The 135,482-nt window shown below is 36.2% G+C and overlaps 8 protein-coding genes, 2 long non-coding RNA genes and 2 pseudogenes across 22 annotated transcripts; 2 read left to right on the forward strand and 10 right to left on the reverse strand.

Annotated features, from left to right (window-relative positions):
* Positions 1-1,885: 1,885 nt before the first annotated feature.
* On the reverse strand, positions 1,886-4,884 carry LOC119979877 (annotated as a pseudogene).
* A 13,083-nt stretch (positions 4,885-17,967) lies between these two features.
* On the reverse strand, positions 17,968-22,283 carry LOC120016220 (annotated as a pseudogene).
* A 9,432-nt stretch (positions 22,284-31,715) lies between these two features.
* LOC120016332 (extensin-2-like) lies at positions 31,716-33,234 on the reverse strand. 2 transcript variants are annotated; one of them, XM_038869058.1, is made up of 2 exons: positions 32,739-33,234; positions 31,716-32,642 (listed from the first exon to the last, which is right to left on the reverse strand). In XM_038869058.1, exons 1-2 carry the CDS (start codon positions 33,212-33,214, stop codon positions 31,847-31,849), a joined length of 1,272 nt encoding a protein of 423 aa, XP_038724986.1. In that variant the 5' UTR covers positions 33,215-33,234; the 3' UTR covers positions 31,716-31,846. The 2 variants fall into 2 exon arrangements, with proteins under 2 accessions (XP_038724986.1, XP_038724984.1); XM_038869056.1 differs by having other exon boundaries at positions 31,716-33,234.
* Positions 33,235-37,318: 4,084 nt separating this feature from the next.
* LOC120016256 lies at positions 37,319-55,055 on the reverse strand. Its single transcript, XM_038868938.1, has 18 exons — positions 54,904-55,055; positions 51,269-54,722; positions 50,891-51,077; positions 49,911-50,065; positions 49,701-49,780; positions 48,917-49,048; positions 48,708-48,824; positions 46,640-46,732; positions 45,913-45,990; positions 45,287-45,343; positions 43,093-43,834; positions 42,958-43,013; positions 42,463-42,542; positions 41,135-41,217; positions 40,929-41,008; positions 40,457-40,536; positions 39,263-39,308; positions 37,319-38,995 (listed from the first exon to the last, which is right to left on the reverse strand). The coding sequence occupies exons 2-18, from the start codon at positions 54,513-54,515 to the stop codon at positions 37,793-37,795; spliced, it is 6,516 nt and encodes a 2,171-aa protein (XP_038724866.1). The 5' UTR covers positions 54,516-54,722; positions 54,904-55,055; the 3' UTR covers positions 37,319-37,792.
* Positions 55,056-65,986: 10,931 nt separating this feature from the next.
* On the reverse strand, positions 65,987-68,825 carry LOC119980063 (agamous-like MADS-box protein MADS9). Of its 2 annotated transcripts, none has more exons than XM_038822720.1 (7): positions 68,449-68,825; positions 68,135-68,201; positions 67,468-67,529; positions 67,184-67,283; positions 67,023-67,052; positions 66,811-66,855; positions 65,987-66,266 (listed from the first exon to the last, which is right to left on the reverse strand). In XM_038822720.1, the coding sequence occupies exons 1-7, from the start codon at positions 68,634-68,636 to the stop codon at positions 66,198-66,200; spliced, it is 561 nt and encodes a 186-aa protein (XP_038678648.1). In that variant the 5' UTR covers positions 68,637-68,825; the 3' UTR covers positions 65,987-66,197. The 2 variants fall into 2 exon arrangements, with proteins under 2 accessions (XP_038678648.1, XP_038678647.1); XM_038822719.1 differs by having other exon boundaries at positions 65,987-66,272.
* Positions 68,826-75,795: 6,970 nt separating this feature from the next.
* On the forward strand, positions 75,796-83,465 carry LOC120016628 (NAD kinase 2, chloroplastic). 2 transcript variants are annotated; one of them, XM_038869487.1, is made up of 8 exons: positions 75,796-76,159; positions 76,520-78,472; positions 79,646-79,767; positions 79,876-80,017; positions 80,114-80,338; positions 80,583-80,657; positions 82,386-82,487; positions 82,999-83,465. In XM_038869487.1, exons 1-8 carry the CDS (start codon positions 75,950-75,952, stop codon positions 83,200-83,202), a joined length of 3,033 nt encoding a protein of 1,010 aa, XP_038725415.1. In that variant the 5' UTR covers positions 75,796-75,949; the 3' UTR covers positions 83,203-83,465. The 2 variants fall into 2 exon arrangements, with proteins under 2 accessions (XP_038725415.1, XP_038725414.1); XM_038869486.1 differs by having other exon boundaries at positions 75,797-76,159; positions 76,511-78,472.
* Positions 83,466-83,742: 277 nt separating this feature from the next.
* On the reverse strand, positions 83,743-85,606 carry LOC120016629 (1-aminocyclopropane-1-carboxylate oxidase 5-like). Its single transcript, XM_038869488.1, has 3 exons — positions 85,472-85,606; positions 85,116-85,342; positions 83,743-84,689 (listed from the first exon to the last, which is right to left on the reverse strand). The coding sequence occupies exons 1-3, from the start codon at positions 85,577-85,579 to the stop codon at positions 84,092-84,094; spliced, it is 933 nt and encodes a 310-aa protein (XP_038725416.1). The 5' UTR covers positions 85,580-85,606; the 3' UTR covers positions 83,743-84,091.
* On the forward strand, positions 84,094-85,772 carry LOC120016631. The gene is made up of 2 exons (XR_005472012.1): positions 84,094-84,205; positions 84,986-85,772. It is a non-coding gene; the product is annotated as an uncharacterized LOC120016631 (long non-coding RNA).
* Positions 85,773-94,261: 8,489 nt separating this feature from the next.
* LOC120016276 lies at positions 94,262-94,862 on the reverse strand. The gene is made up of 3 exons (XR_005471938.1): positions 94,787-94,862; positions 94,621-94,685; positions 94,262-94,376 (listed from the first exon to the last, which is right to left on the reverse strand). It is a non-coding gene; the product is annotated as an uncharacterized LOC120016276 (long non-coding RNA).
* Positions 94,863-105,479: 10,617 nt separating this feature from the next.
* On the reverse strand, positions 105,480-108,757 carry LOC119980088 (amino acid permease 3-like). Its single transcript, XM_038822745.1, has 6 exons — positions 108,649-108,757; positions 107,434-107,539; positions 107,093-107,326; positions 106,916-107,009; positions 106,465-106,819; positions 105,480-106,373 (listed from the first exon to the last, which is right to left on the reverse strand). Exons 1-6 carry the CDS (start codon positions 108,652-108,654, stop codon positions 105,720-105,722), a joined length of 1,449 nt encoding a protein of 482 aa, XP_038678673.1. The 5' UTR covers positions 108,655-108,757; the 3' UTR covers positions 105,480-105,719.
* A 10,186-nt stretch (positions 108,758-118,943) lies between these two features.
* Positions 118,944-124,660, reverse strand: LOC120016180 (probable thylakoidal processing peptidase 2, chloroplastic). 10 transcript variants are annotated; one of them, XM_038868827.1, is made up of 6 exons: positions 124,369-124,660; positions 122,803-122,937; positions 122,515-122,607; positions 119,867-119,938; positions 119,437-119,504; positions 118,944-119,250 (listed from the first exon to the last, which is right to left on the reverse strand). In XM_038868827.1, the coding sequence occupies exons 3-6, from the start codon at positions 122,539-122,541 to the stop codon at positions 119,190-119,192; spliced, it is 228 nt and encodes a 75-aa protein (XP_038724755.1). In that variant the 5' UTR covers positions 122,542-122,607; positions 122,803-122,937; positions 124,369-124,660; the 3' UTR covers positions 118,944-119,189. The 10 variants fall into 10 exon arrangements, 1 of the variants encoding a protein (XP_038724755.1); XR_005471907.1 differs by adding an exon at positions 122,042-122,108 and having other exon boundaries at positions 118,944-119,938; positions 122,515-122,608; XR_005471905.1 differs by having other exon boundaries at positions 118,944-119,504; positions 119,867-122,108; positions 122,515-122,608.
* A 4,325-nt stretch (positions 124,661-128,985) lies between these two features.
* On the reverse strand, positions 128,986-130,914 carry LOC120017010 (zinc finger BED domain-containing protein RICESLEEPER 2-like). Its single transcript, XM_038870047.1, has 3 exons — positions 130,865-130,914; positions 129,219-130,147; positions 128,986-129,113 (listed from the first exon to the last, which is right to left on the reverse strand). The coding sequence occupies exons 2-3, from the start codon at positions 129,970-129,972 to the stop codon at positions 129,061-129,063; spliced, it is 807 nt and encodes a 268-aa protein (XP_038725975.1). The 5' UTR covers positions 129,973-130,147; positions 130,865-130,914; the 3' UTR covers positions 128,986-129,060.
* Between the last annotated feature and the right edge of the window lie 4,568 nt (positions 130,915-135,482).

Consider the following 135,482-nt stretch of genomic DNA (forward strand, 5'->3'; position numbering starts at 1 on the left):
CTTCTTTCTATATATGTGCAACGTACTGTATATATATATATGTATTATATTGATTATATATCTTTTTATATATATTTGTAAACATATACATATATATATATAACACGTTCAAACCTTTTAAGTTTATATATATATCTATATCTATATATATAACGTGTGTATATATATAATAAAATAGAATTCCAAAACTGTTTGAGTCCTACTCAAATACTTCTCTTGGTTTCTAGAAATTTATCAATACCAAAGTCAAAATATCCTAGTCCAACTAGGACCAAAAATTGCTCACATTAAATATGAAATTCATCTCATGAATTTTACGTTCCGTATTGCTTATCATTCTTAGTGTGCGACCCTGTAGGTTCCCGTAATGTTGGTAGTAATTATAAAATCCTATTTTAGAATTACAAGCAGTGAGTGATGTTTAGCAACATATCACTGCTACCCAAATTACGAGAAAGTCAATGTTTTGACTCAACCTTTACCGCGACTAATGTTACCGTGTTGTAAAATCCTTTTATCCTCGATATCTTGATTGAACACGAGACATGGATATGTCACCCTCGTATAGCTCAATCAATGTTTCCTGATTCCCGAATAAGCTAATCAAAACAAATGACATTGATATCATTATATCAACTCATTTGAGCATGGCCATGCATTTATCAGCTCTATTCAATCAAGAGGCCTTAGATATCAATCTCGTGTTATGAGAAGGACAAATTCCATCTTGATCACTCACATCCCTCTACATAATTTATTATACACCTGATCACCACCTTTATAGCCACCTTGTTAAGGGCAACGTTTGATAGTGTCAAAATGAATAATTTCTTATGTCGGGAACAATGGTGATCTCAGGTCGAAGGACTACAAAACACCATCATCACAATGAAATTATTTATGACATCCATAACACGATCCATGTAATGATTTCATGGTGGGTCGATCCAGTACATAAATTCTCCAATTTATGTACCTACATGTTGACTTAATATCATATATTAATCAAGCACATATTAGCCTCTACACATTATTGTCGTCCCTGTTAACAATAATATTTGGCTAAAGACATTTAAGAATATACATTATATTCTAGGGACATTATTACAATAATTCATACTACACAGATATAAATAATTGCAATAACTAAAAATAACTTTATTAATAAAATATCCATGATAATATAATGTGCTAAAGAATCATCATATGATTGACTTTAGTGCACACTCTCCAACATATTTAACGGTCGTTCCTCATATCCATGATTGAGGACAAGTCAATAGGAACCAGTAGTGTGTACTTTTGAGCTGGCAACCAATAGGAACAAATCATTCCTCATATCTCTGTGTTTGTCACTTTGCTGTGCTTATTTTTATAATCCTGGTTTCTGTGAGGTGCTTTCGCCTCTCTGGGGAAGACGAAGAAGAAGCTGGGAAGGAACAAAAATGGAAAAATTAGAGGATTAGTTTTTTTTTTTTTTTGTTTAGACTCATGTGCCACATGGATTAGTTGTCCTACGTGGATGTTTACATATAATTCTATTATGTACAATTTGAGTCATCTTATATGTCACATATGATTTTTTCGCCGCCAGATTTATTCAAGGGACAACCTAAGTATTTTCCATAGTTGAGACACAAAATTAAGAAAAAAAAGTTTAAGAATAAAAATAGAACTACGTTACGAAAAATTACATTTCGCAGTCTTTCAAGTAATAAACTAGAGGAAGAGATCAAGGGAATTTAAGGGGGGAAAAAAAAACACCACCCCCCTTACAGCACGCTTACAACATAAGGCGATTCCACCTTGGGCAGTGTACAACGGGACTCCTTGCAACCACACAAATAAAAAATACACAAAGGATTCCATACCATATAGGCAAGGTTCAAGGAAGGGAATCAACAATGGCGACGCTGCGCAGCACAATCGTCTCAACGGTAACATCTGGTCCGAACCCGAACAATGCACCCAAGTTCATCCCTTCTCCAGTGGTGGTCTTCCCTTCTTTCATTGATTTTTTCCTAATTTCATCAAGGATAAACAAGACACCAGCACTCCACATATTTCCATACTCCTGTAACACATGCCAACTCGCCTCCATTTTTTCTTTCCTCAATCCAAGCTTTTCTTCTAAACTCTAAGAATTGCTGGGCCACCAGGATGCACTGCATAGAACAATGAATTCCAATCGTTGATACCGAATTGAGTGAAGTTTTCAACAGTGCATTCCAAGATCTTACTAGCAATGGTTTCTGTCAACCCTTTAGACAAGTAATATTCCAACCCCATTTCCCTCATTTTTACTACTAGACCATTCTCGGACCCCGGTATAATCGTCTGTGACGCTGACACAAGTTCAAACAATGGACGCTCTTGACCAAGATCAGGATCAGCACCTACAATAACCGCAGCTGCTCCGTCAGAAAACAAAGCAGAACCCACAAGTACATCTAGATGTGCCTCAGATGGTGCGCGGAAAGATACAGCCGTGTTAATTTCGGAGCACACAATGAGAATGCGTGCCCCATCATTGTTTTCTGCAATATCCTTGGCCAAGCGAAGTGCGGCAGCACCAGCAAAACAGCCTGATTGATACAACATGATCCGTTGAACGGACGGGTTAAGCCCAAGGAGTTTGGTCAGGTGAAAGTCTGCACCGGGCATGTTTACGCTGAAGAAGTGCAGAAAATAAGGTGTGTGATATTGGAGATAGGCTTCCCCCATTCTCCGATAGCCTTCATTGCAGCTTCTTTTCCTAATTTTGGTACTTGTGGAACAAGAATTTCTTGACGAGCATCTAGGGATGGCGCGTTGTACGTAGCTATTCCTGGATTCGCTTTGATAATGTCTTCATTGAGCTGCATGTAACGTTTTTTTATTGTTGATTTTTCACCTACAAGCAATCAGGCCAATCATCGTCGTCAATCAGATTAAGAAATCATCATGCAAGAAATCAAAGAGATAAATTTAACATGCATATGTATATGTATTCGCACGCACAAATGCGTTTGAACTTGTCTTTCAACTCTGTCATGTGTTGGCTTTGAGTGACTCGAAAGTAAAAGTCGGGATAATCTGACTGGTAGAAACAGTTTGGCGGATTTGCTGTGCCGATAGCTAAAATTGAAGCCATGCCCTGAGGTCGCCCTGATGCCATTGCCAAACAGCTGCTAATCCCTTAAGTTATTAGCTCTTTTGACTTCACTATTTTATAGCTGGGAAGAGGTACCAGAATTATGCACACAAAATTTTACGCCTTCCGACCAAAATCAGCTCTTTGTTAGATTTTTATATATTTTCTTGCCAAATTGTAGTATTACTTAACTTTGTAAGCATTGAACTTGTCTTTCAACTCTGTCGTGTGGATATGATGAACCCATACCTATCCCATACCGTGGAGGTGGGTGTTGATATTTGAATGGGCAATCTGAATTCTGCATTGACTAGACACTTAATGACTGAACCTATATCGTGGCGCTGAAGTAGAGGTGGGTGTTGGCCATTTAATGGGCAATGTTATGTTTGAGAGTATGTTGTGTTTTGACTTATTGGGATGACTTTGAGATTGTACTGTGATAAAAGTGTTTGGTGTGTCACTAAACATTCTGTGGTAGGATAACTTTTTTTTTTTTTTGAAAAGATCGTAGACATGATTGTATTAAGTTGTCCAATAAATTAAGTAATTGAGACATGTAGGCATGCGCTCGAGTCACTATAAAGATGGAGTACGACCAAGAAGACTGAAAAAAAGAAAAAAATTAAAAAAAAAACACAAACACAATGATGACAATCGCTAGACACTCCTAGATGACACCGTATTACACCAGACATCGTCGAACGAATTTGACTCCACCGGTCTATGTCAAGCAACAAAGACTACAAAGATTGCAACTAGATCTACAACAAGGATCTTGGCTTCCCCTTCAATAAGAGAGACTGATCTACCTCACACTACAAGAAATAGGGTCTATAGCGGGGGTTTAAACCGCCGCTATAGGTAGAAAAAACCGCCGCTACATAATGTTACCGATGGTTTTGTAAGTGTCGCTATAGACGGTGTCACTGTACCTATTGCGACACTTTTCTAAACCGTCGAAAAAATCGTCGCTATTAGACCATACGACGGTTAAAACCGCTGCTATTTTGTTATTATTTGTCAGCCACTTTTATTAACTGTGGCGACGGTTTATCGTCCAAAAACCGCCGCAATTTTTGCAGCAATTATAAACCGCCGCTATCATGGTGACAATTATGAAATAGGTTGCTAAGCTTAGCTACGGTTGGTGTATTAAACCGCCGCTAGTTAGGTACTTTCAAAAATATTTTTATATTTTAATAATTCATCATTTGTTAATTAGTCCACACAAATTACCCTGTTTTGTTTAACTCCACGAAATGAAAGAGTACCAAAAGTTAAAATGATACATCAAAAAACCATTAAACAAGGTATCCAAATTAAAATAAGGTATCCCACATTCTTCATTAATACAACAAAAACATGTATGTGAATTAGAATTAAACAATTTAGAAACAAACTAAAATGTGCTACGTACGATAACATCTTGGATACAAACTAACATTAAACATTGTTGAGAAATTATATGTCTTCAAAAGCAAAAGGTGAATCAAGATTCTCAAACATCCCAAACTAACAAGTTTTGAGGATCATAATGCTCATTCGTAGGACCTACCGAGTGGATCGATCTTGAGGATCATAACTCGAAGATGAGAATCGCCTATGTCCACTGGATGTGTCTGGTGCCTATAAATTAAATAAATAAATTGATATACATCCTCATTATTTTTAATTAAATTGACATAAACTAGGTTTGTTTGATCATAATGTACCTGTGTATGATGATTTGGAGTCTCTAGAGCATCCATCCTTAGAGATAGTTGTCCAATTTGTGCCATCATGGTCATCATCATGGATTTCAACTCCTGCATCTCTCCACTATTTGAAAAAGTGAATGACATCCCATTAAATCGACGTCGCGAACTAGTTCCGAACACTTAGGTTGGAGGAGGTCCTGTACCAATACCACGTACACGTCCAGCATTATCTTTTCCAAAAACCGCCACATATGCATCATTCTCTGAAGCAATACTTGTGGTGTGGGATGGTTCTGAAGATGTAGCCTCAATTTATGCAGGAAGTTTCTCCTACAAAATTTATTTGGATTGAACAACCAATATGCAAAGATCATGTATATATAAACTCGACAAATATAGAAACTAAATACCGCTAAAGTTGCGGTCTCATCATTCGCATAACCCCCCGCCTTCTTCTTATGCGTCTCAAGAAATAATTCAGCTCTAGTTGGGTTAACACCGGTTTTCTCTCTCTGCCAACCATAATACAAGTAAAAAAATATCAACCATTTCCCGTCGATATGCAACTATTTTTATTAGAAAAATTATATAGTAATATATGGTTAGGAAATAACCTATCAAGCAGCACCAAATGGAATAGACAAGTTTTTGAAGTACTCAGATTACTGGCTTCTTGAAAGGGGCCTGTATACATTAAAAAAAATAGAGAACAAACATTATAAATTTCTATGTTCACCTCACCAAACTCCTGCCCAGATTTTGGCAGGCAAATGCACATCATATTGAAATTGGATATCTTAATTATATTTTGAGCAAAAATTGGAAAATAAACAACTATTTGTATGAGATACTTAGACAATAAGGCAGAGATGAGGAAAACAATTACAACGACAAACACACATGGTTGAAGAGATTAAAAAAGGGGTCACAGCTAAAAATGAATATAAAGGGATATATAACTATTGAAAGTGAAAATAAAGCCACATATCAACTACACGCCCGTCTCACACAATCAATATTAAAAGAAAATTCAACGTAACAGTGGGTTTACACTTTCTAGAGCATTACATAAATTAAGAAAATTCAATGTAATAGTGGATCTTCCTTCGCTTGAAACCATACGTATCTAAACGAATCTATCACAACCTAAGAATCAAATTGCTAAACAAAGGCAAATATGATGACTCGAAATTTCCGGAAACTAATTCCGAAGGCAAATCTTAAAATAAAATTCCTAAATGAGGCAAATTCCCTTCCACACTCTTAATCTAATTGCCAAAAAATACAGGAAAACAAAAAATATAGATGAAATCCCAGATTTATCAAACGAAAAAGATATATAAAATTACCTGAGTACACATAGATTTGCGAATATAACAGCTCTGGCATGAAACGAAATACGGCAGCTCTGGCTGAAACGAGTGGGCAAGAGAGAGAGGAGTAGTGCTGCGGGAGAGTCGGAGAGAAGTGCGAAGTCGAGGTTGAGAGAGAAGGATTGCGTGGGTAATCTGGAATTTTGTCGCTCAGGGTAAGAGAAGGGAGAAAAGTGAAACGCGTCGTATAATACTATATAATTAACCCTAATGGAACGGCGTTTCTTAAATTTGTTGGACAAAACTGCCCCTAATTGAGCGGAGGTTACTAGAACCGTCGGATTAGATTGCCGCTAAATAAAACTTAGCGACACATATATAAAACCGCCGCTATAAATCCGTCGCTATAGACCTTATTTCTTGGTAGTGTCAAATCTGAAATCTCATCACTATAAAACTGAATATATATCGTTGGAGCACACCAGAAACGACAATGATCGAAGAGCTGGGACGGATGGAGGAGATCTATAACTGGAGGAGATAAATCCTACAAAATCCTTATTCAACACAAAAACATAAAAAAAAAAAAATTAAACAGATCTAGATTGAGAAATGACAAATCAAACCCATGGGAGGAGGAGTAAGAGGTAGAGAAGAGGAGAAGAGGTGTGGAGGAGGAGAAGACACAGAGTTGAGAGGTTTTTTTAAGAGAGGGAGAGAGACAAAGAGTGTGATAGGATGACTTGATCCACAATTTAGCATTTGAATGAATAAAAGTGAATGTGAATTATTTAAGTAAATTTTGTGTATAATTTTGATTGTAATGTATCCTAAAACATTATTTCGAATAGTGATAAATTAATTTTTTAAATATTTTACAACTTAATTAGGGACTTAAAATAATAAATATTTATACTCATCCATACCCATAAATCATAGGAAAATATTTTTAAAAACTAGGGTTTTCTCTCTCTAACAACTCTCTCAACTTCGAAAGCTATTTTTTCATCGATGAGCCTCCTGCCTTTCCTCCTCCTCCCCTAGCATAGATTTATCCTTCACTTGTATGAATTTGTTGTTTTCTTTCTATTTTTGTGCTGAATAAGTAATGTGGGACTCCAACACTCCCCCTCACACATGGGTTGGGCTTTGTTTACCCTAGACAACATGGGAAGGTGATAAGTGCGGGCCTCCTCGATCAGACCACTTTTGTGGCTGGGCTTGGCTCCGATACCATGTTAACATTTTGGGCCTTCATTGTCCACCCCCTACAAGGCCTAATAGAGGGTGTGAATGTACCCTCATTTATACAAGTCACCAAGACCATTCCCAATCGATGTGGGACTCCAACACTCCCCCTTACACATGGGTTGGGCTTTGTTTACCCTAGACAACATGGGAAGGTGATAAGTGCTGGCCTCCTCCATCGGACTACTTTTGTGGCTGGGCCTTGCTTCAATACCTTGTTAACATTTTGGGCCCACATTGTCCACCCCTAAAAGGCCTAATAGAGGGTGTGAGTGTACACTCATTTATACAAGTCACCACAACCATTCCCAGCCGATGTGGGACCACAAAGCAGCTCCCATGTGCATCCGCCACCACCTCAACTTGGTGAGTGATGTGAAATATTCGCAAGCGCACAAATCGTATCAGTAATAAAGAGTGAACAAAGTATTGTTCCCACGAGGATGTATTGACAATTTCAATTCAGTATCAATCCAAGTAATTATCACACTAAAATGGAAAGGCGAATTATTTGGATGTGTTTTATCTAATGCTAAAACAAGTAATTACGAAATTACTAACTAATTGGCAATTTAATTAAACAACTAAGCAAACAAACAAAGAAGTGGGTTTTCAAGAGAGTCGAACACTAGAGTTCCTAATTTCACCGCTTTTTATCCAATTGAACTCCACTAATCCATTAATTCCCAATTCTCAATTTAGTTGTTGACAATCAATTTCCTAACCTATTCAATATTCTATTCCTAGATACACCAAAAGTATTTTCAATATAAATCCCTGTTATTCCTAACACTCGGATTAATATATCAAAAACCCGTTAAGAGTAGTGAAAATCATTTAACGATTGCATAAGTCATAAACCTATATTCCTATGGTTTATGCAACCTATGTTCTCTATGGATTCTTGCAACCCTAGGCATATCCTTCCGGTCTCAACCTAGGCATAAAATCATCCAAATGGTGATCAAGCATTTGAAAGCAATAAGCACACCCAAAGAGAATCAACAATAAAGAGAGAGATTCAAGAACAATAGACCAATTTCATTCATTCTTCAGAAAGGGGTTCCATTAGGGCCCCTAGTTAGAGGATTAGTTCCTCATAACCAAGAAATACAAATCAAAATCCAAAATAGCAGTCATTAAATACAAGAACAAGAAAGAAATAAAGAGAAACCCCTGGATCCCCTTGCTCAAGCTTCAATGACTGCTATAAAGAGATGTCCAAAACCCTTGATTCCTCTTCAAAAGTTGTGTCCCCCCCCCCCCCAAAAACCCTCCAATAGCATTAGCTGGCTCGCTTTGAGAAGAAGATGCATTAGTAATTAAGCATTCTCCGGTTTGATGGCTTTCACCACAATAATCACAAGACACTATAGGCATTCCTTGAACCACATGTACCCCTTGAGGAGAATTCATCGTTAATGCATCAATCTTTTTAGCCATAGCGGCTAATACGGTCATCATGTCGGTATCACTTGGATTGCCTTGACTTTGGGGTAGCCTCTCCGTTGGCCAAGAAGTATTTGTCTTGGCAACCTTGTCAAGCAAAGTTCGGGCTTCCTCTTGAGATTTAGTCATAAAAGAACCACCCACGGCTGCATCTAACATTTGCCTCGTCGACATACTCAATCCGGAATAAAAGGCTTGATAAACAATCCACTCCGCAAGTCCACGATTAGGACAAATCCTCAAGATAGCTTTGAACTTTTCCCAAGCATCGTGGAATGATTCAAGATCAAATTGGGAAAAAGTCATAATATCATTCCGGATTTGAACCGCTTTCGTCGGAGGAAAAAAATTTAGATAGAAATTGCTCCAAAAGCTCCTCACATGTAGTAATAGAGTTTGGAGGGAGTGACATCAACCATGCTTTAGCTTTATCCCTCAAAGAAATGGAAACAACCCAATAGAATTGCATCACGCGAAGCACCATGAATATCAAATGTAGCGCAAATATGCAAGAATGAAGCAATGTGCACATTTGGCTCTTCGTGAGGAAAACCATGGAATACAACGGAGTTAGAGATCATGGTAATAGTAGCCGACTTGATCTCAAAATGAGTGGAGTTGATAGGCGGATATCAGATACTAGAAGGAGTGGTATCCCAAGTCGATCGAGCGCATTCCTCTAAAGAACGAGGGTCAATTTGCCTTGGTGGCCCATCTACCTCATTAACTCCATTTCCACCATTTGCATTATTAGCACCTCCACCATTAGCATTTTTCTCATTCAAACCGTTGCCCCCAATGGGCCCCACACCATTCCTTCCATCCAAATTGTCTCCCATGCCTTCAACCGGGTTATGATTTTACTCTTGTCTAAGCATACGAAAAGTCCTCTCAATCTCCGGATCTAAACCAATCAAATTTGCACTAAGAGTACGCCTTCCTAAGCTCATACAAGGGAAAGAATTTCTGTAGAAAGATTAAAACCAAATTAGTACAAAAATAATCTAAATTGACACAAAAATAAAATTGCCTCAATCCCCGGCAATGGCGCTAAAAACTTGATGTGAAATATTCACAAGCGCACAAATCGCATCAGTAATAAAGAGTGAACAAAGTATGGTTCCCACGAGGATGTATTGGCAATTTCAATTCAGTATCAATCCAAGTAATTATCACATTAAAATGGAAAGGCGAATTGTTTGGATGTGTTTTATCTAATGCTAAAACAAGTTATTAAGAAATTACTAACTAATTGGCAATTTAATTAAAGAACCGAGCAAACAAACAAAGAAGTGGGTTTTCAAGAGAGTCGAACACTAGGGTTCCTAATTTCACCACGTCTTATCCAATTGAACTCCACTAATCCATTAATTCTCAATTCTCAATTTAGTTGTTGACAACCGATTTCTCAACCTATTCAATGTTCTATTCCTAGATACACTGAAAGTATTTTCAATATAATTCCCTTTTATTCCTAACACTCGGATTAATATATCAAAAACCCGTTAAGAGCAATAGAAATCATTTAACGATTGCATAAGTCATGAACCTATATTCCTATGGTTCATGCAACCTATGTTCTCTATGGATTCTTGCAACCCTAGGCATATCCATCCGGGCTCAACCTAGGCATAAAATCATCCAAATGATGATCACGCATTTGAAAGCAATAAGCACACCCAAAGAGAATCAACAATAAAGAGATAGATTCAAGAACAATAGACCAATTTCATTCAATCTTGAAAGAGGGGTTCCATTAGGGCCCCTAGTTAGAGGATTAGTTCCTCATAACCAAGAAATACAAATCAAAATCCAAAATAGTAGTCAGTAAATACAAGAACAAGAAAGAAATAAGGAGAAACCCTTGGATGCCCTTGCTCAAGCTCCAATGGCTGCTGTAAAGAGATGTCCAAAACCTTGATTCATCTTCTAAAGTTGTGTCCCCCCAAAAACCCTAAAAAACCTACCCTTTTATACTCCCAAAAACCCCAGAGTCATTTTTCTAACAAGTCTGTGACGTTTTGAATTGGGTCCACATGATTTTGAGGAAATTTCGGGCATTTAGAAATCTTCAAAATCGTGAACTGGGACTGGCCGATCGATCGGACATGAACACCAATCGATCGGATTTGCTCACTGTCTTTCCAGCTTAATTGTGGTCCAATCGATCAAACATGGACACCGATCGATCGGTTTTGTTCACTAGTTCCAGAAGTCTCCTTTTTCGACTTGATTTAGCTCCATATCTTGAATACGTGCTCCGACACCTGAAATGTGCAAATAACAACTCTTTAGGTAGAATTAGTCTCAAAACGACTCTAAACAATACAAGATTTCATGTAAAAAGATGTACAATTATATGTATATAATTGGCACATCAGTGAGTTATGAGCCCATCAGCATGCTTTGCCAAACAACAAAAAGTGCCAAACGCGGCAGTAGACCGCGACTAGGTTTGGTTGGAGGCTGGGTTTTATGTTTGTTTGGGCCTTGTTGTGGTACGCTCTCTCTCATATGTCTCTCACTTCCAGGAACGCTCCGTCTCAATGATTGTTACTTTGTTTGTTGGTTGTTACTTTGTTTGATTTCATTTGGTTTTGACCATATAAGTGCGTTCGTAGGTGTTGAAATATTTTCAAAATAATAAAGAAATTTTTACATTGGTAGTTTCATTCCAATAGACACAACTCTTCTCTTACAACTTCTCTTGAACACAAGCCTTCACAAGAGGTGTGTTTCTTTTGATAAGAGATGTATTTCTTTTTAGACACAACCCTTCACCAAAAACATGTGTTTCTTTTTGGACACAACCTTTCAACAAAAGGTGTGTTATTATCTATAAATACATCATTCCAAGACATTCAATTACAATTGAAAAATCATCTCAAAAACTTGGATTCTATCCTTGCAAAATAGAATTCCAAGCACTTGTTAAAGTTCTGTTTTCCTTGGTCATTCTTGGGTGTTCTTCCTTTATGCAAAGGTCGAACATCAAAACGTTAAATACGTGTTGTTTCATTGTATTTTGGAAGTGTATTTGCTGCTATCCTGTGCACACCAAAGTGATGAAGGCAAATAACACTTTAAGGAAAGCATTAATCCGTGCCTTGAAGTAAAATCTAAATTGCTGAAAATTCTCTAACATTCTACATTGTCAAAAATTCTCCAACAATCTTAAAGTGTTATCTCTATGGCTGGTTCATTGAGAGAATTTACTTCAGATTTTGTCAAATTAGAGAGGTTTGATGGCTCTAATTTTCGTCGTTGGCAAAAGAAGATGCATTTCCTTTTGGCAAGTCTCAAAGTTGTGTACGTACTCACCACCACAAAGCCAACACAAGGAGATGAAGAAACCATAGAGAAAACTCGTACAAGACTCAAATGGGAGCAAGATGACTACATATGCAAGGGCCACATTTGCAATTCAATGTCCAATGCTCTCTTCAACATCTATCAAAGCAAGGATACCGCCAAGGAATTATGGGACGCATTGGAAACTAAGTATCTTAACGAAGATGCTACAAGTAAGAAATTTCTTGTTGGTAAATTCATGAATTACAAAATGGTAGATGGTAGATATATTATGGAACAATTTCATGAGATTATGCGTATTCTTAACCAATTCACTCAACACAACATGAATATGGATGAGTCTATTTCAGTTTCTTCCATCATAGAAAAACGCCCTCCATCATGGAAAGATGTCAAGAAATCCTTAAAACACAAAAAGGATGACATGAATTTGGATCAACTTGGGCAACATCTCCAAGTTGAAGAGGCTTTTAGAAGCAACCAAAGTGGAATTGAAGAACATTCTTCAAAGGTTCATATGATGAAAGAAGGTTAAAACTCAAAACAAGACACATCACTCAAGGATGGAAACAAGAAAAGGAAGAATAAAGCCAAGTTCAAGAACAACAAGAAGCTCAAGGGTACATGTTTTCATTGTGGGAAAACTGGTCATTTCAAGAAGGATTGCTATAGCTTCAAAAAGAAGCAAGAAGAAAAGAAGTTAAAAGATAACAACTTTGTGGCTATGATTTCTGAAATCAATTCTATTGAGGATTACACAAATTGGTGGATTGATTCTGGGGCAACTAGGCATGTTTGCAAAAACAAGTCTATGTTCTCTAAATATGTGCCGGTAAAGGATAACAATGTGATTTACATGGGCAACTCCACTACCGCTGAAATCAAAGGCAATAGTGAAGTTATTCTAGAATTTACAAGTGCCAAGACTTTAACCCTCACCAATGTGTACCATGTTCATTCCATTAGGAAGAATCTTGTTTCTGGTAGTTTACTTAGCAAGCATGGTTTCAAGCTTGTATTTGAGTCCGATAAGTTTGTATTGTCAAAAGGTGGTGTCTTTGTGGGAAAGGGTTATTTGTATGAGGGGATGTTTAATCTTAATATTAATAAGAATATTGCTTCTCTTTATATGGTTGAATCTTTATGGCATAATCGTTTAGGACATAAATGTTACTAAACTAAATAGTATGGCTAACATGGAATTAATTCCTACATACACTAATGATATGAATGAAAAGTGTCCTATTTGCATGAAAACAAAAATAACAAGAAAGCCTTTTTCTAAAGTAAATAGAATATCTACTTTACTTGAATTAGTGCATAGTGATGTATGTGATTTACATGGCAATCCTACAAGAGGTGGTAAAAAATATTTTGTCACATTTATTGATGATTTTTCAAGATATTGCTGTGTTTATTTAATGCATATAAAAGATGAAGTACTTGAAAAATTTAAGATTTTTAAGGCAGAAATTGAGAATCAACTTGGCACTAAAATAAAATGTCTAAGGTCGGATAGAGGAGGTGAATATCAATTCCCTTCTTATTGTGAATCATTGGATTGATTCAGATTCATGGGACTTCCACAGCTTATACACCACAACAAAATGGTGTAGCTGAAAGGAAAAATAAGACCTTGATTGAAATGGTTAATGTCATGTTATATAATTCCAAACTTAGTAATGGCTATTGGGGGGAAACTTTATTAACAGCTTGTCATATTTTAAATAGGGTCCCATTAAAAAGGACTACTATAACCCTATATGAGCTATGGAAGAAAACAAAGCCAAATTTAAAATATCTAAAGGTGTGGGGGTGTAGAGCCATTGTTAGGCTACTTCAACCTAAGATAAATAAGTTGGGAGAAAAAGGAATTGAATGTATATTCCTTGGATATGCCGAACATAATAAGATATATAGATTTTTGGTAATTGAACCAAATGATTCCATTAATGTGAATAACGTAATTGAATCTAGAGATGCATTCTTTTACGAGGAAAGATTCACAACGCTACAAAAACGTAGTGCAACTAGTGAATTGGATGAAATAATATCAGCACCGCTTAATTTAAGTGATGAATCACTTAATAATGAAAGTGGTGGAAGCTCTCAACCTATACAACCTATTTTAGATAGGAAAAGCAAAAGAGCTAAAGTAGCTAAGTCTTTTGGACCAAATTTTATTGTCTATTTAGTAGAAGGTTCTAGAGATACACTCTCTAGACAAATAGCGGTTTCTCAAAATATAGAACTGGATCCTTTCACCTATGAGGAAGCTATGAAATCTCAAGACGTTGCTCTTTGGAAATAAGCAATTAATGAAGAAATTTTTGGTACCGATCTTGAAAGTATCGAAAATGTCAAGAAATTTTTATCATCAAAGTTTGATATGAAAGACATGGGTGATGTAGATGTGATTTTGGGTATTAAAATCTTGATAAATCAAGATGGACTAATTTTAACCCAATCACATTATATTGAGAAAATTCCTAAAAAATTCAATCATTTTGATTGTAACCCCGTGAACACACCTTATGATCCAAACTTGAAGTTGTATACTAATACTGGAAGAGCAATCAATCAACTAGAATATGCTAGAGTGATTAAATGCTTAATGTATGCCATGACATCAACGAGGCCTGATATTGCTTTTGCTGTGGGCAAGCTTAGTAGGTAGACATCTAATCCTAGCAATATCCATTGGCAAGCTGTGTATAGAGTTCTAAAATATTTAAAGAACACTATGAATTATGGAATCCATTACTGTGGTTATCCAACAGTTTTGGAAGGATACACGGATGTTAGTTGGATCACCGAGCTTGATGATCATACATCTACTAGTGGATGGATTTTCACTCTTGGTGGAGGAGCTATAGCATGGGGCTCAAAGAAGCAAACATGTATAACAGATTCGACGATGGCATCAGAATTTGTAACTTTAGCTTCTTGCGGTAAAAAAGCTAAATGGTTAAGGAATTTATTATTGGAAATTCCTATTTGGCCCAAACCAATGGCGTCTATATCTTTACATTGTGATAGTGAGGCAATACTATCAAGGGCCTATAGTAAAGTTTATAATAGTAAGTCTAGACATATTGGTTTGACACATAGTATGGTGAGACAGATGGTACCATAACAATAAATTTTGTAAGGCCAAGTTAAAATTTGGCTAATCCATTAACCAAGGGTCTTGCAAGAGATATGGTGTGGAAAACATCAAAAGGGATGAGATTAACGTCCATTACTAAACAATCACTAATGATGGAAACTCAACTCGACACTTGAAAATTTCATGTTCTTGAGTTCAATGAGCAAAGTACATCATATTAGGTGATGGAAAGTACTTGAAGTGTCTATACATCCCAAGGAAAAAGTGCTTTGGACCTATAAGGTAATGAAGGAGGTTGAGCAATAAAGTTCTTAATAAGCTTATAACAAAGTTTGTGAGGTATTATACTTATAGGAGTACCTTTGATAAACTTACCTACGTGAGTGTCGAAAGTGGTGTCGCTTTCTAAGCGACTTGGACTTGTCTCTAAAACGCTCACTAAAACAGGATATCGACGCAAGGCCAATCCACGCGTCGGCAAATAAGAATGACCTTTATATCGAAAGTTTGTGTGTGTTGTGTGTCCGGTTATTCGAAAAGGATCACTAGTTCAAAGTTCGTCTACTATGTCATCCTGAATAACCTTGATATACATACACTACATGAAGGTTCAAGTCCTAAAGACACCTTTGTTTATGCACAAATTTTCAAATGAACACAACAAGTGTATTTTTCATCTGTATTTTGAAAATGGTGGAGGAATGTTGAAATATTTTCAAAATAATAAAGAAATTTTTACATTGGTAGTTTCATACCAATAGACACAACTCTTCTCTTACAACTTCTCTTGAATACAACCCTTCACAAGAGGTGTGTTTCTTTTGACAAGAGATGTCTTTATTTTTAGACACAACCCTTCACCAAAAAGATTTGTTTCTTTTTGCACACAACCTTTAATCAAAAGGTGTGTTATTCTCTATAAATACATCATTCCTAGACATTCAATTACAATTGAAAAATCACCTCAAAAACTCTCAAAAACTTGGATTCTATCATTGCAAAATAGAATTCCAAGCACTTGTTAAAGTTCTGTTTTCCTTGGTCATTCTTGGGTGTTCTTCCTTTGTCCAGAGGCCGAACATCAAAACGTTAAATACGTGGTGCTTCATTGTATCTTGGAAGTGTATTTGCTGCTATCCTGTGCACACCAAAGTGGTGGAGGCAAATAACATTTTAAGGAAAGCGTTAATCCGTGCCTTGAAGCAAAATCTAAATTGCTGAAAATTATCCAACATTCTACATTGTCAAAAATTCTCCAACAGTAGGGTCTTTGAATGATTTTTGGCTTGCGTGCAGTACAATCCCTTTGAACTGCTCCTGGTAAGCGAGTGGAATTATGCAAGTAAATGTTATCGTATTTTTTTTAATATTTCACGACATAGTTTTTGGGTCCTTATATATATCAAGGTATTAATTATATCAAGTTAGTTTGATACGTATAAGTAGGCTGATTCATACTATTCTGTTGTTTGTCCGTTTGTTAATCAACAACTGTGTGTGTTTTTCAATTGAAATATTTTCTAAATTTGTATGATGCAAGAACATTTTGATTTTTTAAACGATGGAGAACACATTTTTTGGTCGCAAACAAACTAAAGCCAACAGAAGTTTAGGGGGAAAAAGGTAGAAAATGAAAAGAGTACCAAAACCAAAATAACAGGAAAAAAAACCCAGTAGTGATTGAGAGTTGAAGACTGTTTCAGAGTTGCTCTGTTGTGATTTCATCTATGTTTTGCAAGAGAAGTAACGGGTGGAAGGATGAGCTTGCCAAACAAATGCAACTATGCACACGTTTTTCAAGGTCTAAAACAACCAGGTGAAATGATATTTTCTTACAAAAGCATGTATGATGAAGAGGAAGAAACAGGGTGGAAGATGTATTTTAATATTTTAATTTAAGAGTTAATATGTCATTGTATACAAGGATATTTATGTAAAATATAAAAAATTAAAAAGTGGTGTAAGATAGTGTTTTTATAGTGTGTAGATAAAATTTAACATATAATATATATATATATATATATATATATATATATATATATATATATATAGGCCCTAGGACTTACGAGCAGGGCTTCATCAAGTCCGAGCTCGGCCTGTTTAATCAAACAAGCCTCCTAATAGGCCCTAGCTCTGCTCTTTCAAGCCGAGCTAGGGCCTAACCTATGCCACTGTGGATGGCCCGACCCACTTCATCCCTACATGCAATGAGACAGTCCTTTCAACTTTCAAGTACAGAAAGAACAATGCTTCTGTGAAAGAAGTCGACCCACTTGGTTAATACAATTATATGCCAAGATGAGGAAAACAAGCAAAACGATATCCTTGAGAGGGAACAAGGAATCTCAACATATTGACTTGTGGTAAAAGCAATAATAGAAAACTCAACTCTCCTTTGTGGCTTCGGCTTTGTTCTCTTCGCACGAATTTTGGCCTGGTCTTAGCTGTTAACAACAAAGAGCAGGTTGGATTGACGGTTGAATTTAGAGCTTGCCCAACTATTCGATGGGCATTTTGAGCTGAGAATTCTCGGTTGTCAAAAAAAAAAAAAAACAACTCCATTTGCAACAATAATTGATACTACCTTGTGAATTTTGTCTGTAAATATACCAACCTTAATCAAAAAACTTAACTTGGGATCTTTAGACAAAAAGTGTAGAACTCCTAATCATACTCACAACTCTCAAGCATCCAAGAAGAATATCTTAGGAGAGGAGACTCAGATTTATGCAGAGAGCGACGGTTACCTGCGCTCACTTTTATGGGAAGATTTTCCAGAATCACAATACAATCGAATATTCCGGGATTACAATTGCACTCCCCATCGATTTGGATCAGAATACAGACCATGGAAAAACAAACCAGCCCAAACAAATAGGGACTACACTCAAGGGAAGGAGGAGGGCGCACCCAACAAACAACCTCTCATCCAATACCCATCTATAAGAAACCAACTAAATAGGGAAAACCCGATTACGACAAAGGGAGAAACTTAGTTTGTCCAAAGGATGTACAAAAGAATCACACCCAAAGTGATGCAGATAACATGGACTCGCACTTCACTGGTAATGTTATCAGTCGAAGCTTGATGAGCGGATCCATCTGCCTTGCAAGTAGTCCTCCAGTGAGATACTATGTTCAAGGCTGCTCATGGAGAGTGATTCATCCTCCATGTCGAGCAATGCAACATTAAGATGAGACTGGAGGTTAGAGAGTGGACAAGCCTCGCCATCGATCATGTCAGATTCTTCTGTAGCGCTCACTTGTATTCTAGCCCACTTGGTTACCTCGTCATCGCCTTGGAGAAGCTTTGATACCTTTGTTCAACAAGAATATTGGCAATTTCACGATCTACCAGTTACAGGTGAAATATTGAAATAATATATGTATTTAAACTTCATGTATCCATATGGTGCCAAACATGACATGCTGCATTATCCCGATCAGACTCAAACAATCTCTGTTTCATTATGATGTTGTAATAGGAAAACCCCAAAGAAAATGTGGTACTGCATGCATCGGGGTAGTAAAACCATAGCATTAAACAATTATCTTTTGCATGTATGACTGTTCCAATTAGTTTTCAATATGAGATTAGAGGTTATGCCAAAAAACCATTTCTAGTCCCCAACTCTCCAGTCCAGTCAACCTTTTTTTATTTTCTTCTCTCTTTAGATAAGTTACAATCAGCCTTAGATGGCTGAAATAGTAAAGAAGAGGGGCAAGGTCATAGAGAAAGATGACTTACAAGGCTCATTTGAGGCCTAGATTTAGGAGAATGCCTGATACAAAGAGTGGCAGCTAAAATCATCCTCTCCATCTGGTCATTATCATAGTTATTGCCCAAGCTTGCGTCCAACAGTTGGGAAACCTTTCCACCATTTAGAATTGGCTTTGCCTGGACAAGGTATCTGTTAGAGACGAGAGAGTTTCAACATGCAATAAATACATTTGTACACAGCACGTACCCACATGACTAGGCTCTCTTGGACTTTTGGATGATCATTGCTTATAGGCTTTCTTCCGGAAAGAAGCTCAAGAAGCACAACACCAAATGCGTAAACATCGATTTTGTCATTTACTTTTCCATACATGAAATATTCAGGAGCCAAGTAGCTACAGTAAAAAGGTATTTACCACTAGTTAATTGATGAGAGTAATCCTTGGCAACCCTTTTTACAAAGATCAACAATGTTTTCTGGTGATCCGAGAAAGCCATTTAAAAAATATGGATTGCATTTCCATTTGAGATATGAACAAAAGAACACAAAAAAAGAGACGTACGTCAAAACTTCAGCTGTAAAAATTTCATACCCAAATGTTCCTGCAACATCACTGCAGGTTATATGTGATGATGAGGTAGATGCCCATTTAGCAAGTCCAAAATCAGATAGCTAAGGAAAATACAATTGCATCAGCCTTACCAGTTACAAGACTAAGATTCCATAACTGAATATTGAGGGTGAAGAATGCATCACCTGTGGCTCAAAATCATCGGATAGTAATATATTGGATGATTTAACATCCCTGTGAATTACAGGTTGTGCACTGCTACTGTGCAGATAATCCAGTGATCCAGCTATTCCCAAAGCCACTTTATACCTCTCATGCCAACCAAATGCAAGTGAGTCCTTCTTATTACCTGATATAATAGTCGCACAAAGAATGTAAATGAATTCAGGGCCATGTAAAATAAACTTAGAACCAAACCGAAAATGCTCAGTATTTTCTCTACCATGAAGATTTTCTTCAAGGCTTCCTCTAGATAAAAAATCATACACCAGGAGAAGATTGTCATTCTCGAAACAGAACCCTAGAAGGGAAATGATATTCTTGTGATGTAAGGTAGTAATAATCTCAATTTCCAAAACAAACTCCTTCAACACATCTTCAGATTGTTTTAAGATTTTCACAGCAAGTTCATTCCCATCAGGAAGGCACCCTCTATAAACCTGACTGCTGCCTCCTTTTCCAATCAAATTTTCTGCAATTACAGAGAAATGACCAAAAAATGAAAAAAAGCAATCCGGTCACAACATCTACATAAACAGACCTAGAATTGTTTACAAGACTTGTGGAAGAAATTCAAACCTGGCAAAAAATTAGACGTGGCTGAGAGGAGTTCTTGGTACTTGAACAATCTGCAACTTGCTGAGTACTTCTCATGAAGACCCTCCAATTCATTTGGAAGGCTTTTAGTGGATTGGTCAGGAGAAAGTGGAGCTGGCATTTTCTCACTACCCACAGGGACAATGGCACCACTCTCTCCATCCAAATTGGAAGATAGACTTGTGGCTTGATGACCACAAGTTAGCTTGCGGTCCAGATTGGTTGGAGCCGAAATCTGGCGACTGGGCAACCTCAATGCCCATTGAACCACTGAGATCTGCGTCACTAAAGATCTATCTGAAGGTTTTTGGTCTGATAAAACTGCACGGCGAAGTAGGGGCCAACCAGGTCTCACTTCAGGCAATGGCCTGAGTAACATAGATATGGTACAGGAACTTGCTTCCGGCTTCTTTGCTGGCAAACTAGCCAAAGACTTGTCTCCACCACCATCATCAGCAGAAGGCTCTTCTACAGATTGGTTACGACAACCATCTGGCAATGCAGGAATCGACCCAAAAATGGAGCAATTATGATCCTTAACACTACCATACAAACTGGCTTTTATAAGAGCCTCCTCCAAATTCTGAACATTGTTTAACTTTTGTGCTGTGATGGCGCCAGCATCATTTAGGACTTTGGAATATTTATTTGATGATATAGACCTGTGAATTGCATCAAACAAACTATTCTGTCGGTGATCTTCTTTTCCTGCACAGAGAACAAATCCCACAAATGTACAGTTTTAAGTCTATAACCATGAATTAAAAGAAAATACTGAAATTTCCAAAATTAAGAAAATTCAAAACTATTTATACCTGGAGAGCCCTCTCTTTGGAACACAACCTTCCCATTATTAACAGCAAGAACCCAACAGGCCTTTGACAGTTTTTTGGCACAATACTTGGCTACAGATGCGGAAGACCAGATTGTACGGTAAGTCCTGCTAGTTCCCACTATAACCTTTGTAGCAGAGTAAGATTTTGCCTCGCGAACTAAAATTTTTCTAATTGAAGAACCTCTACATATCTTAAGCTTCAGATCCACCTGTAATGTTCATTGGAAAAAAAAAACACACAACAATTCAATTGTCTATCCACTTAGTAACTAACTTTATATGTGTGGTTCTTATGCAGCTAAAAGTCTCAAAAATCCATCCTTAACTATGCTAGTCAGTATTTTGAAACAAATTAACACCAAATACAAGATTTTCGTTCTTAAATTTCGTTAATTTCCCCAGCAAACAATCAGAGTGTAATTAAACAACTGAAAAGCAATCAAAAGTTAAAAAGACTAAAAGGGTGTAACATATAAAAGGAATGCAAGAAACAAAACCTGTTTCAGGTTGCAGAAGCCATCATAGACCGCAAGAACAGAGTCAAATGCCTTGACAAGAGAGAGCAGCGAAGACTTGCCATCTCGATCCACAATATCTACACAGACCCAATTACACAAAACCATCAAAACCACCCAAGAATTCGAAATGAAAAAGGTACATAAGATTCCACAAACCCTGAACCAACAATCAAGACACTAAAAAATTCAACTAACCATTGCTGCCAAGCACATGAAGAGCAATCACCGTATCACCAGGCTGAGCTAATTTGACCAAAGCCCAAGTCAACAACTCTCTACTTCGAGAGTCCATCTTCACACCCATCACAACCGTCCGTCCACCGGAGTTCCCAATCTCTTCTTCTCCGGCGAGCCCCTGCTGCACCATTTTAATTTTAGCGCGCTGTCACTTTCAGGCGAGACAAGTATTGTCGTTTTGTTGCTTGAAGAAGAAGATCATCTCGGGGTTCATCTACCGAAGTTTCTGGGCGAGAATAAGAGAGGGAGTAGAGGGCGGAGTCCCTTTTGGCTTAACTGTCAGTTTGCTTTTCAAGCTTTACAAACCAGACCTGAAAGAAAGAGAGAGAGAATTGTTAATGTAGAGCCGAGAGCAGCGTAGTCATGAATTGATTTTGATTTGATTAATTTTTGACGTTGATGGTGATGGTACTGGACCCCACAAGCAAAACAAAAGAGATGGTACGTACGCTCAGATATTAATGGGATAATCATCCGCATGGTTTGTTTAATTTGGCGCGCCAACAAACAGATTTTCCTTTTTTATTTTTTATTTTTTATCTTTTAGCCGCTTCACAACTGCCCAAGTGAAGTCTGTTTTTTTTGTTTTTTTTTTTCTAGTTTCTCAGCCCTACTCTCTTGCTTTTATGTCTCATAACTATAATTATAGGAGTAATTATTATGACTTAAGATAGACAAATAATTAATTTAAAAGTAACTAACTATTTATTATTTAATAGTTTATAATTATTTTTTTTGGGATTTTTTATGCTATTAATAGGCAGCCTGTTGAACATTTTATGTTAATTAGAGCAACTGCAACAGTATCATTTCAGTTATCACATCTGTTGAATTGTACGTATAAGATTTCATGTATATCATGTGGGACATATAGAGTTCACAAATTTATTTGAATTCTGTACTAATTACTGAGATGTTTACCATTTTTGAAACAAAAGTTGGCGCATAATTTATTAGTGAAACGCTCGTTCACGTAGGTCAGTGTGTGCGTAAGCTTGCAATTATCTGTTGTTCTTGGTCGGTGATGTGTTACGAGAGATGATAATATATAGAGTATCATAATACTACGTGGCAAAGAGACTCACTCGTGAATCTGTTCCGCTCCGAGTTTTAAACTCACTGAAACGGACCACGCTCTTCGCACCTGCCTAGCGTGAAAACCTACAATCCACCAATCAGAAGCAACACACGTGGCGTATCAAGTTTTTGTGAGGCCCACGTCAACGGCCGCCGCTCACCTGCTCCCACTTGTTGACGGATACGTGCACCCTCTACTTCAATGGGGCCAGTTGGGGATTGATCGGGATGGTAGAAGGCTTGTAAACTTTGCATGTGACGTGCCTTTTAGTTTGACCGAAGGTGGGTCCCAGATGAGGTTTATGTCACGTGGGGTCCACCACCACGTCCCTCAGCCTCATGTCACATGGCGAAGACAGAAACTGGTGGTGTTTATTTTTGATGCCTTGGTTGATTAATACACATCGTTAAGAGTATTTGTAATGGTGTAAGTGCTTTTGGACCAACAAAAATTATTTTTGGGTCCCATTTTTGTTACACAAAAAATAAGTCAAACACGTCTCTCAATACACTCTCAATACAGTCACGGAACATTGTCGACGGAACATTGTCCGGACGATGTTAAATTGATGGTTCTGATTTGTTTAGGCTCACCACTCCAAAAAAGGATGTGCAACACTACTAGACGTCTTACTCCACAAGCTCCAGAGATAAATTAAATATTTTAGGATTGGATTTGGCTTGTTCTCCACTCGAGACAGAGACTAATACTCCAATCCAAACCCTAAATTCTGGGGGCGTATCATAGAAGTTGCTTCCTGCAATACCAAACTCATATGCATATATCAACTTCTGCTTGAAGTTGCTTCTGCTTGATTTAGCGACGGAATCAAGGCCGCTAAGTCAGTCTCTTACTTAAATGGCATCAAGTTAAAAGAGTTTGTGGAAGACCAAAACGACATGTTAACCAATACAAAAAATGAAACATAACTTGTCTGTTGGTTTGCTTACTTTGGTTCCACGACAAAGCTGTTGAATCGTTGATTGATTTAATTGAGTTTTTGATTGATTAGTTTGTATTTAGATTTCGATAATTATGGGATTAATTGTATTTCTTGTAATTATCACTTTCCTAGAATAGGAGATGCGTAAAATGTACAAATACCTCCGACTACGATAATTGTGTATTAAGAAATATAATGAACCCTAAATTGACTAAAGCCACGGAATCTAACTACATTATTGTTCATATAATTTAGTTTGCTGATTATCAATCATTATTAGAGAGAAAGTATAGTACTATATATTTGTTGACCATGAAAAATTCTAATTCCTTAAAATCATACATACATGCTGGTGCCCCCCACTAGTATAGCCAATAAAATCAGTGAGAAACATTAAGTTGTTGGTAGGACCTAGTATTTGTGCCTTGTAACTTGGAACTCATCAAAAGTTGTTTTCCACGTAAATGACACTTTTGCACATTGAAATATAGTGTTTGTTTCAATTTGCACACCGAAAGTTAAAACGTTTCAATTTAGTAGCTCAAATATGAAAATGTGTCAAATAAATCATTCGATCAGATTTTTCAGGTTTTGGGCAGTCAACTTACCTATGTGGCAAATTGACCAAACTAGGTGAAAATAATTTTGTTTTATCAAAAACAGAAACCAATCAGAACCACACACGTGTAATAAGTTAAAAATTAATTTATATATCATCCACCTCAATATAAATTAATTAATCAATCAATTTTATAAACAAAAGAACTAAAAATTTTCTTTTCCCCTTTCCTAAACCGAACTCTAAAGGCTAGGTTTATTCTTGAGAGAGATTGTGTGCTCCACCACAGAACTCCACCACCACTGCACGGTGGATCCCAACAACGACCATCACTCCCGACAACAGCAACCACCTCATCCAATCGAAGCAGCTTCTTATTCGACCACGGCACGTCGACACCTCCATCGGTACAGAAATCGTGCTTCGCTATCCCCAAGGGATTTGATTTGGGTTTCTTGAGAGATTCTGTATGATTGCTGGCATACATCTGTTTTTGATTAATAGTGGCAAAACTGCCAAATCTCTCATGATCAATCCTCTGATGCGCCGGTTTCATTGGGTTTGATTTTCCTTTATTTAGATTCTTGGGTTTGATTCAAAAGAAGGCAGATGTGAATTCTCGGAATTCATTCTTATATGGGTTTCATCCTTTGTTTGAATTCTTGGATTCTTGAGTTTGATTATTGACTGCTCGATTTTTACGGATTGCTCGATTTTTAAACTGGGTTTGATTCAAGAAGTTCACAGATTTCTTTATATGTGTTTGATTTTTCATAGGAAAAGGAAATTGGGGAATAGTTTAAAGAGAAAAAGAGATAAAACTACTACATGTCTGCGTGTGTGTGTTTTTTTTAAGAAAAATTCATTATTTCCACGTGGAAAATCATTATCCCACATGGAATGTCACATAGACAAGTTGACTGTCTAAGAGTTGAAAAATCTGACCGAGTGACCTATTTGACACATTTTCATCTTTGGGTTACCAAATTGAAACGTTTTGACATTCGGTGTGCAAATTGAAACACGCATCATCTTTCAGTGTGCAAAAGTGTAATTTACCCGTTGTTTTCCAATAATTCTCAATTATTCATTCATATAAAATCTCCTCTGAGATTTTGGCAGCAATTGCTAGAGAGTTCGAGGTACTTGCAGTGACAACTGCAAAGAATCCCTACAATTTCATGTATACAGGATCGTCAAATGATGTACTTAGCATGGGGTTCACTATGTTTCCTTTATTTCAAAAAATAGATCAAACGACTACGTTGAAAATTTCCTACAGTTTTCACTACAGAGGATCCCCGAGGCCAATAATCATGATAGTCTCATATACTCTTTGGTACAAAAGAATATTTTTTAAAAAAAGTAATACTTGAGAATATTTGATGGAACAAAATTAAGAGGGAACAAAACTGTCATTGAAAATTAATTAAGAGTGAAAATATAATATTAATTTGATTTGATTCATAAGAGCTAGTAGCATAAAAGAAACCTACATTCAAGAAAAATTAGGGAACCGATCGACGACAGATATTCAAAGAGTAGACGGTTAAGAAAATTAAAGGCTATACACACAAGAATTTAGTGTGTAGTCCATACAATATTATAGACACGTGATTTTCTATCTTCTTATTTTGTTATCGGTTTGTTCCACGTCACTACCTAACTACATCAGTGTCCAATACTTTATTAGGAAGATCACACACGCCACACCATCCCCCCCCCCCCCCCCCCCCCCCCCCACACAACGCCAGTTCATGGTTTCGTGTGGATTTAATTCTTCGGATGGCTACCAAAACAGGCGACAACTAATTGGGTATTTCGGTCTTTAGTGAGGTGGGCCGATTCTAATTGAATTTGGGCCTATACCATTACCAGGTTACCAGCTTGTAATGTAATCATTGAAGGCTAAACTGGACATGGTACTTCTTCTTGTTAAAAGCTAAGGCCTTAAGAATAAGGTCCAAAAAGAACAAACGAGCTGGATCGATATTTGTAATTTGGGACTTTTGGAGGCCGATACACTAGATTATACTTAATTGTAAAAAAGTGCAATCACTAAAACATCTTTTTAAAAAAGTACACTGGGATAATCTTTTACCAAAATAACCTCAAATTTGATTTTCTCTCTCCACGAATTGTGATACAATAGTGATACTTTTAAATAGAAGATCCAATTTAATGTTCAATTTATATCTTTTACTCATAAAATGATGATATAAATGTTAGAATGTAAATTTGATTGCATTACATGTCTTTCTAGTTTAATTATGTCATTTTAGTGGATTTTTGGTGTTGGTGATACTATAGTGATACATCTCTGCAGCTGTAAATGTTTTTCCAAAACGAGCAAGAGATGTACAAACTAAGAAAAGAAAACCAAGAAAGGAAAAGTAATTAGGAAGAAGAAGTATGCATACAGGTTCAATTATATCATTTTAATGAATTTTTGGTGTTCGTGATACTATAGTGATACATCTCTGCACTTGTAAATGTTTTTCCAAAACGAACAAGAGAGGTAACCAAGAAAAGAAAATCAAGAAAGGAAAAGTAATTAGAAAGATGAAGTATGCATACTGGTTTAATTGTATCATTTTAGTGGTTTTTTGGTGCTGATGATACTATAGTGATACTATATTGATACTATAGTGATACATCTCTGCAAAAAACGAATCAGAGTCCAGATCTGCAAAAAAATGAAGCACAACTCATATTGAACAACGAAGCATAGTCCAGATCTGTCAAAAACGAAGCAGAGCAACTCGACGCAGTCCAGATTGAGCAACGACGAAGAAGGCGATGAAGAGAGGAGAAACTCGGCCAAAAACGGAGAAGAATGCAACGAAGAACAAATTCAAATTGAGAACCAGAAGAAGAAGAAGAAGAAGAAGAAGAAGAAGGAGGAGGAGAGAAAGAAGGAGATAACTTTTAGTAGAGAAGAATGAGAGAAAGAGATGACACACTAGAGTTAGATAGTTGGAGGGAGAAGAAGAAGAAGAAGAAGAAGAAGAAGAAGGGTATTGTAGGAATAAATTAAAAAATATCTTAAGTCAGTTGACCACATTACCCTTAAATTGTACTTTTTTACAATTTTAAAAATGTTCATGACCTTTTTACAATTAAGTTGTCCAAAGTGCTCTTACTCCCAATTGTCCCTTGTAATTTCTAGTTCATCGGACCAGTGCCGGTTATTGTACTGAGTTGAGTTAAAATAGTATTCCCATGCATGTATGCATTTAATTCAAGTGAATGGCATGATATTCCCTCAAATACGTTGACTTCGATGGCCTCCAGCTGCTTGACATATTGGACCTCCAACAACCAATAGTTTGTTGAGAACATTCTCCCAGGATCCTTCTTTGTAGTAATATCAACGAACCAACGAGAATTTGAAATCGAGAATAAGGACACAATTATTTACGTGGAAATTTTAAATTGGAGAAAAAACACGGTTGTTGGTAGAGACAATCAGAGAAACTTTCATTATGATAAATTTGTGTACATCTCTATCCAAGAAACCTAAGAACACCCAAGAATTCAAGAGATTATCATAAACCCCACTCAACTCATACTCTCTACTCTATATCTTGGAATCAGCAGCAGCACTCATGACTCTGCGCCATACCCGGCACAGCGCAACCTAGTACTGCAACTCTACACGGTATTGCAAAACCAGTAGCACGTGCACAGCCCCATGGCAGTGCAGTCTCCCGCTGCCTGCACTGCCCATGGCTCTACACTCCTCTACTCAGCACTCTCCCCGGATTTGTCTGTGTTCTATCTATGTTTTCTTGTTATTTCTTACCTGAATGAAGCCAACTACTTATAGGATATTCTGCAGCCTTCTTGATTGAGAACCATAAATGGTTTCACATTCTTGTCCACGCCGCGCCACAACAGTGCTTGCAAATCTCGACAAAAGATTCAACCAACCCAATTAATTGCCACTCTTGACGACAAAAGCCAATAGCCACCATTCCATCACATGCAATTAATTAAGCATCATTTGGCCCACATTTCTTTTCACAATTAATTTTTGATCAATATCTAACATAGTTTAACTAGTTTTGGTGGGGGAGTAACTCTAATCAGAATGTTCAATGTTGGTTTTCCTGGGCGAAATTCTGTATTTCAAAGTTGACCGGAGGAATGGGTTTTCGAAATTTTGAAGTTTTAACGAAGCCTTGCTCGCTAAATAAGGATGGAGAATTATTACTAATCCTGACTCCTTATCCAGTAAGGTATTGCGTGGAAAATACTTTTGAAATGGAAATTTTTTTAATGGTGGAAAAGGGTAGACATGCCTCCTACGTACTTGTGGTATGGTATTTTGGATGCTCAGCCTTTCTTGCAAGATGGTATACGTTGACGTATAGGTAATGAGTATACTGTTCAAATATGGCAGAATGTTTGGCTTCCACAACCTCTTTTCTATGGATCTCAGGCGGAGGCTCTACGATTTTAGAGAGATTCTTATGTTAGTTCTTTGATCGATTGGGATAATGGATGGTGGAATATTAGTCTCCTTGAGCAATTATTTGAGCATGATGATGTACAGATGATATTAAAACAATCCTTTAGTTCAAGATTCATCCACGATTTGATTTGCTGCACAGGTACTGCAAATTGTCATTATTATGTGAAAAGTGGATATCATAGGGCTAGGGAAATTAGAAGCAGAAACTTGGCAACATCATCTAATTGTAACAACAATCTACAGTGTGGCATTCGATTTGGTCCTTGTTTGCTCCCCCATCCACGAGGGCGTTCATATGGCGTGCATTCCATGGAATTCTGCCAAGTATGTCCACTCTTGTCCATAGGCATATTGCTGATCACTCTAGTTGTCCTTTATTTGATTGCCCAGATGAAACAATTTTGCATGCATGGTGGGAGCAAACGATTACAGAAGACTGGATTGGTCACATACTTCTTTTCTCAGTTCTTCGGTTCCATCATCGAGCAGTTGAAACAAAGGGAGTTAGCAATCATGGTGATTATTGTAGTGGCCAAAAATCGTCTTGGCCCTCTCGTCAGTCGACACTTGATCCAGTCAGCTAGGTTGGATGTCAGTCAACATGAGATCGTCGGTCAATGCCAAATTCAGTCTGTCAATGTAACCAGGACGAACCCAGGTTGGACAAGCTTACTAGCGTCCAACGCCCTCGAACGGCCCAACTTCGGGTGCCCAAGCTCGAGATTGTCGACCACAATTGATAATCATTGATCATGTTTGTCTTAGTCAATCAACACCCAACCTGATCAACGGCCGAGTCAATCAACGCCAGAGTCGATCAACGCCCAAGTCGATCAACGCTACGAACAATTTACGAGCGTTGGTCATGCCCACCTCAAGAATCAACCATCCAACTCAACTCCATTGCATATCGTGTTCATGCATACATACAATTCATATCATATCTATCGTATGACCAAACCATTCCGAGGCAACGGTTATCTCAGACTATTGTCGAACTAAGCCTCAATAAGACAAATATGACCTTTGACGCAAGCACACCGAGTCAGTCGACATGCAACATTGAGCCACCCGTTCTTTGTACGATCCTATCCTTGACCAACCAAAACAAGCCACGCATTCCGACACTCGACACCACCTTCCCATATCTACCTGCAAATTGTACCTTGTACACCAGTTTTGATCGGCAAGTAACCCCACTATAAAAGGCCCCCCTCCTCAAGAGCGGGAACGTGATCTTGGAAACTTAGACCCATAGCTCTCTCACTTTCTTCACCTTCAGCTTATTCACAGCTCTCTTGCATCCTGCATCCACCATTTCCATAACAGCATTCGCACTTTACGATTCTTATATCTTTGCTTTGACCAACCTGGTTCCGATTGACTGACTTGAGCGTTGGAGGTTCTTTGACAAGTACCCCACCGGTGCCTAAGTTCTTTGATCTCAACCTTACTTTGTTTCTCAGGATCCCGCTGTAGAATGCCTCCATATAAATTACGTTGATTATTCAACGATTGTAGATTCGGGTATCTACAATTACCATGCGCTTGATTTGTCATAGAAGGAATAAGTTTGTTCATGAAGGGTCTTTTTGTGCATCCAACTCAGATTGCCCTTCAAACTATACTTATGGCGGATGATTATGCTTATGCTCAGGTGGATCAAGGGATGAATTTGACAGTCATGATAAATGAAGGAACTAACTTGTTGCGGTGGACAAGGCCCCCCCAAGAGATTTTATCAAGGCTAACTGGGATGTTGCGTTAGATTCAAGAGGAAATTGTACTGGTGTAGGTGTGATATATAGGGGACTTTAATGGCGATGTTATGGCTTGTAGTACCAATATGAGACAGGTTACGCTGGAACCTACTACAGCGGAGGCGATGGGGGCTCTTCATACAGTCCAAATGGCTACTAAACTGGGATTTTACCAGTTGGCTTTGGAAGGGGAGTCACATATTGTGGTGGAAGCAATTAAGGGAGGGGAAATGAATTGGACAGCATGGATAGCGGTCGTCTTGGAAATAAGGCGATTGCTAGCAAACTTTGCTAAGTGTATAGTTTGTCATATTAAAAGAGAGGGTAATTTGGCTGCTCATACTCTGGTGAAATTTGCCCTTCAGGAGAATGAGATGTGGGTCTGGATTGAAGAGACCCCATTGTGTGTTTCGACGATTGTGAATGCCGAAAAAATGTCCTCTGCAAGTGAGGAAATTTAGCTGGGCTGGTTTTGGTTTTTGTTCATGCTTTTTGCTACTGTTGTTTATCAATCATAAGCCCACTCCTACGCTCAATTTATCCTCCCCATTTGAAAAGATTTTTGGCTCCCCCAACCACTCCAAGCTTAGGATATTTGGGTGCTATAGTATCCTTAGTTACAACCATACTTCTCACACAAACTTAACACAGAATACACAGCTGAACAATTTGTTCTCCATCCCAAACTTGGATAGATTTAAAGTGTAAACAGCCAAACTAAACTCTCTCTGATTCAAGAATTTGAAGAAATTGAAACACTAACGAGAGAGTTTGGTTTATTGCCTAAACATGCAAGAAATTAATGCGGAAAGCAAATAATGCACATAATACAACATTGAACGAAAACGTACTTGCCAATATTACTGAAAGTATTTGGGTTACACGGAATAGAAGACAGGTACAAATTATTCACCAAGGATCTAGATGGACCCAACTCTTAATTAATCACAAAAGACAAATGTTTATGAATGAAGAAAAAAAATGCAGAAACAAATTAGATTACAAAGGACATGAGTTCCTCTTATTCTTGTAGCAATTCAAATGAAGACATTGTGTGATCCTGAGCTTAGTAGTGGCTAGGAGGCGGTGGTGATGAGTAATAATATGGAGGAGGAGGGGATTTCACTGGAGGAGGTGGTGATTTATAGTAATATGGAGGAGGAGGAGACTTTACTGGAGGTGGTGGTGACTTGTAGTAATACGGAGGAGGAGGAGACTTCACTGGAGGTGGTGGAGATTTGTAATAATAGGGAGGAGGAGGTGGGGACTTCACTGGAGGAGGTGGGGATTTGTAGTAATAAGGAGGAGGTGGGGAATTCACTGGGGGTGGTGGTGATTTGTAGTAATACGGAGGAGGTGGTGACTTCACTGGGGGTGGTGGTGATTTGTAGTAATACGGAGGAGGTGGTGACTTCACTGGGGGAGGTGGAGATTTGTAGTAATACGGAGGAGGTGGGGACTTCACTGGAGGAGGTGGTGATTTGTAGTAATACGGAGGAGGAGGGGACTTCACTGGAGGAGGTGGTGATTTGTAGTAATACGGAGGAGGTGGGGACTTCACTGGAGGTGGTGGAGATTTGTAGTAATAGGGAGGAGGTGGAGACTTCACTGGAGGTGGTGGTGATTTGTAATAGTAAGGTGGTGGGGGTGATGGAGACGGTGGTGGTGGGGACTTGTAGTAATATGGAGGGGGAGGTGACTTCTTAGGAGGAGGAGGGGATGTGTAGTGGTATGGAGGAGGTGATGACTTCTTTGGAGGAGGAGGGGATGTATAGTGGTATGGAGGAGGTGATGGAGATGGTGGTGGTGGTGACTTATAATAGTATGGAGGAGGTGGCGACTTCTTTGGAGGAGGAGGAGATGTGTAGTGGTATGGAGGAGGGGGTGAAGGTGATGGTGGTGGTGGGGACTTGTAGTAATATGGAGGAGGAGGTGACTTCTTTGGAGGAGGAGGGGATGTGTAGTGGTATGGAGGAGGCGGTGACTTCTTTGGAGGAGGAGGGGATGTATAGTGGTATGGAGGAGGCGGTGATGGAGATGGTGGTGGTGGTGACTTATAGTAGTATGGAGGAGGTGGCGACTTCTTTGGAGGAGGAGGAGATGTGTAGTGGTATGGAGGAGGGGGTGAACGTGATGGTGGTGGTGGGGACTTATAGTAATATGGAGGAGGTGGTGACTTCTTTGGAGGAGGAGGAGATGTGTAATGGTACGGAGGGGGTGGTGAAGAAGAGGGTGGTGGTGGGGACTTGTAATAGTAAGGAGGAGGTGGAGATTTCACTGGTGGTGGAGGTGACTTGTAGTAGTAAGTCGGTGGTGGTGGAGAAGCATAAATATAAGGCTTGTATTCATCAGCAACAACAGCAGTGGCTAAAAGGCAAAATGCCGCCGCACATAGCATTTGAGGCCAATACCCCGGGTGTGTCCGGGTTCCCATATTTGCTATTAGTGCTTGTGTCTTGTGTTTGAAAAAGCTTGAATGAGATCCCTTTATATAGGAACTCTACAACTACAATCATTGGTGACAGAGATGTAGTCTATGAAATTGAACATAACAGCCTGGAAATACAACCCATTATCATCAGACATTGACTTAAGTTTTTAAACTAGCTATCGGTGGTGGGAGGGAAGCCACTAATAAGGATTTCAGATTTTGTTGTCGATTGGCCATCAAAGTCAAGAGTGCATAGGGCAGCTGGTGGGATGCTCTATTCATTGGATATTTTATACATATTCTAAATCGTGTATTACGCAAATGGGTCTGAATTATTCTCTATCATCCTGGTGGTACTGGTACTGGTACTGGTACAGGTGAGACTTGAGAGGAAGAAAATAAAGAGAGTCAATTGTGTTTTGTTAGCCTGGCTTTTTCATGCAAGTTTGTGGCAATCTTGCCCTTTTCAAAATGTCTTTAGGTTTAGAGAGTTTGAAGGTTCTGTTAGGTGGCAAATCACGTTTAACAAATTCAATGATGCTTCAAATGAATGTAGTTGTCTTTTATGGACTAAGAGCACCTGCATCGGTTTCTTTTAACAGATTTCATAAAATTAGTAAAATACATACAAAATGTCGCTTTCTCCTATTTTACAGATTCTCTATTCAACCAACACTGCATTACCTATCATAATCTCTAATGCATTAAAATAATATTTCTTTCTCTTTTCTTTATTTATTCCATTAATATAAATTACTTCTATTTAAAATAATAAATTAATTCAATTTAAAACAATAGATTAATTATATTTAATATTAATCAATTAATGTTATTTAAAACAATAAAGTAACGTTATTAAAAATTAGAGATTTTTTTTGGCTTGATTTCATTATCTGAGGAAGAAAGAAATGTTGTCGGTGAGAGATAGGAGAGAAAAATGTGAGGAGAGATAAAGAGAGGAGTGAGGAGAGAGAGTGAGGATTGAGGGGAGAGAAAAAATGAGGAGAGAGGGGGGAGAGTAAACTAATAAAAATTATTATTTTATGTTTCAGGAAGTAAATAGTGGTTCTCTAGATGTAGGAATCACTGATCCTGTTCTGTAAAATAGGGAACCTCTAAGTAATCTGATGCAGAACTCTATTTTGACAAATTCTCTATAATTGTTCCCTATTTTACAGACAAATCCATGTTTAGATAATCTGATGTGGATGCTCTAATACACTATTAGTTAAATAAACAAATTTGCTAACAAGGTGACCGTGTTTAAATAAGTAGAAAGATACTTGATCATGATATTCTACACATTATCGTGGAAAGTTAAGATGGATCTTATCCTAAGTTTCCGATGTCTTTTCATGTTTAGGCCGACCTTTTGCCTGAGAACTCGGACTGGGCCTCGACCCTCAGGTCATTGGGTGACCCCTACTCATACTTGAATCAAGCTTAGCATTGATTATTTCTTTAAATCAAGAGTAGAGCTTCACGACATCTCGCATGATGATCTCATATTGAATCAAATTTATTTTTTCATTTCCGTCTTAGTTACGCAACCAAACAAGTTATCAAATTTATGTTTTCATTTTCTGTTTTTTATTATTGTTTTCATAAGAAACTGAATCTCCTTACAAAATAAATAAATGAACAAACAGATGATTACCTTACCAAGAAAAAACTGATCATAGAATCACATAAAATATCCTTCTTAGCACAAACACACAAATTTTAACAGATAGACCTCAAAGAACAAGAAAGACTCCAGCATACTTATGAGATTATAATTGCAATGCTCTTACACATCATCCTCATACATCTCATGCTCATTTGATTGCTACTATTTCAGTGGATACTGAACCACAAAATTATGCTGAAGCCATTAAAAACAAACAATGGTATGATGCCATGCATTTGGAAATTCAAGCATTAAAAGCCAATAATACCTGGGATTTAGTTCCATTACATACAGGAAGAAAAGCTATAGGCTCCAAATGGATTTACAAGGTTAAATATAAGAGTGATGGTACTTGGAAAGATACAAAGCTAGATTGGTTGCTCAAGACTTCAACCAAAGTGAGGGTTTTGATTACAAGGAGACATTTGCTCCTGTAGTTAAAATTACTACAGTTAGGATCCTTTTAGTTCTAGCTAGCATGTACCAGTGGTTTACTCAACATTTAGATGTCCATAATCCTTTCTTAAATGAGGATTTAGAAGAGGAAGTATATATGAAAATTCCTCAAGGTTATGAACACCATAAGTCAAAATTAGTATGCAGACTCAACAAATCAATATATGGCCTTAAACACAATGGAATAGTCAATCTAGAAAAGCACTTTTAGACTTTGGTTTCCATCAAAGTAAAGCAAATTATTCTTTGTTCTATCATCATAAGGGCACAAGTGTAGTCCTGTTATTGTTATATGTAGATGACATGACAGTATGGCACTTGGAGGAAATGACTGTCACTTACTTGAGAAACCAAACACTTTCTTGGGTCCTCTAAAATACTTTCTTGGGTTAGAAATTCAAAATAGTGATTCTGAATTAATTTTAAGCCAAAGAAAATACACATCAGATCTAAGTAAAGTATAATACTATGTGGAAGCCATAAAATCCATATCTGTCTGTGTTTTATATATGTTGAAATTGGATTCTCATACCTACAAATCAAAATGGGTTCATGATTCGATGATTCTAGAGTGTTGCGTTCATGAGAATTGTTGTTGTATCAAATTAAAAGCCAGATGTAGGTGAGGTAAGTGCAAACTGGTTTTGACAAGAATGACTTGTTGCCTTGTTCAGGGAACTTTGCAGTTTCAGCAAAAAATGCTTTTGTAGTATTTATTCTATGTGCTTGAGATGTGAATTTAATAAAAGAACTTGTTTCTTCACAATCATATCATTATCCACTAACGTTTTACCTTTCATCAAGTAGAGAGAGAGAGTCTGGATTCGATCTGGTACAGGACTCCCATTCATATTTTTGCAAGCCTGTGCTGCAACCGTAAATTTGCCGGGAACTACAAAAAAACAGAGAGAGTAGTTACCATCAACTTTGGAGTCAACTGCTGAGTATGACCTTCAATAAGCTAGCTTTGAAGCTCAAACTCTTTTTGTGCAGGTGCCTATGTTGTATATATATATTAGCTTTTCTGGAATACAAGGAAGGGGATGGGGAAGGCTCGAACTCGAGACCTCTATGAGATACCACACACATGGGTGCCATCAGAACTATTCGTGGTTCTCGCCTATGTTGTATATTAGTAGAACAAGTACCCGTAAAGAACATTTATACCTGAATGGCTCAGCATGACTATAGATTACTAGAAGAAATACCACAATCAAACACTAAATCTGTTGCTACATTGGAGCTCAAAACTGCCTTATTAAAGGTAAATATTCAGCCGTACTTGCAACAAATTATAGACGGATGTGAAACAAGAAAATGAGAACTAGTCATCCTATTCAGTAACAAAGGGTAAAAGTTTAAAACCAGCATAACAGTTTATAGATCACACCTCACAGAATCAATCAATATAAACTAAAAAATATGCCCAATTCAGCTGCAAAGTAGTGATACAAATGACAATAAAAAATGCCAATCAGAGGTACATAACCATATAAAAGAAAAACTTACGTCAGTTGAAAAACATCTCTCTTCCAATTCCTTGCACAAGCCTCCAATCAACAAAGTACAGCACAAAGATAGTTTTTCATCATTCCTGTTCCCCTTACCTGTACCTGAATTTATAGAGACATCTTTTGATGTCTTGAATAGCACGAGATGATCAAGTTCGCTACATTTTCATCCCTATTCTCCCCCAGAAACCCCCCAAAAAATATGAGATTTTTCCGAAAAAGGAGGAGTCTTCTATTGACCACACATTTTTTATCATGCTCAAAAGAAAACCCTCCTGCATGCCCTGTGCCCTAACACTTTCAGTTAGCTTTAAACTAAAGTTCCACCTGCAACAAAAATGTCATACAAAGTCATGGAACATCATCACAAACAAAAATTTCAGGAGAAAGTCTTATATAATTCACAAGAAAATCCAGAAAACAGGTAAAGGCACAAGCACAAATAAGTAACCAACTCGACCAAAGGGACAGTTTTGGATTCTGAATGTCCGTTGCTCCGTCACTATAGTAAATCCAACTGTCAGCACAGAAGCAATAAAATTCTTTCAGAAATCCAGGTGACAAATCATATTCTGTAACTCATAATTTAAGTCAGCATCCATTTGTACATCATCAAATACTTTCCCCGCCACTCGAAACAAAATTCTAACATAGAGACCAAGAAATTGGTCAACCTCTACTATTCTTGATCCCAAGTTAATGAAGTTTCTAGATTTCTCCATGAGAAAATGGTACACAGAGAAGAATGCCTACCACTTTAAACTTAAAAGTATGAATGGACAAAACCAAGAGAGAATAAATTGCAAGCTGGATCATGTTTTTCCACTCAGCTATAACAATCACATGGACTCTGCAATTCAATGAATTTTCTATGGCAAATAAAAAACTGGAGTATAAATATCTAAATGAGAAAAAATTTTGGTGCCTCAAAACATTCCCTGCGAATCAATGCTGATTTTGGTGATGCAGATGTGGGTGCAGATGCGGATTATAATAGCAACCAGCTTTCTCCACTCCATGGTTTACATCCTGTGTACAATATGGACTTCTGGACTCATTTGTCACGTTTCCTACGTCTACGCTGCATATTCCACCTCTTAAATTGTTACCCGCATATCCCCACTGACCTCTTCGAAGCCACGGGGGCACTTTATTCCAATTTTGCTGCCTGTAATACTTCTTTTCCAAATCATATGAGGATCCCCTAGCTCGTTTACACGTTTCCTGGACGTTTGCAACTTGCAAGTTCGCCTCTGATTGGCGAGGAAAAATTGTAGTATGATTCTTTTCATGTGGATAACAACTAGTATCAAGGCTGTCCTTATGTCCTTGTGCTTGTTCATTAGTTGCCGTAGACTTAACCACACAATGTGGAGTACTTTTTGTATCACGAGGATATGGAGGTAAAGGAGGAAAAGGACGGAAAGGCATTCCAGGAGCAATAACCCAACTTTCCAGTCTCTCATTGTCTGGCGAGCCAATCTGCTGCACAATAGGCAATGGAATTCCATATGCCACGGGCAAGCGGGAAATAAATTTACCTTGCGAATGACCAACAACCACCTCTACGGGGCAGTTCAAGCGGACAACACTTTGTGGAGTTATTGAAGTAGACGATGAAACCAGGGTGGGATTAAGGGGAAATGAAAAACCAGGAGGGACATCCACGGGGGAGTTTATCCTTCCATTGGCAGAACAGATAACTTCATTTTGCAGACACTGACGCTGAATATATTCAAGGCAGCTGTTATCTTCTCTGCTTACCTGCTCTAAATGATCCACTTCTCCTACGTTTGGTGAGATGCTAGATCTCACATTAGTCTTTGGCATTGATGGCTGATCCCATCTACTTTTACGCTTCTGAGTCTTTGCACCATTGGTCTTGCAACCACCAGCAGAAGATTCAAAAGAACCCTTTTGAACAGTGCCATCCACTGAAGTTGTGACAGGCACTGATTGCATGACGCAGTCAATTGCTTTTATAGATCTAACAGCATCATCACGCCAGTGATTATGTGATACTGAAACGCTCCCACAGCTCGAACCTCTATGAAATTCCATCCCTCCATCATCCCTATCCAAGCTGTTAGCTTTTCTGACAAATTTTGGGATCCATCTATCACGAAAGTGACGTGCAATTTGATGAACCTGAATGTTAACAATAAAGTAATGAAATACAGATATTTACCCATATTGTGGCGTTCAGCCAGAGACATTCATTGACATAATTGTGGACATAAAAAAAATATTTGTTTAGCAAAAGAAGAATTTATTAAGAGGCACAAAGAGAGTGTTTCATATATATGGAATAGTTGAGGGAGACAATGAGTTCCTAAACGATTCGCCATCAATACAACTAAAATTATATGATGTGAAAATGCAGTCCAGATATGAAAGGAAAATTTTGAAATATACCTGTTTGTCATCATGTTCTGTCAATGACAGCATAGACTCCCTAAAGCTGCAATTAAATTGCTTCTCAGTCAGACACAATGAAATGTAAAATCAAGATAGGAAAGCCATGAAAGAACATCACCAACTTCAAATAGAAAACAAGAATAATATGCATGATTGAATGACAATACCCAAATTTGACTGACCGGAGTGGTGAGACAAGAACCATAAACTTGAATGTGTTCATAATCATGTTACTTTAGCTAGTCTCAACAGGCATGCCTATTCAGACATGCCCCATCCCAAATCCAAACGGACCACCAAATATCAAGATAAGAAATGGAGGACACAATCAAAAAGGTTGACAGAAAGTTTATCTTCCTTTATAAGTCAATATATGAAGGACATTTCATGATAATGAGTTTATCGATGCCATCTATACACGTACAGAATCAGGTTGATCATCATCTCCAAATGGGATATTGTCTGTAGAAGCCCTCTTTAGTAGGATTTCTTGGGCAAGGGCCATTCAATAGCAAATGAATTAAATGTTTGGAACTTCAAAGTATGAAAAGAAAAGACAATGAATGTTGATTTTATCTGTTTAATAATTTGATGGATCCTTTGGATTGAGAGATACAAAAGAGCGTTGAGCCATTATGGGTTGTTAGGGATAGATTGGTTTGTGCTCTTTTGCTTTTGGGCTTTGGCATAGTGCTTAGTTTCTAGTATATATTGTCATGTATTATCTAGTAAAAGGGGTGGCAAACCCTTGGTACCTTCCCCCAACACTACTTCCTTTATCTTTCATAAGAGGACGAAAAAATTATCATTTCAAAAAAATTAAAATGCTACTAAAAATGTCAACAACACGACAATAACAGAGTATTAAAGGGAACAAAAAATATTAATACTGGTCTATTATCTTTTTGGACTTCAAAACTTTTTTTGGGCTAAGATAAGAAAGTACATGTACAATCTTCATCTCTTTGGACCGGTTTAGGCTACTACTTTTAATTTCATTTAAATTTTTTTCATGATCATCATAATCATCATCATCACCATTATTATTATCATTATTATTATGCCTAAAAAGAGTCGAGCAACAAAGAAAATTATCTAAGGTAGAACAGCACCCAAAAGATCAAATTTATCTAATCTGGAAGAGGATATAATATAGGAAACAAGCTCACTAAAAAAGAAATAAATATAAACCTCTCCATTCCAGGACAAGGAGGGCCTCCGTTTATATGATCAAAAGCAAGTATCTCCCTTGTTGCCAAATACTCCAAAACCTGCACAATTTTGTATTATTTAATAAATTCATTTTTCATCCCTCACCAGATTAAATACATTTACATCGTACCAGGTTGAGCTACACAATGTGACAATTTATGCTTAAATAAAATCACTGAAAACAGTTCAAGCTACCAATGGCATGCTTATGAACCATGTGCCAGCTCCCTGTCCACATGGCCACACATGATTCACCTAATATTTCCTTTTGAGTAATACAGAAGACTTGGGATTTCTACTATTGAAAACCTAACCAAATATCACTAAACTACAGAGGATATATTTGGCAATTAATACTTGATAAGATACTCCAAGTTTTAAAAAAAATGAAAGGCACAAATCAATCCAAATAAGTCTCAATCTGAATTGTATTATGTCAGTTGGTAGGTACCTTCAAAAGTTTCCGGAGAATTGGGATCTTCTTGAAGTCCCTTCGATACTGCTTCATTATGTTGTGGAGCATCCGCAAACCTGAAAAGCAAGGCAATGCTCATTCTATAATGTTGAAAGACAAGCAACAGTAGCATATCTATTATTTGTCTTCAAATGGGGTAAATAAAAAGTGAATGTTGTTAAGCAAAGATGAGGAAACGCTACCATTCTTGTTAATTATATCAACCAGGACAACTCGTGATTTTGTCTTTAGAAGTGCATCAAGGATCATGGAAAGATCTCGATTGCTGCATATCAAATAATGAGACAAAAGTAATATTAGTTAGAGAAACAACTCAGAGTAAAATATTTCCATTTCATAGAGCTACATACCTTATGCTATTGTAAACCCTTAACTTCCAACTTGTCTGAGGCAATTAAGTTCTTTAAAGTCTAACTCCTAATTCAAAACTTCAATGTTCATACAAAGGCTTCTGCACCTCTGCCTTTTCTCTTCATCTCAAATACTATCATATACCTTTTTGTCATCATGTTCTGTCAACAACAGATCCCATAATGATACCCGCCCACTCCTAAAACCGTTCTTTAGGGTCTTCCTGACATTTGTATTCAAGGGTATGGTTATGCGAGGTTCCCCCTCCCTCAAACAGTTAATAACTTGACCCCACATAAAAAGGGAAAAAAACTGATTTTTAACCCCTCGATTCAAACATGCCAATAATATATGTGCTACTTTAAAACTTTGGAGCTCCCATCCTCGTAACAATCTCCTTGAGGCCATTTTTTTTTCCTCCTTGGAATTTTCGCAGCACCTTCTAGGTACTCGTTCAATAAAATTATTTTCCATTCTATAAAAAGGACTCTGATAAATTATGTCATTGCCGCATATCTGTATAAAGACAACAATCTTGAAATCTCATCTCAGATGGTTCCTTAACCATGCGAAACTTCTAAAGTTATCTTCCCTAAAGCAGAAGCCAGACTTGGTTTTCCTGATAATTTGTTTTGAGTCTTGAAAAAATGATAGCATTCCATGAAGGATTTAAGAGTGGGCCAATTTAGGTCAAAGTAAAAACAGGGAAGCTATAAACCTCCCTGTTATAATATACATAAATGATGTGAAATATCCCAATCCAACAAGTTAACTTATTGGGTTGAACGGAAAATTAACTAATCTTAACATGGTATCGGAGCGGGAGGTCTTGGGTTCAAACTTTAACTTCAGCAATTTAATCCTCATTTGTTGTTGCCCAAGTGTAGGCCTTTGTGTGTTTGTTGTTAGTCCTAGTATTGGGCCTCGTTTATTGTGCACGTGTTCGGCCGTCGGATTGTCCAACCCACACGTGAGGGGAGTGTTAGAATATATATAAATGATGTGAAATGTCTCAACCCAACAAATTAACTTATTGGGTTGAATGGCAAACTAACTAATCTTAGTAATCCCCAAATATGAAGTTAGCAGCAATCTATGAATAACCACGTGAGAAATTTTAAAAAAAATGAGATGAGAGGCAGAAAAACATCATCAATACCTCTGAATAGCTTCCCCATTGCCACTACCACCAGAAGCTGCTGTGAGGAGCAAGAGCTTCAAGTAGCCTTTAGGTGCCTCCTGATTTTTATTTTTTTTCATGAACAGACATGACATAATCGAATAAGTACACTATAAAAAGACATATGAAAAAAGGAAGTATTGACAGTATTACAAGTTGAAAGAAGAACAATTGGCTCCAAGGAAGGAAATGACCAAAAGCTTCAGTAGTTAATATGAAACATTTAGAAATCAGAGCAGTTATATAAAAATAAAAATTAAAAAACGTTGCAATGAAGAAAGACAGTGAGATTTCATCATAAACTTCAAGAATGTAAAGGCACAAAATCCTCTGTTGTACACAAAAGCGACGATGAAATCGCAACAAGCAATCACAGGTATGCGAGTTTCAATGCTATTAAACCAGTACTAAATTGCCACAATCAGAACATCGCCAAATTCAAAAGTAAGGTTTCATGGTTTCAAAACCACTTACCTTCCGCTTGCTTATCCCACCATTGACATCCAACAACTCATTAAGCTTCTCCTCAACTGCAGGCATAGAAGGACATTAATCATCAAATATTTGCATGAAACGCAAAATTTATCGAGGACAAGACTGATTCCCAACCTGCTTCAAAATGGCCATCAGAAGAACCTTCCACCAACTTTTTGGTTCTGACAGACAGCACATGAGGTTTGTTGGCAATCATCTGAACCTTGTTCTCATTTGCTAGATTACCATTAACTTTTCCTTTTTTAAGAGAACCACATGAATGTGAATTTTTTATTAAGAACCGCGATTTTGAGAAAACCCGCTTTCCTTTAACAGTTTCAGATTTTGACTTCCTACTTGCATCAACATCAACAGAAAATGATTTCTCCAGCACTTGCACAGAACACAAGGTGTTCTCTGGTGGGGTAGGTTCCCTGACATGAGATGTAGATTTAGTAGCTGAGATTGTCTGTGAGGAGACTTCTACTGGATGACTAGAACATGGAGATTTTCTTTTAGAGGCCTCCGGTTCCAGGGAACTATGAGGTTGAGAAGTGACAGAAGCAGAAAGATTGATTGCATCTCCAATTTCTGTTGTCATCTCCGAACTTACAATAGGTACCTCAACAGATTTCATGTCTTCATTGCCAAAGGAATTGGTTCTGAGATTCGTATCTTTCAAGTGTACTCCAGTTTTCACATCTTCAAGCATCATAGGTTCTGGGAATTCTTCATCTGAATCGCCTTGAACAATTACTTCAGCATTATGTGGATCACCACCTATATAACCCCGGCACTGAGGTGAGCCACAATAACATTTTTTCACAGCAGCCCCAAACACCCTTACGTAATTGTAGTCAAATGTCAACTCTTCTCCCTAACATTGATTAAAAACAACCTCAAGCTCTCGGTGTAAGATAATTAAGCATCCACATAGCACAGTGAAAGGGATATATGGGATTAGCTGCAATAAGAAACATCTTTCAAGGCAAGTGAGCATGCAGTGAGACAATATGTTAATTGAATGTAATTTCGCACAAATGTCAAGTTATCAATTTATAACATAAATTAATCATTTTGTTTGCTTGTCCACTCCTTGATGCAGCTAGAGAGGTCTCGAAAGAGGAATTTCAAAGATCTACGCAATGTAGATCCATGGCATCTTATAGGGTCTTTTCTAGCTAGTATTTAGTTTAATTTTATGTTTTCATAAGTTAGTTCATGTTTTCACAGTAAGGGTATTGTTGGAATTTCGAATTCTACACTAATAACTATTTCTATTAGTCTTTCATTAGGTTATTTTCTTAAGTCAAGCCATAATTACAATAGGAATCTTATTAGTTTACTTTTAAGGTATTCTAATATTGTTAGAAGGAAGTTTTACTAGAATTAGGATTACTAAGAGTCTATATATGTGGATGTAATCTCCCAAGGATGATGAATGAATAAATATACAGTTTTGATAGAATTTGGTAGCATGTGATATGCTTTCGATTCTAGCATTTGATGTGCTTTTCGATTTTATGATGCAATCTTCCTTTAGTGTGATGTCGGAACCCTACGAGTGATGCTTAGGTTCTTTATCTTTTCTTTACTTCATTTTCTCTAATCTCCCTGCGATTTCAGATTTGTTTATACTGTTTTAAAGACCTAATTACATGTTGTTTCAAGCCTTTCAGTAACTAAATCCCATCATCGTCGTCCTCATCTTTTTGATCTTTTTGTCAATCACAATTTCGCCCCAATAGGCCAACCCCTAGGGTTATTGTGTTTCAATATTTTTATGGACGCTACAACACTTTCCCCTCATGTGTGGGTGTGGCACACAATCCCTTGACAAGGGGACAACTAACTTGGGGATAATCAATTAGAAAGACCACACATGGGAAATGGATACCCACAAGGGCTATTACATTAATAGCCCACGCACACTGGACATCCATAGAAATATGGGTGTATCAAAACGCAGGGTAATTAATTGATTGGATTTGAGGGATGAGGATACCAGGATTCACACTCTCAACCCAGTGCTCCAACAACATATTAACCACCATCTCACCTGTAGATTAACCTGTTGTGTTACAAAATCCAACGTTTTAAACATTGGTGGGCATGGGGTGGGAGTTCAGTTGCTATTGAACTCCTATACTAATTGCGAACAGCTAATATAGAAAAAGATTCAGAACCTCAAATTTTACTTGTTTTGAAAGAATCTTCACTGAAGCTAGTAATTAAGTAGCAAGTTTGTAGCAATCAAACCAACTAACATCACAAATATTAAGACTGAAATGGATGGCCAAAAATCCAGTGTTGACAGTTATAAACGTACCTTCTTAATATCCCTTAATGCAAAAAGTCCAATACAAATTTCTCCATTCACCATCCACTGTTTGAAAAGAGTAAGTATATTATAAGTGGAGCTTAACAGATAAACATAAAATAAAACACTGGAAACTGAAGCTCAAATAATAGCACATATGATGAAGGCCAAATGTAAATGTCATTGCATCAACAAAATAGGACATCCATATTCCTGTGCGTGCAAATGTGGTCAAAATTAAAGTAAAATATAAACTTAAAAACATTTCACAACTTGCACAAGCATAGCTTGCGAATAACAAACATACAGCACATTGCATGGTTAATATGGATTCATTATGACAAAAGGAATAGAATTGTATAAATACATTATAACTACAAGCTACAAGGGATCCTGAATGATATAGTTACTAATTGAAATTTAACACTCAGAAGCAAACTTTATCAATTACTCCTGAGAGATACCTTTTTGGTATACTTTTAAACATGAACAGAAGAAAATGGCCATGTAGAAAAAATTAAAATATCTGCACCCAAGGTTTGTTCAACACACAACTATGCCAAATTACATAACAAGTAACAGCACACAATTCACTGTACAAGTTACATGATATAAAGATCACATGTGAAATTTACCTTTTCCGTTCGGCAATTAGGATCACAACTATGGTTTATGAAACGTCCCAAATTTCCTTTTGCACATGCATCTATTACCTGAAATAATGAAAAATTCCAACAAACAAACAAAATGAAGCAACAATGAGAAGAACAACTAAATGCTAACTCTCATAAATTGAAACCAAGCATTTTGTTTAATTAAATTATTTAACAAAAGCAAGACAAATAAAATGAGAGTATTAAGAATCATGTTCCTCTGCAGAGAAACTGACTCATATTTGCATCATCATTAAAGTTGAACGAACACTTACACAAACCTAGTTCAAGCAGTTTAATAACACATCCAAAAGATATGAAATAATGGATCATGTAAAAATAATATGTGGTATAAGAACACATTAACTCTATTTTACATTATCACGTATAGTTAGTTGAAAATTAAATTTTGTTATCTTGAATTGGTATGGTACAATGAAATTAGAGGACAATGATATGATAACAGGTGATCTAATAACCACATGCGTCATCTAGAAAAAAAAATAACTAATGCAAAACATGCTATCATGAAACAAATGAGATTCCACAGCTTAGGGTGCAGAAACTATATAATCACAACTTTACACATTATGGCATTGCGATAGTTAGTGCCCAATTGACAGGCAACTTAACCCTCATAAACCTGTTCATTAAAAGACAACTGATTCAATACATAAGGAAAGAGGATAGAATATGGATTGATCCACACCTCACTGCCATTCAACGTCATGAAGTAGAAATGCTTATGCCCCTTAGCAGCATACTCCCTTTGCCGTGCTTCATAAGCATGCATATCAAGCACCTGATTGAACCATACCAAAAATCATGGCAATAAAATATTAACACTAAGATGTGCCTGTCTAAGTGCATAAATAATCCTACGTTATTTACAACCCTTCGAAACTTTTCATGCAAAGCAAATCATTTCATGGCCCACTCTAAGGCCATCTCCACCTCATGCTCATCATGCTCAAAACAAAAATATTATCACAAACTATGATTTTTCATCCATAAATTCTTGTCAGAATATATATATATAATATGAAATGTCTTAACCCAAAAGGTTAACTTATTGTGTTGAATGGCAGAGTAACTAATCTTAACATTAACTTATTAGGTTGAATGGCAAGGTAAATAATCTTAACATGGCATTAGAGTTGGAGGTCTTGGGAACCTTAACTTCTGCAATTTAAACCTCCATTTATTGTTGCCCCAAGTGTGGGCCTTCATGTGTTTGTTGCCCCAAGTGAGGGCCTTTGGGAGAGTAGCCCTAGTGTTGGGCCTCGTTTGTTGTGCACATGCTGAGCCGTCGGATTGTCCAGCCCACACGTGAGGGGAGTGTTAAAATATATATAAATGATGTTAAATGCAACCCAAACAAAACTTATTGGGTTGAATGGCAAAATAACTAATTTTAACAATGCTCAAAATTGAAGTTCGTATACCATTCTACATACAAACTGATGAAATGGATCACAATAACAACTGACATCTGGATTATTTTTGACATGCATATGAACAGAACAACATACAAACAAGGTTAAAGCTCGCAATAGTCATTACCTACGCTAGATTTAATATGATCTGGAACACGTTACGATAAACAAATATGCACTCCACGTAAACATGAAAACAAAAAATGGAAGGTTAAGTTGGAAGGTGCACTTCATTAGAGAATCATTAGACTGCGAGTTCATGAGTTTCTTTGAAACTACATACAAAACCACATCAAATACACGAAGGGAAGATCAAATTGTTTCAAAAGGTTCAAATGAAGAGCCTTCATGGAAAATTATTAAAAAAATCCTTCAGAAATTATGAAAAAGGCATAAGGCTGGTTTCTTGATGCTTTTTCAAATACAAAGGTACCAACAAAAAGTCGCATTCTTTATGTGAGGTAACTTGGGAGAATGGAGAGGTCAAATTATTGCCGATATACACCTTTGTTACACAACGAAACAAAAGAAGATGTTTTAAGTGCTTAACCCCCCACTTTTGTATTGCACATGGATGAGGAAGTTTTCGTATACAGTGTTAAAAATCATGGGTGACAAACACTCCACCCAGAAAGCATTACGACCACAGAAAATTTTCAGAATCGTTCTAAATTGCTTATTCCCTCGGAAGGAACATGAAACTTGCACATGAATTCTAAGTGTAGATGGATGAAAACTATTAGCATATGGCTTAGGGGAGAAATCAATGTAAGCAAGCAAGGAATAGATAATTACCATATTATACACAATTACTTATAAATAATAAATTTGTTTTACTTTTGAACGCATTTGGCAGGCAACCCCTTGGTTCCCTTTCAATAAAATTGTTTTCTACCATTCATCATCATTCGAGCCTTTATCCCAAAAGTTTGGGATTGCCACTAAAAAAAACCTCCAGAATAATCTTGTCAGCAAAATCACTTAGCACTCTAAAATAGGACACTACACCAAAGAAATGAAATTTTCAAAAACTTTGGAAAACAAAGGTTTCGAAATTCCACCAAGAAACTTCATTTGGTCTGGTTAGCTAAAATAATAACGGTAACCTCCCACAACCATTGCTTCAAACTTGGTTAAAATCCCTAAGACTCCATCCTTTATTTTTAAATAAACAAAAAGTTTCAGAAAATCCAATATCCTACTTCGTTTGCTACAACACTAATGGTAAGCTAGCACAACCATTGTTTGAAACTTGGTTAAATCCCAAGACTTCCTTTGTTTTTTACTTAACAAAATTTAGCTCTGTAATTAGAAATTCAACGAATTAAGTTCCCAGGTTACCTCTCCAACATATTCTATAAGAAACTGCCCTTTGGATATATCCTGTTGCAATTGCAGCCCAAAACCCTTCTTCCCGCATCGAACCCACTTCATCCCGGCATATTCCTGCTTTTGGAACTGTAAACAGACATTCGGACTGAGACGACATCACATTTGAAAAAAAAAAAAATTATTATATGAAGATTTACCCAAAAGAAAAGAAAAAATACCTGTTGATTTGAGCAAATGTCCCCACAAGGACAGGTGCCTTGAACACATTCAATGTTAAGCATCCTGTTCAAGCATTGATCTCCACAACCCAACCAGCCATCTTGAGGAGGTCTACAGTGGCAAACCATGATCTGTTAACAATAAAAGACACATAAAATCAGAAATAGCAAGACAGACAGAGAGAGAGAGAGATTGTAAAACCACGACTAGAATACCAATAGCGTTAAAGAATGAAGAAACACAAACGAAACTCTATGCATTAAAGTGAACATTGTGAATTCCAAAACCATCATCACAAAAATAAAAGAAGAAAAAAAAAACACAAGCATTTACAAGCCACATACTCTGGCCTCCTACAACTATACCCAAAACCAAATAAATACTCATACTACAATAAACTAAGACATTCAACAAAAGAAAATTTGTCTGGAAACCAAGCTAGCGAATGCAGACTATGGTGTATCAGCATGATATGATGATTTTGACACATCTTGGCCAAAAAATTTCAGAGCCAGAAAGCTGTGGCAAATGATTTCATTTGCATACATTCACATTCTGATTTCTTAATAAAGATACAAACTTACAAAGTGCTTGAAAGATCTGATTTAAGAGCCTATGTCCATTCAATATAAACAACAACAAGTATAGCAATGCACCTTGACATCTTTTTTTTTCTTCAATAATGTAATACCCTTTACATACGAGAATAGTTCACCATCAGTATCATAGAAATTAAAATGTCTTTGGAACCTACATTATAAATAACATTAAGTTTGTACAAACCTCATCAATATTTTGATTTTTACGGCTGCGGTGCAGGAACTCATTAGCATCAATACGTTTGAAAGATGATTCTTGTGAAACTGTAATGCATTTGGAGAAGGGAGAAAAGATAAGTCTAGGGTTCTGGGGGGGAAAAATAGCTGAAACCCAGTCATTTCTTTAACTTCAGTATAACCTTCCAGGTGAGCTAGCTCTAATGAATGTATGTACCTGTTATATGTTTGTATTCTGACCCCTTCTGATTCAAAAGGCTGTCATCTTCATCAGCATCTGATATGCCCAACTCAGCATTAATATCTGCATTTGACTTCTCTTGAGGGATGGAGCAATCAGCAAATGCTTCATCCATGTTGTCCTTGCACGACCTTCATGATGAATCATGGAAAACAATATCCAATTCAAGTATTATAATTTAGATCAGTGTCTCCAAAAGGGATTGAAAGAAAGACAACCAGAATATTAGCCGAAGGCCCAAAAGTATCATCATAAGCCTAAACCAAAGCGTAATAAACAAAGGATTAAATGGACAATAAGTTCCACATTGAACAATGCAGCAGAAAAATGGTGGTGTCAAATCAGATTACACTCAAAATAAAAAGATACAATTATTATCAATTGCTCAATATCAACACGAACATAAAAACTTTGGGAGACTAATAAAATAACCTCAGACGATAGGGCACCTTCAAATTTTTCATTAAAAGAACATCTAACAGGACCCAGAGCTAAGCAAAGTTTCAATTTATTCCCTTAAAACTGTTCGGTGGAAATAAACCATCCCAACACTTCCACTTTCTTTTGCACAGGACAAACACCAAAGCAAAGTCATGAAGGACATCAGTCATTTAGGGTCCAGGATTCCAGTTGGATTAGGGAATCTTGGAAATTAAAAAGATTTTTTAAAAAAAAAAAAAACTGAAGTCACTGTGCCTAATTTGAAAACTGAAGATTCAACAACAAAGAATCTTCCACTGACAGTTTCATAGAAAATTGGTTTGATTGTCTTAAGTTTTGGTGTTTGTCCTTCTCTGAGAATATTTTCCACCATTTGAATCTTGCTCCCCTGTAATTTCTGTTGGGTTGCACCCCCTTGGTGCTTGAATAAATTTCTTTTCCAATAAAAAAAAAAAAATTTGAGTGCTGTGAACAAGACCATAATAGTAACTTTCAAGAAAGAAACGATATCGTACCATGGACTACTTTCATCAATGGAATTTACAAGGCCATCTGAAATGCGCCTCCATTTATGACAATCATCACAGCGTACCCAAGCACTTTCCGCAGGTAAACTCTGCTCAATTACAACACCTGATGCCATGTCCAAATTACTTATGGATACAACATTGTTGCTGCCAATTGCATCTACTATATGATTTCCTACAGCAAAAATCATGTGAAAAAATAAGAAACAAGGCTAAAATGTTTCCATCCCAAAATTCTAAATTCACATGATCAGGGAACCAAATTATCACAGAAACAAGAGAGTATTATATTATTAGGAAAGATTGCATGGTCCTGCATGGGAAATACAATAGACAAAGCCCATAGTGCTATTTTGAAAGACCTACCTGATTCAGGGTAACCTTCTACTATGCTGGTAGCGTGATCACATGCCTTCTTCTCTTTTACGTTGCCCTTATTAACCAACTTCTGTTTGCTTCCCTTCTTACAAGAAGCACTTGCTTTCCTGCTTTTCGCCAGATTATATATCTTGGATCTTTCCTTGCTCAATCCTTCAGGTTCTGAACTTTTAGCAGGTTGAACTCTTTCAGAATTAGCTGAATAAAGCACATTTTGAGAATTTTCTGATTCTGAAAGACTGAGGTGTCCATCTAGATTGCTGCACTTTTCATCTTCCACATCAATTTTGACTTCCAATTTCTCTCCAGGGACTTCGAGTTCAGTCTCTATTGGTATGGATAACAGCTCCAAACCTCTACTGCTTGATGAAATACTTGAAGCAGTCCCTGTGGTGGATGAAGTAAGACTTTCACTACAGGACAAGTGATCTCCCAATTTCTGCTTGCCTCCCCCTTTTTTTAATGGTTTAGCTGTCTTTATGATATCTGCACCAACATAAGGAAGGTTCCCTTTATTCTTTCCTTTCTTATTGCGGGCAACAGCTCCACAGTAAGAAGAACCATTCAACTCTTCTTCTTGTTTTGTGACGACTTCAGCATCAAGAACTATATTGGTAACATCTGAATCGGGCGAAGTTCCAGGATTGGCATAGGTACACTCAATTGTTCCTCCCAATGCTTCAACCACCATATGGGAGGCAAACCCAAGATTTGCACCATCTCTATCTAAATTGTCAGGGACCAAAGTACACTCGCTATTTGCTCCATGGGAATCCACATCTAATTCTGTTTTTGCATTTTCCAGATACTTGTCAACAGAGAATAGCTGCTTTTCAGCCACCTCTTCTCCCCATTCATCGTCAGTACCATTGGCTGATTTTGAAGGTTCAATGCCGTCTCCCGGACAAAAGTCACTTCCAGAATTATAAATGTTAGCCACAGCAGAAGCTGAGGTATGCTGTACCTCGGGAATCACACTTTTCAGATTACTTTGACAATTCTCACTTCCCACCTTGACCTTCAAATGTAAAACACTGGTTGGAGTACTAGACTTTCTGCCCGATCTTCTAGAGCTTCCACCTTCCCCACTCTTGTACTTCTTCCCACTTCCTCGCCTGCCTACAGATTTTATTGACTCTTGATTCAGAACATAATCAAGCCCAAGCCCATTGCTTTGCTTAAAAAGTTGTGTAATGTTCCCCATTGATCCCCAGAGAGCACAACGAGCCAATCTGGAAAAATGGCTTCTCTTTCTTTTGGGAGATTTCAGAATATATTCAAGAATTTCATGTTGATGGGGCACTTTGGCTGCATCTCTATGTTTCCTTGCAGATTTTTTCCCGTTAGACTTCCGGCTTGATTTCCTTGTTCGGTTTTCCCTTGGAGAAGACAAATACACATTTTTAGAAAATTTGATTTCAGAAACCTGATCGACTTTGACAGTATTTATTTCTTTGTTATCTTCCGGTCCAGAACTGTCAACAGCAGAAACAGAATCAATGGGGCCAAACACACTCCTCCTTAAACAATCCTTCACATCCAAACTCATAAGAGAACTTTGCTCAAAAACACCAGGGCAGCCAGTTAACTGCAGAGAAGTTGGTCTCTCCAATAAACTGTTGGCAGCCATTCCGAAGAAACCTTTCCCTGAACTTAACGCATTTTGTTCAATAGATGATAACTGGGAGAAAAGTTCAACCTTTATATCAGCTTTAGAATCATTTTTCTCTTCCAAAAGCTCCAAATTGCTTTCTGTAGAGGGACCAGCAACATGCTCAGCATCGCTTTGGTCATACTGTGGACTCAAAACGTGAACACATGTTTCAGCAGAGTTTTTTATTTCCACACCTTTTGTAGACCTCTCAGTATACGGGTCACTATCACCTGTCTCATTTTTCCGATTACCATGCCAACCACAACTTTCTAAATCACCTGCTAACGACCTTTCAGGCTTTTCATCAACCTCAGGATGAGATATCTGGTTGCAACTATGAGCTTCGATCTGATATGATGTATCAGTGTTACGGTCGAGAGCATGGAAAATCCAAGTGTCCAGCACATTTTCTTCATCACAATTCTTCGACAAAATAGTAACAGGCATTAATTCTGATAGTATTTCGCAGTTGTGTGAAGGCAATATTTGGTCATTGAAAATCGTCACTTCCTTAACCTCCATAGCCCCCTCCGCAAAGGGACAATCGATACTCTTATCATCCTTTTGCTCACCCTGTTGAATGTTTTTTGTTGCCAAACAAGTTGCTGAGACTTCAGCACCCTCTGAAGGCAATATCGGCTTGCAAGAAAGAGAATCTGGATCAACAAGAACACGACTTCTCTCCTCACTTACCCTTACAAACCCTTCCACATATGAAGAACCGATGCATTGATTACGCTTGTGCTCATCAAATTGAATATGTCGGTTTGGAGAATAAGGGCCAAATATTGATTCTGAGGAAATTTCACAACCCTCTGGAGGAACTGATTCGTTACAACTAAGGGTCTCGGTTCCTACTAAAGCATCATGTTCTTCTTCTATCACCCTCAGAATCCTTTTAGTAAAAGGGCAACTGACAAACTTATCATCCTCCTGACAATCCTGTTCAGGGCAATGGCTAGGGCTAGTCATAGATTGACGTTCCATGGGCATTTCACAGTAGGCTGAGACATTATCTCTAGTATTAGACTCCATCACAGCTAAACTATCACCTTTCTCTTCCACAAGTCCTTTTGAGGATGGGCCATTGACACCATTATAACCCTTCTGCTCCTTCGCTTGAACACAGTTTCGCTTCAAGTGAGTCGCAGACGTTTCATGAGTCTCTATTGATATTACCAGCCCATCCTTACCCTGTATCCCAGCATTTTCCATACATAAACCTTCTTTTTTCAAACAACGATTTCCGATTTCAATCTGACCCTCATCATCCAATACTTTCTCGAGAATCGGAACAGCCACATTGGCACATTCACCAACCAGGTCATCGCTATTGTTGGCAGCCGCCCTCTCCGTGTAGTCATAGCTCACACAAGCAGCAGTCTCATCAAACGACAGCTCTTCAAACCCATTCTGTATCTCAGGAGGGGCTGCATGAATCCCAGTCAATTCAAGAGAATCAAGACCCGGTTTCAAGAAGGACGGCAGCTCAGAGGTGTGACTCTGCACAAAGCCCGTTAATGAATCCTGCCCCAGAGCAGCCTCGTGCAAGACTCCGCTCGGATCCTCGCACGAACCCATCTCTATCCAAATATCAGTCTAATGGATAACCATTATCCACAACACTATAGCAATTACGATAATATAGAGCTAACGATCAATCATAGAACGAAACAATTACAATGCCTTCCCAAATTACCTCCGAACGAAACAATCCTATCCTCTCTTTCACCGCAAGCAAACCAGACGTTAACAGCCAACTAACAAAGAACCCTAGAATCAACTTCCCTGCACAACCGCAAAAAAAAAAATAATAATAATAATTCAGAACTTGCCGGATAATGCAGATACATAAACAAACGCATACACGAATATCCGAACCGTACAGAATTAAACTAAAAAGTCACATACAAGAAGAAGAGATTAACGAAAAAGAGATCATAAGACAAGCATAAATTCCTAAGCAAACCTGAGACAGCGCTATCATCTCTTGTCCTCCTCAAGTGGTTAAAAATTTTATTTTTATTTTCAGGTTTTTCGTGGCGAGAGAGAACTGTTTAGCAATGAAGAAAATAGCACTGGAGAGAGAGATTTTGCAGGAGAGAGAGAAGGAACGAATGATGGCGATTAGGGATTAACCCCACTCGCATCGGTGTTTACTTATGTAGGAAAAGGTCACTCGTGTACACGTGTCCCTATGTAAAACGATCTTTAGGGACGTGACATGGTTTCTAAAAATTATACAATTTAAAGCCGTTTTTAACAAATTTTTAATTGAGAATATTTTTAAAAAAATGTGCAACACTCTATGAATTACAATTTTGAAGGTATAGTTTCTTCTATATATATATATACATATATATATATATATATATATATATACTAAAACGGAGGATCAGAGGCGGTTTTAGAGTGTCCACGCCAACTTAGGTATGCAACAATTGAACTGCCACGTGGAATTAATTATAATAAAAAAAAATCCAAGCTTAAGTTGTTGTTGTGGTTTACGATTCTTGAGGCGCCTCTTTGTATCTCATGTTCATCCCTTCCGGTTTAACTCTTCATTGAGTCAACATCTTACAGTCAGAGATCCAGATTCATGAACCAGGGAGAGAGTAATTCCATATGCATTAAATAGCTTCAAATAGGATTCTTCAAGGCTCGGCATCAAAAGGGACGAAGTCAATTTATCTGTTCTTTCTATCTGACGGTTCCGCTGTTCCATGTTAGATTCATCCACTCTGCGAAGCTCTTTCGCCTGATGATTTTCGAGAGCAATAAAAGCTAAATAACAGGTCCATGTATTCGAATAGGTGCATGTATTTCCTTTGGGTTCCTAACCTTCTTTTATTCCATAAATGGATCCTCTCTCTTCTATCTCTATCTCCTCTGTTACCCAAATCTCATCTTTGCACAATACCGACTGCTTTATTTCGAGGTCTGTTTGTTTCCAGTGAACTCCAGCAGCAATTGTTTCTAGAGATTTTTGGTGTGCACTGACGGGACTTCTAGAGCTATACAGAACGTGCCGCCCCCAGTCTCCTTCGTGCAGGTCGACAACACTTCCTTTTGCATTCAAAACAAGTGTCATTAGTCGGTGTGGTTTTCTTAATCTCTATGGTTTGTTTTCATCTACCTCCCTTTTCATCTACCGTCAGTGTGCACCGAAAATCTCTGGAAACAATTGCTGCTGGAGTTCACTGGAAACAAACAGACCTCAAAATAAAGCAGTCGGTATTGTGGAAAGATAAGATTTGGGTAACAGAGGAGATAGAGATAGAAGAGAGAGGATCCATTTATGGAATAAAAGAAGGTTAGGAACCCAAAGGAAATACATGCACCTATTCGAATACATGGACCTGTTATTTAGCTTTTAATGCTCTCAAAAATCATCAGGCGAAAGAGCTTCGCAGAGTGGATGAATCTAACGTGGAGCAGCGGAACCGTCAGATAGAAAGAACAGGTAAATTGACTTCGTCCCTTTTGATGCCGAGCCTTGAAGAATCCTATTTGAAGCTATTTAATGCATATGGAATTACTCTCTCCCTGGTTCATGAATCGGGATCTCCAACTGTAAGATGTTGACTCAATGAAGAGTTAAACCGAAAGGGATGAACATGAGATACAAAGAGGTGCCTCAAGAATCGTAAACCACAACAACAACTTAAGCTTGGATTTTTTTTTATTATGATTAATTCCACATGGCAGTTCAATTGTTGCATACCTAAGTTGGCGTGGACACTCTAAAACCGCCCCTGATCCTCCGTTTTAGTATATATCCACGTTAGATTCCAAAGTGAATGTGTAGTTGCCACGTGAAATTAAGTGATTTAAATTATTTTAAAGAAAAAAGGCAAGCTAAAGTTATTTTTGCCGTTTAAGTTTCTTCTCGACTCTTCGTTGGCCGTGTCAATCGACTCTTCCCCTGCGTTTATCTTCTGCTGCACGCTTTCATTCAACAGATCCATGCATCTCTCTTATTGATTGTGCGCCTCTTCTTCTCCCCATGATTCATGCTTCTCCCGCGATTGATTTGGGTTTCTTTAATTGATTTATTGGGCAAAGAGACGCCTCTGCAATCTGTAAGTACACTAAAACGGAGGATCAGCGACATGGCCGTGATTTTGGTTCAGTGCAATCATATGCAGTAGAGGCTTCTTCTGGGTGGTTTCTTTCTCTTTTTCCTTCCCTTTCGATAAGGTATGTGGTGCTTCAATTTCTTGGGTTTTTTTGCCGGAATTCCAGTTATCTTGATGTTTACTGAAATGGATTTACAGATTTCTTATTTTCTGACGAAATCAACTAACTTCTCTGTGGACGGACAATCAAGGTGTGGTTTTGTCAGAAGGGTCCATGCACTTCTGAAATTGATTATACCAATGAAGAGAACATAGATTTCGAGACATTAGTTTCATGCATCGAGGTTCCAAAAACCGGATGGAAAACGCTTCTTCACGACAGTTCGGTAATCACAGAATGCTTCCACACCTCAATTTAAGATTCACCCATTTCGTCTCTTCATTTATATTCCAGTGGGAAATGGGAGAGGGAGAGAAAGTGTGTGTGGTGAACCAAATCTCAACCATGTAAGAGGATAGGTGAGAAAAGGGGAGAGAGCTACGATTAAGCCATTGGTGGTAGCATACGAGACTTCTGCCTTTGCCCGGTCAGTGATTTATGTTTAATTTCATTGATGATTTAACATGATTTGAATGTTCCGCCGTTAAACATCAAGGTGTGGTTTCTTTCTCTTTTTCCTTCCCTTTCGATTGGGTATGTGGTGCTTCAATTTCTTGGGTTTTTTTTGCCGAAAAGCTAGAATGGTTGAAGGAGTTGTTTATCTTGCAAAATGCAATAAAAGATTCTTCAGGGACATACAAAGGTATGTGATAGAGCAGCTACATATGGTGTTTATTATCGTCTTCAATTATTGGCAATTGGCCTTCCTTAGATAATTTATCCAATATCTACAAGATTTTTTTGTATGCTAATCTTACTCTTTTTTATTCCATGTAAAACAACCAAAAAAAGTGGAAACCCTGACATTATGACTGTTCATTCAACCAATGCCTGTTATGGGGAGCTGCAGCTTTGGTCATCTGTGTTTAGAAAGTAGAATTTCTTCATTTATGATGTTGTGTTTTGAGAAAATCAAACCGTAGCTACAGCTTTAATCAAGTAAATTTGATCAATAAAAATCGAGATGCCAACATCTGCAGATTGAAGATGAGAGCTGTTCCAACTTTCCTCTGATCACAGCACAAGCATTGAAGAGGTGTGTTTTCCATATTACTGAAAGCTTCGATTAAGTTAATATTGTTTCCTGACCGGTTCTCTATATCCTTTGATTAAAGTATATGATTTTTTTAAAAATTTTATTCTGATCACTACTGTATCTTTGGAAACAACAAACCAGCATGTATGGTTCAGTCATCATGTGAAAGCAACAACCTTATTTGTAAAAATTTTGTGTGCTCTCTTTTTTCAGTATTGAATCTAATGTAATTGATGTATGGCCTAATGTTCAAATCGAGTATTGAAATTTTGATGCAGCAGCGATGTATATGATTTAAGTACTTTCTTAACCATTTAAAGTTTCTTTACTATGTGTGTACGGAATCTGATTAGAACCAATTTTCCTTTTCATCCTCTTATTTAGTGCTTATTACAAACTGAATAGCATTCATGTGAGGGGTTTTCGAAATTATACTTATAGACCAATGCATTCTCATACAATATGCAATCTGATTGACAACCAAGTTAATTTCCTATTGCAGTTATTACATTAAAACTAATCTTTGAACCAAGCTTAGGTTTGATCTTCTTATTTATTGATCGTTAATAATAAATAATTTACATTAGTGTTGTGTAACCCAAACGCTCTCTCATAGAAGTTAACAAATTAGAATAACTCCTTAGACCCGATTCATGAAACGCATATAAATATCGACGAATTCAACGTAAATTAAATGTCTTGGCGACTCTTTGGATGATTATTCGTGCATCTGGAATGGGCGAGGCAAGTATTTATTCAGCAATTTCAGAACATGCCTTTACTGGGTTGATGGTGTTGTTTCATTCTTCCTTTTCTAGCGTTCCATAATTTTCATGCCAGTCCATCCAATTTCACAACAATACCTAACGGTATCACTCCGTCGACTGTGTGAAATAGGTTCAACCAACATAGCAAACGATAGGCTTGGCAGGCGAATAACAAAAGGAGATCTCCGGATCGCGAGCCTGCATTTCTGGTACGCTCTCTGTTGGTTGGATTAGTGCCCTCTTCAACATAGATTTTTTTGGACTTTTTTAATACGTACTGATGAAGTTTATCGATTTGTGCGAACCAGGTTCAAACAACAAGGAGACAGCAGGCTTGGAAGATGGAGGACAAAAGGAGACCTCGGGATGGCAATAGCCTGCATATCTGGTACGCTCTCTATTGGTTGGATAAGTGCCCTCTTCAACATAGATTTTTTTGGACATTTTTATTAGTTACTGATAAAGTTTACCAATCCGTTTTAAATTCGATTACTTTGAAATTTTTAACCAAAAATTTTCTCACTCATGTTTTGCTGATTTAAAGTTGCTGATGAATGCCGATGTACTAAATGATATGATTTTATATTTCATTTAGCTGATTGTCGACTTCAGCTAAAAGCTTAAAATGGTGTCGCAAAACTAAGTATCTTTTCCCTTTTGAATTCACATCTGAACAACTCAAAACCTGCCAAGTTCCCTTCTGATGTGGATGGTGGTATGTGTTGTGCCAGGTCCATGTCGGGAATTTCAATATAAGTAGTCGAAAAAAAAAAGGTGCGATTGAAACCATTGAATAAGCTTGACAATTGCATGTGTAACATGTATTTTTTGTTTTACATTTTTTTTAGAATTACTTGGTTCCTATACAATTAAATCGTGTAAAATATAATATGCCCTAACCTCTTTGAGAATGGTAGATGTTATTAGTTTTATCTAATTTTTTATTAATATTATATGCTATATACTTCATGAACCTGCAAGTATCGAAGTTAATTAAGTAGAAGTAGAGTTAAAAAACCTGTTGAATCCCAGTTGGGCATTTATTTTTAAAAAAATTAAGATTTTGTAGGGAAAATGGCTTACAGAGTTGTTTGTTCAAAAATTATGTTTATGCACATGTCAATGCTGTCTCCTAACATATACCGCGAAAGACACACAAATTATTTGCCACTAATTATAATCACATGGGCTTTGACTCACCATTTTTTCATCAAATGCTAGATTTACGTACCAACGATTATGATGACTGAGCTTTTAATCCAGATGAATGATCATGAGATATCAAGGAATTACAACAAAAACTCAAGCAAATATGATTTAAGATGGAAGACAATAATCATAGTCACATTATAGTGATTAGAAAATGTTGTGCAAAACATGCATCAGTTTCACGATATCTTGCAAATGGACAACCTCTAACAACACTTTGTCCTATGTCAATTTGAAATCGTAATACTTTCAACTCAAATTTTTTTGTAGCTAAATTAGTAGGAGTGCGTTCAGTTTATGAGGGGGGAGGATTCAGTGGATATCAGAATTGGTGCGTTCAGTTTATGGGCATTGGGAGCTTGAAACTTTTTAAAAAATTTACAAGACATCAAGCCGTTATCTGAATAATGGTAGGGCTTTGTCAGATAGAATAAAGTAAGAGGACTAATACTTCGGGCATAAGCTACTTTAAAGCATTAAGAAGTATATCGTGCTCAACTGACTGGTGTTCTTTTTTTTTCCCCTTAAAATGTTGTTATAATATTAGAATGATTGATGCAACTGTTTTGGTTTGCTTATAAATTTTAGTCACTGGAATATAAGTACCATACTGTATCTTTTATTTGTTAGCCATTTACTTCTTTCGTAAGGCCAAATGGTCATGTGGAAATCACTTTCATGGAGGTTTTGTTTTCAAAATTTTCTGTTTAATATTATTGAAAATTTCCCTTTATCTCTATAGGTTTTGGCAACTGATGAATGGATGATGCTCTGATATCTGTTCATCTTAAAGTGTTGTTACAAGATTCTGCACTTCTAGCAAAGTTGAGCATAGAGATGAATTAACGGATATTTCAATTTTGGTAGAATTAGTCTTGCTCACGGATAAGAACCTCTGCCTCCGCACTATATTTGTTGCACTTTTGTAGCAGCTTTCTTTGCATGATTTGTGATGTTCATCGATGGAAATTTGCATCTGATGTAGCTTCAAAGTCTAAACCACCTATAGCTTAAGATCCCCTGCCTGCTTCATTGACAAATGGTGCTTTCTCGCATGCAACCACTCTCCTTCCCATAACAAAAGGTGATGTGAATTTAAAACCGCGTAAATTTTTGTTCGAAGATGTGTATATATATATATATATATATATATATATATATATATATATATATATGTTTAATACCAGTAAATGGCACAGAGGTAAATCAAATGATCTCCAAAGCAATCTCTATCTTAGGACCGGGAAAACATTATCTTCCACCAGTTTGAGGCTTACAAACCAGGATTTACACTATGTCCGATATCAAACATTTGTTGATTGTTCAGACTCACTAAACCAATCGAAAAGGTTTGTTATAAGGGACGTCTTTCAAATGTCAAATTTGGTTTCGATAATTCTAATACTTAAAAGTCTTTCACTAGTCTTCCAATAATTTGAGGTACAAAACTAAACTTGGACCTCTTTTTTCACTGCATGAGCGACCACCGAGGACACTCACATTATTGATACAGCTTCCTATCTAAATGAAGAGGCCCAAGTTATATTTCTTGCTTTTCAAGATTTTGCTAATTGGAACTTTTAAGAAATTTATCTGCTGAAAATGAAATTAGTGACATCATGACTGCTTAGTTGGAAATCTAGAATTTATGAAGTTGATTGTTAGATGATATAACCTTGAATTTTTTTCATACCAAATCTACGCTTAACTACTTATTTCAGGACAATGCTTAATCTCATTTTTCTCATTCAAAAGTAAGAGCAGCACAATTATGAAGTTCTTAACAAGGACCGCGCGAAGCGCAAGTATACATCTAGTTTTTTTAAAAGAGGAGGAATGTATTTGTTAAAGAGAAATCGACACTAAGTCTGATGTTACAACCTCTTGAAGCCAATTAGGCTCGAAAGACGATTTTCATTCACAAAAAATTAGAGATTTCAAAGTAAATTGAGCAATACAATGAGCAAATTTTTGTTGGTGCTTCTTGGCCTAAACAAAAACTAAAGAGTGAAGAAAAGAAAAAGAAATAGCAAAATCCTTGAAGGTCTAATTTTGTATAATAAGATGTAATTAATTTATATACAATGATATAAGAAAGAAATAATAAGAATAAAAAAAGGGGAGATTGTATTCATGAGGTGAAATTTGAAACAGATTAAACATAAGATATTTACATATATAGAGCCCACAATTAGTTAAATGTAGCTTGTTAAAATCAATAAGTTGAACACATGATTTATATACATAGTTAAACTTCATAACTCTACTAATATAAAGTTAATTTGTTCAAGAATGCGAGTCTTATTATCATTATTGTAAGTTGTAACACGATCTTTTAAATTGATTTTATACTATAATCATAAAACTAAATTAGACATATGCTAAATTTTGTAAGATTGTTATTTTTTTAACAAATAACATAAAGAGGAAAATTGAATATATGCAATATACTAACTACCTAACACAAATTGAATATATATTAAAGCTCGTGAATCTCAAGCTCCGTCCTCACGAGTCCTTCCCTTTTTCCCTGCTCACGCTTGAGTATTTGTTATGTAAAGCCTAATCGATGGATTTGTACTCTAAAACTAGAAGATTTCGCGTGATTTGGCGGCGAGTCCAGACTTCTTTTTTTTTGTACTCGCGTGCTTGGGTATTTGTTATGTAAAGCCTCACCATTGGATTCACTGTATTATGCTTTCGGCTGATGTCTATGCTTACGAGTTTTGCCCTATATATTATTCTATCGCCTTCTTTGTTTGCATTGTCATCTTCTGAGGGCAACTACTGCACGTGTCTTCTTATCTTGTAGGTGTAGCTTTTGACGTGTGTAGTATGTCCTACGGTTCATGCACCTGGTCGTTCGTAGTCCAGTCATTTGTCTCCTTTTGATCTACTCTATTTTGGTCGTCTGTTGGTCTTTCAACCTTGACTACGGGTGTGCGGTGGGGAAAGTTCTCCATCGACGTCATTTTTGTAGGTGTTATCCTCTTTGCAGGTCAACTGCGAAGTTTTTGTGGTATGATCTTTTCTGTTTCATTTTTCCAGTCCTATGTGGGTATGCTTGGCCACCCGTGTTTGACGAAGGTAGTCTTTTGCCGTCATCGTTTGTTCAGATTAGTTCAATTATGTGTACTTTGATTTTGTTGGTCCTTTTATTATCGTCGCCTATTTTCGTGTTTGTTTACGTATTAACAAACAACACTACTTACTATACAAAATTTTAGAAAATCACAACAACATATTTACAAACACTTGTAAGAAAAATGCTCAACATGGACATATTAACACCAAGGAAACATGTTGAAGCTGTAAGGAGCTTTGATTGGTTGGCGATATGGTTAAAGGCACATGCCACGGGTGTAAGAGATCTAAAGCCTAAAGAATTGCCAATGTTGATTGAAGCATCAGATCACCACAACTAGCAAAGAGAGGCGCTCAAAAGAAGTATCAAATTAGAACTTGCAACAAATTATGACTATGATGGCATCTATTTGATGAACAAGTATGAAAATGAGAAAAAATAAATGATCACACATGCTATGGACAAATTGCTTAGGGATATAATAGGTGGTCAATGTCTCATTTCTTTCAACATCATATGCAGAAAACAACAAGAAGTTATACTTCCCAATAATAAAGACACTACATGAAAAGGCTAACCAACAATATCTCACTCTCCAACAACTGATGGAGAACAAGGAGCGTGCAACTCTCAAAGACAAAGTACTCCATAGGAAAAACAACTTATCCAAAAAACAAGAAATAAAGGGAATCAACACTAATGTTGAACACATGCACTGGTGTAGGCTATTGCAAACACTCACCTTAGATGGAATTAGACACTTGAGAGATACAATATGAACAACTACCCTGAAGATAACGTTGCAATAAATGAGGGAAATTCAGCAACCCCCTAAAGATATAATTCCAGGCAAGTATAACGGGAAGCTCTTCATGCCATTACTTGAGGATGTAATCAAGATTAGTATGGTTGTTGACAGAATTATAGCAAAAATACAGACAATGAACGAAAAATTCAAATTATAAAGAGCGTTATCCCATGAAAGAAGCCTCTAAAAGTCAACATAAATATGCAATTGATTTATTATAAGATACAGGTTTTATGGAAATAAAACCTATTCATTCTCCTATTGACACCAATGCAAAGTTTTCCACTACACAAGGTACTTTTTTAGAACATCGTTTTAAATATAAGAAATTAGTCGACATATTGATGTACTATTACTAGGCCAGATATCATATATGCATTTAACACTTTAAGCCAGCTCAAGTAAAATCCAACAGATACATATTACGGTAGCACATCAAATTCTCAAATACATTAGAGGTACCTTGGGACATAGTTTCTTTTAGCTATTACTAACAATTTGGAAGTGAAAGATTTTTGTGATTCGGATTGGGCTATCTACTTAGATACCTGCAGGTCAGTTACATGTTATTGCATTAAATTGGGAGAAGCTCTAGTGGCTTGGAAATCGAAAAAGCAAAAGACTGTGGGGTAGGAGGCGCATATGGAAGGGTCTAGGTCTTCATGAAGATGGGTGATGTACTCTGCGCCCCAATCTTAGAGGCGTATAGATGGGGAGGTGACATCGTATTTAGATAGGACTGCATTGAAGGAAAATAGTATACATCGCCAATTTGCGACGGAATCAGTCTTCTGTCACTAATTTAACGACATAGATCATTCTTATGTCGCTGACTAGCGACGGATTTTGTCATGCGTCGCTATAGTAGCAACGAAAACTAATTTTCGTCTCAAATTCCGCCATAGATTTTGGCAGGACATCCCTTCTTAATCAATGATGAATTTTTTGTGATGGGATATTTCGTCATAAATTACGCCGTAAAATATCAAAATAATTCAAATTTAATTGCAACAAATATTTAACACATTTATGTCGTAAAGCATAAATTTAGTGAAAGAAAAAATTCCGTCGCAAAAAATAAAATTCTTTTACTGTTAAAATTAATCTTTCTTAAATTAATCATCCAAGAAACTAAGTGCATGTATACTATATTGAGTTACAGGGTCAAGGAACTTCTTTATTGGTACAAATGAAGTTTTTTTTTTATCTTTGATTTGGCTTTGTAACCATTGGTTTCTTGACATAATTTGAGTTGATATTAATTGGTCGATCAATTTTAGGCTTTATAGACAAGAATTTGAGATTTTGAGTGAACTAAGAGCAACTGCAACAATGACTTTTTAGTGACCCATGGAGACATTTTGTTCTCCCAACTAATGGCCCATGGAAAAAAAATGAGGTGAAATGGTGTTATTTTGTTGGGTCAATTTTGTTGTGGCAAATATGCAACCATGGAGAGTTGTTGGCCTTGCAAATGGCTCTCTTTTGCACTTCAAGTGGGTCCCACAATAAAATACACTTGTATTTACATCAAAATTAATATTGGGTCATATTTCTATTACACAAAAAAATAAAGCCAACAAATTTACACAATTGTACCAATACATTTTGTTGGGAACTCATTTTAAGACCTCATTCTAGGACCTCATAGGAGAATTCCTATATATATATATATAATTCTCACATAAAGGTCTAAAGTAAATATGTAAAATAAGGGTTTCTGTTTACACCATTTATTTGAAATATGTGGTACCCAAAGCAGTGGGCCCCATTTGTAATCTCACTCATCCGCACCATTAAAAAATGACCCTTATTTTATACCTTATGTGAGATGAGCGAAAAACATATCCCATATCTACATTTTAGGCTAATCTCTAAAAGCATAGCCATCTCTAATGATATTATACCTTCATAAAAAGATGAATTTAAAACATTTTGTATACAAATTAAGTTCAAGTAGTCGTAGCTAGCTAGCTAATTTGGGTTCAATATTACAGACCAGGATACACGAACGCACAACAAAGCCAGGCATTGAAGATATATAGGGAGTTCAAATATAATTAAATTATAATGATAATTAAATCCTGTCTTGTAAATTATTAGGCATATATCTAATTAATTAATGAGGGTTGTAGTCCTGCCTCATCCTGTGCTGCTGGTACCCATTTTGCATGGCCATCTCTGCACGCTGTTGCTGCATGCGTGATCATTCAAATTCAAAGAGAGAGAGAGAGAGAGAGAGAGTGAAAATTAAAATTAGCTCCCAAAAATATATATTAAAAGAGTTAGAACACCCTAGCTACTGATATCAAGAGGAAATGTATGATAGCCCCAAATTAGTTTTCTAATAATTAATAGGTGACAAGATTTTAGTTCTTACACGCATGAACTATGGTGTGTGTGTGTGTGTATATATATATATATATATATATATATATATATTACTTTCTCATCAATGTAATTACCTTCCCTTTAGTTTTCCCCCTTTGAACTTATATTAATAAAATGTGATGATGAGAGAAAAACACACACACACACACACATATATATATATATGTATGCATGTATGAATGATGCTTGATCAGTGAACACTACTAGTTAATTTGTTTATTTAAATTCTTCAATGACATTAATTGTAATATGATTTTATATATACCCTTCACAATAATTGCATGTAATCTAGGTAAGCTACCAATTCACCTCTTCATCAATCATAGAGAGAGAGAGAGTACCAGAATGAAATTGAGGCTCTTATTCTCCTCCTCCAACATCTTGTCCTGACCAAGTTAAACAAAATAAACATTTCGTACACACGCACATATATATAAATACATATATATATATATATATATATACACACACACATATATACATATATATTACTTATTTAAAGAACAATAATCAAAATCACCCAAGGAAAAATTACGCTAGGGATTAGACATACATTTTCCCTTAGCATCCTGACAAGCTCATCCTGCAAACAAAAAATGAAAATTAAGAATAAAGAAAAATAGTAAAATGAAGATTGTAAAATTAAATTATATATATCTTGATTGCCTAAGATTCAATCTGCAAACAAATTAAATTATATTATGTAAAACTAGCCTGCTTGTTGCGAATGCTAGTCTGTCCTTTCTCAAGAACATCCTCAATGACGATGAGTTCTTTGTGGTTTAAAGATGTGATATCTTCACCCTTTAAATGCCTACAAAATAATTAAATAATTAAACTCAAACATATATATATATATATATATATATATATATATATATATATATATATATATATATATATATATCTATTAGCTAGTATGTGTGAGAAATCTAGAGGGGAGAGAGAGAGAGAGTAGGCATGAAATTAACAAACTAATTAGAGAGTGAGAGATGTACCTGAGCTCAATCTGCATGCTATCATTCTCTTTCTTGATCCTATCAATTTCATTGTTGAGGTTCTGTGAGGGTTTTATTGTTTCAAAAGAAAAAGAAAAAAAAAATAACCCTAGATGTTAGTTTAATTATACATTTATCTTCAAAATAAATAAAAGAGTTGAAAATTTTATAGAAGAAGATATGCAATTTACAAATATGAGAGAGATATGTTTCTACTGATTAATTAAAAAGAAAACCCAAGAGAAGATAAACAAAATCCATGTTCAGAGAACTATATGATAGATCTGGTGGTTTCAAGTGTCAAAACTAAAAACCCTGTTCAATTTTAGCAAGAAAAAGGAAAAGCAATAAAACATTTTTATTACCAGATCTGGTCATGGATGTTACATTTCATATGGTTTCAGTTTTCTTTTTATTATTAAAACCAAGAAACATTAGAACAACACAGCAAGAGATCTTGAGGGTATGAAAGACATATATAAAGACACCCATTTGTAGATCTGTTCATAGAATTCATGGTTCATGGTTCTTTACATAATTTTTAGCAAAAAAACATGCCATTTTCCTTTGGGACAAGCAAGAAACACAGAGATTCTTCATAGTATAAAACATTGGATAAAAGAGGTGGAAGAGAGAGAGAGATAGAGAGAGAGGATTTGACCTATACCTCATGCTTAGCATCCCACAACCTATTCCCAGACTGCTTGTGATAACTCTCCAAGATATCAACCAACCTTCACCATACAAACAAAAGAAAAAAAAAATCAATCAAAAGAATAAAGTCCAAGAAAAATCAATTGAATCAACAAAGAAATCTATCATAAATTAATCACCAAAATTTTTTTTCAAGAAACCGACAAAAAAAAACCAGTAAAAGACCAAAAACAAAGAAAAAGTAGAAAAACCCTAATCACAATATATAGAAGAAAAAAAATCAATTTAAAGTAAGAGATGGGAAAGAATTAAACTTCATTAACGTACTTAGTGGAAGGGCTACAATACTCATGCATCTTGCCAGAGCTAGCAAAGATGACAAGAGAGACTTTAGCATCACATAACACAGTGATCTCTTTAGCCTTCTTTATTATTCCACTCCTTCTCTTTGAGTAGGTAACTTGTCTGTTGCTCGAGTTTTCAATCCTCTTGATCTCAATCTTTCCTCTCCCCATCTTTCACTTCTACACACACAAACCCAGATTTAATTTCTTCTCTCTTGTTCTTCTACTCGTCTTTATGAAGAAAGATGAGAGATGTATGGTAGAGAAAGAGAGGGTAGGGTTAAAGTAATAGAACTATAAGGAGTTGGAAGATAAGAGACTTTCTTAGTGGTACAGAAGATGAAGGCTTGTTTATGGGTTGTTGACAAAGCCAACCCAACTGCCTTTTTCTTATGTGATGTTTGATTTAGCTTTGCTAGTTTTGTTCCACCTTGTTAACCACTGGTCTCTTTTGTGACATAATTTGACTGATATTAATTGCTCTGTTTTAGGTTTTGGGAAATCTAGACAAGACTTTTGAGGTTGAGGTTGTGTGAACTAGCTAGGACCCAATTAGACTAGGATGCATGGTGTTTGATAGGTGCTGGGGCTAGCTATGCTGTAATTGTATTTACAGCGGATCCATTGTAGTAAAAATGAGGCAATTAAAATTTTTCTAAAAATGAAATAAAAGTATAAATGTATTTTGATCGGGTTTATGAATCCAACGATTTTTTTTTGTCTCAAACAAAAATTAAATTCGTAACAAATATTCATAAGCTCGATCAAAATATATATTCATAATTTTTTTAAAACAATTTGTACCTAAACCCTAAAATTTAGGATAGGTTCGATCGAGCCACCCGTGTTTGATACATAAAATATATAATAATCACAAAACAATGAAATTTAAACCATCAAATCAAGAAACGAAAAAGTTTTATCAATTAATATTTGATAAAGGTGGTCAAAACTCAAAAGGGAGTTTAGGGAATAGAAGATTTCTTGTGTTTCATTTTGTCTAAGGAATATGATTGTCAATGTCAAACTATCAAGATCCATCACACCAAAAGGATTGGAAACTTGGAAGTTGGAACCAAGTAGACATAAGCCTAGCTACGTACGTAGGTTGGTCTTACCTTAGCATGCAAGGTGATGTGATTAATTCGCAGAGATCATGCCATTGTTTGATTTCACGCTCTTGTATATGTACACTGTACAAGACTGGGTACCATTTTGAAAATTTTGTGTCTTTATTCCTTTGTTTTTTTGGATCCGACGAGACATTGAGAGTTTTCAAGTCAAAGTTTGATGATCGAGCCTTTCTTTTACGGAATTTGACCTCAATCAGTAACTTTGTAGGCACACTTGAGTCACTAGTTAGAGTGATAAGAATTGTGTGTATCACTTTTATGATCAGGGTTCGAACTTTTCCTCCTGTTTTTTTTTTAAACACTCCTTAGGGCAGGTCAATGTTTTATTATTTTAAAAAATATTTCGATGCCCTACTCTTCTTGTGTATTTTGTGCAGTTTACACTCAAAAAATATTTTGAGGAAAAAAATAGTTCACAAAAACCTCATTATAGGCCAAGGCTCCCAAATTGAAACAAAATGTCTTAATATCAATTCCTTGAACCTGCAATATAAGAAACATTATAAATGTGCCATTAAAAAGTCATAGAAATGCAATAAGTTATAGATACTGTTAGGTGCAAACCAAAATCCCACATCAGCCAGATATGGGAAAAATTGTGGATTTATAAGTGTGGACAATATATCCATTAGTGTGAGGTCTTTTGAGTAGAAATCCATGAGTAAATCTGTGCAAGCCTAGGCTCAAAACGGACAATATCATACTAATGTGGAGATATGTCGTGTATATACCCCAACCAATGGTATCGGAGCAAGGTCTCAGACTTAGCCTTGTGGATGAAATTCTCAGATGCCGAACGAAGGTGGTGGGCCCCAGTTAGCTCACAATGGATCGTTGTTTGAACTCGAGGCAAGTGGTATAGTGCTCTGGTGCTTCGTATGAGGTGTGTTTTCCAACGCAGCAAAGTAGAGTTGACTTGGATAGAGCAAGCTATCAAGGAAGGCGGTGTGCTCTGGTACTTCAAATAAGGAGTATGCCTACAACATGGTGAAGATGACGCAGCAAAGTAGAGTTGACTTGGATAGAGCAAGCTATCAAGGAAGGCGGTGTGCTCTGGTACTTCAAATAAGGAGTATGCCTACAACATGGTGAATATGAGTATTTGATCTCGATGGATGGAAGGATATTGCTTGAGGGGAGGCTTGAACCATGAGGAATGGTGTGGTCCTTGGTTCAAGGGGAGGATTGTTAGGTGCAAATCAAAGTCCCACATCGACTAGACATGAGAAAGATTATGGGTTGAAAAAAATTAGAATGGACCTATTGGAATAAAAGTTTGCTTTGAGGGACCTATTGCTAATTATAGGGATGTTACGGTAACGGTAACCGTTACCAAACACGGATTACCGTTACTGATAATGTCGGTATCTCAAAATTCGTATCCTTTACCGTTACCAATAACATCGGCAAATCATCGGTCGATATATTATTTAATCGGTATTGCTAGCCGGTAATCGATAAATTTACCAATTCTTTTTTTTTTTATAAAACTGAGTGATTTTGTACAAGCAGGAAGAAGCAATACAGAGTGATAGGAAACCCAAACTACAGAAAGACCCCAAACCCATAGCAAACATCACATAATACCAACCTTTATCTCAGACAACCTCATATGAAACCAACATCATCTCAAGAACAATTAGAATGAAGCAAGGTCACTGTAAAGAATCATCAGTAAATGATTGTACATACTAAGAGACGACTTCTTCCATATTTTTACAGTACGGTCACCCAAAGCCAAAGGGGAAACTACAATATCGCTTTCAAAGAGAAAGCTAGCCAATTTGTGACCTACAAAGAGAAAGAAAAAAATAAAGGAATTCAGGAGCTTCTTCAAAGAATTGGGAGAACCAACTCAGAGCGAAACCCCCTTCAAGAACCAAAGCAACAAAGACTCCCTAATCTTAAGAAAAGAGACGAAGCCGAACTTCTTCAAGGAAAAGGGAGAACTGAGGAATTGAGGAAGAAGACAGCGGCTTGTGCAGACCAAAGAGAGAGAATGAGCACAACCCGAAGAGAGAGAATGATAGTGAAATCAATGAATAAGTGAAACCCTAAAAAATCAATGGTGGAGATCTTATTACCAATAGATCTAACGATTATCATTAAAGAAATTAAAAATAAAAATAATATTAAATTATTAATATATTTATATATCGATAATCAGTAATAATACCGATGTTGAAATTTCATTACTGTTACCGATACCGATATTATCGATAAAAATACCATACTGACGTATTGGTAATGGTATACCACTACAGTGCCCTTTTCAGCAACCAAAAGCTCAGTAACGGTATGGTATTGAATAATTTACCGCTATCATAACATCCATAGCTAATTAACCCAAATTTTAAAGTACATGGTGTTTGCGTTTTGAAGTTGTTATTGATTTCATAAGAAATGTATCTAAATCCATTTTATCCTTTTACTACTTCTCATTTATCAACTTCATTTGCGTGTACAAGGTATCATGCATGATTGAATCAACAGTAGCAAGCGAATAGATAATTTTAAGATTGAGATTATGAATATCTATTGTTGAGATGGATACGATTCATGAATAAATTCTCCTACGAAAAGTAGAAATATGTACTCTTATTGTGGATAAATATAGTATTAATTAATATTCATCTCAAAAATAAAATTTACAGATTTTAGGAGTAACACTGCCTTATTGTCTTATCAATCGATTTGCCTAAATTGATCACAATCACGATCACTTACAGGCAAGCAATAGCTAGGAGAATTCAATTGACAATCACCTTCAAAATTTCAAAACCCAATATTCTTTTTTCATGGCATTAACATGCTCAAGTTCTGCTTAAAGGGTGTGTATATTGCAACATGTTCATAGTAATTTTATTAAAAGAGATGTATCAATGTTTACTTGGAAATTCTGATATTCATTTCTTTGGTACTGAATTTTGGTTACTGGATTTGAAGATTTGAGCTATCTACTTGAAGTAATTAAGGCAAGTCCCATACTACTTGGAAATTGATAAGAACTGCTTGTTTTGCTTGTTTCATTTCAATTTGTGCAAATCAAGTCATCTATTAAGTTGATAAGAACTATTTGTCTGCTTGTTTATGACGTATTTGATGCTCTTGACATATTATGGATTCACAATCAAATGGTGATTGTTTCATTGACATTATACTTGAAATGTCAATCAACATGTTATCGAAGGCTCCCATCCTTTTGAGAACAACAATGACCAATTTAGTCCACCTTAAGTTGAAGTTGGTTCCAAGTCAAAAAAGCCTCAACGAGGTCAAAATTTCGCCATAGAAGAAGATAATCTTCTTGTGTCGGCTTGGCTTAATACAAGTCTTGATGCTATTCAAGGTACAAATAAAAAGTCAAAGACTTTTTAGAGAAGAATTACAACATTCTACAATGAATATGAGATTTCCAAATATATCGAATGATCCGAGTGCTCTTTAAATTCGATGGACATCAATTCAATCTGCGGTAAATAAGTTTACCGAATTTTTGATTCAAATAGAGACGTCGCGACCTTTCGGTCTAAATGAGTTAGATAATGTATATATTTTAATGTTTTAAAGTTATGCCAAGATACTATTAATTTTCTAATTATTTATGTTTCTGATGTATTTTACAGATGGAAGAGACAAAGTTGATGTTTTTGAAAATTTTAAAAACTCATTTTTCAGTTTGAGCATCGTTGGAATAAATTAAGGCATCAACCAAAGGGGATTGCTCAAGTTGATCAAGGCTATTTGAAAAGAAAGAATAGGGAGTCATGTTAATCTTCCACTCTGGATATCATCAATCTAGGTGATGACAAATAACTACATCATTGGTTGTATTGGAGAGATCTTTGGGCAAGAAGGCCGAAACGGCAAAACAAAGGAAGGAGAAGCGTAAACACAATGATGTTCCAGATTTTAGTGACGTGTTTTAGGAATGGAAGGATGATAGGAATCTAGCTAAAGAGGAAAAAATACACGAGGACAAAGTGAAGATGACGGAAAGAGATGGATCAAAGGAAAGCAGACATGGCAATAATGATAATGGATTTAAGCACTATGGGTGAAATGCAAAAAAAATACTTTGAATCCCTACAAGCTAAAATTCTTGTTAGAATGATGAATGAGTAGTATTTAAGTTGAAAGTGTGTAATATTTAGATTTTACATGTATGCTCATTTTGAGACAATGATCTAAATGTATGCATGTGTACTCTTTTTGATACTTGTTTTACATATATATTTTCTGATACTTGCTTTGAAATTATGATTTTATTAAAAATAATATAATCGGTAAAAATTAAACAAAAATGAAATTAAAGTGAGTGAAGAAAATGAATATTTAAGTTATAAATGATGGTTTAGAGGAGCTGATGTGGAGTGTTGTTAAATGATGATTATCTAAAACTATAATGACTCATTTTAGAGAATCTGTTAAGAAGAGCTAATGTGAATGCTATAAACCTCCAATGAAAAGATATGATAATCGAGGAAGAGAGTACCCAATAAGGTTGAGTATATTTTTCATCACAAAAAGTTGGTTATTTTTCAATTTCGTCATCAAATGTTTCAAGTCAGAAACCAAAAATTTAAATTTGTTCTATTTTTGGTAACTCAGATAGATTTTCTCTTTTTCGAACAGTCAATCCGCTTATGTGGCCAGTTGACAGTCAAGTAATCGTCAACGTTTGATGACGTTGATTCACGGTATGTTGATATATTCTCAAGACGCTGATATGTCATATAGATGTTCCAAAATTAGTCATTGAAAGTGAAGTTTAGTACCAACTCATTTTTTTTGAAAGAGATATCTATAAACTCAAATAGGATAGTCAGTCAAATACAAAGCATGGGAAGAGGGTCGAACTTGTCCTTGGATGACACATTTAGAATTACAATTAACACCAATAGAAGCCTACACATCAGCCAATTTGTTCCCACATCTAGGAGTAAAAAGAACTTGACAATCCAAATTAATCAATTGAGCCTGAATGTCATCTAAAATAAACCCGATAGGTGAACGAGATACTCTGAATGTAAAAACTTGATTAATCACAAATCCTCTTCACCTCTTCACAAACCCTAGGTTGAAGCGCAAACTTGATTGTTTTCGACGAAATCCATACTCTCTTTTACGACCCACGTCATCATCTTACTTAAGCTCAAAGAAGTGTTCTTAAATACGACTGCTCACAGAATCCTCAATTCTTTCACACATAGAATGCCCAAATACTCCCTCCTCAAAGCCCCCAGCACTTTCAAAGGATGGTGAAAATCCCGAAAACTTTAGTTACTATGCGACCACCGTTTTCAAGTCACCGAGATTATCTTCGATAAAGAAACGCATCACGTCTCTCGCAGCCATGAACTCTTCACCCGCCCTGCTCGACATTCGCTATCACAACTCCCTCCTACACTATGTTGATTGACAATGTTTGCAATACTAAGAATGTCCGCGAGGCAACATGATTGATTGGGATGTCAAATGACTATGGTTTTAAGCCGGATTGCTACGTTTATAATGCAATCGTGAAAAGGCTATCGTTCATTGAGTAAAGGGTGTGAAGCAATTAGGATTCATAACAAGATGAAGAAGGAAGGAGTGGAGCTTGATCTTGTCACTTACAATACTGCGGAGGACAACTTTTGTTAACAACATTGTGGAGAATTAGGGTTTGAGAGAGAGTGAATTTGGGTTTTTCTTTCCCCTTTAAGATAGAGGAGAAGAAGTAGTTTTCAATTATTTTTTAAAATTTAATCTCCCCTACAAAAATACACATGACATTTTTTACAAAATCAATTGTTTGACTTGTAAATGCCACTTCAACATGTTGACTATTAGAAATTGGAATTTTTTTTTGAATTTTCAATTATTGACTTGAAACATTTAAACATTCGACAATGAAATTAAAAAATAACTAATTTTTCAATAGCGAAAAAAATACTTAACCAATATCCATTATATAATACTCCTTTACTAAGTCACATTTAAACGATATGAGACAGAATGTGTGACATATATTCTCTCTATCCCAATACCCAACATTACCAAAAATCAAATAATTGAGTTTTCCAATCATACGGCATGTCAATTATTCAATGCCAATCCATATACATGTCAACATCAAATGGTGCACTAATCACGAACACACAAAGTCGACCACCAGTAACGATAATTGTCCAACTCGCCAACAAGTTTATCCACAATGGATGTATGTTGCATGTACTACATTGCCACCCCTAAAATCCCTCTTAACATTAAAATAAATAAATAAAACCGAAATTCTAAACCCAGAAAACCCAGTAGTTCCCACATGGTGGCTGTCGCGTCGCGTGCCACGTGACCATCGTCGTCGACATGAACCGATCACCGGCAGCGAGCATATGGGCATCCGGGTTTTGCCCCTGCAAGATCTCCAAACCTCTCGTTAGAGCCAGGCTATTCGGGTTCGGGTCAGGATCGGGATTGGGGAAGCTGAGGAAGTGCCGGGTAAGGAGGAGGTTTGGCTTTGCAGTGAGTGCGGAACTATCAAAGGCGTTGTCCTTCAATGTTGGTTTGGACTCTCAGGTTATTTTACTATCCATCTGTCTTTTTCAAAATTCTACTTTTGGTATTCGGATTAGTGTTCGATGAAATGACTGAGAGACTTTGAATTATTGCTTCTTGAGGTAGTTTGCTTTAAGTTCAGGTGGTTTTGATACATTTTCGTGTTTTCAGTGTTTGTGATTGTTTTTTCATTGCATACGATGCGGTTTAGTGGTGAGATCAATACTACTACTGTTGTTGATATTGTGTTGTATAACTAGTCTTATTTTACTTGTTTGAAAGTGTGGTTGCGTTTTAGCAAGTGGAATTGGGTTTGACTCATTAGATATGATAACGTGTTTTTATATGAAACACTTTTGTTGTCAATTGAAGGTCCTTCAGTCGAACGAACAATCACAGTTGCCATGGATTGGTCCAGTTCCTGGGGATATAGCAGAAATTGAGGCATACTGCAGGATTTTTCGAGCAGCTGAACAGCTTCATGGTTCTTTGATGGATACATTATGCAATCCTTTGACTGGAGAATGTAGTGTTTATTATGATTTCCCATCTGAGGAGAAACCTTTACTGGAAGATAAAATTGTAGCTGTTCTAGGTTGCATGCTCTCTCTCTTGACTAAAGGGAGAGAGGATGTTCTTTCTGGAAGATCTTCCGTTATGAGTTCATTCCGCATTGCTGATTCGAGTGCAATGGAGGATAGGGTCCCACCTCTTGCTGTTTTCCGAAGTGAGATGAAAAGGTGTTGTGAGACCTTGCATGTTGCTCTTGAAAACTATTTGACAGATGACAATCGAAGCTACATTGTCTGGAGGAGATTACAGAGGCTGAAAAATGTCTGCTATGATTCTGGCTTTCCTCGTAGAGATGATCATCCCTGCCATTCACTTTTTGCAAACTGGAGTCCTGTTTATGCGTCTTTAAATAAGGAAGACATAGCATCTGGAAATTATCCGGCAGTTTTCTGGAAGGGTGGTCAGGTGACTGAGGAAGGCTTGAAGTGGTTAGTGGAGAAAGGGTATAAAGCTATTGTGGATCTTAGAGCAGAAACAGTAAAGGATACCTTTTATCAAGCAGCGTTGGATGATGCTATTTTGTCTGGGGAAATTGAATTGATCAAAATTCCAGTTGAAGTTGGAACTGCGCCTTCCATGGAGCAGGTTGAAAAGTTTGCATCTTTGGTAGCAGATTGCAGTAAAAGGCCCATTTATCTTCATAGTAAGGAGGGAGTAAGAAGAACTTCTGCCATGGTCTCAAGATGGAGGCAATACATGACTCACTTTGCATCTCAATTTGTCTCCAATCAGTCAATGAAGGCCAATGATACGTTACTACCAGATACAAGTCAAAGTATGGGAATGCCAACATCTTCCGCTGTAGAAGAAAGAACCCTTCCCGTAAATGAAAGCAAGCCATTGGAAGTTGTAGCTGGTGAGACTCATGGTTCGAATGGAGTGTTTTATGAAGAAGTCTCTTTAGAAAAAGATGAAAACCTTAAGAGTCTTAGCATTGATGAAGTCCACAATGAACTTGCTTCAGTTGATGGTTCAATATCAGCTGGAACAATTGACAATGGAGCAGGATTTTTCTACAGGGAAACTGATCCTTTGAAGGCTCAGAGTCCTCCTTGCAATGTTTTCTCCAAAGCAGAAATGTCCAGGTTTTTTAGAAATAGAAAAGTTTCTCCACCAACTTACTCAAGTTATCAGTTCAAAAGGCTGGAGATGTTACCAGTTTCAAGAGAGATGCATATTGGGAAAAATCAGAGAAATGAGGTTGTTGACCCCAAATGTTCACCAGGAGTCCCAGGGGCAGGAAGTTCCAATGGAAATTTGTCTGTTAGATTTAAAACTTCATATTCAAATCCTCAGAGATCACAGCCTGCCAAGGGGAGCTATCGGGATGGTAATGGTAATGTTGTCAATAGCCCAAATGGTAACATATTTCTTGAAGGGGAAAAGAATTTTTTGAATGATGTTAATGTCCCTACTTTTGCAAGTAACAATTTAAATGAGCGCGAGACATCTAATTTCTTAAGTAAGGATCCGAATGGAAATTCTGGAATCTCGGGTACTAGTTCTGATGACGAAGGGTCAGTTGAAGGAAATATGTGCGCTTCTGCTACTGGTGTTGTAAGATTACAGTCGAGAAAGAAAGCAGAGATGTTTTTAGTGCGAACAGATGGATTTTCTTGTACAAGAGAGAAGGTGACCGAATCTTCATTGGCTTTTACTCATCCTAGTACCCAGCAGCAGATGCTCATGTGGAAATCTACCCCAAAGACTGTATTATTGCTCAAAAAGCTGGGACAAGAACTCATGGAAGAAGCCAAAGAGGTATAACATGAAAATCTTGTTAGTTATTGCTTAAATAAAGCCTGATTTCTACTTTTAATAACTGTTTATTCAAAATTAAAATCACTTCCATTTATAAATTTAAATAATCTTCACGATTCAGAGATATTAACTGTCTATGGCTACTTATTTTTCATATTGTTGACTCAATATTCGCATGCCTGGCAGAAAGAAAATATGTGTATGCATGCATAACTCGTTGTAGTGTAACTTTTTCTCTCATAGCCTTAGTTCCTCCATCATAAGGAGGAGGTCATTCTTAGCATGTGTTCATTCAGGACCAAGTGGTGGATAAGGCTGTAGAAAGAATTAAGATGCAGAGAAGGATGCATGCAGTTGTCCCCATACCTCAAACATATGATGTATCTGAAAATGTGTACCTCAGTAATGAATATCTGCAAAATTGTCAGCTTTTTCCCAGACTTTTTCATATTTACTGGTGTTTCTGATGGTGTATGTGGTAGAACATCCTTTGCTTTTATTCTCTATCTTTGTAATGCACTGTATGCAGAGCTTTTGTGTCCTTTCAATTTCATTGCTTTGTTCATAAAGAATAGCTTCTCACTCAAATATTCGTCGAAATTGGTTCTTTTTTGTCAATCCTTATTCATGTTGTGAATGTTTCTCACTCGAGTATTGAGCTACAAGAATCACTCCAAACATTATATTTGCCTTGGACTCGAAAAACACAATCATATTTCAGTTGGAGAAATGACTGTTGCTCAACAGCAATCGTGTTTCTTGGCCCATGAGATGGAAAAGCAGCAGCAATTGCTCATTACTGTGTTTTTGTACCCATGTTTTGGTAGAGCAGCTGAAGTCTCGTCTACATGCAATGCAACCACTTGTATGTAAAAAGATACAGAAACACAAGCAATCGACTTTCCATCACCATATTAGTTCTTACTTCTTAAATTCAAAGCCGTCATATGATCTATGCATGAGCTAGAAGAGAACCACAAGTCACAACACTCTAACATATTTGTAGTGGGAATTTGTACTGGGAAAGGATGTCTTCTTGAGATTGTGTGTTTAAGGGAGTTTATTATCCTAATTCTTTCTGCTTTATATTGGTAATTTGTGCATACATTGACTTCCTTGGTCGCTAGACTTAGTTTTGGCAATTCTTACCTTCTTTTTTTTGGATCTGATCAGGTGGCATCTTTCTTGTATCACCAAGAGAAAATGAATGTTCTTGTTGAGCCTGATGTACATGATATATTTGCTAGGATTCCTGGATTTGGATTTGTCCAAACTTTTTACAGTCAGGATACCAGGTAACCAAAATCTGTGTTTGATAGTGCAAAAGCGTATGTATTTTGGTATTTTTCATATCATTGGGAAGCCATCTACCCCGATGCCTTAATTGCAGACTGTAAATGCAGTGATCTTCATGAAAGGGTTGATCTTGTTGCATGCTTGGGGGGAGATGGTGTGATACTCCATGCCTCAAATTTATTTAGAGGAGCAGTCCCCCCTGTTGTATCTTTTAATCTTGGATCTCTTGGATTTCTCACTTCCCATCATGTAAGCTGTTGAATTACCCTTGTCTTATGAGACAATAGTTTATGTTTTTCATAGGTTGCCATTTGGGTGACCAGTCTTGTTTATTTTTTGAAATAGTTTGAAGAGTATAGACAGGATTTAAGGCAGGTCATCCATGGGAATAACACTGTAGACGGTGTTTATATCACCCTTAGAATGCGGCTCCGATGTGAAATATTTCGGAATGGTAAAGCAGTGCCAGGGAAAATATTTGATGTCCTAAATGAAGTCGTCGTTGATCGCGGCTCCAATCCGTACCTTTCTAAGATTGAATGTTATGAACATGACCGGCTTATAACTAAGGTGAATGTTTTGTAATTCATTTTGCTTTAGACAAGCCCCTCTACTTTCAATGAGTTATAGAGTATTAGCAGTTCTCTTGGGGTATCTAAATTTCTTCATGTAAATAAGTTTATGAAAACAAAGTACACGTCCTATCGTCCATGTGTAACCTTTAGATATGGTTTAAACAAGCTTTTGGATATTTTTCTATTTAATACATACATTCAATTAAATTCTATGCTTCTTTTGCATCCATATCTTCAAGGTACAAGGTGATGGGGTCATAATAGCCACACCTACCGGGAGTACTGCTTACTCCACAGCTGCAGGAGGTTCCATGGTAAGCTTATCATCCTGAGTTAGGTTAGACTTGCATTTGGTTTGATAAATATCTGTGTCATGAGATCGTGATAAATATTGGTAAACCTGAATTTGGTTTGAATTAGGTTAAATAATTTGATGAAGAGTGTCATCCACGTAATGATCAGCTTGGATTTTTAGAAAATTTTTAGAGTTGTAATTGTCATGCATCATACTTCTTTCCCTCTCTTCTATAGATATAACCATAACCATAACTTTTTGAAGATTTTCCATTCCATCTTATTGGATCTTGTTTATGATTCTTCATAGACTTGTAATGGTCATGAACCATACTCATTTCACAACCCCTCCACATCCGCAGGTGCTCACTTTTGCTACCTTATCCAATGTTTTTAAAAATCTTAAAATCTGACAATTGTGGATTTTTAGTACTCTCCGCATGGCTGTAATACAAGCTTTACAGCTCAAATAACCAGAGAGGATTTTAGCTAGGGTTATTGTCTTTACGTTTTCTTGTTTTGATCAGACTGGGCACTCTGTTGAACCAATTAGCATCATCGTCAAATCTAAAGCATATTATACTCAAGTGAATTTTAACAAAATATAAACTTTGATTGGATAATTAGATTTGTTCGTTCTTCTATTCTCTTTATCATACCAATTAATAGATTTCTGGCGTCAAGAAAGTTGAAAAGATAATCTCTTCAGATAGTTTCACCTGTGTTCAAAGCAAATCATAGGATGTTATTTAGAATGAACGTTCCCTGGTGATTCTAACATTTTTACTTGAGTATCTGTTTTAGAGCTGATTCCTTTCCTCCAAATTGGCTGCAGAATAGGTGCGCTAAGATTTTATTTTCTATCTTTGCATTTATATAATTTGAGAATTGCAGAATCACTGATTTTCTATTTTCCTTTGAAATACGTTATGGCGTTTTTGCTTGCTTTAAGCATGGGGTCACTGCAGAGTCAGTGTCAGGAACTTAAAACAATTTACTATTATGAATTATGATGTATACGTGTCATTGTAGTGTTTGTTGTTATTATTTTTTCTTTCTATATTCATATTGTAGATGACTTCATAATCACTATATATCTATAGCTGTACTAAAAAAAAGCTGTACTAGAGTTTTGAGTTTCATATGCTCCCAAGTTGCTTGCCTTTGCTAGTAAATCACCCTGAACTATCTTGAACTCTGTCCATGTTTTTCTCAGTCCTATGAAGAACGGTTTCCCTCTAGAGTGCTGAATATTACTGTTTGATTCCCAGCATCAAATTGTATCATTAAATGCATTGCCTTCGTATCTCTTCAATAAAGATACTTGAATAATTTGAATATTTAGATGCCTTTATTTTGTGCAAGTATTCAAATCTAGCTGGCAGAAAAATAAAAAAGCTGTACTAGAGTTTTGAGTTTCATATGCTCCCAAGTTGCTTGCCTTTGCTAGTAAATCACCCTGAACTATCTTGAACTCTGTCCATGTTTTTCTCAGTCCTATGAAGAACGGTTTCCCTCTAGAGTGCTGAATATTACTGTTTGATTCCCAGCATCAAATTGTATCATTAAATGCATTACCTTTGTATCTCTTCAATAAAGATACTTGAATAATTTGAATATTTAGATGCCATTATTTTGTGCAAGTATTCAAATCTAGCTGGCAGAAAAATTGTCATTGGCTATTGCTGTTGCAAAATTTTCTGGATCAATATCATTACGGGGTTAATGATTCACAATATGTAATGCAGGTGCATCCGAATGTTCCTTGTATGCTGTTTACCCCAATTTGCCCACACTCCCTCTCATTTAGGCCAGTAATACTTCCCGATTCGGCTAGGCTTGAATTAAAGGTAAGGCTTTTTCTTGCTCAAATGCTTTACTTTTGAATTTTTTTCTCAAGGTAGTCTAGGTGTTGTCTTTGTCCAACTCAAACTTTTGGGATTGAATTGTGTAAACATGAATAAGGTGAAGAATACTGAAGAGCAGTAGGGAAGGCAAAAAAGAGAGATGCCACACAAACATGAATAAGGTGAAGAATACTGAAGAGCAGTAGGGAAGGCAAAAAAGAGAGATGCCACACAATAGAGTTATCTCCAATTATCAATAATGCAAGAGCAAAAGAAAAATCAACAATGTATTTCCTGCTTAGCCTCTATTAGCACTTTCTTCAAATGATCGCATCACATTATATGCATTACTAGCGAATAACGATGGGCCAAGTTACTTTTGAGATACAGCAGTGTGCATATTATCTGAGGAAAACGTCGTGAACAAATCAATTCCAAGCCTGAATTTCTTGGCTATATCCTTTATCAGTTGTATCCTTATTCAGTGGTTTTGATCATTTTTATGGCCAAACAGATACCAGAGGATGCCCGAAGCAATGCCTGGGTTTCTTTTGATGGGAAGAGAAGGCAACAACTCTCAAGAGGACATTCTGTCCAAATTTATATGAGCGAGCACCCGCTTCCAACAATCAATAAACGTGACCAAACGGGAGATTGGTTTCGCAGCTTAATTCGCTGCCTGAACTGGAATGAGAGGCTTGATCAGAAGGCCCTTTGAAGTCTCAATTTGAAGGCAAGACTAGTTCTTTTTCGATAGAGCATCCAGGTTCGTGTAAATGACTGTACAGATAGTAATTAAATAGGTAACAGGAAATTTTACTTTTAGAAAGCGTACTTTATATGATGTCCTACAATTGGCTCTCATTTGAGGTAGCGTTTGCCAGTTTCTTTTCTATTACCTGTGAGATACAGTAATTGTATTTCAGTACAGTCAACTATTATTGGTTATAAAAGTATTTACTTTGCTTTTTCTGGATCTAATCCCTTGATGCACACTAGATTATCACTCTTGTGTTAATTTTACTTTTTTTTATAGATTAATTGAATGCTCTTTCAGAATGTTCAGAAGAGATAAGGATTCATAAATTAAAATTGAAGTATTGAACTGCTGAGGTAGCTGGGCTTCACACATGAGATGGAACGTTTTTGAACTGATCAACAACAGCTGTTATATATGTGGCCATTCTTGAATCTTGACTGGGAGTGTTGGATCATTTATAGTGTTGAAAATGATAAGAAAAATTTTAGAGCGATCCTCTAAAGCTTAAATTAGGGTATATTTTCCTTAGGAACTTATGTTTGAAACTTGGAACAGAATATATGGCTTACTGTCTAAGAGTCGTACATAAAAAAAGAGAGTAGTGCATATCGTATTTATATGTATTTGAAGCACTTGTGGAAAGACACAACAGCAATCTAAAGCAAGCACAGTAATGCTATAATTGGGCTTTCTTTTCTCAAACACTACATCTGTAGTTATTTAAGAGAGAAGCCTTCTGCCATGGAGGCAGAAAAAACTAATTAACACCCATAAACCCAAATTTAAAAAATAAAGAGAAAATAAAGATAAACAAAAAAGTAAAGATAAATTTCTGGGTTCCTGTGTTTTAGGTTGCCTTGACAGCTTGGAACCTGGGTTCCTTGGGGAGGAACTTCTGCTCAGCATAAACAGACATGTAGTCACCAAACACAAACTTGGGATAAGTTTGTTCTGCTTCCAGGTTAGCCTTTTCCATCAATTCCGGTGCTGGAGCAATGATAGCCTCAAATCCCGGATTGTAGAATGAAGCAATGGATCTCCTATTCCCATCTGGAGTAGCCAAAACCCTGTGCCAAGTACTCTTGTACTTCCCATTGCTTAGGACCTCAATCTGATCACCAGTGTTGATCACAATTGTGTTTGGAAGTGGCTGAACATCGATCCACTCCCCGTCTTTAAGGATCTGAAGGCCTCCCACCTTGTCGTCTTGGAAGAGCAAGATGACACCGCCAGCATCGGTGTGTGCTCGGAGACCGTTCACTAGCTCTGGATGAGGACATGGTGGGTAGTGGCTGACTTTGGTGCCGAAAAAGGCCTTGTCTCCATCACCACCATTGAATGCCTTCTTGATGTAGCCCTTCTCCAATCCCAAGTTCTCATCCATTACTTCCATTAACTTCTCTGCTAGTTTCTTCAGTTCTGCTCGGTATTCGGTCATCGTTTCCCTATCATGCACCCATGTCAAAAAATCAGATAATGTGCAGTGCACAACATACCGTAAAAAACTGATTTGAGATCCATTATAATTCTAATCTCCTGTAATTCCTTTGATATAATGATTTGGATAGAGTCATGTCAGCATCTCGGAGTTTGAAATGAGAGAGGCAAAAAACTTCTGAATTTTCGGCTGACATAGTAAGGGATCCCAATCTATGTAAAGAAGCTAGAAGAGAATCACAAGATCTATTGTTTATCTTGAAAGCTTTAGCTGACAGATTTTATTTTTTTTTTTAATTTTCAGCTTGTGTTGTAGGTAAAACTGTCATGTTGGATCACAGGAAATCGTTGGGGATTTGAACCGAACAGTTAGAGATCTCAAGAGATCTGGTGATGGATATTATAAAACATCTCAGGTATCTCCAAAAGCTTACTTGAATCCTGAAGTCTTGGATGGCCACTCGTTATTATCTGCGAGAGTGAAGACATCTTCCCAGTCCACATTGTCCAGCTTTTCGCCACTCTTTTTCTCGGCCAATTCATTCAACTTCTTGACAGGACCTGAGTTCTTGAATTCTCCCTCTCTTTCACCATGGAAACAGTCAGAGCATACCTTCTTCACCCTCTCTAGTAGCTCCTCTGAAATTCCATGGTTTGCCAGCTGCAACACAATTACACACCCTCATCACAACCTTGTAGTACATATATATATATATATACACATATATAAATCTATTAGAAGTAGACAGTAATAGAAAAGAAAGAAGAAGAGAAGAGAAGAGTAGAGTACCTGGAAGAAACCCCACTCCTGACATCCATTGGCAATCTGAGCCAAGACTTTGGCCCTCTCTTCTGGTGAACCATTGAGTTTAGAGAAATCAATCACTGGAATTGCCATTGAACCAAATAATAAACACAATGTCAATGGTAGAGAGAGAGAGAGAGTTTGTGCCTGTAATGGTAGTACTACTGGTGTTGTGGGGATGGGAGGGTGTGTTTGGGTTGTTATTTATAGGGAAGTTTCCCGCCAAATGGTTATTGTCAACGCAATAATATACTAATATTTTAGGGTTTGGATTTGTTTATTGTTATAAGGTGTGTATATGTGGGACGGTGACATTATGTACATATATTTATATATATATATATATATATATATATATATACACAAGGTCAATGCTAGCTTCTGTAGCGTATGCTACTACAGTTAGGTTAGCCCACAACACAAGTTTCTCTTTTTCTTGGTTTAAACAACAAACACAAGCTTATTCATATCTTAATTACTTCAATTAATAACATATAGGGTCAATTTCAGTTATTTTAGTTAATTAAACCTTGAATATATGATTACTCGCAAAATGAGGAATATCATATTACAACAAAAAAATTATTTATATAAGAAATCTTCTCAACCATTCAACCCTATATGTGCACACTTTTGACTCAAATATTTCTTATTTTTATTTTCATTTTTCAAAAAAAGAGAGAATCTTGATGGCATGCATAGTCAAGTAATTACTTGATTAATTCATTTAAACAAGATTTTTATATGGATCTATATATATCATCAAGCTTGATAAAGAAAGAATCCAGTTTATTGGATCAGCAAGAATTGATGAAGACATCAAAGTTGGTATGTCACTATTGAAAAGAAAAGGAAAACATATATATCGATATGAGTTAGTTGGTTGACAATTTTATTAGCAGATACTTCCTTATGAAAAAGATTTATGCCGGCTGTTCTAATCCGTATTATGATAGTACTGCAGCTATCCTAAGAGTTTAGAATCATTATTACAATAGCAAGAGTCGAACTAGAATTCTACTCTTTTAAAGTCTCGTCGATTCATATTTACTTACATTGACAAAAGTTAAAAGACTAATTTGTAAGTACTAGCAAGCATAGAATTTCGATGGAAGCAAAACCCTTGTATACATGAGTTGGGCTTTGACCCAACTTATCTTGTCATTAAGTGAAAACTTTTGTGCGAATGGACATGACGACCCGAGTTTATGTCAATATTGAATGTCCAAAGGACAAACTTATATAGTGTCATTCTCGGTTACCCAAAAAAAAGTGTTGAATTTTGGAAAATGTATCAATGTTCATGTTACTTGTAATTCAAATATCTACCGACAATGTTCATGTTACTTGTAAAAAGTTCAAATATCTACCGACTAATACCGACTAAGTACTCTCATTATACAAACCCTTTTGAGGATGTAAAATACTAATTTGTAGGCACAGTTTGAGGGTTAAGGAAGGCAAGGTGAAGACGCTCATAAATAAACTTATCGTCGACCTTATTTTATTATATTATATTTTTGTGTTGTCAACGTACCACGTTATATATATATATATATATATAATACTAATTCATTTTTTTTATATTACAAATATAAAGGGATATTTTGTACCAGTATTTTTTATTTTTTATTTTTATTGAGAATGATGTGTATATATGCATATATATGTACAGCTCAATTTACGTGGCATTGTTGTGTGGTTGGGCTTGTGATTTTTGGGAAATATAATTGTCTGAATATTAGGTTACATATCTCAAAAGACAGATGATAATGACCGTCCGATGCAGAACAAGTCTGTTTGATAATCAAATATTTCATTGCTGTACTTCTAGTACTTGATGATACTCACTGTCAAGATTGGCTTAATCAAACAGTTGCCGACTTTATGATTGGCATGTCTTCTTGACATATCTTGTGCCACGATGTATGATTCCCATCATCACCATCATCATATATATATATATATATATATATATATATATATATATATTTTTGTGATAAAACATCATCATATATATATATAGAAATTTTAGTAAACACCACTAATATACTATCTTTATACCACTATACTATCTTTACATTACTTTTTAAAATTTTATAGTTTACATAAATATCCTTATATACAATGACATATTAACCATTAAACTAAAAATTTAAAATAAATAATTTTTACATATTTAATTAGAGCCTACTAAGTTTGCACCAGAATTTCTCAAAGAGAAAAATTTTTTTTGTTGTTTTTCTTCCAGAAAAACCACATAGGCTGTCATTTTTCTGGAATAAAAACAACACAGTATTGTCGTTTTTCTTCCAAAAAAACAACACGGCATGTTGTTTGTTTTGGAAGAAAAACAACACGACCCTATCGATTTCTGGAGAAATTATAAATCGGCAAAATCTATTGTTTTTTGTGAAAAAAAACGATGGACGATGTCTTTTTTTAACAGATAAACAACATGATATTACCGTTTTATAACCCTAGAAATGGATCTGGTGTGTCGATTTTTATTTTAGTCATATTCTAACCATAAATCGCCCAACGTTTAACAACTACACAAACTCAATCATGCTATATACATAAATCGACAAACCCGCATGTTCAATTTGTGAGATTTCATTAGATTTAGAAATATTTAAGAGAGAATTCACAAAACCTTATCTCTCCTCTAAAGCTTTTTGACGTTGATAATGATAAATTTTTGGTCATCTACTTGCACGGTTTTGGATGTCGATTCAAGTGTGGGAAATCGGTGACAGCTGAAGTCCCAATATGGGGAAATCAGTAGGAAACTTGAAGTTTGAATGTGTGTAAACTTAACACTAATATTTTTAATATTGTATAAAATAAGGGTAATTTGGTCTTTTCACTAAAAGTTGTGTGTAGACTTATAAATTTATGGTGTAAACTTATCACGTGTAAAGAATAGTGTAGAGATAGTAGATTAGTGGTGTGTAAATAAAAATTTTCATATATATATAGAGGGCTTTTAACATGAGGACTCCCTCATGTATTTTATATGAGAACTTTTAATCTCAACCATTAAAATCATTCAATGGTTGTGATTAAAAGTAATTTTTTCTTTGATCATTACTAAAATGCCCCTCACCAATTGTCTCTCCCTTCTCAATCTCGCTGCCTCCATCTTCCTTCTTTGGACTCTCTTCTTTCTCTGGAGCTAATTCACTTTTCTTCAACACTCCCTCCTTCGTAGGAACCAGTCTTTTTACCTTCTTTATAATCTTCTCCTTTGGTTGTGTTTTTGGAATCTTTATAGACATGGAATTGAGCCCATTACTAGTGCTGTTGTTGCCGTTCCATTGTCGCCTCCGCAAATTGCTTTGTTTTCTATTGGAAACCTCTCCATAATATGTTGCTGCAATCGATACCCCTTCTTCCCTCTCTAGAGGCTGTCGATTCTCATGTTTCAATCCGTGTTCATTGTTTAACAATCATTCCAATTCAAAAAACCTAGTTCACACAAAATCCAAAAATCAATAGCAAAGCAATGTAGGGTACGAATTATGCAGACGCATACAAATAGACACCTAGAGTTAAACGGGTCAATAAACTATTGCCTAAGGTGGAAGCTCGATGACTTGCAGAGGAGAGAGAAGTGACAGAGAAGAGAGGGAGGGGAGGAGTGAGAAAGAGAAAGAAGAAAATATGGGTACTTTGGTAAAACCATTTAAAAATTTATTTTTATCTAATGGTTGAGATTAAAAGTTCTCATATAAAGTTACATGAGGGAGTCCTCATGTGATCAGTCTACTATATATATATATATTAAATCTTTTATACGAGCGCTAATTTTTTATTAGTAACAATGAGCTCAACAATAGTGGACCTCACTGAGAATCACTTTTTAAAAAGTGATTTTAAGCTGATACCTGTAATTTATAAATTACGGACGTCCATACTTGAGAATTTTGCTATATATTAATTTAATGGTTTGGGACGAGTTCAGGGAAAGTTTATCCTCGACTTTAATCGTTCAAACAGAAATTATAAGTTAAATTAATTATACTATCATTATCTATTATATATTAATTTTAAGAAAAAATCAAATAAAAATTGATATTACCTTATAATAAATTAGTAAAATATATTAATCAATAATAAACCTCATATCGTGGCACGAGACAAATATTTCATTATTTTTGTTTTGATTAGAGACTCAATTGTTTATACTTTAGCTACTCGTTAACAGATACTGATGCATGTAATTTTTATTAAAATTATATTATTAGTTGACTTTAATTTAGAGATTATAATATGAATGCTCTTTAAAAGTTATTATATGATTCTCACATTTTGTCAAAAACTAACCAACTCTAATACCATATATATATATATATATATATATGAAACACCTATTTTGAAGAGTTATTTTTTAGGTGTAATATTTGAATTTGTGAACATGCATGGTTGGTTGAAGAGAACATGGGTTCAAGGTTCAAATGTCGACTAAACTTCTTAATAATACATTGAATTAATTAATTAATGGACTGCATGTACCATGCATCTATGACTATAAACCTACCTAGCTAGATGATTAATTGGTTTAATTAGCTGCTAAATCTCTGACCCTTAATTTTTAAATTTTACGACAACAAACAAGCACAAAGCCAGCAAATTGTGCCATACATTCATGTTTGTGTTCTGACTTCAACAGCCGAAAGTGTCAAGTGTTGCTTCTAAATTTTTTTTGCAATCCAAAACTGAAATATTATTACAAATGACTACTATACATACATACATATAAATATACATTGACTTGTACTTGGTGAGAAGGGTTAAATTTTATATATATATAGATGGGTGAGGGTGACTATGCAAATTAATTAAGAGCCTAATCTTATAAAAACCTGGTATAATTAACTAATTTCATTAACTAACAAAACTGACTTGCTCAACCATGCGTGCATGTATTCATACGATCAAATAACGAGTTAAGAAAGCTAGAGAGACGAAAACTAAGATCTCTATCCCTAATAAAGATAGTCAATTACGTCGCTACTTATATATACAAATCAAAAAAAGGGCAGGTCCAATATAATTTTAATTTTATTGGGTCTAGAAAGAGGAAGACATTGTCAATATATATAAATCTCCATTTTTTTTATCAAATTATTAATTATTTTATTACTGTTTATCATTAGATGATCTAGGCTCCAACAAATTCATCCCCCAAAGTGCATAATTTTGTGCATGAAGATAAGAGAGGTAGGGAATTTAGGGGATGCCTTGGAAGAAGTAAACAAAAGAAAAATAGTAATATTCATGCATGGAGATGGAGTGGTTAATTGTGGATTCCATTTCCTTGCATTTCAATTTCGCTTGCTTTGTCTCAAGATGACTCTCACATGGTGCTGACTAATGGTGTCTCTCATAAGCCACACGTACCCATGAAGGTATTGTGTCTAGGCTCTCTGTACATTGATTTCCTTTATGCTCTTTGTCCCAAAATTATTATGATTTTTATTTTCCATTTAGAACCAATATATTATAACAATTCATTAGTATTATATACTTATAAGATAAGATTTTAATTATGTATAGACTAAGCCAGCGAAGTCATGGACGTGGTCGGCAACGTTGATTAAAGTGTCCACATACAATACAACATTTGGAAATTAATCATTATGTAAGCAACACTGAATGACTTTTCTTAATTGTGTGATTCAATAACTTGATTAACTAAAAAATCGGTTAATTAGTTACATGTTAACTAACTATATAACAAGAATAAGCCAAGAACAACATAACTATATATAACGATATATATATAGGGGTTCGTACGTAAGTGGTCTGAAACAGTGAAACTTGATGCTTGCTTATATTTACCAACTAAGCCAACCTTTTAATTTTTCATTTTATATTCTGGTTAATGTAATTTTTTGTCTATTAAGCAACACCACGATCGTTCGTTTGTTTAATTTTTTTTTTTTTTTGTAATATTACTCCTACATGTGGTAGTTAATTACTAAATCAAAAAATAAATGAATGGTTTCCAAGCTTTTGACTATTGAAATGAAACTCATATGATAATATATTAATTAATGAACAAGTCTAGTTAGTAGTTACTATAATTTTTGTGCCCTTATATAGGGAGTATGCCTGCAGATTATATATATATATATATATGTCTACTAATCCAAAAATATTTTTAATGCAAAACTACATTGTCAATTACGCACCTTCATATATTGTTCTCAACAATCTATGGGTCCAATCCAAATTATATTTTATCCAATTAAATAGAGTCAAAATTATTTATAGTAAAGTAGAGTTTTCTTGACATATGATCAAACCAAAAGGAGCTTTCACTGCTGCAGGCATATGAATGTGACATGGTTGATTATGTCTTTGGCTTCTAAATATGTCAACTCTCTCTAATGTTACACCATGCCTTAAAATATCATGGATTACTCTATTTTAAGCTTTCTTTCTTTTTCGTCATCTATGTGATCCTTTAACAAAAGTCAAGTTACTTTGTGGCAAATAGAAATTGAAGAAACCCTAAACTAATTACAGACTGAAATAATTATAAAACCATTACATATGGAAAAGAAGTGGGAGTTGAATTAAAAACTAAACTAATTAGAGCAAATCCTGAACATACTGACAACCATGATAATTGAGCACTTTGGGCCTAAAGCAACTCTGTCATAAACAATAGACAAAATGAAGGCCCTATTGGCCCAGGAAAGAGTAATTTTAGGATAAAATATGATTTTGACACTATTGGCCATTAGGGCTTCAACTATACGTATACTACTGTACTGATCCTGAATACTGAATTTACCTACCCGGCATGGTACTGTAAAGTTACCATAACAAGACCAATAACTTTACAACAGCTCCAAATATTAACTTCAGACAGAAATATAAGAACAAAATTGAAAACAATGGAATAAGATTACTATGAAATCATCAAGCAACAACCATCACTTGTGGGCAATATTCTTCTACTACTTGTCGATCAACAATACTGCTGAGCAATGTTCCATCATGATGATATCATAAGACAATTTTGCTAGATTGAGACCTTCAAACTTAAGACATTTTTGTATTATCTACAAATGCATATGATAACCGTAACCTCGACAAAATCACACCACTTATAACTGTCTGTACCAGTATTTTTTACTTTTCTTTTTAGTTTATAATTATTACAAATGAAAAGCATGAGATATTTGCATGTAACTTTTCAGTGGATTACCATATTGAGCATGACCTCTATGACTTGACATTGATAAACCTGTTAAATCTTCCTCCATTCTGATCATAAATTAGAATATGGAAAGGAAGGATAAGGATCAGGCTTCAATTACCTCACCGCTTATTAACAAAGGATTTCTTCCTTCATCAATGAGAACTGAGTCAACCTCATCAACTATCGCAAAATGAAATCGCCTCGGACTGTTTTTTGCACAGTCCAATAGCAGTACTCAAATGAAATAATAATCTTGTAACTCCAAGAAGTGGCTGAAAATGTACCATCTCATCACAAGTTGTTCTCCATTGTTAGCAAGATTATCTCACAGGTAATCAAAACCAAGCTCCTGGATATGTCAAGAGAAAACAATAATATTACAAACAAGAAAAACTATAGAGGAACATGAAAGACAATTATCAGAAGCCAACCATTGGATGGCTTTCAACAACTTATTTAGTTAATTACATGCACAAGTGTGGTCGGAGACAGAAACACCACGCGCACACAAAATAAGAAATAAAATACAAGAAAAAACACTATTACATGTGCCTTATGGAACAACTTACCAAACTATTGGTGTATGTTATATCATATATATAATTTGACCTCCTTTCTTCAGCTGTCATTCATCCCCCTCTAACTCTCAAAGCATGCAATGAACGGCAGAATAAAGTTTTAATAAAGAGTGGTAAACACTCATTCAATCAGGCTGAATAGAAAGTCAGCCTGATCAGGCTTCTATCCGGAGCAATGAATTGTTGGGGCACAAACTATAATATATCGTGCTCTCATGCATACCTGAATAAGGCCCACAGAAAGACCTAAGAAGTGATGAACACGACCCATCCACTCAGCATCACGTTGAGCCAAGTAGTTATTCACTGTGACCAGTGACCACTGTCAAGGGAGAATCGACATGATCATTGCTATGCACAGGAAAAGAGAAACCACCATTTTTCTTCTATCACAGCATTAAAGCAATTACATAGTTTATCAAGGAAAGGACAGAAAAAGTTGAAAAACAAAAAATTGGGCAAAATGAACTTAAAGTTCTCCAAGCGCTGTATCACAGGAAACTTAAGGTTCTCTGAACAAGTTCTATTTCCTTGTTCAGCATGAAAATCGACACATGGATGTAAATTTGTTTAAGCCCGGTGTTGCATACGCTTATATCCGACGAAAATAATCCTGCTTTTTGCAACAACCATAATATAAGAAATTAAGAATTATAATAAGCTATGGGGCCTTCCAATAGATTTAAAAGTTTGTTTAGAAAGCAACAAAACTAGAACATTTTCTTGATAAGAAACAGCTTCTTAGGAAGCAATTGGAGCAGATATGGAAGAACATAACTCAACCGTTTCTTTGTTACTGTTGTGACCATAATTTTTCCTTTCATTAGTGAATTCTCAAATATATTCGTAGAACTTAAAAAAATATGCTTTAAATCCACTCAAGAATGTTAGCAACTATTTGCAACCTGTAGAAAACCAGCAGCTTCACTAAACAATGGCAAATTCCCATAAGATTGAGGATAGTAAACATACCATCAACGCCCTCACCAGTTAACGCATTAAGATAAGCAGCTAATGTTCAAACCAATGTTTTTCCCTCTCCTGTTTTCATCTCAACAATGGACCCATCATGAAGTACTGCTCCACCAATGATCTAACATCAATTTTGCATCATAAATTGTAACCAAGCTTTCATCAGATATCAAATTTCAATTGTATAAATAGTATTAAAAAGCATATCTTGTGCCACAAATCAGACACATTTTAGCATTGAGACAGGAATATCCAGCATTTTTTTGATAAGTAGGAATATCCAGCATATGCATATCCACATGCAGACACACAAGCATACTTTAGTGGTTGCAGACACATGTAGCCATAGCAGAGAGGAAGCAGACCTGTACATCAAAATGGCGCATTCCAAGCTTCCTTCTTGCGGCTTCACGAACAACAGCAAATGCCTCTGTAAAGCAAATTGCATAATATAAAGGCCAACTGTCACGCATAAAACTAATGAAGTCATTAATAGGATTGAACAAACACATAGAAAAAGATAGTTCTGACCAGCTTGAATATCTGCTAGCGTCTCCCTTTGTCTCAACCTCTCTTTGAACTCCAAGGTTTTAGTTAGAAGTCAACTAAAAAAGCACAAAACACAACCCATTACCTGAATGACCTGAAAAATAAAACCTGTATAAACAAGGTGAAATCGATGAAGAAGAAAACCAAATTTCCAATAGAGCCTTCGCCGGCAGTCTGTTTTCCCAAAAAGCTTCGTCTCGTAATTACGTTTAGCAGCTTTTGATCTCTTGTGGGCTTAGAGGGCTTGGGCTTGGGCTTCTTGTGGAAACTTTTGTGAAGCCCAATACCGATTCTGGCCTGGCAATTGTTGTCCTCAATAAGAGGCTCTTTTATTTTTCATGGGCTAGCGGCCCATTTATTGTCCCCTTTTCCAAAACCGCATCATTTCTAGGTTTCAATTCTTACAATTTTTTATGATGGGGCAGTAGTTGATATCCCACTTATTGCAGCTGTTGTCTGTTGAGTTGTACGCATAGTATTTCATGTGCATCATGTGAAATATGTAGAGTCCATGAATCACTCAAATCATGTGCGTCCAACTCAACAGTTGGGATAACTTTCTTACCCTCATCACAAGTTTGAAGCCCATCTCAATTGCAGTTGCTCAATCAAATCTCTCCCTGTTTGAAGCGTCCAGTCATGCTTGGAAGTTTCGTCTAAGTGTTTAAAAATTGTTTACTAGATAATACAGGCCATCAAATTAATTGCTCTGGAGCCTTTGAGTGCGAAGTAGGCTGATTATAATGTGATGAAACTCTAGGTCCTATTTAGAATAATGTTAATTTGACATTAGGTCATATATATTTTGATACAGCTGCCAAGCATTAATCATTTTTTTCAGCTTTCACTTCTGTGTTTCTTGTATATAGGTCTAGTTTGATAAAGATTTTTGAAAATAACATATATGCTAACAGAAATGGTGGTAATAAAAATGTTGAACAATTTTAATAGCAGATATATTGCATGGATATTTAGTAGTGTTTGGTTGAACTTTTACTAGTAACAATTATGTTGTGTAACATATTGTGACAAATTACGTGAAAGGGTATATATATTTTAGTTGTAATTGAGACATTAAATGTATTTAAACATAAAAATTAAACATATAAAATAAAGATAATTAATTTATTAATAAATAAAACTAATTAATTAATTTTGTTGTAACAGATAATTGATTAATTATATAATGTATAAAAATAGTGATATTTAAAAAAACCCTTCCTTAATAGGAATAAGAACAATTAATGGGGACAAAAAGACAATCATAGGGTAAATACTAGTGAAATTTATAACATTTCAAAACTAGTATAAAATGTTCATCGAAATCTCTCGAATTACGTGCACGAGAATTGTTGTTTAGATGACTACTAACATTTATACTAGCAAATAGTATAAATGTTTAAAGAAAACCCTTACCTAACGGGCCCATAGTTTCGGTTCTTTTGTTCTTCATCTGTCTTTCTTGTAGCTTCTAGCCTTCTAGGCCTCGTGAAAAGTTATCAGCATAGGGAGATTCAATTAGAGTTCTGTCTTGAACATTTTACCAAAAAAAGGGAAAGAAAGGAGAAGAAGCTAGTGGCTTGTTTTGAAGGTTTTGTTCAAGGTCCATATCTATAGTAAATTTTGGGTATTGGGATCATTCAAGTGTGTCTTGGTAACAAAGGCATCCTTAGGGCGGGCGAGACTGGCTCCCCAAATCTTCAGGGGCTCATATTTTTGAAAAAACCACTTAATACTATAGTAGTTACAAGAAATGCTAAAAATGAGTTTACTATATTGTCTATTGAAAGATTTGACGGAAAAAGTTGATTATGCCAACATAATTAGTGATTTTGCATTTCAAAATAGTACAAGATTCATATTTTAAAGTAATATACACCATTTAAATTTTTTCTCAAGAGTGCTCATTTTTTAAATTTACCCGGGACCTTCGAAAATTCATGAGGTACACCACTATTTGGTAAGTCGTAATGTGGGTTGCTTAAGTAGAAGGATTCATTTTAGAGATTAATTTGATTGGTATGAACATATATGGTTTTGGCAGTGGATTAGACATCTTGATTATATGTTCCATAGACTAAAGAGACACGGACGAGAGTTGATTCCATCAAAAAGCAACCAATGACACTTCCATCTAAATTTTAATCAAGTGAACCAATGAATATATATATATATATATATATATATATATATGTTTAATTGCTCATCTGAATTCAATGGACTCTTCATCCATCTCATTTTTCTCACAGCATTATGAACCTCTTGAAGTCAAAAACATAATTTATTACACCCAATAACTTCACTCACATGTTAAACTAACAAAAAGAGAACAAGTCAATTTTGGGTTGTACTATATTACAAAATCTCCATAACCTGCTCCATGCCTCCATCATCATAAGCTCAACACGCCATAGAATTAATTTGCTAGTGAATCTTTGCTTTTCCTTATTTCTTGGAAGATCTACCTTTAATCTTCGATCATTTCCAATAAGTAATAATGATTTATATTAGAAAGAAAAGTGAAGGGCATGCTGGTAGTGCTAACCACCCACTAAATCACAGTGGGTTTTTGAACAGAAACCCTAAATTAACCATGCCCATGGGACCTACCATCAGCGTAAAATGAACCACAACCGGTGGCCGCCACTTCCCACTACCGCCGCCGCCACTATAACCACTAGTTTGGGCATTTTAGATGAATGTATGTATGGAGGTTCGTTTGACATGGAAGTCCACTTGCAGTGACCCTATTTTCCTCCTCCATTTTTAGTTTTCTTGGTGTCTATGATAGAATGTTCAATGTATTTCAAGGGACGGTCCTCTTTATTTGTGAAAGTCTTGTGGACTTTACTTGGCGAATTGTATTGGCAAGCGATTGTCAATATGAATGGAATAACATTTTGATAACTCCGAAAATTGAATAAATTCACTTATTAATTATTACTACATAAAAAAAATTAATAATTATACAAGAGTCTCCTCACATTAACCTCTTCTTGCTGGAGTTTTTCAATCATGACCAGATTAGTGTCAGTGTTGTTCTAAAATTAAACCCACAGAAAAAGCATGCAAAGATTCACTAAATCAATAACAATATTCAAATCAAAACAAGATAAAGAATCAAAGAACGCAAGAGATTTACGTGATTGGACAAAAATATACGTATACGAGCATCATAGATTCAGATCCACTATATTGGAGAGTTTAGATTCGCCGGTTGAGCTTCAAAAGTTCGGTTCGCCGCAGTTTCAAGGCGAGATTTTAGTGAAGTAGGTGGTTGTTGACGGTAAACGAAGGCATTTTTGAAATTCAATTGTACCTACACGAAATATGATCACATTTGGATCATCATATATCTAACAGACCAACAACCATGATCAACTCTTATCCATCTAAAGTTGGTTCAAATCAATATACACGGTTGTATATGATAAACATGTATATACCTTTAGTTATCTGCAGAGCTGGTAGTTGTGATTATTGTTATGAAGTTATATCTGTAAAGTATATCTGCACACACATGTATATATATACACATTGAAAGCTAATGAGAACTCAACACTTCAGTTGTTCAATCTGTTATGGTATCGGACGACCAATGAGCATAGTCTTTCCCATTCCTGGCCTTCTTACTTCTCTTATTCTTCTTCTTACTCTCACTACCCAGCCGTCTCAATGTCTACTGACACCACTATCAATGCTGCCGCCACCACCATCATTCCAACCACCACCATTCATAACACGAATGACACCCACAAAATCCTTATCAGTATCAATACCGCTGCCCAAACCCCTCTCAAACTAACCTCCTCCAACTATATTTCCTGGAAACTTCAATTCCACACTCTCCTTATTGGCTATGATTTACTCAGTTACATTGACGGATCCAAGCCTTGTCCCCCAGCCACAATCACTGAAAATACCACCACCACCCCAAATCCTGACTACTCTCTATGGATCCGTCAGGATCAACTCATTCTTAATGCCATCATTGGCTCCTTCTCACCGACCATCATTCCATTCATTGCTTCCGCCAAAACATCTCGTGCAGCATGGACCACCCTAGCCAATACCTATGGCAAGCCCTCTCGTGGTCGTGTTAAGCAAATCAAAAGCCAACTCAAACACCTCACCAAAGACTCCCAAAATGTGATAGAGTTTATGCAACTCGTCAAAGCTCAGGCGGACGAGCTAGCTCTTCTTGGAGCTCCTGTTGATGATGATGATCTCACAGAAAAATACTTGATAGCCTTGATGATAATTACAAGGAGCTGGTTCGGGCTGTCCAGGCCAGGGACACCCCGATCACATTTGATGAACTCCATGAGAAGTTACTCACATTTGAAGCCTCACTGTCGACAGCCAAGCCAATGCCACCATATTTTCCCGCTAGTGCCAATCCCACAACTAGCACTACCACAAATTGGCGCCCACCTCAAACTGGCACTAATGCTGGCCGTCGCACTAACAATGGTGGCAATTATAATGCTAGGGGAGATCGTCCATCAAAACCATATCTTGGACACTGTCAAATCTGCCGAATCCAAGGCCACACTGCAAAAAGGTGTCCCTCTTTTCGTCTGATTTCGATTCAATCATCCACCAACTCGTCTGCTTCTCCTACTCCGTGGCAGCCACGAGCCCACTTTGCTGCTACCAATCCAAACTCCTCCTGGCTTCTGGATAGTGGTGCCTCTCATCACGTCACCACTGACCTCAGCAATCTCTCTTTACATGCCCCATACAATGGCTCTGACGACATTATGATTGGCGATGGCACGGGTCTCAACATCTCTCACACTGGTTCCACTAAACTCCAAACTTCTTGCAATACTTTTCATTTAAACAATGTCCTTTGTGTTCCTAACATGAAAAAAAATTTAATTTCCATTTCTCAATTTTGTGCCACCAATAATGTTTCCATAGAATTCTTACCATCTCATTTTCTTGTGAAGGAACTTCGAACGGGGACAACGCTACTGCAGGGACCAACTAAAGATGGCGTATATGAGTGGCCGGTTTCTGCACCACTATTTGCCTTTTCTAGCTTTAAGACCTCCTCCTCTGTATGGCATCATAGACTAGGACATCCGGCATTTCCCATTCTTAAGCATATTGTTTCCAACAATCATTTAGGTTTATCTTCATCATTGTCTTCCAATTTCCCGTGTAATGCTTGTTCTTGCAATAAAAGCCACAAATTGTCATTTTCCACATCTACACTTGTCTCCACTCGACCACTTGAATTAATTTTCTCTGATGTTTGGACTTCACCAATCATTTCACACGATGGTTTCAAATACTATGTCATCTTTATTGATCACTTCACTAAATATATTTGGTTCTATCCACTTAAAAGAAAATCTGAAGTGAAAGATATTTTTATCAGATTCAAAGCCATTGTGGAAAAATATTTTGAAACCACCATAAAAACTCTCTACTCGGACAATGGTGGAGAATACCTTGCTCTTGCTCATTTTCTTGCTACTCATGGTATATCTCACTTAACTACCCCACCACACACCCCAGAACATAATGGTTTATCTGAAAGGCGACATCTTCATATTGTTGAAACAGGACTAGCTCTCCTTACTCATGCTTCTCTTCCTCTTGTTTACTGGTCCCATACGTTGGCCACTGCGGTCTATCTAATAAATCGTATGCCAACCCATACTCTAGGTCTCAGCTCACCATTTGAAGTCATTTTCAGAAAATCCCCAAACTACTCCAAGTTACGCGTCTTTGGTTGCCTTTGTTATCCATGGTTGCGTCCATACTCTCACCACAAACTTGATTCTCACTCAAAACCTTGTGTCTTTCTTGGCTACTCCCTCACTCAGAGTGCCTACTACTGTCTTGATCCCTCCACATCAAAAATATATGTGTCTAGACATGTCAAATTTGTTGAAACATTGTTCCCCTTTAAATCTCTTTTAAGTCCGTCCCCCCGACCTATACCCAACACAATCACTACCTGGATTCCTCCCATCATCTCTATTCCTAACAGCCCGACACCGCCACCACACACGTCATCCGCAGCAAGTGTCCCTCAGCAGCACCTCGGTGAAGCTTCATCACAACCAGAACCTACAGCCCCGCCGCCACATTTACCAGCCACCACAAACCTTCATTCCCTGCCCAAAACTACATATTCACCTCAAACATCTCTACCCGAACATACACAATAAGACCCACCCTTACCAACCACTGAAACCCATCTACCACTGCCCGAAAATGCACCTTCCCCTCAACCACTCCTACCCGAAATTACACCACCAGCCCCACCCATAACAGCCACCCAATCCCATCCACCAATACCAGAACATGTCTCAAATTCACTCCTACCAACCACCCACACTAATATAACCACCACACCATCAGAACCTCACCCTCCCACTCACTCCATGATCACTAGATCCAAGAACAATATCCACAAACCCACTAGAAAAATGAACCTACATGCCCAACTATCCACTGATCAGGAGCCAACCACAGTGACCCAAGCCATCAAAGATCATAAATGGCGTCAAGCCATGTCTGAGGAATATGATGCCTTGGTCAGAAATGGAACCTGGGAATTAGTTCCCCCCACCTCCCATCAAAACATCATTGGGTGTAAGTGGATTTTCAAAATTAAACGCAAATCTGATGGTTCAATTGACAAGTACAAAGCCCGTTTGGTGGCCAAAGGATTTCATCAACGTCCTGGGGTGGACTATCAAGACACATTCAGTCCAGTGGTAAAGCCGACTACAGTTCGGATTGTCATCAGTTTAGCAATAACCCGTGGCTGGTCTCTCAGACAACTTGATGTCAACAATGCGTTCCTTCAAGGCCACCTCTCCGATGATGTATACATGAGTCAACCACCAGGTTTTATTGATCATGACAATCCAAACTATGTGTGCAAGTTACGGAAAGCTATCTATGGCCTTAAACAGGCGCCTCGCGCCTGGTATCATGAGCTGCGTGCATTTCTTATACAATCAGGTTTCATGAACTCTCATGCAGACACCTCTCTATTTGTTCTACATCTTGATGGGCACACTATATATTTAATTGTATATGTTGACGATCTGATCATCACCGGTGACGATTCTGATATGATCACAAGATTTATTGATATACTTGCTCAACGCTTCTCACTCAAGGATCTCGGTCAACTATCATATTTTTTAGGAGTGGAAGTAATTCCAAACAAGCAAGGTGTCCTACTTTCTCAACGTCGTTATATCATGGATCTTCTACAACGTTCTCAAATGAGTGATGCAAAACCGGTGCTCACACCCATGCCAACAAGTCCTCCACTACTACTTAACTCTGGCACATCATTACAAGACCCGACAAACTACCGCGCCATTGTAGGCAGTTTACAATACATACTCATCACGAGACCTGATATTGCCTTCACTGTGAATCGACTATCTCAGTTCATGCATCGACCAACCACTGAACACTGGACATCAGTCAAACGCCTGCTAAGGTATTTGTGTGGTACAATCAATGATGGCCTCCAAATTCACCGGAATTCACCTCTCAACCTGCATGCTTTCTCTGATGCGGATTGGGCGGGCGACAAAGATGACAGCACCTCGACTGGAGCCTATATTGTATATCTTGGTCGCAATCCAGTCTCTTGGAGCTCTAAAAAGCAAAGAGCCGTAGCACGCTCATCGACCGAGGCCGAGTATCGTGCAGTTGCAAACACCGCTGCTGAGCTAAACTGGTTGTGCTATCTCTTATCTGATCTTGGGATCACAATTAACTCATGTCCGATAATTTTTTGTGATAATGTTGGCACCACTCAACTATGTTCGAATCCAGTATTTCACTCGCGAATGAAACATGTCGCCATCGACTTCCACTTTATCCGAGACCAAGTTCAGAGTGGTGCTCTTCGGGTAGCTCATGTTTCTTCTATAGACCAATTGGCTGATGCTCTTACAAAGCCACTCCCACGTGCCCGGTTTCAGAATCTCAAGTACAAGATTGGAATTCTTACCAGAAATTCATCTTGAGGGGGCATAACAGACCAACAACCATGATCAACTCTTATCCATCTAAAGTTGGTTCAAATCAATATACACGGTTGTATATGATAAACATGTATATACCTTTAGTTATCTGCAGAGCTGGTAGTTGTGATTATTGTTATGAAGTTATATCTGTAAAGTATATCTGCACACACATGTATATATATATACATTGAAAGCTAATGAGAACTCAACACTTCAGTTGTTCAATCTGTTAATATCTAGGATTCTTTGGGTGTTAAACTTTGGTTTATCACACAATAATTGGAGATTCACTTTTGCTTGAAGCTATATTGTAGGTTTTGGATCATAGGCCCACACGACTTTTTTATTTCGGGCTATCGCTATTGACTATTGTGCTTAGAAAACACGTTGGTTGTGTGAGAAAGACTAAAGCATTGCTTACATGCCACTTAATTGCTATTGATTCTTAGGTTTAGAAAACACGTTGGTTGTGTGAGAAAGACTAGAGCATTGCTTACATGCCACTTAATTGGTTATGTCAATCCGATATGCAATAAAGTCTTTAACAATAGCTTTACTTCTTGGCTGTAAATCCTTTGTTATCTTTTTTTCTTTTTTTCACTTTACTGATATAAGATTTACATGTTGGCTCACTCTGATGAATTCCCACCACATGGGATGGGAGCCAAGTCTAACATCACAAGTTTGGGCCTAAGATTGACAATAGGAGGTTTGTCCTCCCTTATAAGCTAGACTCCCAAATACACCATCTTCCAATGTGTAATTCTTATCAATCCTCCCATTTGGGAGTATGCACATCCTTATGTATGGCTAGGGCTGGACCATTTCGATCGTTAGCCCACTTACCGTCCCAGACCTATGAGTCAAGATTACATAGTCTTATCAATCTAGTGGATCGAGAAAGTTGGGATTCTCATCAATCCTCCCCCTGGGAATATGCACGTCCTTGTGCATGGTTAGGATTGGACCATTTCGACCGTCAGCCCACTTACCGCCCTAGACCTGTGAGTCAAGATCACATAGCCTTGCCAATCTAGTGGATCGGGGCTTTCCTAGTTACTTGGATGATCTTTCTTTCTTTCTTTTTTAACGGCCTCTTCTCTTTTACAACCCGCCCACAATGGATATAGCCCACTGTCTGTTGACCCAACTTGACAAGAGATGGGCTCTGGGTAGGCCCACCTACGACAATATTAACCCACGAGCCTGTACGCAGGCAAGTACACTCTCAATGAAAACACCAATAATGAATACTCATCACATGGGATGAGAGTTCAAGTCTAACATCACAAGTTTGGGTCTAACTCTTTATTGAAAATCCAAGATTTATAATAAAAGGTTTGCCCTCCCTTATAAGCTAGACTCTAATAGTGTGTTTGGATTGAGGGATTTGGGGGAAGAGAGTCTTCCCCCTAATTCTCTCCAAATCCCTCCCTTTAATGAAATCTTTATTCCAATATTTTTCAAAACACTCTCCTTAATTTTTTATAAACTATCCAAACAATGAAATTGGAAAGAAACTCTATTTCCCTTCTCTTCCTTTCCCTTCCGCTCAAATCCCTCAATCCAAACACATTATAAATCCATCATCTTCCGATGTGAGATTCTCATGACACTCCTAACGCACGATCTTTATAAAGTACATTAGGTGTAAGATTCAATTCCCTTTTCTATTAAAATTATTAACCACACAATTTATTGAATAAAAAAATTTTGTGCAAATGGTACCTACTTTTTTTTTTGCAAGCTGGTGTACCTACTTGTGTTTGGAATAGTATATTGCATATGAAAATGTTTGTAGAAGTGATGTAGTACTTTTTATCTTTTTAAATTTAAATAAAAATGAGTATTTGTAAATAGAGGAGCTCTTTGAGACTCCATCTTAGACATTGCAAGTGTAAATAACAAAATCTTTGAATAATTTTCCTTTTTAAGGCTTTGAAAAATTTTCTACTTCATCATGCTTAGCTCATAGAAGGGGAAAAAATATTTTATAATGGAAAATTTTTTAGTCCAACATACTCATTAATAGCTGGCCAACTCTAAAAAAATAATTATTTTTTTATGTAGGGCCCACTACTCTAATTGACATGACATTTGCTACTTTGGAGCATCATGTATTAATAGCTAGCAAAAAAAAAAAAAAAAAAAACAACACGTTGGGCCATTATACTTCCCCACAAGTGTTAAAAAAAAAATCTGATCCCACTCTGTTCAAATGATCCATACATAACTTTCTTGTAAAGATGAGGATGGTATTGATAATGAACCCATCACAAGACAAGATGAACTGGATGGTCTAAAATCGAAATCTTCCATCTTTTAACCTTTTTGTCAGTATTGGAATCGGCAAATGTCATGTCAATTATCTTGCATTGCCAATTAAATAATTGTAGCATTAACTACTTGAGTTTCCCTTCACTGACTCAAAAGTCAAAACACATGGAGCAATTAATTCCACAATACCTTACCAATTATTGCTACAAAAATCCAATAAAACAAAAACATTAGGGATCACAACAAAAAGTATTTTATTAGTGAATCTTATCCCTTGATTGATGTAAATCTAGGGATTCATAAAATTTGATGATTGAATCAGAGAGTGATACATCCATTATTAGAATAACTGTGATACTTTTTAGTAGGATTTCAATCACTTTTGAAAGAAAAATCTCATTGACTTGGAATTCATGAAATTTTTGCATTGGACAACAGAGGAACTTACATATATTTGAGAGAGGCTCCTTCTTGAATGCATACATGGACAAGGCCTCTTCTCTCTTGAAATTTGTAAATCAACTTGACAAATTACAAGACAACATGAACAATAGTTGAAATCCTAGCTCGTTGTTTTGTTTCTTACAACCTTGTACCATTTGTGATACTTGTGTGTAAACCTAGTAAGTGGTCTTAAAGGGCTTATAAGACTTGAGATCTTGAACAACTCCTGCAATAGAACCAGCAGTGGCAGCAATTGTGATCATGAGACAAGCCATGCTTAGTATTTGTAGACAAAGCCATCTTGTGCTCCATTTGGGTATCCTTTTCTGTGAAATGTACATCTCCACAGGGAAGTAAACCGTGAGAGGCCAAAATCCCAGTGCACCAAGCAGTCCAACGACGTCGTTAAAGAACGGCAACATCATTGAAATAACTGTGGTTATGATCACAAAAATTGTCCTCCAAACCAACCTAAACAGGTTGAGATTATAAGATCGAAATCCCGGAATTGGGATCTTGATGTCTTTGTTGATGAATTGGCTATCTGGGTATGTTGAAGCTGCTTGCTTTTCAACAAATGCAAATAGGGGTTGACAGTAGACTTGGTATGCACCAACCAAGTGAATCACTATAGCAGCATTGGCTATGTCAAGTAGCCAAAATGGGTTGTAAAAACCAAACCCAGTTAGGAGATTTCCTGGTGACATGTCTCCAAAAGCAGCATAACCCATACACCCACATAGCATGTAAAAAATGGTTGTCACAGAAACACTAACTAAGGATGCCCTCTTCATTGTCTTTGATTCTGATGGTGGTGACCTAATTGTGTCCTGTAAACAAACCCATATTACATTATCAGTTTTGACAGAAAAACTTTGTGAAAGAAAAATTGAATTGGGTATTTGTTAGATTGATTTGTACCTGAATCTCAATGAGGATCATGGAGTATGAGTAGGCAAAAGCAATGTCTCCAAGTGCTTGGAAGCTCCTCCATATCTTTTGGGTTTGAGTGACAGTGCCAATGCTGATTCCAGTTAGACTTCCTTTTATTGCTCCATTTTCTGCTACTTGAGCAATTCCAAGACCAAGACCAATTGATGAGTAGGTGAAGGACATGACTGCAGCAAGAATGGAGAGCCACCATAGTTGATCAAAATCTGGGATTTGAGAGAAGATGATTTCAACAATCCCAAAAGCAATCATGTATGGATTGCTATTCATTCTACATGGGTTATTCCCTCCACTGCTATGGAAGCAATTAGACCTCTTGATTGCCCTGTTTTTTTGTCAAGAAAAAAAAAACACCAAATCACCCCAAACATCCCAAAAAAATAGAATCTGAATTCCATTAGAAAAAGAAAATCAAACTCACATCATGCTTATAGATGCTGCAATTGTGTAACCAATTGAGACCCCAAAAAGGTTCAAGTACTGAGCTACCCCACAAATCTTCACCTTCACACCACCTGAAAAACCAAAAAAAAATTAGGACCCAGATAAAAAAATGTAAAATTTTGTACTTCTAAAGAAAACCCAGAATTGGACTCACCAAGATTGGACCTAACAGCATCCATGTAAGTGTAGTTTCTCTTGCCATAAACAGAGTCACCGGAGCGATAACAGGCAGCAAGAAGAGTAGAAGTGTAGTAAGTCACAAAGGAGAACAAGAACATCACAGCAGGGCCAGCAATCCAACCTAGCTGTGCTATTGCCCATGCCAGAGACAGAACACCAGACCCAATCACAGCTGTTATTATGTGAGCACTTGCAGTCCAAATAGTCCCTACAAATTGTACCCAAAAAAAAAACATTAATCATCGAAAAAGAACTTCAATAAAAACCCAAATTGTACTTTTTATGTTCAAATTAAAGCATTGAAATTCAATTTACCAGTTCTTTTGGGACGACCGTCATCATCAAAGAACTTGGAGTTCCCTTGAAGAACATCAATTGAGACATCAAAAACTTGGTTCTTTGCAGCAGTATTATCACCCATCTTTCAAAAAACAGAACAAACCCAGCAACACAAGTCAAAGCTTTGATTGTTAATTTTATCAAAGTTTGTGCAAGTAATTAAGACTGAAAATTGACACAATTCCCAATCTTTACAGAAACCCAGAAGAGAATTTTTGAAGAAAAACAAAAAACAATACTGGGTTTTTGCTTAGTTACCACTAGTAGTAGTAACTAATTAAGCTTGCAATGAAGAAAGAATGGTAAGAGTTGGGGGTATTTATAGTAGCTGATTGAGGGAGATGGTCTAAAAGAGTCGACGACTGATCACTAAAAAAAACACTCACCACTTTTTGAACAAGAAAAAATAAACAAAAATAGATTTTTTTGGGAGAGATCTCTCACTTTCTTATACTCCTTTCTTTGTCAAGTGTTTTTCTAACAAAGTGATACACGTAACAGTAGTGCTAGGTAACACTAGTGATATACGTAATTACAGACAAAATCTAGAGTGTAAAGATAGTTCATTTTTTAGTCTACTATTGTAAATGGGGTTTGGTTTTTGTTGGGTTAAAAGTGGAAAAGTGAGTAGTTTATGGTTAATTAACTTGTAAAAAAAAAAGATCTGCTAGATTTTTTAGAAGAATCTATGAGTTACTGTAGTGTTTAAATTAGATTATTATGTGTTTTTTTTCTTATGCGGAAACCTGGTTGTGCACAATTTCCTCCTACAAATTCTAGCTTTTGAAGCAAAGTATAAGAATTTTGAAGAATAAAGTGAGATTCTCTTGCCATCCCAACTAGCCTCTGTTTGTGTATATAATGTAATTTTTTCCTTTTCCTCCTTTTCCGAAACCCAATACTAGGAGGGTTAGTGTTGGAAATCTAAACCCAAATACATCAAGGATATTATTCGCTCAGAACCACGAACTTGTCCGAATTTGTTCTTTATAAGCCGTCGTCATTTATTCTTAGACTTAGAAAACGTGTCAGTTGCATGAGAGTGTTAGAACTTTACTTATATCATTCAATTGGGTTAATGCCAATCCGATGCAATTCATGAACAATAATGTTAACTACAATTGTGATTATCTTTACAGAATCTAAAAAGAAATTATAAGGGAAAAAAAGAAGAAGAAGATGTTCTCTTACCGTCATTTCCTCTGCTTTTGTTGTCAAGAGTACAAGGCCTCTCCTCTTCCAACAAATAAATTTAGAAAAGAAAATGGATTATTATTGCTATTATCAAGCTGTGGTGTGCCTCTCTTGGGTTGAGTTTCTACTTGTTATATAGTAGAACAAAAAATATTAAGATATTAATGTGTCTTTTTCAGTGAATGCACACCTTTGAATGCACACCATCGTTTTTGCGAGGGAATAGGGTTCCCATAATCCCATCATCATTCATTCCTGTGAAGGAAAATAGTGTACCAGGGAATTTGAGCATATATATTATTTGTTTTATTAATTGAAATTTATAATATTCAAGTGGGTTTATACATTTAATTTTGTTGGGCATTGCGGATGCTATTTCCGACATCCGGGTATTGTATGCTCTGGAATACTTGTGCGGGTTTTCCTACCCTCCCCTCACGGTTTTATCTGAAAAAATATTCTTATTTTTCCACCTCCCCCACTACTAGAATCCATAACCTCATCTTACCATCTAGCCTAGATGGTAAAGATGTGTCTCCATAACTAAAGAGATTATGAGTTCTAGCAGTGGGGGAGACGGAAAAAAGGCTAGATCGTAAGATGTGTCTCCATAACTAAAGAGATTTTGAGTTTTAGCAGTGGGGGAGACGGCAAAATAAGAATATTTTTTAGTTGTGAGGGGAGGGTAAGAAAACTCGTAGAGGTACTCTGGAGCAGACAATTCCCGGATGTAAAATACGCATACACAGTTATATATATATATGTCTTAAAATAATATAGACATGATATGATTAATATTGGCACATTGATAGGTGGACAAGCAAGTATCTAATTCCCAATAACTCTGGAATGGGAGGTTATTATTTATATGAAGTCACTTGCATTATTTTTGTGTATTAATTACTACTCACAGTATCTTTGAACTTTCAATTCATTTGCCTTTTCTCTTCCACTAATTGAGGTACCTTATTTTTTTTTTAATAATTTTGATATCTAAGTTAAGGAATTAAACCCTAACCCTTCGTACAAAAAAAAAGGATCATTCCACAAAGAAAAGATTTAATTTTTGATTCATTTTGTCTTGTTTATTAATAAAAGAAACAGCATAAAGAGAGAGTTGTCTAATCAGAGCCTTTTTAATCTTTTATGCTTTCAATTTTAATGGAAGACAATTAATATATATTCAAGGTGAAAATAAGAAAATTTATATATATGATAAAATTGTTAATAATATGGGCTACCATCAATCCTAATTATTTTACACATACATATGTTTGTATAAACAGATCGAGTACTAATTAAACACATATAAAAATTAATAAGACACCACTATATATGAATAGGTCTAACGTTTTAAACTAATCTAGTGTGTTTAGATAAAATAAAAAATAAAAATAAGTAATCTAATGGGCTAACTATTTGGGTGATAGCCTAGTAGTGAATATCTCTGAAGCCAAATCGTATGGTCCGGAAGGTTCTGAATTCGATTCTCACAGAGACAAAATTTGTATGATATCGTTCTTAATAAGTCATCTAACGAGTTTATTCATAATTTATATTGGCCACTTCATTTGTTTTGGAAAATTACTTTAACTCAAGAAAAGATTAAGTAAAGACATAGTAGCCATTTTATAAGATTTCCAACACATGAGTAAGGCTTGAATTCTTCCACACATTAAGAAAATAATAATAAAGCAAGATTATTTATTTTAAAAAATAAACGTGGATTTGTACCAATTTATTATAGGAAATTTTTATCAAAGCAATCACATATGAACTATATGTCTATGATCGTATAAATTTTCAGCTATTTGGATTGTCTCATTTCCCTCAAATTATTACTTGTATTTTTTTTTTTATATCGTGAGAATCTCTCCAAGACAAGGTCTTTGGATCCACCCGACAGAGTAAATTTCAGAACTCGTGCATTGCACCGTCGAAAGTTTTGCGAGAGATTTCGAACCTAAAACCCATGAGTTTCATTGAATATCAGGAATCAACTCAGCCAACCCTGACGTTAAAATTATTATATGTAATTAGTATTTATAAGTTGGCATTCTGATTTGACTAAAAACTTGCACATTTTTGTCAATATATGCAATCATTTAAAAGCTACATATACCTAAACATTTCGAGAAAGTTAAATGTCATTATATATATATATAAGTAATTTTATATTTGATCCTAAACCAGTTGATTATTCATTATTCTAATTGTGAAAAGTAGACTTTGTGTCAATCTCAGCCAATAACATTTGGCCACTCAATCAAACCATTATATACCAAAACAAGGGTTCATATTAACTTGGACTAAGTGGGGATACACTTGATTTTGTCGATACACACGTGGCAACACCAACAAAATCACACGTACCCATTAATTAATTTTTATTAATCCAAGTTCAAGTTTGTTTATAACTCTCTAAAATTAATCGAATATCATATATATTATTTCAATTAGTTGATGTTTGATGTAACATTAACGAACCAAAGCTGGCTAGGTTTTTGTATTAATGGAAGTCAATAGCAAAGAAGGAAAAAGCATTTGAGAATATTAAGCTTTGACCAACCCACTAGTTAAAATGCTGGGTATCCCAACAAAAAAGTTTGATTAATTAGAGACTGAAATTGAAAGTCATTATATTTTATATGATACATATAGCAGGTTCTCTATAACTTGCAATCATTAATCAGCTAAAATTAATGTAAATTAATTCGTATTGTATTTGCAAATTAATTCGTATAATGTTTGATTCTCTACAGGCTTGTGAAGATAGTCTCGGAGATGTAAGAAGTGGAATAAATAATTATTGGCATAATTTATACCATTCCAAGGAAAGACTGAAAGAGATTGCCAAAACTAGAAAGAGTATATTGTATTATAGAATTAGAAATATATGTTTAGTTAAAATTTTCAGAAATATTAATGGTTGAGCTAATATAATATATATATATATATATATTTTAATTGACCTTGAAATTTGTTTAGTTAATATAACACGTATCTAACTACTACCGATCTCATATAGTAGACTCCGAGATATTTCAAGATCCTTCGTCACCCACATAATTAAGATTAATGGTAGTCATGAAAGACAAATCAGAATAATTTCTGAATTAAGTACGAAGTAGGTAAGAAAGAAATTTCATACTTAAGATTTTGAATAAGATGATATTTTCACTTTCTATTGTTGAAAGTTATATGAATAAAAGTTGTTAAAACGTTTTATCATCATAAAGTCGAGCTATTTTTCCGAAGGACCTGCCTCATCACAGTAGAGTTTAACCAAACGAGAATGAAATTGGTAGTTCATTAAGATATAAGGTTTGAGAAAATATCTTAAAACATGAGTCAAAAGGTGTTGTTTAGGTAAGCTGAAATGTTTGAATTATTATGAGGGATATATACTTCTGCTAAATGGAAGGTATAGATAAGAGAATCATGCAATTCTCTCTTTGAAAGTAAAGCAAGCCCACGAATATAAAGAGATAGAATTATTTGATTTCCTTATCGAGGTATTGTTTGAAGGGTAGTGCCAATCACTTTTCAATATCAAAAAAAAGAAATTAAAAGCTCCCTAATTAAATTAATATTTCTCAAATTATTTTTTTTTGTTTTAAGATATTTTAGTACTCTTGCAAAAACCCACCTACCATTTACTATATATAAATGAAAATCATTTTCTTTCCTCTCTAATGCATGCACTAAATAGAGAACAAATTTTCTTGATATATAATAATTACAAGATAAAGATGATCAAGTACACACACATATATATCCTACCAAAATAGCATCAATTCTCTAGGTTGCTGGATAACACAGACTTCTTTCTCCCTCTATTATTCTCGTTTATCTAAAGAGAAATAATGCATTGATATATATATCCACTCATTGCTTTCATCTCTCTCTCTCTCTCCACACACACACACACACACACACACACACACATATATATATACACACCCACACATATATACATGAAAGCAATCGTTGTCTCATTAAGGTTTGGTCGAAGCTATCCAAATATTTATTGAAGGTGAAGTGGACATTAAAAAAAAATGATTTGAAGTGGACATTAATGATGTACACCTTTTGCAAAATTGGAGAGGGTCTTTTCGCGAAATTTGACCATCTTTGGAGATTCTTTTGTAGAACCTGTCAATTAAGTTTTATAAAGAGTTGTTGGCTAACTACATGAAACAATTTAACTAGATTAATGTAAATTAATTGCAAATTACGTAAGTGAAATCCTACAAATTAATCTTTAATTTGACATTAGATTTATTGTTTATTATTAAAGGTGTTGTTTGGAGGACACCAAGAAGCAACGTGATTTATAAGAATAGCCTAAGTTTCTCTCAATTAACAAAGGCTTTTTCTAGAATCAAGTACTATTAAGTGAGACGGCCCAGAGAAATAAAGTTATGCAGACTCGATATATACACAGTAAACCGGTAAATCAAAAATGAATAATATTTGTTGATTTGAGTGAGTTGAGATTTCTGATAAAGGGACTTGATATCATATGAAAAACTGTTTATCCCAAAATTTTAAAATTATAGGAAAATGCATCTTTAATTTGAATTATACGATAATAATTACTCTATTGCATCTTATTCCATTATTGTACATAACCAAATATATACAGAATGGCGTATAATTCACCGAAAATTCTTTGTACCAAAAAAATATGTTTCTTCAAGTTGTTATGGTAGCATTCACAAGGTCCAAAAGAAATTAATGGAGTGTGAAAGGAACAAAAACAGACAGCTATTCCGTTCAATCAATTGTTGAAAGTCAACAGAAAATTACCAAACAAATTAAATAAACCAAAGACAAACAATATAAATCGGTATTAATAAAATTAGTCTCTCTGCCTGCAACATTGTTTCAAGGCAGTTATAAATAATGCATGTATATATATATATATATATATACATATACATATATATATATATATATGTATGTATGTATGGAGAAGCAAATTGAGGAAAATAACAATGGTTTCTTGTTTCCTGTCGGTTTGGTTGACTTTGTAGGGTTTCCTCAATAATGGTTGTGTGGAGGGTACGTACGTACATGGTTGTCATGCATTGACTTAATAGCTCTTATAGCGGTTAGAGATGATGTAGGTTCGGCTATATTTGAAGAAGAAAAGTGAGATCGTGTGGAGAATTTTTGAAATCCCAAAAAAAGTTTTTGACTCTATTTGATCATCCACATGTGTTTACAAAAAACCGACTAAAAATTTTGCTTTGTTGACTCGGCGAATTTGATGATACTTTATTGACTAAATTCTCTAATAAAATTGATGTAATACGTACCCTAATTCAATGTTTTAATTCTTATATTGATGAAAGGTTGAATTATCAGTCCAGGGGAATGTCGAGAAACATGCTATATAATGATTGTTAATTGTTCAAGTTTAGAACAATATATTTATATTGAATTTTGTTTAGAATACAAGTTCGTGATCTTTTGTCAACAAGGATATATACATATACATTTCTAATGAAAATTGTGAACATGGATATATATATTTCTAATTAATTATAACTATGTGTGTATATATTTGTATATATATATATTTATATATGTGTGAGATCTTTTTGGACCTCTCGTCGATCCAACTCACATCTAAGGAATTATGTGCTAAGAATCTCATAAATCTGTCCTACATAAATTTTATTTATTTCAGGATAACATCTCGTCTTCCCTAACTATTTGAACGCATAACAAGTTAAGCATTTGTAACCAAAAATTTTTTAAGAGGGAACGATTAAATGAGTCTTGAAGAATAGAGAACTCGCAATCACAACCGCCAAATCCAAGTGGTCCTCAATGGACGGTCATGAGACAGTCAACCTTTGTAGTAGTGCAAGTTGTCATGGGTCCCACGTACGCCGATATTTATTTATTTTTTGTGTGAAACGCCGGTCAACTATGGTTGTCTTAAAAGTGAAAATTATTGCTACTCCATATTTTCCGCATCTCTCCCACTCTTCTTTTTGAGATAGCTATTGATTTTGATTGGCTATCGATAAGTGAAGTGCAACTTGTTTGATTTCTTCTCATATGTAGGGGGTATGTTTGGGAGTTTGTTGCATGAACGTTTGAATTCATCATAGTGCGGTGAAACCGTAATACACCAAATTTTTTTTCCGAACATGATGAGTTTGATAGGTATCAGAAATCCACACCCCCATATATGTTAACAATATTGTCCTTTTTGGATTGTCCGATACCTATAGATACATTACGCCCGCACGATTTTATTTCTCCTTAGCCCAGCTACTAAAGGTCGAAGCCAAACTCACTGGGTCAGAGTCCAACTATTACGGATCAAAACCCAACTCACTTGGGTTAGAAAAACGGATTGTTGCAAACGCACCCATATAAAAAATGAAAGGTCGAAGTTGTTGTTTCTGGTCATGTCAAGTGTGTGTTTGTGCCATTGAATGTTTTTAATTTAATTTGGTGGTGGTGGTGAGTCGTCAAAGGAAGGTATAACTAAGAGACTCGGTACTGACACGCCTGCATCCGCGGCGACACGAGCTTTGGTGCATGACCGTGGAAGTGGAGGCGACCGCTCGTGGACCGTGGTTCGTGACCCACGGGCCTCATGCGTTATACAAACTTTATCCCGAAACCTCTTTTTTTTTCATTTTTATAAGCTATTTCTTTCACAACTTGTTAGAATTTTCAACTCGATACACATCAACAATATTATCCGTTTTGGGTTGTTCAGATCCCATGAATACATCGTAGATGCACGTTTAACTCCGGAATTATTACGGGATGTTTTTCTCTAGTAAAACACGTTATTGATGATTAAGAACTGAAATTACTTATATATTTTAACACAACTTATAAACTCACAACAACCATTATTGTCAAACGGAAATTAAGCAAGAGTTCCTCATTAAAATAAAATAATTAGATGCGATTTTAAAGTATTTGAGTTGTTCCATTTTTTTTAATAAACAAATTGATAAAATGTAAGAACTTACAAACTAAAAAAAATCATAACTAGGTTATAATGTCAAGTAGACCTTAACTTTGCACGAACTGATGATGTGATATCCTTGCATTATTTGCTATCAAAAGATTAGACTAAAGTTATGAGCGACATGGCATGATTTTCCTTCACGTGTTTTGACAAATATTAATGAGGTGGATCCACTTGCCAGCTTCTTTGCACAGAAAAAAGCATTTAATTGAGCGGAAATGATATATGTACCTGTTTGACACAGCAGAACGTAAGGTAGGTAATAACGCATGAATTATTATCCCACGTGATGCACATTTATATTCGACGGTTTAAATTTTTCATGCCTTTTATGTTAAACTTGATTTTTGTTTCTAATAAAATATATACATATATATATATTTTTATTCGTTATGGAAAATAATACACATTTATTTATGATTTTTTTTTAAATAATTTTCAAATTTTTTCAATGCACCGAAATGGTGCAGTACTACTAGACCTCCCCCAATCCAACACGTGCATAGACAAATAACGAGGGAAACAAAGAGAGATGGGACACAACATTGTGAATTTTTCCTTTTTTTAAAAAGAAAAAGTATTTTTTAATGAATAAAATCAATTTTATTATTAATTATTTTTAGCATGCAAGATTACACTCATGAAGGTTTGTTTTGAGAACTTAAATTTTTTGGATTTCAACTAATTAATTTATACCATACCAAAAAAAAAAACTAATTAATGAATAAATTTGGACAACTACATTAACCCTTCATCTATCCATTGGTCCTATTGTGTTAAGGAAAATGTCAACAGCACATAATTATAGGTGTAGTGTTGGTGTTCTTCGTAAGCAAATCAAAATGGTGGAAGAGAAAACCATAATGGAGAATCATTATCTAACATACACTCACTCTGGATAACAGGAAAAAGAAAACACTTTTTGAGAATGCATTCACATGTTATGGCCTCTAGCCCTCTATCTCTATGGGCTATGGCTGCTTGTGGAATGTGGACAACTTGAGCTCTGATGAGACTCTTGTTGGTAAGTGTTTTAGCTTACACATTGCCCTTTTCAATAACTTGTTGCTCCATTTCATTTCATTTGGCGGCTCAGAAAAATACTGAAACCAACTGTAATATTCCATATATATATATATATATAGTATTATGGTTTCATTCTATATATATAGTCTTATGGTTTCATTCATGATTTAAATTTAGCTATAACAATAATCATTTAGAGAAATCATGTCGGCCGGAGATTAATTGTTTCAACAGGAAACCCTAAGCCCGACTCTTCACATCGACGCTCCTCAACTTTTATAGAACAATAATGATAGGGATCCCAGAAGATGGTTATTTCAGTTATCCCAGCTACTGAGTTGTACACACATGATTTCATATACATAATGTGAGACATGTGGAACTCACGAATTCATTTGCATATTGTGCGTCAAACTTAGCATTTTCGATAACTGTGATAGCAAATGCTGAGATATTTATCATTTTTTGTTTATAAAAGATAGGGACCCCAAGCATATCTATAAAGCAAATATTTTTATTTGCACTTTGTAAGGTACTTGAAGCATATGATTGCTATGCAATCACTTGGTACAATGTTGAAAAACAATCCAATCCCAATCCCCACTTTAAAGAGTTTTTGGACTTGGAAGGTACACCAAGCTTTATTGAGAAATATGTGATCTAACATGGTGCATCCATACCTTCCAAAAAGTTCAAGAAACCTAATTACCTGAAATGACACCACCTAATAAGGAGTTGGAGCATTTCAATTGGTACTCAAAAGCAAACCAAATATTAAGCATGCCAACTGATAGCAATTTTCGATCGCTTAAAATAAGCAAACAAAAATCCCAAATTAAAATACTCGCAAGCGCACAAGACCGTAGTAGAATAGGCTATGCAAGAACGAGGTCGAACCACAAGGATTGGATAAACAATACGATTAACTACTATAGTAAACTTAGCAAAAGGAATAATTATTGGGAGATGATTGATTTTGGATAGCAAGTAACGAAATTAAAGCAACGAAGTAAAGGAAACACAAACTTGTTGATTTTGGTTGTGAAAGCAAATTTATGAAAGCACTAGGAAAATGAATCCATCTTAATAATCCTCTCTAGTTGTTGATTACCTCACCTTTAATCCACTCAATCGATGTTGTTGGCGAATCCACTAAGGCGTGAATTACCTATGGTATCTAGGCTAATTCCTTTATCTTAACATGCAATTTGGTTATGGTATCTAACTCAAATATGAACATGCAAGATGTCCTTAAGTTCAAGAATTCATTAACATGCCATGTAAACCCTAGGAGCATGGTATCTACCCTAGACGTTCCCAATTCCTAATCACAAGAAGCTGGTCCCAAACCCCGTATGGTATCTACGTGAGCTTGCATCAATTTACTTAATTGAAAACTTAGTTGGTGGCCAATCATCCAAGCAATCAAACAAGTATATAGCACGGTGATTAGAAATCCAACATCAAAAGAGCAATCAAAGATAAGAACAATAAACAAACTAGAGAATCATATTAAGACTCCATCAAGCCCTAGCCAAAGCGTTTAGTTACACATAGTCAAGAACGAAAACCACAAGAAAGGTTGGAGAACACCCTAGAAAAGTCGGCTGAATATCTGAGTGTCTGAACCCCCCCGAAAGTTCCTCCGAATCCTATGAAGTCCTCCTTAAATAGCTCTCTCAAACCCTAGACTTCCTCTACAACAATTACTAAAACTCCAAGGAAATTTACCCTTGGTTTCCAAAACAATAAACCCAACAAAAAGGAAAGAGGTTGACTTCTTCTTTGATTAGGAAACTGGACTGCTGGATGTCTCGGACGTTTTTCCCATGTTACACCCTTTAGAAAAATCTCCAAAAATATGTAAATTGAAGCTTGATGTCTTAGCTTTCCAGGGCTATCTCACACGACTCTAGTAAAATTCTGTGGAATCTTCTAGACCCACTTCTTCACAGATAACGCAGTTCTGCCGAGATCATATTTAGGGTCAACTTGTCTTCAAAATATGGGTCAATCGGCTTCACCGAAAATTCCCAAAATATTCTCCAACTTTCTTCAAGGTCTTAGCTTTATTCTCCAATTTACGGTTCTTCAAAATGCTCAAAATATACCCTTTTCCATCAAAAACCATCCAAGTGCTCGAGAAAACTGAAAATGAGGAAAACAAAGTAATAAGTCATTTTTAAAGCCAATCCTCTAACAAAAACCAAGTTTAGAGAGTACTAAAATGAGAGAATATATGAGCTTATCACCAACCACTACCATATATAGTTATATAAGCTTTGCAATGTTACATTACAGATTTCATTCAAGAAGGCAACCAGTAAAGAATCTAAATACAATGTAGAAATAAGTCAGCTTCTTCCTTATTAATAGGCAGGTAATTACAAAATTGTTTTAGAATCAAAACTTAAATCTGCAAGTGTAAGCTGCTCTCAATAATTATCCTCCTGAGATGAGCTAATATGTGCACGGGACGCCCCCTCATTCCCAATCCGAGAGCCTATAAGGATGCATGAAATATCTTCCAACAATCAACAATGTCTTTCACAGGAACTGGTCCCCTGAGGAACACGGTAGATGATAGTTTGATACAATAAGAGAATTGAGAACAGAAAGAAGTAAATAATCAATTAAAATGTATACAAATCAGTAGTAAGCAATGGCGCAATGACCCTTCGAATCAAGTTTTTCTTGGATACTCTCCTAGAATACGAAAGAAAAATAAACGAAACGACGTAAATAACCACCATTTATGGGAGTCGTTGCTGTGGTTGCGGTTGTCTCCCAACACATACACATGATCTTTAGGCACATACTGCAAATTAACAAAATGTAAAGCTAATGTCAACCCACAATGTCTTAAGGAGCAAAGGAGGCAAACCAAGTATATGGTGCATTATTCCAAGTCCCTGAAATACTGAAATGCAATAAATTTAAAAGTAAGAAGACATAAGCTACACCTTACGGAATCGTGCCCACATTTACCTACCTAATTTAGCAATAAATTGCAGAGAGTACATACAGGTAATTTACTTTTTTTAGATTTAGCTTTTAACAAATACAAAAATTGTGGAAGAGGCAGATTTGACCCCATGATGTGCTCAAGAACAATGGTGCTGGGCATTGAAAAAGAATGCAGTAATGTAGAAACAAAGAAGTAACATGTGGATGGCTCACAGTAGAGTCTCTTGGTGGTTCTGCAATGAAATCTTCATTCTGAGCCCATTGACAGAGTAATCCATTGCAAACCTGCAAAGTAGTAAATGAACACAGTTCAACTAAAGAATAATATTTCCCCGGTTTGTTTCCATTTCTTTTACGCGACAGGTTAAACAATACATGGATGATGAGCTAATGCATTTTCCAACTATTAGTGACAGAAGTATCCAGATTAAGACTTTAGACATGTTAGACCATTCACCAATAGAAACAGAACGAGAGTGCTTAGCATTGCATTTTTTGTTTTCTAAACTTAAATTTATAGATGGGAGAAAAGTTTAAGTGACAATCACCATGCTAAATTAAGCAATCAATTCAAATTTTAGTGCAAGGTTAATGATTTATTTTGGAATCTATGAACACAATGCAAGACACATATCTACAAGGGGAGTGGTGAAAGAAAGTTTCCTGAACAACATCTCCAGCTTTTGCAACAATTGTCTTCATAAATAGGGTTCCCTCTGATGGATCGTACTTAACACAAGAGAGGGGTGAATTGTGTCCCCAAATTCCAATAGGAATCCCTTTTTGTAATTTAAAAAGCAATCAATGTCAATTAACAAATAGCACACAACTTTGGACTCTAATGATTATCCTAATCAGTATTCAATCAAATGCAAGATGTGATACAATATGGTGAAAGATCAAATATCAAATAATCAAGAATTGCACAAAACAGATTTTTCAAACTACACACTGCGCACCGATTTTGCAACACAGATTTCACCTATCAAATGATATCTAAATGCAACAAAATTTTACATGCAATGTCACAGCACCTTGATAAACACTATTATCAAAATTTCAGATCAAAATTCAAAGTCTAACTATGTGAACAATGCACTGACAGATTAGTAGTCCAGAAAATTCTGCAAGTAAAACACTTGACCTAATGGTTTAGAGAAACCTCTACTAATGCAATTAACAACCTCAAGCAAATGATCAACACACAAGGGCAGAAAATCAGTTTTAATGCAAGGTCTTGCAATGACCAAAATGGTTTAGAAAACAATTAAACACTTGGTCAATTAACAAGCAATCAAGAAAATCGACACTGCGATTTAGAGTAGTTCGGAGACCTTTCTTCTACGTCTACTACCTAGGTTCACCAACCTAGGATTTCCAACCTCCACTAAGGTGTGATTTTGCCAAGAGTCCCACAAAACTCAACTACACCAAGGGTTTCTAAGAACTCCCTCAAACTTTACAATTTGCGCTAACAAAGAGACTTTCTCAATAGGGTTTTCAGCCAAGGTTCTCACAGCTAGCATCACAACTAGCACTAAGCTATTTAAGTGAAGAACTCTCAATAACAACAATCACACACTCACGGGTAGGATTTACAAGTAGGTGAGGTGAGGTGATTTTGGAAGAAGTAACAACTTGAGCCTAAGTAGAAGCACCCTCTCTTTGCGGCAGCAAAATAGTGAGAAGGCCTTGACTAGTGGTTCAGGAAGAAGCTGGGATTTCAGTAGACAATGGATGCTTGAATGCTTGAACAAAGTTTTCTCTTGATTGCAAATGCTTCTCCAAATGTGAGGAAGGAGAACACCTCTTTTGATAAAATTGTCTCTTACAAGCTCAGCCGTTGGATTGAACTTAATCTTCAAACTCAGCCATTCATTTGATGCTTACAATCTGCTCCGTTGATGTTACTTGAGAAACAAATCCCACCATCCATTTAATTGCCGTTGGGACACCTTCTCAAAGTTGACAACTTTGCTTCTTTGTATAACAGCCATTGGATACACATGAATCTTTAAATCTGATCCTCTAATCCTTCTTTAATTCTCAGCCATGGATGCACAATGTACTATGCCATCTTGTCCCTTCATTTTGGCTCCAAGAATCAAGTAAGATATTCTTTTACTAAGTTTTGTTTGGTTGCGACAACGGAATCCCCAATAAAGCTCAAGTCTTGAATGAGAGAAAGCCAAACAAGAAATATAGGTGATATGGCCTCCTCCTCCAATTATTTTCCTTCTCTCCTTTTCTTAACATTCAAGAAAAGGTGCTCCTGCACGTGTTCCGATCGATCGGACTTGGTCACCGATTGATCGCGAATCAACTCTCTCATAAAAGATGAAGTGCGGCCATCCACGTCTTCTACTCATGTGAGAGCAAAATATTTACTAGTTCAGAACTTCAAATATCTTTTGACGCAGAATTTCCTTTATGACCAGATGCATGTGTTTTCTCCCTGAAACAAAACAAAAACACAGGAGAGAAATAGGGTCAAGCTTCTACAAAACAATAACATTGTGTTTTCTCTAACAGTTAATTAACACCGTCACTAACTAAGAACAAATCCCAGCAATCACTCGAGAGTTTTATCCGCATGACTTTGACATGGACACATCTTTAACCATTGATGATGATATCAGGCTCAGCTACAGATTGCGAAGGTGGAGACTTATGCCCACCAAAACCAACCAACTACTCGATGGTAACTGTTTAAAATCCTTCAACCAAAACAGAATGCAGCATCTTAAGTGAATCAACACGTACCAACCATGTTAGTAAACATGCTGACTTTACCTAAATGGTGTGTAGCAATAATGGCAGATGTAATTGAAATGTCGCATTGCTATAAAAGAATTACCCACCCTCCGCTTCGCCAAAACGGTGTGCATCACCTACAGAATACTCTCGAATCCAATCTGTACAACTTTCAGCATCTGGGGGATGCATAATAGCATACTGCACATATGTATTGCTCACTTACTTGATTTGTATTCTATTATGACTGCTGATCATCCTAAAACACTATGTATTTCAGATAAAACTCTAATGTTTGCATCAATGGATGAAATGTTTAATTTTCTTCTAGAATTAGTAGCAGATATTCAATCAAGTAAAGAACTATGTATCGAGCAATAAATACAGCATCATACCTCAATTAAAATGTTGAAATCTGAGATTACAACAAGCACAAGGAATGGAATTCTTTTCATGATAAATAACCCTCAGGACCCCTTCAATTACAACTCTTTTGAGTATGTAGCAGCTAACTTCAGGTCCTACAAAATCTAGACAGAAGAAACCCCTCGACCGATGAAAAAAAGGCTACTGAAAATATTTTCAGGTGATTAAACAAAGACCTTAGTGTGGTACGCAAATAATTTATGGTGTAGCAAATAATCCAGAGTCCTACTTGGAGAATAACATAATGCTTGGAATACATATTTTAAAAGATGAGCCATCTGTAAGATATTAACCAGAGATTCCAGCCATCGAGCATGCAACTATGTAAATGGAAGCAGCAAGCAAGCTACTGTATTTACATCTTCCCACTTAAGAGGCAAATCCAGCAAGCCATTTCTAGAACTTCATGAATTTAAATTCAAATTTGAATTCAATCACTTCATTGTTGACTTAAACTGCTGACTCAAACATCTATCTGAACAATTGGATAATATTATCCTCAGATGCTTATTGCGTAATTTGGAAACTCTTTTAACTATAGGTGTCATAAGTTTGATGCTTTTGGCAGCAACCCATCATACCAAAATCCAGAGTATACAGATGATTTAGTTGAATCGATCACTTTCAATTTCAAGTAAACTGAGCGACTTCTACACTTAATAAAAAGGTAATAAATACAATTAAGAAGAATATGATTACTTTAATTTACATAACAGAAAGTTGAGACATGGCAAATACAGAAAGTTAGAGGTTAAACAATGAACAAATTTCACAATGGGGAAAGAAGCAAAGAACGGATCATTAAAACTAACAATGTCATCAAACATCCATTAAAACATAAAAATTTTGTCAATATTCTAGGATATTCAATATGAACTTCGGGCTACGACAACCAACACAGAAAGCTAAAGCGTCTTTCCTTTTCTTTTAGAACAAGGGAAATCATGTATGTGCAAAGCACATTGAAATCCTCAGAAGCTCGAATTGACCAGCTATCAGAAAAACCACAAATTTTTTTCCAACTAAAGACACTAGAACCAGGGTTTCGAAGCTGAAAAGGCATGGCCCTGGCCATCTCATCCGCACCAAGGTCCGGTTAAATGTTGGTTTGCAATATTCAGCCAGAATTAAATCACTTTCGGACTAAATAATATATTCATTCGAAGAAAATAAAGTTTTAAAAAAAAAGTGAACTAATCTAATCTCTGCATTTATTCCAGCACCATTGCTGAAACATGCAGTGGAATTGAAAATCACCTACAGTAAATCCATAATCTTTAAAATCCCACATATAACATGAAAAAAAATAAAAATTCAGTAAGACATCAACTGATTTAGCAAGTAACGATCTCAATTGCGAGAAGCAAGTTAATTAATATATTCCAATCAAATTTTAAAATGGCAAAAATAAAAGATGTGTGGTACCCAATTCCACATAATATCTCAAAACATACTCAAATTCAACAAAAATACAAAAAAGCAAAGTTATTACGAATATCATTAAATCAACCATGATGAGAAGCAAAAACTTGTACCTTTCCAACGAAAGATAATATCACCCGCACGAAGAGTCGGGTACATAGAACATCCGAAGCAGAGAACGAGAAGCCCTAATCAGGACATGATAGTTCACCCCTGCAAAACAAACCCCAACAGCTCACACCTCGAACAGAAAGAGATAGAAGGAAGAACTTGCTGTGAAATGTCACATAACTGTGAATTTGGTGCACTGTAGGGATTGAAGGTACTAAGATTTCATTTTTGAAGAAATGCATTATTTGTTCTCTCTGTATGGAACTCCGCAACTTGTGAAGACTAAGTAAAATGTTGAGGTGGGAAGCTCAAAGGAGAAAGAAGTCAAGAACCCGCATGGCAGTGGCACCACATTAATGGGCCAAGGGAGTTGAAATGTCCGGCCCATTCAGCCCCTTCTCTGGTGGGTTTGGGATTCCAGTCAACAGTAACAATAGTTGGGTGCTTTCACATTTTATCTGTGAAGAAATAATACCAGATGAAAAACAAATAGTTGCTTGTGACATTCCTAGTTCTGGTACTAAGATTTCATCGTTTCAAATCTCATTCAGCAACAATGTGCAGACAGCAAAGTGTGGACATGGAGCTTCATTGGCCTAGTCAGTTTTTACCCATCATGTGATCAAGAACACACATTATTTTCTGGCAAATAAGACTGCACTAAAATAGAAACAGAGAAATAGCATGCTGAAGGCTCACAGTTAACGTCCAAGTATATGTAGGCAGTTCTGCTATGAAATCTTTGTCCTGAGAAATTCCATTGTCGTAGTAATCCATGACGAACCTGTAAGAAGTAGTAAATAAACATAGTTCAAGTTAATAGAAATATTTCCCAAGTCTGACACCATTTCTTTTGGAACCATTTCTTTTGGAAGAAAGACAACTTTTAGTCATTCAAATATTTGATTGGGTTCAACTCAGTCATCCATTTTACAAACGTTTCAATTTGGGTATCCAAATTTCTAAACTATTCCAAACTAGTCACAATGACAGTTTTTACCCAATTCCAACAATCAACTATCTCACGTGTCACAATATAGTCAAAATCAACTAATTTAAGCAGATGTGAGAATAATGTGGAATTTTATAGAAAAAAAAATTAAATGTACTAAGAATCATCTCTTTTGAAGAAAGTCAAACCTAAATTCCTAATCTCTTCTTCCCCCACCTTTCCTTCTCTTCACCTCCACCTTCGTCGGTAACCCCCTCCCCCAATCTCATGACGGAGTACTAAAGAAGCCTTCAGACTCTCTCTCTTAATCTCCCTCATCTTCCTCTCACTTCTCATCTTTCTTCAACTTTTGGGTTTATTTTTTTCCATGTGTAAATAAATTTTTTTTTGAAAAATATGGCAAATATCCAAGTCATCATGCCACATCAATTAAAATTTTAATTATTTTATTTTTTGATGCTACCTCAGCTAGTTTGGAACAATTTAGAAATTTGGATACCCAAAGTGAAACGCTTGTAAAATGAGTGACTGAGTTGAACCTAATCAAATATTTCAATAACCAAAAGTAAAGTTATTTTTCCCCATTTCTTTTGCCTAACAGGTTTACTGTCTAATGAAAGATAAGCTATAAAATGTGCTTTTCCTAACTTGTTAGTGACAAAAATACCCAAAGTACGACTTTTAATACATTCATTCGCTCATCTCTTCGTTTCCAAATCCAAACTATGAATTTATGGAAGGGGCAAAAATTAAGTGAAAATCATGATGAGATTTTTATAATGCAATATGATATTACAAAAATACCCCTATCACTTAAACACGGCCACGTGGCATCGTAATGCCAGCATGGAGGAATAAAAAACAAAGTCATCTCAGTACCGATAGAGGTAAGAATCTCCAATAATTACTGAGAAGAGCACCTTGGTTCCAATTGAGGTAGATGCCTCAATCCAATGTGGAAATCTCTTTTAAGGAATTAGTGTCCCAATAGGATGATGAGAATCCCATATCGGAAGATGGTGGATTTTGAGTATAGCTTATAAGGGAGGACAAACCTTCTATTATCAACCCAGGTTTTCAATAGATAGTTAGGCCCAAACTTGTGATGCTAGACTTGGGCTCCCATCTCGTGTGGCGGGTATTCATCATTGGTGCTTTCATTGAGAGTGTATTTGCCTACATGCAGGCCCGTGGGCTAATATTATCATAGGCGCGCCTATCCCAGAGCTCATCCCTTGTCGAGTTGCATTATCAGACAGTGGGCCAAATCCATTGCGGGCGGGTTGGAAAAGAGAAAAATGCGTAAAAAAAACAAAAGAAAAAAGTCGTTCAAGTAACTGGGGAAGCCCTGATCCACTGGATTGGCAAGGCTATGTGATCCTGACCCAGAGGTCTAGGGCTGTAAGTGGACCAACGGTCGAAATGGTCCAGCCCTAACCATGCACGAGGATTTGCATACTCCCAAGGGGAGGATTGATGACAAACCTCATATTGTTAACTTGGGTTTTCAATAGAGAGTTAGGCCCAAACTTGTGATGCTAGACTTGGGCCCGCATCCCGTGTGGTGGGTATTCATCATAGAACACCAACTCTAGACAGATTCCAACTCCCTTTTGAAAATGAATATGGATGAGGTTTATCCTCCAAGAAATCCTCATAAAGACCAATAAGAGAGAATCCTACTTATGTTACAACAAAGAACACTTCAGCTCATATAGAAAGGGCACCTCAAGCGCCAGGTAAGCATTATGACTATAGCACTTTGAAATAGTTACTGAGAGAGAAGAGCTTCAAGCCATTCTCCTTAGTAGAATTCCATAGTGAATTGAGTGTCGAACAAGTTCCCTCGAGCACACCCTCAGGGCCCTCCCGTAACTTACGTTCGTTCTTTTTAGGACCCCGCTTGACCTTACCCCTGACATAAAATCATACTTTACCCCTGACATAAAATCATGCGTCCACCCCTGCCTTTGAGAACAAATGAATCCAATTCTCAACATTGCTCCTTCACCTCAAATGGCATCCATTGACTTTCAAGTGCATGATTAGTTAACTTTTTTTTTTTGAAATACCCCTAAGAAATATGTTTATCTTTGGAATTAAATATTAGGCACATATATGTCTAACCCAGCCAATTGCCATCCAAATCATCTTTCATTGGTCACGATCAACTAACTTGAGGCCTTAGAAAAACAACACACAAGAAAACTCCTACGCCTACCCAATAGAAAACTGAGAGAGGAAGAGCCGTCATGGTTACCGTTGATCATTCACCAGCGACCCCCACAAAACAAACGGTAGTAGTAGTCATACATAAGTTTAAGGTCCATAATGACATGGCAAGCAAATTCAAAAATCAAAAATTAAACTCCTAAAATCACTCATATCTCTCTTGGAATTCTAATTTTATCTCTCCTCTATCTCTCCCTTTCCTCCCTCACGCGACTTCTCTATCCCTCTCTCATGGCCAACGACGGATCTCCGCCATCCAACCACTGCTGCTGCCATAAGAAGCACCCGACCCCCATGAGCAAAGCCCAGTCATCACTTACCATCAACAGTCGTTGATTTTGATGGAAAATGACCATGAAGTAGTGAGCAACCACCAGAATAAAAGCATTGATCTAGTTGATTCCGGAGTTGGTTTGGCAACTTGAAACCACCAATGGACTCCCTTAGGTAAGGTGCACCTAGCCCAGCCCTTCATCGACCGAATCGACCATCGACAAATGGAGACCCACATCAAAGGTATGTTCCACAGTGCGTTATTACATTGTTCGAAATTAATTACACTGTGAAAAAAAAACTTAATTATCACATATTTACTGTTGTTGTCCATGGGTTCCAATGTAAGACCAATGTAATTAGGTTTTATTGGAGAAGAATTAGGGGTGCGCATCACTCGGTCGGTCCGGTTATTAAAATTTTTTTTAACTTAACCAAATTTTTTCGGTTAATTTTAACCATCTAACCAAACCAGTATTTTTTTGGAGAGTTAACCATCGGTTCGATTAACCTAAAATTTTGGTTTGGATTTTGGTCGATCTAGTTAATTCCAAATATTTTGGGCCAAAGGCAAAGCCCAAAGAGAAAGCACAAAAGTCTTATATTTTGGGCCAAAGCCCAAAGGCCACTCTATAACTCTCACCTTCATGCACTGCACTGATGCAAAATAATGAATAAGGATAGTCCACTGTCCATAGAATCCATATACCACATATGACATATATAACATGACAACTACAAAATATGAAAAATAAGGATAGTCCATAGACTCCATACGAAGCAAATACAATTCAAAGCAATAAGCCAAATAAACAAATTACAAATAACTGAATAGTGAATAAGCAATGTAGTGAACTAGTGATTCTCCTCCTTAGCCATGATCTCTCTTGAGTCTTGCCTCCATAAGCAATGTAGTGATTCTCTTTCAGTCTTCCTTAGCCATAACAAAGAAGGATGAAACATCAATAAGGAAATTAAAACATCAGGGCAATGTAAACCAGATTTTCCTGTGCAAGTAAAACCAGTATAATTAGATTTTCACAAACTATATAGAGACCATCACAAACTATCATTATCAACCGAACATCATTCACAACAAGAAAAGTACTGATATGGCATTAGATGGCTCATTGAATCCTCCGCCACAGTGCCATTATCATCACAAACTTCAGTGCAAGTAAAACATTCACAAACTATCATCAGTTCAGTAAAAAAGTGTAAAACATCAGCATACCAATTACTCTTCCATGGCATTAGATGGCTCCTTCCCCACTGTCATCTTACAAATACCTAATAATCACAAAGATTGAGAATAAATCAAATACAAATCAAATTGAAAATACATTAATGCATACAGGGTTTACTGTTTAGGAATAAATAACAAAAGATAAATACCTTTCTCAATTTTTTCGATATATTCCAATTTTTCTTCAACATTCACTGGTTCACGTGAGCCTCGTAACCAATCTTGAGTGCAAATCAGAGTTTCTATGACTGTAGGAGTTAAAGAACTCCTAAATGGATCTAAGACACGTCCGCCCGTGCTAAAAGTAGACTTTGAAGCCACAATTGAAATTGGGATAGCTAACACATCACGTGCCATGTTTGCTACAATGGAAAACCTATTACCATTGTCTTTCCACCACTTCAAAATGTTAAATCCTTGATGATCATCCTCAACCTCCTCTCCAAGGTACTTGTCCAAATCTGATTTTGCATCTTCACCACCAATTTCATATCTAAATTTTTTGTATCTAGAAACCATCAGCATTTTCATTTTTTCAGCAGGTTGTTGGTTGACATTCTCCTCACTAGAAGCACCGCCCATAGTCTCCTTGGATTTAGAAGCACTTCCATCTTGAGGTTCAACCATTTTTCTATATTCTTCAAACATGCTACTTGTTATATCTTGCACCTTTTTCTTCATTTGCACACCAACTTCACCAGGATACATTTGCCCTAATGCAAATAACACAAACCCCATTTTGTGCCTCGGATCAAGAATGACAGCCACAATAGTTAACATATTCAATTTGACAACGTTTCCAAAATATTTGTCATACTTCTGTTTCATTTTTTTTGTCATTCCAGATAATTCCAAATCTGAACTTTCCATCAATTCCTCCAAAAGGCAATGAAACATACTCATTTTATGGAAAAAATTATTTGATGTAGTATAGGAGGATCCAGAAATACGTTTGGTTAATTCATAAAAATTAGCGTAGAAAAGTAACCAACTTACTCACATTTGCCAATCTTCATTAGTAGGCTTCCCACTTCCGGCACAAAGTTCACAAAAGTAGTTGTGGTCTAGTTCGTCATACCTATCAAAAGCAAGTTGTAGTTTCAATGCTATATCTAGCATCATGTATGTTGAATTCCACCTTGTACTCACATCCAAACATAGTGACTGTTTTGACTTAAGTTTCTCAATCTCCACACATTTTTTGACCTTGCAGGAGATTGCCTGATATACTTAATAGCTCCCCTAATACAATCAATTGATACACTCTTTTCCTTCAATCCATCAACGACAACCAAATTCATAATGTGAGTCATGCACCTCATGTGAAGGAAATCAGCCCCTATTATAGCATTCTTCTTTGTTTTTTCTTCAAGTATTCAATTGCCACATCATTTGAACTAGCATTGTCAACTGTGATCGTAAATACTTTATCAATCCTCCAATGCAACAAACATTCTTCAACTGCTCTCCCAATAGTGTCACCCTTATGACTATCAATTGGACAAAAATTAATAATATTTTTAACCAAATTCCAATCAAGATCAATATAGTGAGCTGTTAGACACATGTAGTTAATCCTTTGAATGGATGTACATGTGTCAGTTGTCAAACAAACACTTTGTTTGGCATTTCTAAAATAGTTTTTCAACTTTAACTTCTCACTATCATGGCATTCAATAATGTCCCTAGCAGTTGTCCAATGAGAAGGCATAATAAATCTAAGATAAGCAATATTCATAAATTGCTTAAATCCTTCACCCTCAACAAATTTAAAAGGTAGCTCGTCAATAATTACCATTCGCGCAAGTGTCATTCTTATTGCTTGTTGATCAAATTTTCACGGCACTCAGTTCCCCTCACCATGTATGCCATCAACATGTTGAAAATGCAATTCTTGTTGTCGAGGACCACTAGCATTTGAGAACTTCAAACATGACTTGAGGTGGTACTTCAAAGAGCTTGTTCCATTCGCTTTTGAATATGAACAAAAAACCTATTTTCATGGATTGGACAAATTTGTTATAACAAAAATGTGATATCAATTCTCATCAACATTCAACAGTAAATCATTTTGAGTATGGACAGTATATCTTTTTACAGTGATTGCAAATACTCTTCTTTTTTTCTTTATCCCTTGTGAAGTGTTCCCATGCATACTTCACTCCTCTCCTTAGTTGCCTTTCGTTTTCCCTTTAAATTTCCATCTGAATTTGGTTGTTGTTGAGTTGATCCTACTGTAGGGGCAAATGCACTACTAGAAGTGTGCAAGTTGTTATTCATTTCATTGATACTAGGCACAGGACTGACAGGAGATGGAGAAGGCTGTTGTATTCGCTTCAGATTGACCATGATTATCAGCCATTGATAACCTGAGGATGAGATCAAATGCAATCAAACACCCTGAGGATAAGATAACCTGAGGATGTGACGGCAGATGAGCAGAGTGAAGAAGAAGAACTGAAGATGAAATGTGAATCTGGTTGAGGGCCTGAGGCTATTGAGCGACTGAGTGTTGGCTGCGTTGCCTATCATTTGATTCATTTGGATGTTGCCCTAGATCTTGGCCATTGATCTTTTAGATCAATGGCCCAAAATTATAGTACATAAATATATTTTAATAAATAATATGATCTTTTAATAATTTATTATATAATCAATAATAAATAATAGCATATCCTACAACATGATCTTTTAATCATTTATTATATATTTATATTATGTGGAATGTGTTACTAATTTGGCATATAATATGATTTATATAGTTTAATTAGCGGTATAGTTTTATAGGTTTAGTGTTTTATCGGTTAGGGTTTAAGTTTATAACATGACTATAGTTATATAGTTAATAGGGTTTAGGGTTTACATTCATAAGGTTTTATAGGGTTTAGGGTTCCCATTTCAAAAAAACAAAAGGTTTAAGGTTTTATATTGTTATAATTTAGGGTTTATATTATTAGAGTATAGTTTTATAGGTTTAGTGTTTTATCGGTTAGGATTTAAGTTTATAACATGACTATATTTATATAGTTAATTGGGTTTAGGGTTTACAGTCATAAAGTTTTATTAGGGTATAGGGTTCCCATTTCAAAAAAAAACAAAAAGGTTTTAAGGTTTTATAGTGTTAGAGTTTAGGGTTTATATTATTAGAGTATAGTTTTATAGGTTTAGTGTTTTATTTTATCGGTTAGGATTTAAGTTTATAACATGACTATAGTTATATAGTTAATAGGGTTTAGGGTTTACATTCATAAGGTTTTATAGGGTTTAGGGTTCTCATTTCAAAAAAAATAAAAGATTTAAGGTTTTATATCGTTGGGACCTTTAACCTTAGGATTTAGGGTTTAATGGTTTATAGTATTTGTTTTATCATATTATTTCATTATCATATTTAATCTTGATAAATATAAATATATAATATATTAAAGGTGTTACATCACATGGTAAGTTACTAAGGTTCTACTTGGTAACATGAATCAATACTTAATAATTGATGTATATTATATTTTTTTTGAATTTTTTATAGAAGTATTAATAGGTTTTTTTTAAATTTTTTAGAAGAATATAAGTATTAATAGGTGGAAAATTAATAACATAATTATATATTTATAAGAATAATTATATTATATATATAATATATATTTATATTTATATATATATGATTATATATATAATATGCTACATGTAGACACAAAAAAATTTGCAGCCCAATTAAATAAAATAGTGGGCTCTAAATTAAAATAATTTATGAAGCCCAAAATATTGTTAAATGGATAAAATCTAAGATAAATACAAATCAAATCAAATTCAAATAAAATAAAATTAAAGGGATAATCATTGATTAAGTGATTTCTCTACAATACCCTTAATGTCAAGGGTTAAGGCCAAGGGTACATAAGTAAATTCCACTTCTCCCTTTGCCTATAAATACCAAGCTCATTTGGAAAAAAAAAAGGAGGAAGAAGAAGAGGAGTAGAGAGAAACTATCTAAAGACTCTCTCAAATTTCTTCTTTAAATCCGGAATTCTTAGAATTCCTTCAAGTCTCAAATCCAAGTCAAGTCTCGGAAGTGAAAAGTCCAAGTTCTTTAAATCCGGAATTCTTAGAATTCCTTCAAGTCTCAAGTCTAAGTCAAGTCTCGGAAGTGAAATTCAAGTTCTCTAAATCCAGAATTCTTAGAATTCCATCAAGTCTCAAGTCCGACAATCAAATCCTAAATTCAAGTCCAACACTCAAATCCAACTGGATTTTGTTACAAATTCGTAGAATTTGTTTGAAGCACTTAACTAAAATCAGAGGATTCCGTATTCGTGTGGAATACGTCAAAAGAAGAGATCAAATCCACTTTGATTTAAATATTTGTAATTTGTACCAAGTTCTAAGTGTATTTTAATTTACACTGAGAAATTTGGTGTGTACAAATTTCTGGCACGCTCGGTGGGACACTCTTCTCCTCTTATCTTTCAGTTGAATTTATTAGATTCAATCTAAGTCAAAACTATGGAATCCACGATTCCTTCGAAGGAGATTGATGTCACTGATGATGTCTCTCACGCAACTCGTACGCGAGTTAAAGCCGGAGAATCACAATAGATTTCTCCTCTTAAGAAATTCTCAAAAAAGGGTCAAAAGAAGTCCCATGTGAGTAAATCCAAATCCAAATCCCATATATCAAAAGAGGCGGAATATGTATATTCCAGCTCCTCGGATGATGAATCCAAGTCTAAATCTCATTCCGTGAAGTTGGCATCATGAAAGTGGGGTGATTACACCTCTCCTTCGGAGGCTGAATCCGAATCCAAATCTCTCAAGTCAAAAGGAATGGAATATGTATATTCCAACCCCTCATATGAGGAATCCACATCACGGAAGTGGGATAATTACATCCCAACGTCGGAATCAGATATTCCTGTGCCGGTTATGATGACCGAGGCAACAAGTTCCGAAGATCAGGTGAAACAAATGAATGTCACCATTGATCAATTGACAAAGTCCTTAGAAGAGAAGGACAAACAAATTGCTGCACTCATAAACCGATTGGATTCCTTAGGACCAATCACGGAACCGAGCCGTGAAACCTTTGTTTCACGAGAAGGTAAAGCTCCAGAAAGTTCAAATTCTCTTAAAGCTCAACAAAAGCAAGAAGAGCAAGATCGCTTGACAGCACAAAATGCTCTCCGCGATTCGACCAACTTATCTGTTGCTTCACTCTCTGTGAATCAACTCCAAAACATGATCGTAGACACCATCCGAGCTCAGTATGGTGGAGCCCCACAATCATCTCTAGTGTATGCAAAGCCATATAGTCGCCGGATTGATGAAATCCGCATGCCATGGGGTTATCAACCCCCTAAGTTCCAACAATTTGATGGGAAAGGCAACCCAAAGCAACATGTTGCTCATTTCATCGAAACCTGCAATAATGCGGGTACATTTGGTGATTCCATGGTAAAACAATTCGTGCATTCCCTAAAAGGAGCTGCATTTGAATGGTATACTGACCTTCCAGCTGGTTTTATTGAAGGTTGGGATCAACTTGAGCGTGAGTTTCTAACTCGCTTTTATAGCACCCGACGGACAGTTAGCCTCCCGGAACTCGCAAGAATGAGGCAGAATAAAGAAGAAGCTGTGGTCGAGTATATTGAACGTTGGAGGAACCTTGTCCTAAATTGCAAGGAACGTATAAGCGAAAGTTCCTCCATCGATATGTGTGTTCAAGGAATGCATTGGGGGTTACTTTACAATCTTCAAGCTAATATGCCACATTCCTTCGAGGAACTTGCAACCCGAGCTCATGACTTGGAAATCCAAATAGCAAGGCATGGAAGCCATTTGCCAAGTGACCCTCGAGAATTAAAGAAAGAAGTGAAAAAGGATTCAAAGCCTTCACGGACTAAAGAATCCATGGCTGTTACTACTGACCCAGTTAAGATTTCTACACAGAAATCTAAATCTAAATTCGAGTCCAAGACTCGTAAAGATCAAACTCAAGTCAAGGAGCGACCAACCTTGAAACAAATGCAAGAGAAGGAATACCCATTTGCGGATTCCGAAGTGTCTGGGATTCTAGACCAATTACTTGAACAGAAGCTCATAGAGCTTCCTACTTCAAAGCGGCCGGAAGAAATTGGCCAAACTGATAATCCTAAGTACTGCAAGTATCATCGGATCATTGGTCATCCGATTGAGAAATGTTTTGTCTTCAAAGACATAATCATGCGGTTGAATAGGGAAAACAAGATCGATCTCGATCTTACTGACAATGTTGAGGTCAATTGCGGAATGGTGGCTTTTGGGTCATTTGACCCCATTCCAATATCAATGGAAGCTCAAACGATGCCCTCGTCCATAACTAACGAGGAATCATCAAATATAGAACTGACTGCTGAGCTTCCTGAAGGAGCTGTAAGAGTCCA

This window comes from Tripterygium wilfordii, chromosome 15 (assembly GCF_013401445.1).
Source record: "Tripterygium wilfordii isolate XIE 37 chromosome 15, ASM1340144v1, whole genome shotgun sequence".
Taxonomy (NCBI): domain Eukaryota; kingdom Viridiplantae; phylum Streptophyta; class Magnoliopsida; order Celastrales; family Celastraceae; genus Tripterygium; species Tripterygium wilfordii.

What these genes read in the sequence shown, in the direction of transcription:
- LOC120016332 (XM_038869056.1), bottom strand. Translation starts at nt 33,214, where the DNA reads ATGGGAACCCGGACACACCCGGGGTATTGGCCTCAAATGCTATGTGCG.
- LOC120016256 (XM_038868938.1), bottom strand. Translation starts at nt 54,515, where the DNA reads ATGGGTTCGTGCGAGGATCCGAGCGGAGTCTTGCACGAGGCTGCTCTG. An exon ending in TGACGTTGAATGGCAGTGAG is followed by an intron (nt 45,991 to 46,639) that starts GTGTGGATCAAT and finishes TCATTATTTCAG; the next exon opens with GTAATAGATGCATGTGCAAA. An exon ending in TTCTCCGGAAACTTTTGAAG is followed by an intron (nt 40,537 to 40,928) that starts GTACCTACCAAC and finishes AAAATTGTGCAG; the next exon opens with GTTTTGGAGTATTTGGCAAC.
- LOC119980063 (XM_038822719.1), bottom strand. Translation starts at nt 68,636, where the DNA reads ATGGGGAGAGGAAAGATTGAGATCAAGAGGATTGAAAACTCGAGCAAC. An exon ending in TATTGTAGCCCTTCCACTAA is followed by an intron (nt 68,202 to 68,448) that starts GTACGTTAATGA and finishes TGTATGGTGAAG; the next exon opens with GTTGGTTGATATCTTGGAGA. An exon ending in AGCATGCAGATTGAGCTCAG is followed by an intron (nt 67,284 to 67,467) that starts GTACATCTCTCA and finishes ATTATTTTGTAG; the next exon opens with GCATTTAAAGGGTGAAGATA.
- LOC120016628 (XM_038869486.1), top strand. Translation starts at nt 75,950, where the DNA reads ATGAACCGATCACCGGCAGCGAGCATATGGGCATCCGGGTTTTGCCCC. An exon ending in ATGTTGGTTTGGACTCTCAG is followed by an intron (nt 76,160 to 76,510) that starts GTTATTTTACTA and finishes TGTCAATTGAAG; the next exon opens with GTCCTTCAGTCGAACGAACA. An exon ending in TTTTACAGTCAGGATACCAG is followed by an intron (nt 79,768 to 79,875) that starts GTAACCAAAATC and finishes CTGTAAATGCAG; the next exon opens with TGATCTTCATGAAAGGGTTG.
- LOC120016629 (XM_038869488.1), bottom strand. Translation starts at nt 85,579, where the DNA reads ATGGCAATTCCAGTGATTGATTTCTCTAAACTCAATGGTTCACCAGAA. An exon ending in AGGAGTGGGGTTTCTTCCAG is followed by an intron (nt 85,343 to 85,471) that starts GTACTCTACTCT and finishes ATTGTGTTGCAG; the next exon opens with CTGGCAAACCATGGAATTTC. An exon ending in TCCAAGACTTCAGGATTCAA is followed by an intron (nt 84,690 to 85,115) that starts GTAAGCTTTTGG and finishes GGTGCATGATAG; the next exon opens with GGAAACGATGACCGAATACC.
- LOC119980088 (XM_038822745.1), bottom strand. An exon ending in CGGTCGTCCCAAAAGAACTG is followed by an intron (nt 107,327 to 107,433) that starts GTAAATTGAATT and finishes TACAATTTGTAG; the next exon opens with GGACTATTTGGACTGCAAGT. An exon ending in TGCTGTTAGGTCCAATCTTG is followed by an intron (nt 107,010 to 107,092) that starts GTGAGTCCAATT and finishes TTGGTTTTTCAG; the next exon opens with GTGGTGTGAAGGTGAAGATT.
- LOC120016180 (XM_038868827.1), bottom strand. Translation starts at nt 122,541, where the DNA reads ATGCACACCGTTTTGGCGAAGCGGAGG. An exon ending in CCGTTTTGGCGAAGCGGAGG is followed by an intron (nt 119,939 to 122,514) that starts GTGGGTAATTCT and finishes ACTACTTTGCAG; the next exon opens with GTTTGCAATGGATTACTCTG. An exon ending in AGCAACGACTCCCATAAATG is followed by an intron (nt 119,251 to 119,436) that starts GTGGTTATTTAC and finishes CGTGTTCCTCAG; the next exon opens with GGGACCAGTTCCTGTGAAAG.
- LOC120017010 (XM_038870047.1), bottom strand. Translation starts at nt 129,972, where the DNA reads ATGAGTATGTTTCATTGCCTTTTGGAGGAATTGATGGAAAGTTCAGAT. An exon ending in TATCGAAAAAATTGAGAAAG is followed by an intron (nt 129,114 to 129,218) that starts GTATTTATCTTT and finishes TGTGATTATTAG; the next exon opens with GTATTTGTAAGATGACAGTG.